The 144,179-nt window shown below is 32.3% G+C and overlaps 3 protein-coding genes across 6 annotated transcripts; 1 reads left to right on the top strand and 2 right to left on the bottom strand.

Annotated features, from left to right (window-relative positions):
• Positions 1-3,266: 3,266 nt before the first annotated feature.
• LOC114331535 (elongation factor 1-gamma) lies at positions 3,267-41,382 on the bottom strand. 2 transcript variants are annotated; one of them, XM_028281129.2, is made up of 8 exons: positions 41,034-41,382; positions 40,769-40,918; positions 40,426-40,641; positions 32,421-32,721; positions 27,276-27,341; positions 26,465-26,621; positions 14,849-15,143; positions 3,267-3,604 (listed from the first exon to the last, which is right to left on the bottom strand). In XM_028281129.2, exons 1-8 carry the CDS (start codon positions 41,043-41,045, stop codon positions 3,449-3,451), a joined length of 1,353 nt encoding a protein of 450 aa, XP_028136930.1. In that variant the 5' UTR covers positions 41,046-41,382; the 3' UTR covers positions 3,267-3,448. The 2 variants fall into 2 exon arrangements, with proteins under 2 accessions (XP_028136930.1, XP_028136931.1); XM_028281130.2 differs by lacking the exon at positions 27,276-27,341.
• A 7,802-nt stretch (positions 41,383-49,184) lies between these two features.
• Positions 49,185-99,652, top strand: LOC114331538 (uncharacterized). 2 transcript variants are annotated; one of them, XM_028281132.2, is made up of 8 exons: positions 49,185-49,372; positions 73,654-73,792; positions 81,058-81,382; positions 83,049-83,510; positions 85,193-86,812; positions 87,772-88,681; positions 92,050-92,176; positions 94,365-99,652. In XM_028281132.2, the coding sequence occupies exons 2-8, from the start codon at positions 73,682-73,684 to the stop codon at positions 94,413-94,415; spliced, it is 3,606 nt and encodes a 1,201-aa protein (XP_028136933.2). In that variant the 5' UTR covers positions 49,185-49,372; positions 73,654-73,681; the 3' UTR covers positions 94,416-99,652. The 2 variants fall into 2 exon arrangements, with proteins under 2 accessions (XP_028136933.2, XP_028136935.2); XM_028281134.2 differs by lacking the exon at positions 49,185-49,372 and having other exon boundaries at positions 73,706-73,792; positions 80,970-81,382.
• A 2,884-nt stretch (positions 99,653-102,536) lies between these two features.
• LOC114331539 (GRB2-associated-binding protein 1) lies at positions 102,537-140,219 on the bottom strand. Of its 2 annotated transcripts, none has more exons than XM_050653941.1 (8): positions 139,799-140,219; positions 133,959-134,262; positions 128,946-129,118; positions 124,720-125,008; positions 119,118-119,307; positions 115,099-115,306; positions 112,822-113,085; positions 102,537-106,700 (listed from the first exon to the last, which is right to left on the bottom strand). In XM_050653941.1, the coding sequence occupies exons 1-8, from the start codon at positions 139,874-139,876 to the stop codon at positions 106,347-106,349; spliced, it is 1,860 nt and encodes a 619-aa protein (XP_050509898.1). In that variant the 5' UTR covers positions 139,877-140,219; the 3' UTR covers positions 102,537-106,346. The 2 variants fall into 2 exon arrangements, with proteins under 2 accessions (XP_050509898.1, XP_050509899.1); XM_050653942.1 differs by lacking the exon at positions 139,799-140,219 and adding an exon at positions 139,625-139,735.
• Positions 140,220-144,179: the final 3,960 nt, after the last annotated feature.

The raw sequence follows: 144,179 nt of genomic DNA, 5'->3' as shown, positions 1-144,179 counted from the left end.
GGCTTTACACTGACTACCTATCTGAAGCCCTGGAGGAAGGCTTGCAGGTTGATTCAGTGTACACTGACTTCTCTAAAGCCTTTGATAAGATAAACCATGACCTTCTATTACATAAATTACGTTCTTATGGTATTGATGGTCTGGTATTTAGCTGGTTATGTAGTTATTTAGAAAACAGAACTCAAATGGTTAGAGTAAATCACTGTTATTCTAACATTTTTCCAGCAACTTCAGGTGTTCCTCAAGGTTCACACCTGGGACCACTACTATTTAATCTATTCATTAATGTTATTACCACTTGTTTTTTCCCATACAAAATCTCTCCTTTTCGCTGATGACCTTAAGTGCTTTACAATAATAAGATCTCTTGATGATATTCTTGGACTACAATCAGATATTAATAAATTATCCCAGTGATGCTCTCTTAATGGCATGGAATTAAATGTTGGTAAGTGTTATATTATGCGTTTCTGTAGGAATCACCATTTACTAACACATGACTATACTATTAACGATCAAGCATTGCAATTATGCACACAAATCAGAGACCTAGGCATATTAGACTCTTCACTCAGCTTTAAACACCACATTAGTACCGTTACCCAAAAGTCTATGAAAATGCTTGGTTTCATTAAAAGAACATCTCGTGATTTCACAGATATAAATTCAATGAAAATTTTATATTGCTCACTTGTTAGATCTCATCTTGATTTTTGTTCCTCTGTGTGGTGTCCATATTATCTAGTTCATAAAAATAAACTTGATAGAATTCAGCATACCTTTCTCAGATAAGTAGCTTTTAAACAACATACATATATTAGCTACACAGATATTGAATTATTATTGAATATTACTTCATTAAAAACCCGTAGAAAAAGATCTGACAATCTTATTCAACATTTTCAATGGTAATAGTAGCTGTCCCGATCTTCTGTCAAAAATTGGTCTTTTTGTACCTACTCGGTCAACAAGACAAACTCAAACTTTTCACATAAGCTTTCATAGATATAACTATACTTACAATTTTTTACCACGAACACTTAGACTTGCGAATTCTCTAAATGACTTAAATATATTCTGCAATTCCTTGGATAGATTTAAAAACCATTTGTTGAACATATAATGTTAGTGATATAATTTCCATCAGCAATTTTTTAAGCTTAGACTTTGTTTTTTATATCATAATGTTCTTTTTTCCTTTAACTTATTAGCTTTGTTATCCAATACATATTATATTTTCTTTGTGTTGACACTGTTTATGGTTTTGCTTTTGTCTTTGTAATATTTTCTGAATTGGGCTTGCCCGTAAATAAATAAATAAATGCCTCTAAAACATTTTATATAAAAAATTAAAGACAAATGACAGGACAACATTGCCCACTTGGATTTTAGTTTATAAAGAAGAAACGTGTAATCCCTGATAAAGGTGTCACCGCAAATTCAGTTAAAACAATACTAAATAAGACGTACAAACAAATATTTAGTTAATATTCCTACTAGTGTATACCCAGCAGTGCTTAGCTTTTACCTTAAAAAACTACAAATACGTGTTCGAATTTCTTACCTTACTACAAGCGTTAATACCATTCACTCACAAAGGTTAAACACACTGTCTTGATTTCTGCATGTTTCTTAGTGCGCGCGTAAACGTCTGTGGTACTTTGCTATGTTGCCAAGTATTTTTTTACAAATATAACCCTTGCAGTGGGCAAAGTAGGCCATGTTTACGGTAGTTACACTTTGCCCACTAATCTGGGTACCGATATTACGACTTGCCGATAGGACGACGTCACGTTGCCATGACAACCGTTGATGCTTGTGCAGCCGAGAAACGAGATCTTCATCTAACTTTGCTTGAGTCATAGAAGTCAGATGACACAGGTCAGGACTTGACCGGCAATGACCTACAGTTTTAATTTTTGGATTACATATTGAAATTATTTTTTAATTTTTGGATTAATTAAAAAAGAGTAGGTATATAATTAATTTCAGTATTTAGATATACCTAATAACGCTACTTTTATTTTTTGTTCGTTTTTGTACCAATTTAATTATATTTTTTGGTGAAGCTCACCTTCACCTACTTCACCTGGCCGGCCGCCGCTGGGTTCTACTGTATATTATGATTTTAAGAATTTAAATGTAGAGAATCATAGCATGACATTTTAGTTAAATCTGACAATTGTCAAAATCGTAATTTGGTATAAAAACAAATCATGTTGTTCTGAAGCTATTGTGGCATTTTTATAATTAATTACTTTTAATGGGAAATAAGCCACAATTTTACCAAAAAAATGATTTTATTAACGTTTCGACGCACAAATCGGGTTTCGTTGTCAAAATACTACTGGGTACAAAAAAAAAGTAGTATGTATTTTGTATTTTGACAACGAAACCTGATTTGGGCTTCGAAACGTTAATAAAATCATTTTTTTGGTAAAATTGTGGCTTATTTCCCATTAAAAGTAATTAATTATAAAAACAAATCAATTGTGTTTATTTCATTTATAAAAAGGTATGTTCTCTGATTTGTATAGTCTTATAAATTGTACAGATTATAGTCGTATACATAATACATAAATCATTTTTTGTTCGATTTAGCGCCATCTATAAACAACTAAAATAAATGTTATTAATGACTTTAATCACGGACGTACCTTTTTTCTGTAACTTCCAACTTTTTACACTAATAATACACTAGATTTTTTTATATTCGAAATAGATTGAACGAAAAAGTATTAGGATGGCCGGCAAATGAACTCGATTTAGAGTCGTAATCACTACAACTATTGTCCTTTTCATGATCATTTTTCAGTGCGTAACAAATGATAGGAAAAAGGGTAAGTCCGTGATAATACACATTTATGACATTTATTCTAACATGACATTTTAGTTAAATCTGACAGTTGTCACATTTTATTTTCAATTTTAAATAAAAACAAATCAAATGTGTTTCTTGCATTTATAAAATGGTATTTTCTTTGATTTGTATAGTCTTATAAATTATACAGATTATATTTGTAATATTATTATCTAATTAAAAAAAATTATTTTTTTATTATGGCGCCATCTATCGACAACTAGAATAACTAGAATAAATGTTATAAAAATGTCACCGACGAAATGTAATCACCGACGTGCCTTTTTTCTGTCACATACAATTTAATGCGTTAGAAAGAAATCGAAAAACTGTGACGTACTGAAAGATGCCTTTGAGAAGGAGTATACCAGTTCGTGTTGTGGGAATGTAATATTGAAGTCAAGAACAAATTGTTATTAAATTTATTTAAGTGTCTTATAAACTCAGGGAGTAAAGCCCAAAGAATAAGCTTCGATCAAAACAATTACATATTAATAAAAAAATATTATTAACAAAACATTGGGATTTATTTCTCTTGCTTCACATGATCAGTACAGCATTTTGTAAGATTTATTAAATAGATGTAGATCATTTAAAGATTTTTCCTTGATTGAATTTTCTACCTTGTTTGTCAGTACCTGTCCATGAGAAGTATTGCTCTACTAATTTCTTTGTTTCTTCTGATTTGGCATCTAACTTCTTCCATTCATAGGATTCATAATCTATTTGCCAGTCGGGACTTAACTGTAACATAAAAAATAGTCTGGACAGTTTCTTTTAACTCTAAAAGATTTTAATAAAATAATTAGGCGAGTCAATATAGAATGAAAACATGCATTGTTTCGGAAAAATTCAAACAAGCTTATATTTTTCTAAAACTTTTTTTGTTAGTTTTTATCAAAATACTAAAGTAAAGTTCTACTCACAGATTTAGCCGCTAATTGTTTGTTTATTAATTGTTTAAACAATAACAATTATTGTTTTGTATAATTAATTTTAAAAATATAGTTGAATATTCATCATTTTACTTTGATCAAATATGTTTCTATTTTGTTTTTAATTATACTAAATCCGAATATGGCATTCATCATCAGGTGAATTACTCCGCATTCCACTTGTGTGTTGTCAAAGTTTGTTGTATGACTTGGCTTTCGTTACAATTACAATTTTCTTCCACTCATTTCGATATGTGCAGAGTTCCCTCCAGTTTCTCATTTCAAGAATTTTGATATCTCTCATGACCTGGTCCTCCTCCCATCTCTCTCTCTCTCTGGGTCTTCCCCTTGGTCTTTCAGTTTCTGGTTTCCATCTGGTAATCATGTCTTCTCCCTTCATTATGTCTCTTAGTTCATGGTTCATTCTTCTTCTCATTTCTCCCATGTTCATTCCTATCAGGCCCATAATCAGTCTGAGGATTTTCCTTTCGAATATTCTCAATTTTTCTTCATCCGTGAGGCACATTGTCTCGGCTGCATACATAACTACTGGTCTGATTGCAACTCTGTATATTTTCAGTTTTGCATTTCTGGATAAAATCTTGTCCTTCATAAGCCTATGATATCTCCAGTAACTCCCAGTATATTTACAATCTGTCACACCTTATATATATAAATCAATTGCTGTGCGTTAGTCTCGCTAAAACTCGAGAATGGCTCTACCGATTTAGCTAATTTTGATGTTGAATTATTTGTGGAAGTTCAGGGAAGGTTTATACGGTTTTATATTGTCATTTTATTAGCTAACAAAATTTTTACAGCTATATCCATAAAATGCTGTTTTTACAGTGTTGTGTTGTGTATTTATCTGCCTGAACGTGGCTCTATTGATGTTTTTATGTCAAAACTGGATCTAATACTTGATGTACTAGTCTCCGAAGGTAAGGCTATAATATTAACAGGTGACTTTAATATAGATTTCAAATCAAATTCACTAAGTAAGCAGAACTTGGTAAATGTCTTAGATTCTTATGGCTTAACCGTAACTCTGAATGATTATACAAGAGTAACTGCAACTAGTAAAACTCAAATTGATTATATTGCTACAAACATAAATCACCAACAAAAAACAATGGTTGTGGAAGGTTTTATCTCTGATCATCGTGCGCAATTGTTCCAATGTAGCATTAACACAGACAATGATGCCTATATATTCATCCGTTCATATAGTGAAAGGAACATAAATCGTTTTGTTCAAACCCTTGAGTCAACAAATTTCTCAGAGGTATTTAATACAATTTCTGCTGAGGATAAATCATTAGCTTTTTTAAATACTATCCAAAATTACTTTCGGTCCCATTTTCCACTACTTAAATGTAAACCTAAAAAATGTATACGTTCGAATTGGTTTACGCAGGAACTGTACAATTTAAGGCAGTGGTTCTCAAAGTGGGCGATAACGCCCCCTTGTGGGCGCTGGAGGCCTCTAGGGGGGCGGTAAAGGGCACAGAGAAGATTGGGGGGCGTTGAAGCGGTTTACAGGGGCAATGGATAATTTAATTTTTTACCACAATAATTAATCAGTTTATTAAAATATCAAAAAAAAACAACACAATTCTATTACAAAAATTATCTTTAAAGAATACTCAAAAATATCAAAACTGCTTTTTCTAGAAAATATAATAATACTCTAGCTCTCTGAGAGGAAAACCTACCTACTGGTTATAATACCGCTTTTTATCGATTCCCCGCCCGCTGCCGAGGCCGAGGCGAGGCCCGCCCGCTGCCTCATACAAAAGCGCACGCCATCCAGTCATGTCATTCGACAATCTGCTCTACTAGGGACCGAACGTCTCAGACGTCAAGGAGCATCGCGTTATTACGAAAACAAGTGAATTTAGTGACGAGATAAAGTGCTGTACGTACAGTGCCTAATTTGCTCAGTAAGAATACTGTGAGTGGTGTCATTAGCAAGTTTTTAATACTCGATTCTTTACTTCGGCATTTTTGAAGACAAAATTATGTCGGAAGCAAAAAAGAAGAAACGGCAGTACAGCGCGGAATATATAAAATATGGATTTATTGAAAATCCTACAAATCCATCTTCGCCTATGTGCCTTCTTTGTCAAAAAACATTTTCGAATGAAGCGATGAAACCCTCAAGGTTGCAAGATCATTTGAATAAAATGCATTCAGATAAAAAAGACAAAAATGTGACTTATTTTCAAGACTTGGAAAAGAAGCACGCAGCTCAGCCAACTGTGTCAAAACTTTATTCAGCGGCTTCTAAGCTAGACGAGGACGGACTCCGAGCTTCCTACAATATCTCCTTGCTAATTGCTCGAACAGGTAAACCTCACACTATTGGAGAGGATTTAATTTTACCGGCAATAAAAGAAGTAATAACTACTGTGCTCCATAAACCAGCGGCAGATATTATCCGAAAAATTCCTTTGAGCAATAGTTCCTTGCAAAGACGAATTGATGAGATGGCTGAAAACATTGAAGAGTCGTTGTGCAATCATCTGAAGACTTCTAAATTCTCAATTCAGTTAGATGAGTCCACTTTACCAACTGGTGAAGCATTGTTGCTGTCATACGTGAGGTTTATTAAAAATGATAAAATATGTCAAGAACTATTATTTGCCAGAAATTTAGAGACCGATACAAAAGGAGAGACCATATTTAATACACTGGAAAAATTTTGTGATGAGAAAGAAATTCCACTGAAGAATATTATATCAGCTGCTACGGATGGCGCTCCGGCTATGACAGGACGTCACAAAGGCTTCATAGCGTACTTAAAAAATAAAATTCCAGATGTGCTCGCTGTACATTGCGTCGTTCATAGACAACATTTGGTTGCGAGAAATTTGAGTGAGCGTCTCTCTCAATCACTGCAATATATCATCACAGCAGTCAATAAAATCCGAAACAGCTCTTTAAATGACCGATTATTTAATCAGCTTTGTGTTGCTAATGATGAAGATTTCAACCGATTGCTATTTCACACAGAAGTACGTTGGTTATCAAGAGGTAACTGTCTGACTCGATTTTACAATATGTTTGAGTCTGTGATAGAGTTCTTGGAAAACAAATACAAAGAATTGCACGACAACCTCATCACTTCAAAGAATGATATTGCGTACTTGACAGACCTATATAAATTATTTAATGATGTCAATCTCCAACTTCAAGGTGACGACTCGAATTTGATTAAAACAAAAAATGTCATTGCTGCTTTTGTAGCTAAACTGCTCTTATACAAGAATAATATCGGCAGACGTGAGTTTCACAATTTCCCTAATTTGTCAGCAGTATCCTTCAACAACAACGACTTGCTTGTTTACTGCCAACATTTGGAGAACCTCCACAGGAATTTCACAGAACGATTCCAGGACATTTTAAACTTGGAAATACCGGACTGGGTGTTGGATCCTTTTTCAAATGTCAACACAGCAGGATCACCCCAGCTGGAAGAAGAACTCATAGAACTGACAACGAACGAGGAAATAAAAATAAAATTCAAAAATGGATACCAAGAATTTTGGCTACAAAGGCTAATCCCGCAATTGTACCCTGGATTGTGGTCCATCGTTCAACTATTTTTGATAGCATTCCCATCATCGTATTTGTGTGAACGTGGATTTAGTGCTGTGACAACGTTGCTAACTAAAAAGAGAAATCGATTGCAGATTACCAAACGCGGTGACTTACGGCTGTTTTTGAGTAAATTCGAGCCTGATATTAACAAACTTGTTAAAAATCATCAGATTCATCCTTCACATTAGATTAGTTTTAAAATTCAAATTGAAATGTTTGTTTTAATAACATGCATAAAAGTTTTTCTAATATTACAAAATGGTGTTTTAAATTACTCTCATCAGAAAGTCTTATTTTCACATGACACGCATAATTTAATTATTAAAATAATGACTGCGATTGTGATTCTTAAGATGTAGTAAAGTAAAAAAAAATTGGGGGCGCTAGAAAATAATTAATTTTCGATGTGGGCGGCAGACAAAATAAGTTTGAGAACCTATGATTTAAGGGATCAGCTAAAACTTTTAGAAACGACCTGTCAGCAAAATAGTAATCTTAGGCCAGTCCTTCATTTAGCAAAGACAAAATATTCAATTAAATTAAAAGCAGCAAAAAGTAGTCACTTCATGAGACAGTTAAACGAATCATCAAATAAAATGAAATGTATTTTTCATTTAGTAAACTTAACAGTCGGGAAACAAAACAACTCAAAAGTACCTAGTGATAATAATAATAATTTAGCAGACAAATTTAACCACCATTTTGTTGAAATGGCTAAAAAGCTACTTGCCGCTTTGGATCCTACTAAAATAGGTGGGTTTACATCAGCATCAAAAAACCGTAATAGTTGTTCTATGTTTAGTCGGAAGTTTTAAATCCAAACACAGTTGTGGTTTTGATCAGATTTCCCCTAAGTTATTAAAACAATGCATTCACGCTCTCGCAGATCCACTGACGGATATTTGTAATGCCTCTTTTCAACAAGGAATATTTCCTAGTATGTTTAAACTATCTGTTGTAATCCCTTTATTCAAAAGTGGTGATAAAGATGACCTTAACAACTACCGTCCCATAAGTCTCTTATCTGTGTTTTCAAAGATAATTGAAACTCTGGTTTATACTAGAATAAACGCATTCCTAAAAAAGCATAGTGTCTTGCATAATTTTCAACATGGTTTTACATCTTCTAAGTCTACAACTACAGCTCTTGCAAATTTCGTCAGCTTAGTGTTGGATGCTTTGGACAGACGAGAGAAGGCATATGGTTTATTTCTCGATATGTCCAAGGCTTTTGATACTTTGGATCATAATTTGTTGCTAACAAAACTTGAGGGGATTGGTATTCGTGGTGTAGTTCTAAAATGGTTTACTTCCTACCTAGAAAATAGAAGACAAAAAGTAAAGATAACATCTAATGGACTTGTAAACGAATCAAACACATTGGATATTCATTATGGTGTCCCTCAGGGTAGTGTATTGGGTCCTCTACTTTTTATAGTATATATATATTTTTTTTTTTTTTTATTCCATTTATTAAAATACGTAATAACAATATACAAAAAAAAATACATTAAAAAACCAAGAGCCGTAGCTATGCTGGTTTTGTGGTAACATAATAAACATAAATATAATGGTAACAGATTACATAACATAAAACTTTTTAGACTACTTTACACTGAAGGTTAAGTTTTCCTATATAGATTCATTAAAGAAATTGTATTAAAGTAAATGATTAAATTATTATTTATTATTAAATTGTTATAGAATTATATTCAATTAAAGCTATCTGTTGTAGTAGTTAGTAAGAAGTAACTCTTTTAATTCAGTTTTAAATCTTTCTAGCCTGCAGTCTTTGATCTTTGTGGGTAACTTATTATACAAAATCAGACCACTTGAGTATATACTTCTTTGTGCACCAGTAGTTCGCATTCTTACGGTTTGAAAACTACCTCCCTGTCTGGTATTATGGTCATGCACATCTTCTATACGTCTAAGAGTAATATTTGTAAGTGTTTGAGAAAGCTTAATTTGATGAATGAATATACAAACTTGTAAAATGTATAGCGACTCAATGTTTAGAATTCCTCTCTGATAGTACAGGTCGTCAGTTGGATGAAGTCTTGACAGTTGAAATATATATTTCACAGCCTTGTTCTGTAACACCATGAGAGGATGTAGCTGTTTTTGATTTGTATTACCCCAAACAATAGTTAGATATGACAAATGTGAATTTATTAAAGAGTGATAGATCATTTTACGCTGTGGGATACTTATAAATTTAGCAATTCTTCCAAGCATACCCACTGCTGGAGCTATTTTTTGACACGTGTTCAATATATGCTGTTCCCATGTTAGTCGATTATCTATGTGTAAGCCAAGGTATTTGGTAACATTTTTTTTAACGAATTTGAATTTTCCAAAATTTAACTGTAGCTCTCTGTGTTCTTCAATATTTGAAATTATTGTGTAACTACATTTATTCATATTGAGTGAGAGCTTGTGGTATCTGAGCCAGTCATCTATATCTGTCAGATCTTTTTCTACAACATATTCTAGCTTTTTGGGATCTTTGTCAGCATACAAGAGTCCCGTATCATCAGCATATAAAAATAGCGTTGATTTTAAAGGCAGATTGGAGATGGAGTTTATATAAATAAGGAACAATGTTGGTCCCAATATAGACCCTTGAGGAACTCCACATGTGATGTCTTCTGCTGTACTAAGTACATTATTACAGAGCACTTTTTGTATTCTGCCAGTCAAATAATCCCTGAGCCATACTAAGGACATACCAGTTATACCATATTGTTCAAGCACTGAGATAAGTAACTCATGGTTAACTGTATCAAAAGCTTTTTGTAAATCTAGTGATACAAATACACAGCTTAATCCTTTGTCTAAGTTACTATATATATCTGTAATCAAATCGGTAGCTGCTGACACTGTGCTGGAATTATGTCTGAAACCATATTGTCGATTAAACCAGGCACCAGTTGTATTCAAGAAGTTTACGATTTGAAGATTTACACATGATTCTAATATCTTTGACATAGCTGTTAAGAGAGATATTGGCCGATAACTTCCTGGCTGTTTTGAGTCTCCTCCCTTATAAAGTGGTATCACTATTGCCATTTTCATAGAGCTCGGGATTGTTCCAGTGACAAGAGAAAGGTTAACTAATTTAGTTATAATCGGTAGAAGCTCCTCTTCAAACTCCCTGATAATATCAACACCAAAGCCATCCCAGCCAGGAGATTTGCCTTTTTTTAGTTTTCTTACAACCTCTTGAACATTAATTTCTAAGACTTGTTGCCATTCAAATATATATTCTTTTGGTGATACATTTATTGGAGTGCTTGTTGAAGGTGTTATGTTTTTTGACAGAGATTTTCCTACTTGTGAAAAATATTTGTTTAATTGGTTTGATAGCTCCTCAGATTTATTATATATCGAGTTCTGATAGTGTAGTTCATGTATTGTTATTGTTTTTTTTTGTATTTTCGGCATTATGAATAAGGTGATTGATAGTTGCCCATAATTTTTTACTATTGCCTTGTGCATCGGATAATTTATTCGTGAAATAGTCTTTTTTTGCTTTGCCTACTGCTTTCAGTAGTTCATTTTGCACGGACTTATAAACATCTTGTAAGAACTTACTATTAGGGAATTGTCTATGCCTTCTATAATGAAAATCTCTTTTTAAAACAAGGTTATGTAATGTGACATTAAACCATGGTGCACTTTTTTGTCGAAATCGATTTTTAATTGTTTTTGTATTAAGATTATTTAAATAAACACGTAATATTTCATCACATAAAGAATCAGGTTCATTCCAAATCTGATTTTGCAAGCTGTATATTTCATTTTTGAATTTCAGTTTGTTTAAAGTTGTTACTGTATAGTACTTGTCAGTGGTTATAAATGATGTGTTTTTTACCTTTAATAGCTGCAGTTGATGATCACCGAAACCTTCATCTACTATATATAACGTTGCATCAAAGTTTAAAGTGTTTGTCATCACATAATCAATACATGTAGCCGAATGATTGGTGATTCTGGTAGGGTTAGTTTTATTTAATATACTAAAACCGTTGGACACAATTGTTTGACAAACTAATTTTTGTGGGATACTCTCTTGAATAAGGTCTATGTTAAAGTCACCTAGTATCCAAACTGGAATTTTTTTATTCACAAATATGTTTAGTGCTGTATCCAGTGCATCAAAAAGTTCATTGCAGTAGAAATCTTGAGGTCGATATACTCCACCCACTATAATACTTCTATCGATCTGTAAAAATAACATTGAACACTTTTTATTATATCTGTAGACTTCTGAGTACTCGTAACAGCTTTTAACAAATAACCCTACACCACCACCTTCTTTATCCCTACAAACAAAAACTGAACTATAACCATTCACATTAAAATATGTTTCTTCACCCACTCTCAGCCAATGTTCGGCCACTACAATTAAATCTGGCATATTTAACTTAACAACTAACGTTTCAAAGTTCAATATCTTATTTCTCAAAGACTGAGCATTCAGGTAGAGTATGTTAAACTCAGTACTATTATCACACTGTACTTTATCCAGTTTAAATTTTATTTGCAATTTACAATCATTATCCATTTTACTAACGTATTTTCCATTTTACTATAATGTTCACACAAATAATATTAAAGAGTTTTGATAATATCCTCATTGTGAATGTAAATTGGCTCAGAATCATCAGATTTTTTTACATATACCCTACCATTTTTTGTCCAACAGTATTTGTATTTCCTTTCCTTTTTTAATTTGTATGCAATGTTAAACAAGTTTCTGTTTGTAAAGGTGAGCTGCTCGTTTATATAGATCTTTGAAGTATTCTCTTTGTTTTTGTTGCAACTCAGCATATTAGATTCCATTTTACGATTTTTTCGTGCTTTGATAAACTTGGTTTTTATATCACGTGATCTCATCTTTGCAACAATTATTGCTCCATTTTTGGTTTCTTGTTTGAAGCAGTCTGACACATCTTGACTATTAAAATTACATGATAAAAGATCATTAGCAATTTCCATTAGAACTTCTTTGGGATCTTCATTTTTGATTTGAGTTCCGTGAATCTCTAGGTTACAGGAAAATTCTTTGATTTCTAGTTCACAGATTCTTTTTTCCAGCTGGCTAACTTTGGTTTTTAATTGGATATTTTCTCTTTTCATATCTCGCAATTCCCGTAATGCATTTTGATTTTCCACTGTAAGAGTATCAAATTTGCTGCTCAGGAATTCCATAGATTCTTCCATTTTCTGAAATAACTTTTGAAACTCTGAGATTTCCTTTGATTTGTTTGAAGAAAAATCGACTTCATCCGACTTAACCTCACTTTTTGCACATTGACCACATTTGATTGTATTTCCTTTCATTGCTCCAGATTTTTCTGCACAACTCTCGTGAAAATAATTTCCCTTACAAATACTGCACATTACAGCATGAACTACCTTTTTTTTGCAGAAAAAACAAAATTTTTCTGTAGAGCTCATTTTTGTAATGTTTACTTGTACTTAACCTCCAAAAAACTCCTATTACTCATATTAATGATATAGCTTTGGTAACTAATTCACTGAGTGGAGTTAACATAATCAGTTATGCGGATGATACCAACATTCTAGTCACAGCAACATCCGATCAAAATTTGCAAAATAAAACTACACAGATACTATTCACCATCAACAGTTATTTCTTATCCAACAGACTAGTTTTAAATGAAGAGAAATCAAAGTATATGATTTTCACGTCAAATAATTTATTAAACCATCAAGCCACTATACAAGCAGCAATAGATAAAACAGACTGCACGAAGTTGCTGGGGGTCTCTTTAATACATCAATATTAAAAACAGTATACTTTGCCCATTTTTACTCAATAGCCAAATATGGCATTGAAGTCTGGGGTTGTACCTCTGAATTAGAGCAGATATTCGTACTTCAGAAAAGAGCTATTAGGGTAATGTATAAAATGAAATTTAGAGATTCTTGTAGAGGCATCTTTAGACAAAACAATATTCTTACAATTCCTGGTCTGTATATATTTTCGTGTATAATGTATTTACATTGCAAAATTTATGAATTCAATAAATTTCAATTTAACCATGTTTATTCAACAAGATTCAGAGACAATCACTTTATGCTTCCACAACATCGTTCTGTTTTGTTGGACGGTAGCACACATTATGCAGCCATAAGTTTCTTTAACAAATTGCCAATAGATATACGAATGAATTTACATCAGCCAAACTTTCGGAGGTGTGTACATCAATACATTTGTGAGCTAGAGCCATATTCTAAAAATAACTTTTAAGTATGTTTTGTCGTATTTATTAATTTATATACTTTTGTATGTCTGTAACTTTGACTTGTCTCATACATGTACTTTGTACAATGTCGCATGTGATGAATAAATTTGATTTGACTTGACTAAGGTTTTTCTGTAAATTTTTTTGAATTTTCCAATGGTCAATCAAGTCCATTTTTTCTAAGATTTATATTTTCGTATGTATTTAAAAACAACTAATTTCGCAGTTCATTTGTTTAATAAAAAATAAAGCACCCACTTCTGGAGTAGAACTTTTTGATATGTCGTTTATTAAACATTTCTTAATGAAATTACAAAAAGTTCTATCTTGTTTGATTTTTTCCTTAAGCAAAACTCTATTGGCTCCCCTATGTTGAACCTTGCTTTAGCACCTATTCAGATGCAGATGCAAAAAATCATACAATAAAAATATTAAGGAGTAAGAGTTTCGAAGGTGGGGTTTTATAATGGTACATTGATTTCAGGGTTTATAAACAGTGACAGTGGTGGTGAGGAGTGGTTTATTCAATCACTGATAAACGAGTAACCTAAGTTTACAGACGGAACAATTCCTATAAACCCGAAAACAATGTAATGTCACTATAGTCTATTTTTAAACCAAGCAAATTTTCTGCGCCGTAAAGCTTGTTTGTAATTGATTCAGGCAACCGATTGTTTTTAAGTCGACGCTAAATTCTCTCAAATCAACTGGCATTTGTTTTTTGCCGACTTAAACAACCCTTCATCAATGTAGACTGCACTTCTCGATACCGCCCACAATATAATTTCTAGAAATACTACAATCCGTAAGAGTTCTCTGGAAGATAAATATGTGCACCAATTTTCGTTTTTCTAACTAGAAGCGTTCTGGAGGTATTTAAGAAAAACTAATTACAAGACGCCATCTTCAAAGAGCTCTAGCTCCCTTAGGAAGCATTTTCGGACTGGGTGAATTTGGTTAAATTGTCTTAAAATTATCTGAGGAATCTCCAGTATTCGTTTGACGGTAGAGTTTCTGGACACCCTGTATAATAAAAAGGTAAAACAATGAAACTGTAAAAACAATGAAATCATGTATGGATAGATACCAAACTTTCTGACAAAGAAACCTCAAGAATAGTTTTTGAACCTTTTTAATCAGATCAACATTGAACATTTGATGGAAATACTTACGGTAAAAGCTAATTCTTGTCCTCTCCATACCCAGATACCGGAGATTGTGCTGTTGTTGTCTTCTCCAAAAAGGCATACAGATGCAAAGGCCTGCTTTCTCATCTTATCTAGTCTCTGTTGCATGCCAGTAATTAGGTTACAGCTCATGAACACTTTGGAGAGCTCTTCAGGGTATTTGTATTCACCATACCAGATTGAATAGTTTTCAGGGTCGAATTTTTCCCAGAAATAAGCAATTGATTTGCTCTCTTCTTCATTTGAATAGACACGTTTAAAGTCATCCATAACAAAGGTTCTAAAACAAATACCAATGAAATGAAAACAAAGGGTCTAGCCGGTTAAGTACAAATTAAAATGTTTAAGAATTGAAATACTCTCTAAATGGAAAATAATCTAGAGGAATTGGAAATACTAGTATTGATATTAAACTTTTTGAGTTCAAAACAATTAAAAAATGCAAGTTTAAATATAGGTCTCTTAATATGAAATAAAGAGCAGATATGAGAAAGAAAAAATACAGATCATTCCAAACCCTTTTTTCAGTGCGTCACAGATTATCGAATTCTCTCTAACGCATTACAGTTGGAAGTGACACAAAAAAAACGTAACTCTGTGATTATTATACATTGAACTTAGAAAATAATGTATTCCTTGACGGGTATTTGCATATTAAAACGACTTATACTTATAGATGTATAATTGGTTGGCGATTACAATACTCTAAATAGATAACTAATCAATGATGCCAATAAAGATAATTTGACATAAAAGGAATCGATCGTGACAGTATTTCACAATATCATATGGTAAAATGACAAGTATATGTCATTGGTATATTCGGACATTATATAGTGAAATTTGATTTTATATTTATTTATTTTTACATTAAAGTAATGTATTTTAAATAATCATATTTTGGCAAATATTTATATAAATACTGATGTTTATAAATATAAATATTCTGACAACTGTCAGATTTAACTAAAATGTCATGTAAATTGATGACGCACTGAAAAAAGGTTTGGATCAACTTTACCAAGGTAATTCTGAAACAACAATCTCCTGGCTAAAGAACCTGAGCATATGATTTCAAACAAATATTAGACAGCCTTTCTGGACTAATTTGATGAATATCAAGTAGACTCAGTCTACACTGACTTCTCCAAGGCCTTCGACAGAGTCAATTTCGACATTTTGCTTGCAAAACTGCTAAATTTAGGATTTTCTAATGAGTCCGTAGAAAGGATAGTATCAAGTTTCTTAAAGGATCGAAAACAAAGCGTGAAACTATTTAATTTCCTATCTGAATCATTTGAGGTTTTATCAGGTGTCCCCCAAGGAGGCTACTGTTCACCATCACTATTTAATCTCTTTATAAATGATATTTCCGATAATCTTGAATCATCAGTTTTACTTTTTGCATATGACTTAAGTTATATAGATGTATAAAATAGTAGCTGACATACATATATTGTATACAGAATAATCTTACATTAAATATCGACAAATTCTATTACATCAGTTTTTTTAGGTGGAATAAACAATATGACTCAAACTGTCTTATGAATAATGTTAACTTCAGATATAAAGATCAAGTTAGAGACCTGAGCATCACTTTTAATGAAAACATTAATTTCAATGACCATATTTCACAGATTACATTGAAAGGTCTTAAACTTCTTGGATTTACATTAAGAAACTGTAGTGAGTTCCCAATTGATGTAACGAAAGTTGTGTATTGTTCTCTTATACGCTCTCAACTAGAATATGACACGCTAGTCTGGTCTCCTATGTATGACCAGTATATAAATTCTATTGAGAAAGTTCAGAATAAGTTTCTTAGGTATTGCGGTTACAAAATGGGAATTCCAGTTGCAAATATAGACAAAAAAGTAATTTTAGATAGATTAAATCTAACAACACTTTATAACAGACGAATTAAGTTTGATTCTGTATTTATTTATAAATTATTAAATAATTTAATTCAATGTCCGGAACTTTTAAGTAAAATAAGCTTCAATTCGCGGTGTGCAAGTACTTGGAGGCGATACGAGAAACGATCGTGCGAGAATAGCGGAGAAATATTGTAACTTTCTTAAATAATTCATTGTCAATTGAAATTGTCAAATTGACGTATATTTCATATCTACTGTCAATGAAGAAGAAAAATTATATATTGCTCCACAATATTGATATGGTATTAGGGATGGGAAAAACCTACCGGTTTAAACCTAAATCCGGTTTTTTTATTTCGCAATAACCGGTTTGACCGGTTGTTTTTTTGTCCCGCGGTTTTTCTTTTTAAAGTAAAAACCGGTTATGTATTAGGTTTTTACGGTGATTAGGACTAGGTTAGGTATGATTTTGGATCCCAATCATAATTATTATTCTCAAGTAATTATTCCAAACAAAACCATAATTAAAATTTTATTTTATTTTATAAAATACATAAGCAAACTGACAGTGCAATCTCACATCAGCAAGAAACAATTATGTATTAAGTTTTATGATAATATTTCCTTGAAAAGGTATTTGTAATCATAATATTTACATAAGAAATGATCTGGTTGATAGACGCAAACATCATCTATTTTTCACACTTAACTCTTGACATTTAAAGTGGGTGAATGACTTTTTCCGATTACCAAAAATAATGCTCTGACCATGAATATCGAATATTACTGATTACGAATACAAATCTCCAAGAATTTCGCTACGTTTTCAAAACGATACACTCATACAGGAACTATTAAATGAGTTAAGATGTACCTATTCTACAAATATACAAACATGTTAAAAGTAATACATGTCCTTTAAATAGTACTAATTTTGATCATATTGATATCGAGTCGAATGGAGTATCGCAAACTAAAGTGTATTGTAAATGTAACTTTGTAAACTATTGGATTAAAAAAACCGAAAACCGGTTTTTCCAAAAACCGGTTTCTTTGGCCGGTTATAACCGCCAGGTTAAACCGTAAGCAAAAAAAAACCGGTATAACCGAAAACCTTTGTTTTGTCAAAAACCGCCATCCTTATATGATATGCAATTATTATATAAAGGTAAATGTAATTAATTGTATTTTGCTTGCATTACTGCATTTTAATAACTAATTTTATTTACTACATACAGTTGAGTCCGCGAGTCTTTACCCGTGCGTAATTAATACCTGGTGAGATAAAACACATACTTTTTATTTAGCATCATTCTCTTGCACGCATGAAATTAATGACAAACCAGCTGCCGCCTGTTATTTAAGTAAAAACACATGTTATTTTTATGAACGATTAAGACTCAGTGTATTGAATAGAGATAGGTACAAAGAAAGACGATTGGGGATGTCTTCACATATTTTAAGTACAATTTCTGACGTTTTGGTTTGTTTACTTTTGTGGCTGTCAGTTTGTTGAATTTTTTGATGTTATTTTGTCGAGTTTTGCATTTCGAAGTTTTTTATAGTATACAAACAGTTGTTTTCACAACTAATTTTATATTGGAGTTAGAAATTTTGTGATAAGTTTATGTTATTTTAAGACAAATTTTGACGACGTACAAAGCTAACCTCATTGTTGACACAGTTGAATGCTTGTGTTTAAGGTTACGTTAAAGTGAATAAAATATCAAAAAGAAAATATGTTATTGAATTTTTTTATAAATTGTTTATTTATTTATTAATCAATGATAATAAAATAATTTATTAAGCTACTTCAAATGTAGCTGTAATGATGCACCAAAATTTTAAGGGAAAACTTAAATTTGACATTCTATTTATTTGATAACGTCAAATTTTATAATAACCCGTGATCGGAATAATATCCATTTGCCATTGCGTTCAGTAAATTTCCGACCTATTTCGTATGCTTTAAATGATGACGCACGGGTAAAGACTCACGGACTCAACTGTACAATTGTTTACGTTTTAATAACATAACCTGAATCTTATTTTTTCTTCTTATTATTTTTTTGGACTAGGGCCTTGACAATTATCCAGCAACCAGGACCATATGATTGGCCAATATAATTAAAAGTGCGAATAAAAGTGCAGAGCGAAGAAACCAGGTGTCGCTTTTCCGAACTTGCACGGTCCCAATATTCAACAACAGCATAGACTAAGATCTTTTGAACTTTTTCATATAAACTTTCATGCTACCAATTATGCCTGCAATAATCCATTTGATAGGGCCTTAAGGTTTTTAAATAGTCACTGTGATATAGATCCCTTTAAGTTTAAATCAATTTAAAACCATGATTTATAGTAAACTCTAGAATTATTTCTAAGTATTGTATTTTAAAGTATAGTTATAGGATAAATTAGATTAAAAATATAATGTTATTATAATGCTGTAATGGGGTGATCCCGTCTATTTAATAAATAAAATAAAAAAATCTTTGTAAATTTATGTAAAGTTCAAATAAAAATGTTCCAGCATTGAAATACCCTCTAAATAAAAAAATCTAGAGGAATTGGAAATGCTAACATTAATATAACTTTCTGAGTTACAGATGTTACAATAGTCTTGTAAAATCTGCCTTTGAGAAAGTAGTAACTAGCAACACTATAACCACAATGAATCCATGAAAGATTATAAGTATAAAAAAAATTTCTTAGTTGTACAATAACAAGTCCAGTAATGTCAGAAACTTCTAAAAGGAATAAATACAGAAATGTGAGTCGATGGAGGCCTCACAAATCAATTGCCTTATAAGCCACTAACAATAAATCATTTAAAAATCTTCTGCAAGGAGAGTAGAATAAACAAGATTAAAAAAACCGCTAAACGCCGTAAAAATGAGTGGCGCACACAATACCCCAGCGACAAAAGAGCCGATCGATATGAATATTACGTGGAGCAAAATTGTATTTTTATTTGGATAGGAAATAAAATTCGAGTTTTATTTTGAAAGATGTTTCTATAATATTTGCTAAATTTGAAGTAAAACGCGCCACAAAAGAATAACTTTGATACAGTTTGCATTTTGAAGCTCTTTTGTGGCGCGTTTTACTTCAAATTTAGCAAATACGGAAAAATCTCTCAAAATATAACTAGAATTTTATTTTTGTTATAAATTAAATAAAGTTTTGTTATAAATTAAATCTACATATGAAGTTGAATGTAATGTTTCTCGATTACACGTTAAGCGTTATAAATGGTCGCCTTTGTCACATTATCTCCAAAATGCTCTAGTGGTTAGGATACTAATCTTGTGATAGGACAATCCGAGTTCATATCCCAGACATCCGAATATAATTTGTTTTCAATATAATTTTACACTAATAATACACTAGATTTTTTTATATTCGAAATATGTAGATTGAACGAAAAAGTATTAGGATGGCCGGCAAATGAACTTGATTTAGAGTCGTAATCACTACAACTATTGTCCTTTTCATGATCATTTTTCAGTGCGTAACAAATGATAGGAAAAAGGATAAGTCCGTGATAATACACATTTATGACATTTATTCTAACATGACATTTTAGTTAAATCTGACAGTTGTCACATTTTATTTTCAATTTTAAATAAAAACAAATCAAATGTGTTTCTTGCATTTATAAAATGGTATTTTCTTTGATTTGTATAGTCTTATAAATTATACAGATTATATTTGTAATATTATTATCTAATTAAAAAAAAATTATTTTTTTATTATGGCGCCATCTATCGACGACTAGAATAACTAGAATAAATGTTATAAAAATGTCACCGACGAAATGTAATCACTGACGTTCCTTTTTTTCTGTCACATACAATTTAATGCGTTAGAAAGAAATCGAAAAACTGTGACGCACTGAAAGATGATCATGAGAAATACTGTATATAAACCATTTCGGTGATAATGGTTAAATGGATTTTGGAGCTCAATAACTTCTAAACAGCTTAACCGATTTTGACCACTAAAAATGTGTTTGAAACGTATTGACGAGTAGTATCTGATGCATCCAAGGTTAAGTATGATAACTGAAGGTATCATAGGAATTATTGAGTGTGAAAAACTGTTTTTCCCACAGGAAATAGATTTGATCATATGTATGAAGCCCATAACTTAAGAAATCGAATTTTCCCAGATATGAGATATACACTGTTAACGACACGTCTGGAATCCTTTTAAATGCTCAGGTATTGGCGCAATCCATAGGTTGAAATTTTGAATAATTATTGTCGAAAAACCAATATTTTCAAAGTTTAGTTGTGTCTATGTCTGATCCTGACCACTTGGCATCATTTGAAAGCTAACTCAACACTACTGATTTGGTGTATCTGCTGTTTCCTCTCTCTTTGATCCTAAGATACATACCCCCAAAAAATATGCCGTTTTGTACCTACCCAGTCCTATAGCTGCCTTATGGGTGGTCAAAAGTCACAAACTACACCGGTTCTGAATCGACCATGATCGCCTCTTGAAACATAGAAAAAAAATTCAGATCGGTGTAACTTTTCCACATACATACATACAAACATTTTCCCCTTTTTATATAGAAATAGAGTCAAATTTCTGAGCTCGGTAACTTTTGAATGGTATAACCGATTTTCAAAATTAGACATGCGTCAGAAATAGAGTCAAATTTCTGAGCTCGGTAACTTTTGAATGGTATAACCGATTTTCAAAATTAGACATGCGTTAGAAAGGTACAGATCAATACTATCAGAAGCTGCAGAGATCGGACTTAAATTTTCGACATCTTTGGGAGTTTTGGGGACAAGAACGAAAAACAGACCCTATATGGGGAGGGCCTTAAATCCACACCCCTTGGCCAAAATGAATGGTTGATATATGGATGGGTGAGTCTTTACCTAAACTTTAAGATATAATTTGATTTGGCCCATTTTTCAATTCAGTCAGATTTAGAAAATCGAAAATTTCGTGTATATAGTGTTGTATGTAGGGGTGTTGTGCGCCAATGGCGAGAATTGCCGTTCTCTGGGATGAATGACAGAGCCAAAGCATGATATGATATCACAACAGGAGGTATGAAATGGAGGAAGTTTGTACTCCATGAAAAAATCGTAAGAAGCTGTGAAAGAAGAGAGGATAATATTGCTATATAGGGTAACAAAAATAATCTGATTTTTAACAGGAGTAATTAATAATTCAGAGGAAAATATGAACGGTGACATTAACCCTTTCGTTCATGAATTAAATTTCTTAAGCTACAGATCTGAAATTAACATAGCAAAAATGATTTTTGCGAATTTTTGATAGTAGTTTTACATTTTTAAAATGGACAGTTTGGTCACTACAAGATGTCAAAAAACAAATGTATTTATTCAATAAGTAATGGATGGTATCTTACACAACAATTTCTTTCTTTAATTATACAGAGATGAACATTGTATTTGTCGCATGTCAACATATAAATGTTGCATGAAATATAAAAACCTATATTTAAAAAAATTAATTATGTTCAAAACCTGTTAGATGACAGAACAAGTACTCATTGGACAGAATAGGATGTATATAATCGGGGACTTACAAGGGTAAAAACACTTGGAGCTACATACAAAAAATTATAAAATAGGTTGTCCTCAATTGAGGACACAGTGAACGAAAGAGTTAACAAGACAAGTAATAATACCGATAGTGAAGATGAACTAAATATTACTAGTGATGAGGATGCAAGGAAAATTGGTGTGACAAGCTGGTAACAGTTGTCAATGGATAGTCCTGAATGGCAAAAAGCAAAGAATGTCCAGGTTTTTTAACACATTCACGGACACATCCTCATCTTCAAACACTGATGTTCTTTTATAAGTGTCTGCATAATATGCAGTCATGTACGTGAAGATCATAACACCAGTGATTTATTGATTAAAAAATGAATGAATGAATGAATGAATTCAAAAGAAAAGTACTTTAGAAGTGTATAAAGCATTTACAAGCAGGACGCTTTTGTATTACAAAGCCACCGTCCTTACCACAAAGCCAAATATACCTTGTATTACACTAACAGTTGACTGCATCGACTGTGTCTTAACACACAATGGCAAAGGTTCACTACAGGACATATAATATGCCTCGTTAAGTCACTCAACTTAAGTTTATAAATATATCAAATGCAGCCAAGGTGTTAAGAAAAGTAAAAATACGTATTCAAATGGTCATTAATATGTTGACGGACAACAATGTCTACAGACGTCTAATTTCCATTAATGCAGCTTATATATTTAATGCAGTGTCCATCAACGTGTTAAAAAAAAGGACACAAAAAAGATGTTCAATTGTATGGCTTAACTAATACAAAGTTTGATAAAACACTCATCCATCTTAGACAGTGCTGGGTAAGTCAGGTTAGACAGTCGGGGTGTAATGCTAGTTCGCCGCCATGTGGTGCACCCTGGGTAACGCTAAATGAACTAGCAAAAATTTGGCGGCAGACGAACGAAAAACTAAAACAATATCCTGCCAACATCACAGATCACAAACAGAAATCTTATCTATACGTAAACATACGATGGGAACAAATAAAGGTTCTTCTCAGAACCAACTGACTAGAGATCTCGGACCGTGTATCCGAGTCTGTCACCTTAACATCGAGGGCATAAGCCAGGCAAAATGCCAAGTGTTGCAAAAACTCCTACACGATAACGACATTGACCTGGTTGCCATACAAGAGACCCATACTGAAGACAAAGTCCAGCTTGATTTAAGGGGAAAGATACCTGGCTACGATTTACTGGGAGCCACCTATGATAAACATTACGGCGTCGCAACCTACATTCGCTGCAATATAGAAAATGGTTTCCTACTTTCTGCTTCCAGTGAAAATAATATACATGAAGTAGTCACCAAGATTGGAGATATTACCGTAGTTAACATATACAAACCTCCAGCCACTACATGGAACCCAGAAGTGCTAAAGACTCATCCACATCCTACTATATACATCGGCGACTTCAACAGCCACCACGAAATGTGGAAGTACACCACGAATGATGAAAATGGGGAGGCACTAGTAGAATGGTCCGAAGAGCAAAACACATACCTAGTTTTTGATGCCAAAGACAGAGGAACATTTAAATCAGCTGCATGGAGAAAAGAATATAACCCAGACCTATGTTTTGTCTCAAAAGATACCAATGACAGACCACTAACAACTGCGAGAAGTGTCCTTGCAGACTTCCCACATACTCAACATCGTCCGGTGCTTATCACCATCGGAATATCAATTCCAATAATTAGATCATATCCTCGACCCAGGTGGAATCTTAGAAATGCAAACTGGAAGAAGTTCTCTGAACAACTAGACCGAACCTTGAGCTGGGTCCCTCCAACCAGCAAACATTATGAGAGGTTTGTGGGCGCAGTAATAAGCACTGCCAAGAAAACCATCCCTAGGGGGTATCGCAAAGAATATGTGCCTGGATGGACTGAAACATGCGAAGACTTATACACGAAGTTTCTCGAAAGTGGTGACCGAGAAATAGCCGATGAGCTTTTACACAACATCGATACAGCTAGACGCCAAAAATGGATAAAGACTGTCGAAAACCTTGACTTCAAAAAATCAAGCCGGCAGGCATGGTCCTTGTTGCGGAAAATTGGAGGAGCTAACCAGCTGGAATCCAGAGAGTCTAAAATGTCTCCTAACAAGGTTGCCTCCCATATAGTATCTCTATCCAGAGCTCCACGAGATCGAACACATACTACCAACGTGAAAAGAGACTTAAGGGCATTAAAACAAATGAACAGAACGAACTCCGAATATTCAGCAAGAATACTTATTTCTGAAATCACACATGCGCTGAAAGAAATGAAATCAGGTAAAGCACCTGGCTTTGATGGTATCCATCCAGAGTTCTTGATACACAGTGGTGCATACACGAAACAGTGGCTTGCAATGTTCTTTAATGATATACTTCAGTCAGGTAACATTCCTTTCTCACTTAAGCGAACAAAGATAATTGCAATTCCGAAACCGGGCAAATCAAACGATAAGCCAGAAAACTACCGCCCCATAGCTCTACTCAGCATGGTATATAAACTATTAGAAAAGCTTCTCCTCAACAGAATTAGTCACAGGATACTAGAAAATGTCCCCATTGAACAAGCTGGCTTCCGCCCTCATCGAAGCTGTACGGACCAAGTGCTGTCATTAACAACTTTTATAGAAGCTAGTTTTCAAAAGAAACAAAAGACAGCAACAGTATTTATAGATCTAACAGCAGCATATGATACTGTTTGGAGACAGGGATTAATATATAAACTGGCCCGCATTATCCCCTGCAGAAAGATAATTAACCTCATTGACAACATGCTGACCAACAGAGCCTTCCAGGTTATAATGGGAAAGGAGACGAGTAGACAGATGAAACTTAACAATGGTCTTCCACAGGGTTCTGTCCTTGCCCCTTTACTTTTCAGCCTCTATATTGCTGACATGCCTGAAACCGAATCTCGGAAGTTTGGATATGCTGACGACTGGACCCTTGCAACAAGCCACCAATCTTTAGAAACTACAGAAATCACTCTCACGAATGACTTATCCATCCTCAGCGAATACCTTAAGAAATGGAGACTACAGCCAAGTACTACAAAAACTGAAGTATCAGCTTTTCATCTAAACAACAAGTTGGCAAACAGAGAATTGCGAGTGTATTTTAATAACAAGCTGTTAAAACACAATAAATACCCGAAATACCTTGGGGTTACTCTAGACAGAACGCTCACATTCAGAGAACACCTGACGAAAACAGCAGCAAAATTGAAAACACGCAACAATATAATACAGAAACTCTGCGGCACTACATGGGGGTCCACAGCATCAACATTAAGATCCTCTGCTCTTGGCCTGATATATCCGGTGGCAGAATACTGTGCTCCAGTGTGGCTAAATAGCAGGCATACCCACCTGGTCGACACCCAACTAAACCGTACTATGCGTATGATAACAGGCACAATTAAGCCCACCCCTACAATGTGGCTACCTACCCTTAGTAATATAGCACCACCCAACCTACGCCGCGAACATGCATTGGTTAAAGAATATAACAAAATAATGGACAGTCGCCAGCTTCTAGTCCACAACGACATCCCCGATATTCTTGGAAACCGTCTCCGATCCAGGTTACCCCCTCTACAATCTGCTCAAGCGCTGCAGCAATCCAACTTTGACTTAAATACCCGATGGAGAGAAGATTGGGAAAGTAGGACAGATCCGCATTACCATAGTCTACCGGACATCATAGGGAAACCTGGCGAATTTGAACGTCCCCGTAAGATTTGGGCAGCCCTTAATCGAATTCGAACAAACTGTGGAAGATGCGCCGACTCCCTCCACAGATGGGGTAAACTCCCCTCGCCTTCTTGTGACTGCGGCGCTGCAAGACAGACGATCAGTCACATTGTTCAGGACTGCCCACGCAGAGCATACACAGGCGACCCTATAGACTTTGTAATGGCAACCGAAGGGTCAATCGAATATATAAAAAAATTGGACATCTGTTTGTGATGCATTGTATAATGCATAAATCTAAATATATTCTGTGATATACTTAAGCCATACGCTAAATAAAATAAATAGTGCTGAGATGACATATAGGCTAATATAGTTTAGTATTGGTCACTGAGTTATTTCCAAAAAGTAATTTCTCTAGTTAATATTGTATATACTCACCCTTTAGGTAGTTCAGAAAAAGGGTCCTTACTCTTGGGTTCTTCAGCAAGAGCGGCTTCTGCAGCATCTAATTCTTCTGGCTGTTCCTTTTCCTTCTTTTCTTTAGGTGTTTGTGGCTTCTTCTCTTGTTTCTTTTCTTCCTTCTTCTTACCTTTACCTGTAATGGGAATATAATAATTAAATAAATTTTAATTAACTGTTACGCTATAATGCACATTTTTCAGAAGACGAAATTTTAATTATATTAGCCAAAAAGTTATTAGAAGAAAAAGTCTCCTGAAAAATGTGCGTCTTGTTGCTTACAATGTTTTGTTAAAAACCCATCGATATTAAAAAAGATGTTTTGATATTGAAATACCCTCTAAACATTGATAGTGCAGAGTGATTGGAAGTATCAATAATAATGTAACTCTCTGAGTTACAAATAGTCCCATAAAAGGTAACATTTGCCTTTGAGAGAGTAGTTACCAAAACTTACACGTCAATGAAAGATATCAAGCATAATCATTTATAGAGGTGATTTTTACATGCCATACAAACCATCATAGCGATTCAAATTTTCAATGCTGCTACTCTGAATAGTTCTGTAATACTAGTTATACAGTTCTTAATGCATTAGAAGTAGAAGTCCACTCTAATATTAATTACAGGATTGATACCGACTGATTAAGGCATTTTCAAATATTTTAGCGGATGCCACTTGGTTCACAGACATAGTGTAATGTGTGTACAGTATAGACTAGAAGGGAGAGCACTCTGTAATGGCAATCTACAGAAAACTCTACAGAATAAAAACTCTTACACAACTTACTTTTTTTCTTATTAGTTTTTTCCACAATTTCAGCATCTCCATTTGGTTTAGCTTTGTTGTGAGCAGCTTGTAAATGTCAAGGAAAACTTTTTATAAGTTGAATACAATTACATGATATACCCTATTCCAAAAACATACCGACTGTTGTGGATTATCTCGACAACGAATATTTTACTGTGAAAATTATGAAGAACGGAAGTAAATTGCAAAATACATTGTTGTTTATTGGAACAATTATTCGAGACATTTACTTTCACACTTCTTATGTTGCACACTAAAATATTCGTTGTCGCGATAATCCAAGACAGTCGTATATTCGTGGAATAGCCCATAATAAAATTGTTTTAGCCCAAGGATGAAATTATTTAGCTGATAAACATTTTAAAAATTATCAGATATCAATATCATGGATGTACTACGAAAAGTGATTAAGTAAAATTTTAAACAATTTACCTTAACTGCCCAATGGTAATATCATTGTTTAAAAAAGTTGTACAACGCAATTAATAAATTTATTTGATTTTAATTGAGACAGTCACCACCATTTCTGTCAGGGTTGCAATGTCACGTGTAACTATGATAAATCCAAAATGTAGACACCAAGATGTATTCATAACACACCAACTCGCATATATATTAAGAAAAATAAATATATGGAAGAATATATTTTGAAATTGAATTAATGACGTCAGTCTACTAGACATTATACATATACAGTAGACTCGCGATTATCCGAGTCTCGGTTATCCGAGCCCCTCGGTTAACCGAAGCAAAAGTCATAACTGGTGAGTTACAACTTCCAACCTTGGTGCCACATCGCCGCCTCAAAATCAAAAAGAGGAATAAAGCTTATGCAAAATCAAAGAATTTTTTAAACAGTAATATTGATAAAGTAAATGTTTTTATCTTTTATAGACATGACTGTATTAGTTTTGTCATTAAAATATCCACAGTTATGATTATTTATGTGTTTTTCTATCAATAAAACCAAACTCAGTGTTAACCGAGTTTTTCCGTATCCGAGGTAGTCACGGTCCCAGTTACCTCGGATAATCGCGAGTCTACTGTAATAGCATGACATCATGAATTAAATTTCTAAATATTATATTCTTCCATATATTTACATTATATTTTTCTTAATGTGTATGCGAGTTGGTGTGTTATGAATAGGGTCGTATCCAACTTGGTGTCTATGCATTTTGGATTTATCATAGTTACAAGTGACATTGCAACCCTGACAGAAATGGTGGCGACATCTGGTGATTGTCTCAATTAGAATCAAACAAATTTATTCATTGCATTGACCAACTATTTTTTTTAAACAATGGTTAAAGAAAACTAAAATAAAAAATTGCAAACCTTTACATTGATTAGTAATCCATTGAAGTCACAACTATAATTATGTAAGTGCATAGGCGCAAAATGTCATCTGTCAAAATGTTTAATGTGTTTTAAAGTTATTCATTTTTTTTTCGAATCCTGCGAAAACTAATAAATATTTTTGAAAAATTCAAATTTAATTAATTGCAAATATTTCATTCAAATAGAACTTTTTATTTATTCTAAGTGACTTTCAGCCCCCGTTAATAACATAATCTTTTATTCTGCGTTTTAATTTTTCAAAAATACTTATTAGTTTTCTCAGGATTCGAAAAAGATGAAGACATTTAAAACACATTGAAAATTTTGATAGGCGACATTTTGCGCCTTTCCCCTTAAAGTGTGAGGTGAGCAGCATACATTCTGCAAAGAAAAAACCTCAGAACTTTCTTCAGTTTTGATGCAGAAATACTGAGAAACGAAAAAGCTATTTTCATGGATATAGTTAAAATCAAAATAGAATTTAAAAACAATTTGTATAAATATCCAGGAGAGTCCCAGATATGATTGTGTCCTGTTATCAAGAAGAAAAAGAAAACTTTCTTTCCTTCCTCTTTCCCCTTAGACAAAATATTTATCAATAAAATCATTGTTGATAAAAAATGTAGGTGTTAAAACCTAAGATAACTGCAGAAAAAATCATCCTAGGGCCTACTTACCATTTAAGCTACACTGACCCACAAAAAAAGTGGCCACCCTATAAATTTCTGAAAATAAAAATTTAGTAGAAGTTTTCTGCACTGTTTCATATTGTATACTCAACATCTCTCATTTTTAAAACAAAAAATAGCCATTACTGCTTGATTTGTTGCTCATACGATGAGAAAAATATCGGCAAAGGCAATTTACGATACATATATCTATATGCAATAAGAAAACAGAAGTTCATATATATGTACTTCTGTTTGCAGAATACCTATAAGTACGTAACTGAAATAAGGTTACTAAAACTTACTAAGTCCAGTTATTATATATAAATTATTAAACAAGTATGGTTTGTTCAACAGTAAATGGTTTGAGGTAAATCACCGAGGTAGACAGAGTTGGTCTTTTGCAATTAACACTGACTAGACGGTACTCCCATAATAAAGCCTAAAATAAATTTTACCTGAAACCGGGCCTTTTATACTATTATCAGTTAATCCGGGCTGTTTATAGTGGTAACTAATTGAATTTAACCATTTACTGTTTAACATACCATACAGTAAAACCTCCGTTAACCAAAATAATTGGGGGGAAGACCGTTTTGGATAACAAGAATTTCGGTTAAAAATAACATTGTTTTTTATATTCTTCTTGTATCAAATTTTATTTATTTATTAACGGGATACCACCCAATTTAATATATAAACAAAATATTATAATTATCTAGTGATACAATAAATATAGAGATATAGTAAATAAGTATGACAAAAATTGGCGATGCAGCCAATATATAGAAAAAACAAATATTAAAATAATACAAAGTAAATAACAAATATAAATCACATAAGATTACAAAATTTTTTTTAAACACTGTCTACAAACATTTTCCGAAGCGCACAGCAACAAATCAAGGTCTATTCTATTTCCATTTAGAATGATTCTACTCAGCGGAGAATGCCTTCCAAAGTTGCAGCGATGAAATTTAATTGCAAAATTTTGGGATGTTCTAGTAACTCTAAGAGTTAGAGGGAACATTAAAGTCAATTAGAGACAGTAGATCATTGCAATTAATTTTTGAATTCAGTAGTTTATGAAGAAACAAAACATCAGCATACATCCGTCTGGAAGATAGCCTAGGAAAGTTTAATTCATTTCTAATTTCTGAGTAGGAATGGTCACTTAAAGGTTTGTGTAATTTAAAACTTAAGTACCTAATGAATTTATTTTGGACTTTTTCAAGCTTGGCTATATGGACTTCATAAGTGGGTGACCAAACAACTGAGCAATACTCAAGAACAGATCTAACTAGGGAAAAATAAATCAGTCTGATGGAATTAATGTTATGCAAACATCTAGAAGTTCTAATAATGAAGCCTAACATTTTAAATGCCTGGTTATTCACATAATCAAAATGAGCGCAAAAATTTAGTTTGGAATCTAATTGAACACCTAGATCTCTTACAGTTGATACAGCCTTCAGTTGTTGTTCAGCTACAGTGGAACCTCGATAACTCGGATTAATCGGGACCACGACCGATCCGGGTTATCGAAAATCCGAGATAGCCGGAGAATATGGTAAAAATTAATAAAATACGGTATACTTACAGATAAACTCCGTTAGAATTGAAATAAGATGAAATATTTTTATAAATATGCACAGTACATATTACCTACTCATTACAATTCTAAAAAAAACCAAACCCAAACAATACAAGACACACAATACTAAAGACCATTGTTTATAAAAGAATTTTTTAAATAGTCTTTCCTAAACAATGCTGACAGTTTGAAATAAAAAGGAATAGATACTGCAGACAGCTGGCTGTTGTTTCTGCGGCGTGTACTATGAGTAATTTTTAATCTCGTGTTCAAATTACACACATAAGTACACGACACAGAGAGTCTAGACACATTATCTCTCAAATATTATATTACATACACTTTTATTGTTGAAAGGATTGTCTGATAATTAACTATTTTGATTGGAAATAAGCCACAATTAAATTGAAAAATACAAAATATTAAAAATCAAAATGTTTATCTGATGAAAATCGGTCCGGGTTATCGGGGGCCGACTTATCGGGGTTCCACTGTAATTTGTAGTTATAAAAGAGGTTGTTAATTCTTCTAAAGAAACTAATAAAGTGACATTTTCTAACATTAATGCTCATTTGGTTCCAATTGCACCATGCCATAATTTTGTTAATATCATTTTGAAGTTTTTCACAATCTGAGACAGATTCGATAATTCTATAGATTTTTAAATCATCAGCAAATAGCAGAAATTTAGAGTTAATTTGAGATTTAATGTCATTAACAACTATATTAAAAAGGAAAGGCCCTAAGTGGCTTCCTTGTGGAACACCAGATGTTACGGAAATTTCACTAGATTGAAAGTGTTTAATTTTAACAAGTTGTGTTCTGCTAGTTAGGTAACTACATAACCAGTTATACAGATTGCCCGTAAATCCAATAGCTTTAAGCTTGTTACATAACAATTTATGATTCACAGTGTCAAATGCTTTGGAGAAATCTGTATAAATAGCATCCACCTGTAGTCTCCTTTCCAAAGCATCAGATATGTATTGCGTGAAAAGTAAAAGATTTGTAGAAGTTGATCTACCTGAAAGAAAACCATGTTGCTCTTCAATTAGTACATTGCATAAAGGTGTTTTAAATTACATAGTATTGGAGATATATAGATGCAAAACATCGTTGTCAAAGGAAAACACAAAAGAAAATATAAAATTAAGTTAAAAAATACTCTAAATATTTTCAATTTCCTTAATTTTATTGTTTTTTTTTAATTTATTTTTTGTGGACGAAATTATTGAAACTGTCAACCATTTCGATTAAACGATGTTTCGGTTAACGGATATCACCATATCTTAACTATTCACTTAGTTGAAAACAAAACAACATAAACGTCAAAACTAAGTTACAAACTATCAAAATCAAGCATACATGATCGCAATAAATATTTAAATTGAGACACAATATGAAACAGTTCATAAAACTTACAATGAATTTTTATTTTCGGAAATTTATCGGCTGGCTACTTTTTTTGCAAGTCGGTGTATTCTATTACTAGTATAAATTACATATTTACTATATATTTACCTGGTGTTGCAGCTGCAGCAGTTAAAGTTCCAGGTTGAGCAACTGCACTGCAAAGTTTAACTTCTCCAAGTACAGCTATGAATTGTGGCTGGTTAATAAGTGTATTGAACCATCTATTGACGTTACCAAAAGATTTTCTAAAGTTGGGATCAAGTACATATTTGTAGGCATTCAATAGGTTGCAGGCAACTACAATGTCAGCTAGAGTGATTCTCTCTCCTACCAAGTAAGTGTGGGCAAGTAAGTGGCTGTTGAGAATAGACAAAGAGGATTTAAGGTCTTCCTTTGCTCTTTGGAAAGTCTAAAAACAAAAAATTAAAATGGTTTGAAAATAATACAGTGATGAGCGTGCTAATAACCGGCAAAATAGCGCAAAAGATGGAAAACACATTAAATTGTGAGATAAAAAGAAATGAAACTAGTGTAGGTGAGAGATTTAGCGATAAAAACCTATAAATTTACATTGTTTACATTATTTTAGTATAATAAAATTTTAGAGTTTAATTTCAGTAGATCAAATAAAAATTATAGTTTAAGTAAAAAACATTACTTTAAACAATACAGATTTAAATTTCATCATAAATGTTAAATTTTTAAAACATCATGTCTGCTACTAATGCAATAATTGAAATTGATAGTGACATCCTAATTTGTAAACTACTTAACTCCATAATTCTCTGAAAATGAGTTATTACTGCGATCTGTTTGAAAAAGTCTCTACTTATCGTTTAAAAAAGGAAGCACATGCACATATTTACTAAATGAGTAAATAGGGACCTCTTCGTATACACTGTATCTCTCTTGCTGCCAAATTTAGTACTGAAAATATGTAACTCCTTAGTTTGTCATACCACACGACTGACCTATCACTGTTTAGAAAGTGATATTTGTTGAATACCCAGTAAAAATAAGCAACGGCAAATCTAGGGGATTTTTGTTATTGTATGATGTAGTTGGAAACAATGTTATATAAGTGTCAGATGTCAACTGTAAGCAAAAACAAGTGTCAAAGAAAAATAAATGTTGATTTTGATGTTTAAGTTATTTGTAGAATTATTGAGTTTTCTTTTAAAATAAAACTGACTAGAAGTACTTCGGTGTTTAATTAACATCCACGCAATTCTGCAAAACATCAGGTTATGGCCCAGATCACTTGTTTCGTGAGTATTTCGCCAGTAAAAAAAGTCAGTGTTGAAGAGCCTGTGTCGGTAGTTTGCCGCGGCCAACGAAAATAAAAAAAAGAAAAGCTGAAAAAAAGGTGAAAAAGAAGCTCGAGTATATATACATAAAAAAAAGAAAAACATAAATCCGAAAAATGGAAAATTCATCGGCTGCGTTGAAACTTAGTGGTGGTGACAACTGGGTAGCCTGGAAATTTCAAACAAGGGTAGTGCTAAAAAGCCGTGGTTATTATGACATAGTAATAGGAAAGTCTGTGAGACCGAGCACTACTGGAGATGACCAAAAGAAATGGGATGCTGGTGATTCAAAAGCACAAGAATTTATAGTAACCAGAATAGAGCAAGGCCCTATGACACACATTTTATCCTGTGAGACCTCGAAAGATATGTGGACAAAGTTGAAGTCTGTCTACGACAAAGAGTCAGAGGTGAGCATTCATTTAATGCAACAAAAGTTTTTTCTCTTGGAGTTTTCATCAGGTAAAAATGTTGCCTCATTCATATCACAGCTTGAAGAGATAAAAAATAAGCTAAAGCAAGCTAGTGAAGAGCTGTCCGATAAAATGATCATGACAAAAATACTTATGGCATTGCCAGAGGAATATAAGCATTTTCGATCCGCATGGGAATCCGTACCATCTGATAAACAAACCCTAGATGAACTTACATCAAGACTACTTATCGAAGAAGAAAGAAGTAAGTCAGCACAGGGCAGCACAGCATTGGCGATGAAAAGTGATACAAGCAGAAAATTTAAAGGGCAAAAGAAAACCAGATTAAAGTGCCATTTTTGTGGCAGAGGTGGCCATATTGCGAAAAATTGCTTTTTCAAGAAGAAAGAGAGAGATAATAATAGCCAGAAAGACATAAAAGTATGCAGTCAATGTAAAAGACGAGGACACAACTTACAAGAGTGTTGGTTTAATAAAAATAAAAATGAAAAACAACAGACAAGCAGAGAAGAAAATAAAATTGACAGTAATGCATTCATGGTATATACTGGGAGTAAGAAAAATAAAAATGAATGGTGCTTGGACACAGGAGCTAGCGAACATATGTGCTGGAATCAAGATCTGTTTGAAGAATTGATAGAGATAAGCTATAAAAAACAAGTAAAAGTCGGAAATGGAGAAAAATTACCAGTTAAAGGTATTGGAAAAATAACTCTATGGGCATTTAATGGTAAGAAATTTATAAAGTCAACCCTGTCAGATGTATTATTTGTGCCAGATTTACAATTTAATTTATTCTCAGCTGGATGTGCCTTAGATAAAGGTTATAAGATGTTTTCAAACAATGAAAAATGTGAATTTTATAATGACAAAGGAGAAATAAGAGCATTGGCAACACGGGATAACAAATTATACAAAATGTTATTCTCACAAGAACAAAACACTGAAACCTTTGCAAATATTTTAATTTCGGAACGCACCCCTAACGAAAACTTGTCTGACGGTCAAGTTCAAGAAAACAGCTGTTTAGTAGATGTATTTTTATCAGAGTGTAATTCTGCAAAAACAACAGAAAGTTTGAGAGTTTGGCACTGCAGACTAGCACATCAAAATACTACATATGTGAGAAACTTTTTAAGGCAAAATAACATTGATTTTATAGACGAAAAATTCGTGTGTGAACAGTGTTTAACAGGTAAACAACACAGAATACCATTCAAGTTAAGTGAATCAAGAGCAAGTGAGCCATTACAATTAGTGCATACAGACGTATGTGGCCCTATGGAAGAAGAGTCTTTAGGGGGAAATAGGTATTTCCTGTTGTTAAAGGATGACTATACAAATTATAGGTACGCGTATTTCATAAAAAATAAATCAGAAGTTAAGAAACACCTTAAAAATTTTATATCATTAGCCGAGAGAGAGACAGGCTGCAAGATGAAAAATTTACGATCAGATAACGGTTTAGAGTTTATGAACCAAGAAATAAAGGAGATGCTTGACTATCAAGGCATAAAACATCAGAGATCAGTAGTGTATACGCCTCAGCAGAACGGTAGGGCTGAGAGGGAAAATAGAACCCTAGTTGAATCAGCCCGAACTATGATACAAGGGCAAAAGTTGAATAAAAACTTGTGGGCAGAGGCCATACATACAGCAGTGTATGTTTTAAACCGAACAGGCCCTAGTAGCATAAAAAATGTGACACCTTATGAATTATGGTACAAAAAGAAAGTCAATAATATTTCTACACTCAAGAGTTTTGGTTCTAGAGTATCAGTGCATGTCCCAAAAGAGAAGAGATTAAAATGGGATGCAAAAAATATGTTTGGTTTCTTTATTGGCTACAGTGAGGATGTAAAAGGTTACAAAATATTTGTCCCAGACAAAAATAAAGTTGAAATTCATCGAGATGTCATATTTTTGCCCGAGAAAACCATAGAAATAAAAAATGGGGAGACAGACATGAATAAAAACATACAGATGATATGTGAGGAGATAAAGTCAGAAGAAGATGACAGTGAAGCAGAAGAACCTCAAAATAATAGAGAAGAAAGCAGTGAGAGTGACCTCGAAACTGATAGCAGTATTGAAGATGTGAATGAAATAGAGCAGGAGCATGGATATGACCTGAGAAGACATATAAAAAGACCCTCAAGATATGATGATTATGTTCTGGATGATGACGAAATGAGTTTGTTGACTTTTAGTGATGATGAAGAACCCCAGACGTATGATGATGCAGTGGCCAGTAGTGAGTGTAAAAATTGGAAGAAAGCTATGCAATCAGAAATAAATGCGTTGCTAGAAAATGAAACATGGGAGTTTGTGCAAAGTAGTGATGGTCAAAAAGTCATTGAGTGCAAGTGGGTGTTCAAGAAAAAGAAAAATGAAAATGGTAAAGTAGTGAAATATAAAGCTCGTTTGGTAGCTAGAGGTTTTCAACAAATTGGTATGTTTTTTAATGATATTTATAGTCCAGTAGCAAAATTACCATCAATAAGGATTTTCTTAGCCATGTGTAATACTTTTGATATGAAAATTCATCAAGTAGATGTTTGTAGTGCATTTCTAAATGGGGATATTAAAGAAAATGTTTTTATTTCACTCCCAAAGGGATTTAAAGAAAAAGAGGGCACTATTTGCAAATTAAGAAAATCCTTATATGGTTTGAAAAGTTCACCTAAAAATTGGAATGACAAATTTCATAATTTGATGCAAAATTTGAGTTTTTCAAGATCTGAATATGAATATTGTCTTTATATTAAAGTAAATGAAAAAGGTAGGATATACATTTTGCTGTATGTTGATGATTTGCTGTTGGCAGGTACAAATGATCAAGAAGTTGAGAAAATAAAATACATTTTAAACAAAAACTTCAAAATGAACGACTTGGGTCAAATAAAACATTTTTTGGGTATGTGCATAACTCAAAATTTGTCTGAAGGCAAAATAAAAATTAATCAAACTGTTTACTTAAAAAATGTTTTGAAGAAATTTGACATGTCAAGCTGCAAACCATCAACAACACCAATGGATAATAATTTTCACCACGATTTTCTCAAACGAAAAAAATCTGAGAGCATAGAGATAGAAAAGAGATGTAGAGTTGCTATAGGATGTTTGATGTATGCAATGTTATGCTCAAGACCAGATTTGTGTATAGCTATAGGTATATTAAGCAGGTATCAAACATGTGCAAGTAACGATTTGTGGGTAGCAATAAAAAGAGTATTGAGATATATTCAAAGCACAGTTACTATGAGTTTGATATACTATAAACATAAATATAAACAGGAAAATTTGATAGTAGGGTACTCAGATTCAGATTGGGCAGGTGACCGTACTGATAGAAAATCTACATCAGGATATGTATTCAAAGTTTTTAATTGCACGGTGTCATGGGCATCACGGAAACAGTCTACAGTCAGTTTGTCCTCTACTGAAGCTGAATATGTTGCACTAAGTGTATGTGTGAGTGAAGCATGTTGGCTAAGATACTTAATGTATGATTTAAAAATAAAACCTGATTATGTAGCGGTTCTAATTCATGCAGACAATCAAAGCGCTATAAGGGTTAGTAGAAATCCGGAATTCCATAAGAGACTAAAACATGTTGATATTAGATTTCATTTTGTACGAGATAAAATTAAGGAAAATATTGTTGTATTAAAATATCTTAATACAAGTGACCAACAGGCTGACATATGTACAAAACCATTAGGTTTAACTCTGTTTAAAAAATTTAGAGAGTTGCTAGGTTTAGAATAAAAAATTAATTTAGATCTAGGAGATTTACCGTTGAGGGGGGGTGTTGAATACCCAGTAAAAATAAGCAACGGCAAATCTAGGGGATTTTTGTTATTGTATGATGTAGTTGGAAACAATGTTATATAAGTGTCAGATGTCAACTGTAAGCAAAAACAAGTGTCAAAGAAAAATAAATGTTGATTTTGATGTTTAAGTTATTTGTAGAATTATTGAGTTTTCTTTTAAAATAAAACTGACTAGAAGTACCTCGGTGTTTAATTAACATCCGCGCAATTCTGCAAAACATCAATATTTTTAAGAAAAAGTTGGTCGTAAGTAATAACAGGTTGACTGCCCATATATAAATAAAAAAAAAGAATGTGTGTGTACTTTGTACGCACAAAAGAAGATATTCTTCTATTATAGGTAATTTAAACGAAGTAAATATACTTAAAAGGTTATTTGTACTTATTTTATTTAAAAATCAAACTAACTTTCTTATCTACCACTTTCAAAAAAGAAGAATATCTTCAAAAATTATATAATAATATAGTACTTACAATCATAAAATCTATAAAAAAAAATAAAAAAATAATAACTTGCTTGGGGCTCGAACTCACTTCACTTCTACCGCGCTGTACGAAAGCTGACGGCATGCCGCGGCATTTCAAACTAGACCACATCCGCGTGTACGTCATATGGGAATATACACAAACTAAACGTTTACACCATAAATTTATATGAATTTAATAAAATCATTAGTTTGATTTTTGTCGAAATAAAATACAACAAAGTATAGTGTAAGAAAACAATATATGAGATGAAGATTTTTAGAAAGTTTGTTCGTAATCAGATTATGTAAATTAAAGCATTGCCTACTAATAGGTAACTACATTATTTTGTTTACATTTTCCTAATAGATAGGTATTGAAACTATTAGGTATTTCCAACTGAAACATTTAAAATTACGTACCTGCGGCTTTTCAAAACTATTTAAAAACTCACTATAATTATAAATTTTATTTTATTTCTGTCCACACATCAATAAAAACTAATATTATACAATATTTTTGTTTACCATAATCTCCATATTGAACAATTATTGACAGATCATTTCAAAATTTCAACACCCAATCAGAGCCCGTATAACCACTAATACCATACTGTCGGTGTGCGCATGCACGTGGTAAATCAAATTTTACCCTCAATAGATTCGCCGCTAAAGAAGAATATCTTCAAAAAAAGGCCCATATGCCAAGCACATATTAGTCAAGTGCACGCTCACCGGGCATATTGGGAGAATTAGGTAGACGGCGTGTACGCCCACCATGGCAGTCAACCTGTTAAATACTTATTAAACAATATACACATGTCAGTGATGTGTATCTATAAAATATTCCATTTTACCATCCTATCTTTTAAAATGCGAGATATGTAGTATTCAAATTAGTCATATTTAGAGTTTTTTGTGTCTCCTGTAAAATTTGGACAAATGGAGTTACTCAGTTTACAGTCAAGGTCAACTATATGGAAAGTAAAAACACTTTTGTTTAAAGCGAGCTCTACACTCTCGCGAAGTTCCTCGACAAAGTACTAGGGAAAGTTGTCCGAAGTGCATCTCTACACACTCGTTCAACTTCAAGGAATACATTTACAGTTGAGTCCGCGAGTCTTTACCTGTGCGTCATTAATACCTGACGAGATAAAACACATACTTTTTTTTATTTAGCATCATTCTCTTCCACGCATGAAACTCATGACAAACCAGCTGCCATTTGTTATTAAGTAAAAACACATGTTATTTTTATGAACCATCTAGACTCAGTGCATTGAAAAGAGATAGGTACAAAAAAAAGACGATTCAGTATGTTTTCATATTTTAAGCACAATTTGTTTGACGTTTCTGCTTTGTTTACTTTTGTGGCTGTCAGGCAGTTGAATTTTTTTGCGGTTTTTGTCGAATTTTTGGGTTTTGAAGTTTCTTTATATTACACAAACAGTTGTTTTCACAACTCATTTTATATTGGGCTTTGAAATTTTAGGTAAATAATTATATTTTGGCAATTAATATTTAAAATATAAAAAGCTAACGTCATTCACACAGTAAAGAAATGGTTGTGTTTAGATTTCCGTCAAAGTGAATAAAATAACAAAAATAAAATGTTATTAAATTTTTTTATAAATTGTTTATTTATTTATTAATCAATAATAATAAAATAATTTATTAAGCTACTTCAAATGTAGCTGTAATTCTGCACAAAAATGTTGAAGGAAAACTTACATTTGACATTCTATATATTTGATAACGTCAAATTTTATAATAAAACTTGTAATTTGAACAGTGGCCACTTTCTGTCAGTTGTTGTCGAGTGAAATAGATTTTTGACTTATACTTCGTATGCTTTAAATGATGACGCACAGGTAAAGACTCGCAGACTCAATTGTATTCGGGGAGAAACTAACTTCAGAGTCCTTTGACTTGGTCTCACAAACCGACACACATTGGAAGTAGACCGAAGTGAAGCAAAGTCACATGAAGTAGCTCTCTACACTTTCATGCTCACTGAACTTCGATCAACTTCGCAGTTAGTATAGTAGATGCTTAAAGCTAAAAGTACTGACCTCATCATTACCACTGTTATTTTTAACAATTCCCAAGATAGGGAATACCCAGGCACATGCTGCTGGAACAATTTCACCTTCAGCAAAGCCAATCCATTGCAAAATTTGTGCTCTATCATATTCGTTTTTTCCTCTTAGTTGTTCATTGGAAACATAGTAAGCGATGGCGTTGCTGTCTTGAAGGTACTTGCCATCGTTTGATTCAAAAGCAGGAACCTAAAAAAGGGAATTCATTTAGAATTGCTATAAAATAGAATTTACATATCTTAACAGTCCACTTAACGAACGTAAACAATGAAAAAATGTTTAAAAAAAATACTTAGAAATAGTTTTGTTTACATACCTTTCCACTTGGAAATTTCTTGGTGAACTCTTTAGTTTTATTAGTTTCTCCAAAAACAAAATTGGGTGCTACTTTGACGTTTGCCTTGGCATATTGTGCGGCAATCAGAGTTTTTGCGGCCCGGAAATTTTCGGGATAAGTGTAAAGAGTCTAAAAAATAAACATTGAAATATTTAAAATATCCCAAGTACGACATATTTATAATTATAAAAGTGAAGGATGGATTCAGAATAGCAGGATATTGTAAATATAAATTAAAACTTACTCCGGCAGCCATTCTCACTACACTCAAAACTAGCTAAAGAAAGAAAAGGACAGCATTATTCAAGTTCCAAGTTACAATATTCTTCTGTTTTATACCTGATACAATTCGGGTCTTCCACATATGAGATAACCATCCACGAGAATTTTAGATGGTATTTAGTGGCATTTTAGTGGTATTTACACAGTATGACAGTATGTATTAAAAACAAAGTATTATCATTATCAGTATTATTTATCTCAGTGTGTCTCAGTGTTACAAAATATAGCACACAAATTATATGCTTAAAATATTAGGTATAAGTTTATTAATAAAATAGAATTAAAACTTGTAACAATATGATGTCAGACATGTCAGAGCGAGCGATGGGCCGGTCGACCAGAGGCAACCGTAGGAGTATAGCACCGCTGGGGGAAATCGAAGGAGTAGTGGCAGCGAGAGCATATTTAAGGCAAGCCAGGAGAATGAGAAAATCAGTAATCAGTCGTTGCTAGCGTGTTGAACTAGCAATGGTTCGACAGCTGTTACTAGCGTGCTGAACTAACACTAGCTGGATGGGCAAAGATGCACAGTTTGCGAGGTGGAACTATGCCTAGGCGAACGCCACCGTGGTGAAGTGGAGTCTTGCCATGGCAGTTATCGCAGTGGGCGGTAGTAGCGAGGAACGAGTTACTACCTGTCGCATTGAAGTGAAATGCGGTATATCCGGATCGGAATATATGGCTACTACTACTACTACTACTTTTTAAAAAATTTTATTAAAACAGTACCAAAAATTAAAAAAAAAACTAAAAGAACAAAACACACACAAACACATTGAAAAATGCCACAAATGATTTTTGAACAATAATTGTCGGAAATTTTTTTAACTAAATACGTATTTTCTGAAAAAAAAAATATATAATAAATATACTTACAATCATAAAATGTATAAAAAAAAAGAATATGTGTGTACTTTGTACGCACGTAAGTTATACTTCTATTATATGATTTCTTAAAAATAAATATACTTTAAACAGTTTGTTTTAATTTTTTTAAACACCAAACTAATTTTGTGCTTACCGCTTTCAAAAAAATAATAAAAAGTATAGGATTGCACTGGATTCGAACTCACGACCTCTCGATCTCTGGCCGAATTAGTTGAGGCATTGAAGCACAAAAAAAGGCCTTACTCTCGATTTTTGGCGCAGTAAGACGGATTTTAATGCAGTTTGGTGCGTTGGATTCGTGAGAATGTCAGGAAATTTTGTGAACTATTGTAATGAATAAGAAATCTGAAATTGCATTTGTGCATAAGAAAAATTCATTTCAAAAGTGAATTTTGAAATAGGCAATTATTATAAATTTGCAACCCGGTAAATAGTTGGGCAACATCCCGATTAATTATTTTAATTATTTTTAATTATTTTTAATCATTTATAAGTCCATATAATAATAGTCTAAGATGTCAATAACCATTAATAATAAACAAAAAAATTTCCTTATGTGGGAATCGAACCAAGTACTAACGGGTCCGTAGCTAAATACACATACCGCTAATCTACGCAGACACTTGCTAGACAACGGCGATATTAGGTATAAACAAAACAAATTGGTAAGTAAAAATTGTAAAGAAAATTCCACACCTGTAATTTTGAACCAATCAAAATACGTTATTTTGACAGATCACCATGGCAACGGAGGTATTTTATCGGAAATTTTTTGCTCGTGGGGTACCCAACAGCGAATTATAGTGGAAATTTTATGACGTTTACAATAACAGAACATTTTTGACAGACTGGTTTTTATTTGTTTACATGATTTAGTTTTGATTAATTTTCTATCACTTGTAGTTACTCAAAACTTATGTAAAATTGAAGAATATACTATTTTCTATCTTGAAATGGTATTCCCATACAACTACAATGAGTAGAAATTACGAATTTGAAAGCCTAAATAATTGCTGACAAAGCTATGGCGCGCTATTAATCTGTTCATGCAGCTTTGGATTTTCAAATGCAAATTTGGTGTGGAATTTTCTTACCGAATACCACGCGAAGTCAAATTAATATCCGGAAATTTTTTTTTGATCATGAATATTTTTAGAAAATTTCCCTCGTCTGCGACTCGGGAAATTTTCAAAATATTCATGATCTCAAAAAAATTTCCGGAAATAATTTGACCTCTAGTGGTATTACTAGTGAAAATTACTACATACTTAAATGTATTATAAAATTAATATATTCCTAAATTTTAGAAGAAGCATTAGTAAATAGGTATTATTAATATCTATTAATGTTACTAAATGAAATATAAATATTTTGACGTTTCACAATTTGACAATTTACTTTTAACTGAAGTGCCTTAAAATTTTTAAAGCACCGGTGCTTTAAACTAGCATTTTTAACGCTCCTATGGAGTGCTATAAATTGCATTTTTAACACGTTTGTAGAAAAATATATTTAAAAACACTAATATATTCTTTCCACACCTTTTCTGGACTGATAAATACATAAATTAAAACATTTAGTAACGAACTCCATACTGCCTGTGTGCGCAGATTACTAAAATTTCACCCTCAATGAAATCGCGCCTAAAGAAGTATAACTTCAAAAAGGCAGTATAACTATTAACTAACCTTTGTTTTTGTTTCTTTTCCCACAAATTTTAAAACGCAACAACCATACATAACCAAATCGTCAACCGTCCACACCACAGCTGTGCTACAGCTGCCATATTGGATAATTTTTGACATGTCATTTGAACATCCAATCAGAACAAAGTTATAATGCGCATGCGCCCGGATCGTACGTTTTAACATATAAAAATTCACCCTCATATCGCGCGTAAAGAAGTATAAGTTCAAAAACAAAAAAATAAAAGTTTCTATTGGGGTTCGAACCCGCTTATGTTTGCGCAGTTAGTATTGGAATTCATTCATCTTACACTTCTACCCACGGAGAAATCTGCATCATGTGGGAAGATCGACGAACTAAACGGTTTAAACTTTTGACAGTTCTGAATTTAACCAAATTATTTTTATTTTTGTAGAATATTGAAATATTAAAATACAACAAAATATAGAGTAAGAAAACAATATATTAGGTGAATATTGACATAAATTTTGATGGTAATAAAATTATGTAAATCAAAGCATTGCATGCTATTTTGATAGGTTGATTTTAAATTTTCCAAATAGGTAGGTACCTATGTAATTTTTATTAGGATACGGAAACATTTACAATTATTATTACGTACCTGTCGCTTTTAAAAACTACTTAAAAAGTCACCACAATTATAAACCTGCTTTTTTCTCTGCCATCACAACAATAAAAACTAATATACACAACATTTGTTGATCCATAATCTTCTCCAACAATTATTGACAGATGATTTTAACATCCAATACGATCCCAATTTATCCCAATACGTTTGAGCGACTAAATATACTGTCACATATAACGATAATTGACTAATATACTGTCGGTGTGCGCATGCGCAAGGGAATAAAAAATTCACCCTCGTGCCTAAAGAAGTACCTATAACTTCAAAAAAATTAAAACTAATCAAATTAAAATGAAATAAGTAACCAGTGTATATCTTTCACATTTATTTCATATTTAACATAGCCTGTAATTTTTAAAGCGAATACTTCTTATCGCTACCCAAGATAATAATGATAATGAATAAATATATGTAAAATGATGATGAATAAAATAGACCAAAATAAAATACACTCACCGGCACAAAATTCCGCCACCCAAAATTTTTGATTAAGTTTGACAATTTATAACTTTATTATTTGTACTCCGATTTTAAAGATTTTTACATCAGTTTATAGGCATACATGTTTTGGTGTCGTTTGTTATTATTTCGGTAAAAAAAATTATTGCTTAGAATGGCTTTACACGGTTGGGTGAATCGAAGCGTTGTATTTTCTCCTTTAAAAAATTCAGTGGAAAAACTGGAGGCCTCATTTTGTTACATACCTCTTTTGTATTATCCTGGATGAGATCCAGGAGATATTCCCAAGATTTTGCTTTTTGAATTATCCGAATATATCTTTACTTGTTTATAAGAGCTGTACAATTTTTTGTAAATAAAAACACTGATTGACTCATAAACATAATAATCTTACATAGCGGTTTAATGGATAAGATTAGAATGGCCCGCATGCAGCCCAGATCTCAAATTAAATTGAGCATTTATGTGATGAATTAAAAATAGCTATTCGCCGTCTCCTAAGCCTCCAGAAAATTTGGTACAGTTATGGCCGTGGTAGAGGAATATTGGGCTATTCCCTAAGCAAGGATAACACATCTTTATGTGATGCCAAACAGATTGCGAGCAGTCCCCAGGCAACCAAATAACGTTTACAAAACGTTGAAAAGACGTCATAAACACCAAACCACGCCAGTTTGTCACGTTTTTTTGACGTCGATAGTCACCTGAATATGTCACACCATAACTGACATCATTTTTATCACGTTTTAAATAGGTGATACATATAAAAAACGTAGTTTTTATGTCGTTTTTTTTTAGATTATTTTTCATTTCATGGTTTTAAAAATACAGAATAATAATTATTCGTATGGGTAATATGTTGGTATTGCAATTTTTCATTTAACTGTTTTAAATTTAGCTTATAGGCTAAGGTATACTTACTGTGTCAAAACTGAAACAACATATAAACTAATAAATAATTTATTAACAAATTTAATTAAACTCGATAACACATAATTAGTTCATAACAGAAAATATTCACCAAAACAAAACACATAACCTTAAACCGTTTTTAAGAAGAACTATTGCATTAAACTAATTCACCACTCACTTGAGAAAAACGAATAAAAATCTCTTAATTAACACGTTTCTTCAACTAAATATCTAAATGAAAAATTCCTTTTTACCACACAAAGCACGTAAACAATAAATGAAAAATTTCTTATGACAATTTAAACTTATAAACGTCAATATACAACATTATACGTTATAAGCATTAACTTGTTAAGCTCCTCCCATTTTTGTGACGTCAGACTTGGGCTGTCTGAAATGAACACGTATTTTTAAACGTATTTTAACGTCATTAATCTTACGTATTTAAAATCACCTACAAAAGACGTTTATACGACGTAATGTTCAAACACGTGTATATATTCAACCAAAAGCTGACGTTTCCTCCACGTTATTGACGTCATTTGGTTGCCTGGGTCGTTGCTGCGAGAGGTGGACAGACCCGCTATTGAATTGTTTTGTTTTGTTGTTCATTTTGTTTTGTGTTGTTAATTTTAGTGCGTTTGATATTTTTAATTAAGTAAACCTTCAAAGCAGTGTTTTATTTACAACTTTTAAAGGAAAAGAGATATTCGGATAATTCAAAAAACAAAATCTTGAGGATACCTCCAGAATAATACAAAAGGTGTATGTAACAAAATCAGCCCTCCAATTTTTTCCCCAGAATTTTTTAAAATTAGGAGAAAATACACCGCTTCCGTTCACTCCCGTATTATGCCATCTAAGCAAAAATGTTTGGTTACCGGAATAATAACAAACAATACATGTAGCTACCTGTAAACTGATGAAAGAATCTTGAAAATCGGAGTATAAATAATAAAGTTATAAATTGTCAAACTTCATCAAAAATTTTGGCTGGCGGAATGTTGTGTTTGTGAGTGTATATATTTATGTCCATATAATAAAAATAAAAATAAAAAATTCAGTAAAAATTAGAGGGTGTCAGAAAAAAATTGAGGGTGTCAGAAAAAAATTGAGGGTGTCAGAAGAAATTTGAGGGTGCCAGAAAAATAGGAAGGAGTCAGAAAAATAGGAGGGATCAGAAAAAAAGTAGAGGAAGTCAGAAACAATTGGAGGGTAATACGATAAAATAGGAGGAAGTAAAAAAAAGAATGTGTGTACTTTGTAAGCACGTACTTACTTTACGCAAAATAAAGTAAGTGTACGCACGTAAGAAGTTATACTTCTATTATATGATTTCAACGAAATCAATAAACTTTAAACAGTTTATATATATTTTATTTAAATATTAAACTAATTTTAATACTTACTACTTTCCAAAAATTTTTATTAAAACAATACCAAAAATTAAAAAAATTAAAGAATAAAACACACAAAAACACATTGAAAATGCCACAAAAAAATGATTTCTGAACAATAATTGTTGCCAGAAATTTTAACTAAATACGTATTTTCTGAAAAAAACTATATAATAATATACTTACAAATATAAAATGTATAAAAAAAATAAAAAAATAAAAACTTGCATTGGGGAATGAACCCGCGTATTATAGGGCTGCTTAGATTGTAAATACAAGCGTTTTCCCATACTGCCACCTACACGTATCTGTCATGTGGGAATATACACCAACTGAACGTTTAGGTGCAGGATAAACTTTTTGACAGTTGCTTATTTATTACTTATATGAATTTAATCAAATTAGTTTGATTTTTGTGGAATTAAAATATTAAAATACAACAAAACATAGAGTAAGAAAACAATATATTATTTGAAGATTGGTAGAAATTTTGTTCGTAACCAAATTAAAGCATTACCTACAAATAGCTAAGTACCTACATTATTTTTTTACATTTTCCAAATAGGTATGTAGATAATTTTTTATTACAATACTAAGAGCAAAAAAGTTTTAAAAATATTGAATTTAACTAATGGTACCACAATAATAATTTGATTGGAACGTACACAAAAGTTTGGGGGGTTTAAGGGAACAAAACCCCCATACAATTTTTATGGGGTGCGCAAATTTCACTATAATTTTCCTTTAAGATGTTCCTGCCATAAGAATGCCACATGTTCATTTTCAATAAAAAATCTTTCATAGTTTTCGATATACCTATTCGAAAAAATCGATTTTTATTTTGAAACTTCAAAGGGCTGTAACTTTTTTTATGTGCATATTTATGTACTAAAGTAAGTTAGGTTCATTCTAACTATTTTTGGTTCCAGAATATGTGTTTTAATTTATGAACTGTATTTTTGTTACACCCTGTATAATTAAAAAAATAAAACATTTGATTTGAGAGTGGGTCGCTCGCCACCATCACACCTCACTTGGATCCGCCACTGCAATTCTAACTATCGAAAAGAACTTACTAGCATAATAAAAAAATATATAAAAAGTTTATGTTATAGAATCTAAAAAAAAAACAAAAGGTTTAATAGAAAAAAAATGGTGCAACTTTTAATAAAAAAAAGAACGTGATTTAATTTTTTTATTTTAGGATAAAATTGCGATTTTGACAATGTTCTCCCATCTAAAATTCCAAATAAACCTCATTTTCGTTTTCAGCACCATCAAAAACATAAAATATAATCAAAATTAGCCATTCACCACACCGTGATCAGTATCTCGGGAAATAAGCGTTTTTTGGGGGAGAACGTCACTCGTCTATAAAGTCACATAACTTTTTTCCCATTGCATATTTTGACTTTGAATTTTCCAGAAAACTTCTTCATGACATATGTTTAATGATGTGTTTATTAAAATTATAAACTAAAAAGTTTGTCAGCCAACTTTTTTAAGTAAACATGAAACTAACGAAATCTGAAGACAAATTGTTTAAAAATTAACAACTTCTCTTTTAATTTGTTTAAACATCTAAGAAAAATCTCATTGTTATCTAAATTCTTCAAAGATGATAGGTACAGTAAAATTTTCAAAAGGAAATATTTACAGCGACCAAAGATACAGCGAGGTAAATATGAAAAGTTATCAAAATTTATTTTTCGTATTTTTGCATAAAATTTGATTTTTAAACATGTTCCACCAATTCTAGATAAAAATAAACTTCATATTCGGATTCACCGACCTCGAAAACATAAAGAATGACCAAAATTTGCCATTCACTTATCATGGTCGCTTTTTCGATGTCTAAGCCTCAAATTAGGGGTGTGCCGTTCGCCAATAATGTAATGTAAAGTAATGGAAAATTTGGGTATTGGATAGAAACAAATTCTAACCGCACGCACATTAACTCACCTTTAAAAAGAAAATGACAGCCTTTATCAGACCGCTTTTAAAAATATTTTCCGTTTTTGTACGTCTCTGTACGCGGATCCGCCCTTACCCCCCACTCCTCGCGCTTTTCAGGGGTCGGAAAATCGACACATTTTCTGTCTCTGGCAAGCGCGGGAGCGGGTGTACTACGAACTACGCTAGACCACTACGGCAGCGGTAGCTTTCTCGCTCGTAGTTATTATGTAGAAAAACCTGTTTTAGTTTATTTTCATGCCTTTTACTGCAACACAATTTATAATAATTATGTGATTTTAAAGAAAATGTGATATAAGTTTTTCAACCACTTATCATCTACTTAGGATTTCTCAGGTAACTTTTTAGAGTTTTTGATTTTTGCTGTTGGATGTTTCGGGGTATTTGAAGCTGACAAGTATTTAGTACAATTAGCTATGTTTTAGAGGTTTTATTTAAAAAATATCGATTTTATGTGAAATGCACCCTTTCAGTAAAAGTCGCTGACCTAAATGGAAATTGAATAAACTAAGGGTGTAGTAAAGGTGTGTTTACCTGCAACCTTATTTAGATATTAATTTTTAAAAGTAAAGTAAATCAACTTAGGTCGTGATAAAAACTACTAGCTTCCTATCTATATTTGGAAATATATTTATAACACTGGCACATTGTTAAGTTTGTTTATTCAATATTTCCCATAAAAAATAGGAGATTATATATTAATAAGGTCGATGATTTTCTATTAATAGTACGGATGATTTGGAATAAATTGTACAGGGTGTAACAAAAATGCAAGTCATAAATTAAATCACATGTTTTGACACCAATGTGCACATAAAAAAAGTTAAAGCTCTGTGAAGTTACAAAAGAAAATCGATTTTTTCCAATATATAGAAAACTAGTATAGATTTTTTATTAAAAATAGACATGTGGCATCCTTATGGCAGGAACATCTACAAAAAATTATAGTAAAATTTGTGCACCCCACGAAAATTTTATGGGGGTTTTGTTCCCTTAAACCCCTCAAACTGTTGTGTACGTTCCAATTAAATTATTATTGTGGTACAATTAGTTACACACAATATTTTTAAAACTTTTTTTCCTCCTAGTACTTTTTTGATAAGCCAGCATTTAACGAGATATTTTAAATATTTGTTGAATCCACCACATATTTGTATAATATGGTTAAGTAGATACGATTAGAGAGACCTGTTAATAATCTGAAAATGTATTTATAATTTACATTTTTAGGTATATTTTGAAACATTAAAAAGGAAGCCACGTCTCGATAAAAGGTGGCTTATCGAAAAGTCCATGGAGGCAAAAAAGTTTTAAAAACGCTGTGTTTAACTAATGGTACCACAATAATACAGTGGAACCTCGATTATCCGTCTCTCCATTAACCGTCACCTCTGTTAACCGTCAGGGTACATACAGACGTTGTATTGACTACATAAGCAAAAATGGCAACACAGGCGGACCAGATTCAGAAGCTGACACAGACTTGGAATTTGATTGTAGATATGCTGATGAACCTATTGTAACTGACAAAGATTTGCGTCAATACCTAGAGAAACTGCATCGCACATGCAATAATTCATCGAGTGGTATAATCAACAAGAAGAAGTCAATAAAGTAGATTGCATGGTCTTATGCCGATTAAGAAATTTAGCCGTCGCAAAATGTGAAGCAACAGTAAAACAAACAAAATTTCAGAATATTTTAAATTGATTCGATTGTACGAACACAAATCCCTCTTAAATTTTCAAACAAAACATACAAATAAAATTTAAAAGTTGTACTATGACATTTAATTTTTTCTAATGTTCTGTTAACCGTCTTTTCGATTATCCGTCATACCCTTGGTCCGGTGCCCTGACGGATAATCGAGGTTCTACTGTAATTCAATTGGAACGTACACAAAAGTTTGGGGGGATTTAAGGGAACAAAACCCCATACAATTATTATGGGGTGTACAAATTTCACTGTTAGTTTTTTAAGATGTTCTTGCCATAAGAATGCCACATGTCCATTTTCAATAAAAAATTTCTAATAGTTTTCGATATATTGAAAAAAATCCATTTTCATTTTGTAATTTCAAAGGATTGTAACTTTTTTTATGTGCACATTTTGTACAAAGGTACATTAGGTTCAATCGAACTATTTTTGGTGCCAGAATATGTGATTAATTTATGACCTGAATTTTTGTTACACCCTGTATAATATCGATATGTTTAGGTATTTCACCAGTTTAGAACCAAATTTTTATAGTTTATTATCCTATAATAGGGGTCAATAAACAGTAATTTGGTAGCTCATCCGTGGTTAGAAAAAGTTGACATGTCTTAGTTGACTTTTTAATTATTAGTACAGGCAGTTTTCGTACATCGTTTAGGTATACTTTTATGACGTCATATGTAACAGTCCACTGACGTCATTGATTTTTTAATACAAAGCATGGAGTAAGTTCACACTAAATAATTTTGTGTATTAAGCAAATCAATTAACATTTATTAAATACACTACTCCAAGAAATTAACGCACAACCTTAAAATGGGTCATTTTTGATGTCTCGAATTTCCTAAACCTGTTGTCCGATTTAAGTTATTTTTTTAATATGTTATAGCAATATTCTTTATCAATTTCGATGTAATAATATTGTTGCTAGACAGAAAAATTGTCATTGTATACCGGGTGTACCAATCAAACTGTGTTTTTTTCTCAAAGTTCACCACACCCTGTGGAATATTCTAGCATTTATAAAATACTGAAATTAAAACAAAACTATATCCTCATAGTTTTCTTTACCAAAAAAGGGGCCATCTTTATTTTGAGCGTAACTCGTTTAGTTTTGATGCTAGAATTTTTATAAAAAATAAAAATAAAGCTTTTTTAATCACTTTAAAATTTTTTAATGTTTTTCCCAAAAAATCCCAATTTCAAATTTTTTGGTTATTTTACGTTGAAATATTCGATTTGGATTTTAAAGAATAAGAACATATATTTCATGACCTACAACTTTGCTTTTACTGGGTTTATAGACTTCATTAATACACCATTTTTTTTTATTTTTTATAAGCTACATTTTTGTTAAGAATATTTTTTTTCGATGAAATAGTTACTTTGTGAGTTATTTGAGAATAACTGCCTGAAGACGTTTTTTTTTTGTCGGAAAATAAACATTTTCGATCGCAAATAACTCGGAAAAGCATTGCCTTACATAAAAAAAAACTCTGTAGAACGAAAGTTGCTTATAATTAGTCAGTTTATCCATTTCCGGACTTATTTTATTTATTTTTTTACCCCCGAAAATGGGTGACTGTCATCCCCCAAGTAAAACCAACCAGCGGCACAAGTCCAATTTGGAAGTGGAGTGTAAGTAGAACCTAAATCCAAATTTTCATGCAATTCGGAGATGACCCTGAAAATTACACTCCAGTACGGTCATTTACTGGGCTATCAGCTCCACAGATCCAAAAGATCCATAGTATAATCTCGATAAAAGTCCCACATAGGACATAGGAAAATGTAAATTTTCCGTTTTATAGTTTTTGGATCTCTACCGTCTGTACTCTCATTTCCTGGCTCCTTCGCCATTTATTGATTTTTTGTTGATTTGTATTGTTAGTATATAGGCCAGGGTAATAAGACAAAAATATACCCTGTTCATGACACTTCACCAGCCAGGGTACTGAAGCGTTTTTTCGACAGGTAATACCTATAGGAACAAATTATAACTATTTCGTGCGAAGGATCTGGCGGCCATTTTTATTTATAAACAATTAACTGTCAAAAAATGGCATTTTCCCCACTTTTTTTTAAATCAACGGAAAACAGTGAAGCTTATGATTTTTTTAGTACAAATATCTTCAAGATTATGGAAAAATCTTTAAAATGACGTTTTTCAAAGTTTGATATACTCATTTATTGTTAATATAATGGCGAAAAAAGGTCGAAATTGCAAAAAACATTATTTTCGCAATAACTGTTGTAAAAATTAGTGTACAGCTTTGAACTTTTTGTCAAATAAGGGTTCTTTGGTGCTTAATATGTGATAAAAATTTCAAAGCGATTCATTAAATTGTTTAAATTTTATTTAAATTGTTTATCCCAGAGAGCATTTTTTTTGCAATAACATAAGTAAAAAAATGACCTTAGAACCATTCCACAGGTGTCAAATGAAAGAGCATGAGCTACATTTTCAACATGGTTTAAAAAAGTAAATAAAAAATGCATTTATTAGTAATAAATAATTATGCAAAAGTATCGTCAATTTTTCTTTATAAAATTTTTGAATAACTTTTTCCAAAAAAATTAATTTTTTTACCCTGATTTAAGTGCACAACTACCAAGTAATGTTATCTATATCATAATTGATAAAAAATTGTAATAAATATGTATAATTTCTTATATAACAAAATAAAAAGTTTATAAGGAAAGATTTACGATACTTTTGCATAATTATTTATTACTAATAAATGCATTTATTATTCACTTTTTAAAACCAAGTTGAAAATTGTATAACTCATGCTCTTTCATTTGACACCTGTGGAATTGTTTTAACGTTATTTTCTTCTGACTTATGTTATTGCAAAAAATGCTCTCTGGGATAAACAATTTTAATAAAATTTAAACAATTGAATGAATCGTTTTGAAATTTTTATCACATATTAAGCACCAAAGAACCCTTATTTGACAAAAATTTCAAAGCTGTACACTAATTTTTACATTGCGAAAATAATGTTTATTACAATTCCGACCTTTTTTCGCAATTATATTAACAATAAATGAGTATATCAAACTTTGTAAAACGTCATTTTAAAGCTTTTTCCATAATATCGAAGATATTTGTACTAAAAAAAACATAAGTTTTCCTGATTTCCATTGATTTAAAAAAAAGTGAAAAATGCCATTTTTTGACACTTAATTGTTTATAAATAAAAATGGCCGCCAGATCCTACGCAGGAAATAGTTACAATTTGCTCTTATATGTATTATCTCTCGAAAAAACGCTTCAGTACCCTGGCTGTTCAAGTGTCATGTATCCTTCAACACCAAATTGTTCTATATGGTCCATACAATGTCTAGAAAAAAGTCACACCATTTTGAGCGTCGGGTTTGGGGGGGGGGGGGAGAGGGGGAGAAATCGGTAAATTCGTAGTTTTTTACGTTTTTCGTCAATATTTCTAAAACTATGCGGTTTAGCATGAACAACCTTCTATGCAAAATTGTTCTACATTAAATTTGAAATAAAAAATGCCCTATGCATAATCTTTCTAAAATGGATGGTTCCAAAGTTACGGAGGTAGTATATTATAACTGGTCCAAAAAATGCCTAACCCAAACATCCAAAGTAAAAGTTTTCCTCCAACACCAAATTGTTCTGTATGGTCCACATATTGTTCACTAAAAAGTTACACCATTTTGAGCGTCCGGTTTGTGGACCAGATGGGAGAGAAGTCGGTAAATTAGTAGTTTTTTTTAGGTTTTTCGTCAATATTTCTAAAACTATGCTTTAGCGTAAACAATGTTATATACAAAAATGTTCTACATGAAATTTAAAACAAAAAATTTTGTACACATAATTGTTATAACATCAACGGTTCCAGGGTTACGGAGGGTGAAAAGTCGAGGTTTTCGATACTTTTTGTATTTTTTTGGGCAATGTATGGTATAATTATACCAAAAACCCAGACATCCAAAGTGAAAGTTATCCTCCAATACCAAATTGTTCTATATGGTCCACATAATGTTCATAAAAAAGTCACACTATTTTGAGCGTCGGGTTTGGGGGGAGAGGGGGAAGAAATCGGTAAATATAAAAAGTATCGAAAACCTCCACTTTTCACCCTCCGTAACTCTGGAACCGTTGATTTTATAACAATTACGTATAGAACATTTTTTGTTTTAAATTTTATGTAGAACATTTTTCTATAGAACATTCTTTACGCTAAAGCATACTTTTAGAAATATTGACGAAAAACGTTAAAAAGCTACTAATTTACCGACATTCTCCGCCATCTCCTCCCAAACCGGACGCTCAAAATGGTGTAACTTTTTACTGAACAATATGTGGACCATACAGAACAATTTGGTATTGAAGGAAAACTTTTACTTTGGATGTCTGGGTTAGGTCTTTTTTTGGACCAATTATACTATACTACCTCCGTAACTTTGGAACCGTTCATTTTAGAAGGGTTATGCATAGAACAATTTTGTATAGAGGGTTGTACATGCTAAACCGCATAGTTTTAGAAATATTGACGAAAAACGTAAAAAACTAAGAATTTACAGATTTTCCCCCCTCTCCCCCCCCCCCCCAAAACCCGACGCTCAAAATGGTGTGACTTTTTTCTGAACATTATATGGACCATATAGAACAATTTGGTGTTGGATGATAACTTTCACTTTGGATGTCTGGGTTTGGGTCTAAGTATACTAGACTATATGTGGTTTATATAGGACTAGACCAGTAAGGATCTGTTTTAGGTGGATGTGAGAGGTGGCATTCAGATTTTTGCGGATAAAGTTAGGTGATAACTTCGTTAATAATAATTGAATTATGCTCCTTCTCAAATATGCCCGGAACATTAATAAAAAAAATAAAATTTTTAAAAATTTCAAAAAATTTCGTTTTTTTTCTACTTTTTTTGCTTATAACTTAAAAACTATTCTTCTTAGAACAAAGTCGTATAGGAATAAAACAAAGATAATTAAATTTTCTATCAGACGCGATTGGTTAAAAATGTCTTAATTTATCACCCTGGCTTCAAAATAGCAATAAATATAAAATAAGGGGGCAAAACAAGCCTGTCTTTATTCAATGATTTTCCATCACTTAGGTTACACTTGGAACCTTCCTAATTCGCTTAGAAAATTTTTGTAATGTGCTAAAACCGTACACCAAATTTCATTAAAATTGACTTACTAGAGTTCGCATAATATTTTGCAATCTAAACTTTTTTTAAAAAATTAAAATTTTTTAAAATCTTGCACAACAAAAACTAGAACATACAAAGATTTGTCAATTTTTTTACATATAAAGAAGGACTCCACCTATCTAATGCACTTTACAAAATTGAAATCGGATTATTTAAGCAGCCTCAGTAATGTTTTAAATTTATCAACAATTTTTGGCTTATAAACAAATTAGTGCTGTGTTCAGGAGGGGGTGCTACGGGCTCCTTTATTTAGATGGACTTACCCAAGTTTTTTTATGTATTTTGACCCGTATAACATGAATTTTTTGGGTAACAGTTGATCCGGATGTCGATAAGATTGTTATAAACAAAGAACTTGAGGAATTACATAACATCGATTTTTCGCAAAATAAAACATTGTTTGTATTTCTTGGGCAATTCTAAGCAAAAAATGTTTTTACAAGTTTTTTCGTAGGATGCATTGTTTTCGAGATAAACGCGGTGGTACTTTCAAAACATCGAGAAATTGCAATTTTTGAACGCGAATAACGTTTGATTAAAAAATAAAATAGCAATTCTGCTGACAGCATTTGAAAGTTTAAGTCAAATTATACCGGTTTTAATTATTTGCATTGCTAAAAATTAATTTTTTTATTATTAAACAAAGCTATTTGTTTATAAGCCAAAAAAAGAATGTGTGTGTACTTTGTACGCACATAAGAAGTTATACTTCTACTACATATATTATGTGATTTTTAAGACAATACCAAAAATTTAAAAAAATAAAAGAATAAAACGCACACAAACACATTGAAAAATGCCACAAAGAAAAAATGATTTCTGAACGATAATAATTGTTGGCAAAAATTTTAAATACGCATTTTCTGAAAAAAAAAATTATATAACAAATATACTTACAATCATAAAATGCATAAAAAAATAAAAACTTGCATTGGGAATCGAACCCGTGAATTTCGGGGCGCTTTGATTCCTAATCGAAGCCTAGACTCACTCGTCCAATTCCACATTATTTGTCATGTGGAAAAATAGGGTAACTGAACGTTTTACTGTTTGACAGTTGTTTTGAATATAATTAAATTATGTAGTTTAAATTTTGTGGAAGAAAATATTAAAATATAACAAAACAGTAAGAAAACAATATATTAGATAAAGATTGGTAGAACTTTTGTTGGTAATCAAATTAAGTATGTAAATCAAAGCATTACATACCTACTAGATAAATAAATCTACGCCAAAAAATCATAATTTAAAAATAAAAATCGGACCTAATTTGGGATTTCTCTCTAAAATCCCCATTCTTGAGAAAATAAATGTACATATTTCAACCTAATCCAAATGTATAATTACAATATGATTATAATAAAAACTACTTACCAAATTAGAATCAGTTTTCCTTGTCCAAAATAGTCCAAAAGTCCAAAAATATAGGTATATAAAAACTATTTAAAACGGCAGTATAACTATTAACTAACTTTTGTTTGTTGTTTCTTTTCACACAAATTTTAAAACGCAACAACCATAAATAATCTAACTACAGCTGTGCCACAGCCGCCATATTGAATAATTTTTGATATGTCATTTGAACATCCAATCAGAACAAAGTTATAATGCGCATGCGCCGGGATCATAGGTTTTAACATATAAAAATTCACCCTCATATCGCCGGTAAAGAAGTATAACTTCAAAAATTGTTTGTAATTTTAAAACATTGCTGAGGCCCCTTAAATAATCAGATTTTAATTCTGTAAAGTGTATTAGATAGATAGAGCACCTCTTTATATGTAAAAAAATTAGCCAACTTCTAAATGGTCTACTTTTTGTTCAGAAAGATTTTAAAAAATTTGAACTTTTTTAAAAACATTTATATTGCAAATTTATTACGCAAAATTTATTAAGTCGATTTTAATGAAATTTGGTACACGATTTAAGTATATTACAAAGAATTTCCTAAGCGAATTACTAAGGTTCTATGTGCCACCAAAGTGGTTAAAAAATATTGAATAACAACCGACTTATTTTGTCCCCTTATTTTGTATTTATTGCTATATTCCAGAAAAGGTAATACCTTAAGACATTTTTTACCAGTCGTATATCATACACAATTCAATTATCTTTATATTATTTCTCTACGACTTTGTTCCAAAACGAATAGTTTTAAAGTTATAAGCAAAGAAAGCAGAAAAAAATCGATGTTTTTCGAAATTTTTAAATATTTTATTTTTTTTATTAATGTTGTTCTGAAGCTATTTTCTTGTGGCATTTTTATAATCAAGCATATTCAAATGGGAAATAAGCCACAATTTTACCTAAAAATGATTTTATTAACGTTTCGACGCCCAAGTCGGGTGTCGTTGTCAAAATACAAAATAATACTAAATAAACAAAAATGTTGTTGCTTAGTAAAAAATTCTTCCAATAATTTATTTAATCTGACTCATTTAAATCGACAATTCAGACACGTATTATACATTTTAAAGTAGACGACTTTAAAATGATATTGCCAATATTGATGAGTTGCGTTCCTGGGACGACTTTACTAAAAGATAGTTCATTCGATTACATGAAATCAATCCCAACTCAAGAATATCCGCCACAAAAAATCATAGCATGTGATCTGTCTTTAAAAAGACAGTCAAATGCAACGGTGGCACTGAAATTCTCGCGTTAGAGATTCCATAATAAATCACGAGGGAAAACCAGGAAAAACCTCGTGATACTATCCCGACATCGTAAGTAATTGGGTTTACATTTAGTTTACTCTCAAAACTAATACCAAATTCTGACTTGATATTTTAAATTTTAAATAATACTAAAATATTAAATATGTACTAACTCGATATGTTACTGATTTACTAATTGTGGTATTTTCTTTCTATTGACTTCCTCCTTTAATATGGGTAACCACATCCTACTGCATTCTACCGAGGAATTTGCGACACAATTGGTTTCATTTAGCATAATTGGAGCCGCTTCTTTGATTTTTCTCTTTTTACTATCTGCTTCTTTTAGGACTATACTTGAATCTCTCCACTGAACTCTATGTTCATTATCCCATGCGTGTTGACATATTTGAGATCTATCAAATTCTCTATTTTTTATATAAGACTGATGTTCATTTACTCTAACGTCTAATGGTCTTGACGTTTCACCTATATAAAATTGTTCGCATTCACAAGGTATTTTATAAATACAATTCTTTGTTCTTTCTTGTTCACTGTTAGGTTTAGTTTTAGATAGAATAGATCTCAATGTGTTTGTTGTTTTGAATGTTGTTGATATGTTGAATTTATTTCCTATTGTTTTAAGTTTCTCGGATAGTCCTTTTACATATGGTATTGATATTTTCCTCGTATTATTTCTTGTGAATGTTGTAGGATCCCGTTCTAAGTTGTTCTGTTCCATTCGATCCAATCTTGACAATTCCTTATTTATAAACGATATGGGATAATCATTTTTTAATAAAACAGATGTTAACAATTGTTTTTCTTCTAAAAATGAATTATCGTTAGAACAAGTAATTTTGGCTCTATCATATAAGGATTTAATGATTCCCTTTTTAACGTTGATGTTATGATTTGATTTGTAATTGAGATATCTGTTGGTGTGTGTTGGTTTTCTATACACTTGAGTCTCATATCCAGTATCCTTCTTTGAGACCAAAACATCGAGGAAAGGTAGGGTGTTATTGTATTCCTTTTCCATTGTAAACTTTATTGTCTCTTCTTGATCGTTTATAATATTCAGGAACGTATCCAACAATTCCGATCTATGAGGCCATATGGAAAACACATCATCTACATATCTCCACCGTACTGTGGGTTTTAAATTTTGTTTAGAAATGATATTAGTTTCGAAATCCTCCATAAATATATTAGCCAATAATGGAGATAAAGAAGAGCCCATTGCGAGACCAAAATTTTGTTTATAGAGTTCATTATTTAGTTGAAAATAGGTATTATTAGTACATAATGTCAATAACTCCATTATAGCTGATACATTAAGGGCCGGTTGTTCGAACGCTAATCAACAATGATCATTATTAAATATTTAATTACTGTCACCAAAACTGTCAATGTCAACTTTGTTTGGGTTGCTGAAAACATAATTAATTACAATTATGAGATTTATTATTAATTATGTTGATAATTATTGTTATATTAATTGATTATAGTCTCAGAATTGTAATTAATTATGTTTTGACAACCCAAACAAAGTTGACATTGACAGTAATTAATTATTTGATAATGATCATTGTTGATTAGCGTTCGAACAACCGGCCCTAAGTGCCGGTTGTTCGAACGCTAATCAAAAATGATCTTTATCAAATATTTAATTACTGTCACCAACTGTCAATGTCAACTTTGTTTGGGTTGCTAAAAACATAATTATGGATTACAATTATGAAATTAATTAATAAATTATGTTAATAATTGTTATGTTAATTGATTAACTAATCTCATAATTATAATCAATTATGTTTTCAGCAACCCAATCAAAGTTGATATGGACAGTTGGTGACAGTAATTAAATATTTGATAGTGATCATTGTTGATTAGCGTTCGAACAACCGGCCCTCTGTCTTGTCCTAGTTGTTAATGTATTATCATTTTCTAATTTCGTTTTGATTATGTTTAAAGTTTTATCTAATGGCACATTTGTAAATAAACTGTTTATGTCAAAACTTACTAAAATATTATTTGGATTAAATTCAATATTTGATATGTTTAAAAAATGTTGTGTATTTTTTATAAATGTGTCATTATTATTTGCAAATGGTTTTATAATATTTAATAAAAATTTTGATAGTTCACTACAAGGAGAATTGATGGTACTACAAATAGGTCTAAGTGGAATATTTGCTTTGTGAATTTTCTGTACTCCATAAAATGTGGTGTCTTACTGTAATGAGGTGTCATTAATTTTCTTTGATAGTACGTTAGGTCATTTTTAAATTTGAATAAAGTTCTATAGATTTTGTTTTCCAGTGTCTTCGTTGGATCCTTCGTTAATTTGGTATAAGGTCCATTTGTAATTAGATCTGTAATTTTGTCCTCGTATTGTACTTTATCCATTATTACAGTTAAAATTAGTAAATTTATTAAAATTATTAAATTAATATTAAAATATTACGGATAAAGGAAATGCAACTGTAATAATGGATAAAGTACAATATGAGGACAAAATTACAGATCTAATTACAAATGGACCTTATACCAAATTAACGAAGGATCCAACAAAGACACTGGAAAACAAAATCTATAGAACTTTATTCAAATTTAAAAATGACCTAACGTACTATCAAAGAAAATTAATGACACCTCATTACAGTAAGACACCACATTTTTATGGAGTACCGAAAATTCACAAAGCAAATATTCCACTTAGACCTATTTGTAGTACCATCAATTCTCCTTGTAGTGAACTATCAAAATTTTTATTAAATATTATACAACCATTTGCAAATAATAATGACACATTTATAAAAAATACACAACATTTTTTAAACAAATTATCAAATTTTGAATTTAATCCAAATAATATTTTAGTAAGTTTTGACATAAACAGTTTATTTACAAATGTGCCATTAGATAAAACTTTAAACATAATCAAAACGAAATTAGAAAATGATAATACATTAACAACTAGGACAAGACTAAATGTATCAGCTATAATGGAGTTATTGACATTATGTACTAATAATACCTATTTTCAACTAAATAATGAATTCTATAAACAAAATTTTGGTCTCGCAATGGGCTCTTCTTTATCTCCATTATTGGCTAATATATGTATGGAGGATTTCGAAACTAATATCATTTCTAAACAAAATTTAAAACCCACAGTATGGTGGAGATATGTAGATGATGTGTTTTCCATATGGCCTCATAGATCGGAATTGTTGGATACGTTCCTGAATATTATAAACGATCAAGAAGAGACAATAAAGTTTACAATGGAAAAGGAATACAATAACACCCTACCTTTCCTCGATGTTTTGGTCTCAAAGAAGGATACTGGATATGAGACTCAAGTGTATAGAAAACCAACACACACCAACAGATATCTCAATTACAAATCAAATCATAACATCAACGTTAAAAAGGGAATCATTAAATCCTTATATGATAGAGCCAAAATTACTTGTTCTAACGAAAATTCATTTTTAGAAGAAAAACAATTGTTAACATCTGTTTTATTAAAAAATGATTATCCCATATCGTTTATAAATAAGGAATTGTCAAGATTGGATCGAATGGAACAGAACAACTTAGAACGGGATCCTACAACATTCACAAGAAATAATACGAGGAAAATATCAATACCATATGTAAAAGGACTATCCGAGAAACTTAAAACAATAGGAAATAAATTCAACATATCAACAACATTCAAAACAACAAACACATTGAGATCTATTCTATCTAAAACTAAACCTAACAGTGAACAAGAAAGAACAAAGAATTGTATTTATAAAATACCTTGTGAATGCGAACAGTTTTATATAGGTGAAACGTCAAGACCATTAGACCTTAGAGTAAATGAACATCAGTCTTATATAAAAAATAGAGAATTTGATAGATCTCAAATATGTCAACACGCATGGGATAATGAACATAGAGTTCAGTGGAGAGATTCAAGTATAGTCCTAAAAGAAGCAGAGAGTAAAAAGAGAAAAATCAAAGAAGCGGCTCTAATTATGCTAAATGAAACCAATTGTGTCGCAAATTCCTCGGTAGAATGCAGTAGGATGTGGTTACCCATATTAAAGGAGGAAGTCAATAGAAAGAAAATACTACAATTAGTAAATCAGTAACATATCGAGTTAGTACATATTTAATATTTTAGTATTATTTAAAATTTAAAATATCAAGTCAGAATTTGGTATTAGTTTTGAGAGTAAACTAAATGTAAACCCAATTACTTACGATGTCGGGATAGTATCACGAGGTTTTTCCTGGTTTTCCCTCGTGATTTACTATGGAATCTCTAACGCGAGAATTTCAGTGCCACCGTTGCATTTGGTTGTCTTTTTAAAGACAGATCACATGCTATGATTTTTTGTGGCGAATATTCCTGAGTTGGGATTGATTTCATGTAATCGAATGAACTATCTTTTAGTAAAGTCGTCCCAGGAACGCAACTCATCAATATTGGCCATATCATTTTAAAGTCGTCTACTTTAAAATGTATAATACGTGTCTGAATTGCCGATATAAATGAGTCAGATTAAATAAATTATTAGCAGAATTTTTTACTAAGCAACAACATTTTTGTTTATTTAGTATTATTTTGTATTTTGACAACGACACCCGACTTGGGCGTCGAAACGTTAATAAAATCATTTTTAGGTAAAATTGTGGCTTATTTCCCATTTGAATATACTTGATTTTTTATTAATGTTCCGGGCATATTTGAGAAGGAGCATAAGTCAATTATTATTACTGAAGGTGTCACCTAACTTTATCTGCAAAAATCCGAATGCCACCTTTCACATCCAAAAATAGACGTTTTTTCGCAGATCCTTACTGGTCTAGACCTTCCCGTCGTAAATCCTGCCAGAGCATCTCAGATTTTATTTGAGTGCCTATAATTTTTTTCAGTTTTTTTTATACTAATACTAATTGTTTTTTTTTTAAATGCTCAGACCTGTCGATTAGTATTTCAAATTGAAATTTTTTACATACAATAATAATGTATAAAGGGTGTCCCAATTTAGAGATATGACGTCATCGTTGATTTTCTTAAATGGCAACACTGTCATTTGATAGCTATTTTGATGGGGTGTGTAAAGTTATACGCTATGAGCTCGTAAGTAGAGGGGATAATTAAAAATTCGCGAGCACCAGTAGTGACAAGTCTGTAAGCTTTTACTGGAAATTTGACATAAATATCAAAGTGATTAATTTACAACATTGAAATTAAAAACATTAATAGGAAATAATATTAGTTGGTCAAAGCTGTGGTGTATATTTTTACCTTAAATATAGGACTTACGTTTTAAATACCGAATTTAAGTTTTTTTAATATTTCGTAATATGTAATTATAAATTAATCTAAGCGCAATCTACACGATAATTGTGAAAGTATCCGAAGTAAGAAATTAATATTTCATTAATAGAACGTTAAAATAATTAACAAAATCTTTAAAAAATCGATTACAATTTAATTACTTTTTTGCGTTGTTAAATAATAAATTTAAAAATTACCGGTGAAAGCTGCATTAGTAATCCGCTAGGAGCGACACTAGCGAAGCTTAGAGCGTATACCTCCATAACTGCAAAATATCAAATTTTTATTCCCTACCATTTACAAGATAATAAAAAATAACAAAGTTATGAAAAACAAGTAATCAATTAATTGAATTAATTATTTCAATTAAGCAAATGCTAATAATGTTCAAAACGAATTTCGATCGTGTTTAGGATATTGTCAAATAGTCAATGGGTAACATTATGAGCATTTGCTTAATTGAATAATACAGTTAAACCTCGAAAAGTCGGATTAATCGGGACCACAGCCGATCCGGGTTATCGGATTAGCCAGAAAATATGGTAAAAATTAATAAAATACATATAAATAATAAACAAATACACATTATAATTGCAAAAACATGAAATACATATGCACAGTACATCTAAATTACGTACAGTTGTAGGACAGTATTGTTTATTTCTTGGTAAAAACTCGGTCAAAGTGAAAAATGTTTGTTTTGTCTGATGAAAATCGGTCCGGGTTAGCCGGACTTCTAGGTTATCAGAGGCCGACTTATCGGCACTGTAATTAAATTCAATTATCTGATTATTTGTTTTTCATAACTTTGTTATTTTTTATTATCTTTTAGATAAATGGTAGGGAATAAAAATTTGATATTTTGCAGTTATGTATAACTTTACACACCCTATCAAAGTAGCTATCAAAATGAGAGTGTCTATGACGCTATATCTCTAAATTGGGACACCCTGTACACATTATTATCCTATGTAAAAAATTTCGATTTGAAATACTAACCGACAGGTCTGAGCATTTTTCAAAAAAACAATTAGTATTTGAACTAATGAATTTATTCCAAATTACAGACTCACTCTGTATAATCATTTCAGCGAGCGAACAATCAAAGACATTCATCCATTGAAGCGCTTAAAATCTTCTAAATAAGAATACTGACCTAACTTCTACCTGTAGGTAGTCAATTGTTCTGCTATCTATATTGATTTTTAATTAAAGCTAAGCCTGGATTGCTCTAAAATTGGATAAGATTAAATTTGTTAACACTGATTAACGAGTGTCAAATTTTATTAAATGCAACAAAAACATCAATAAATTGTATTATTAAAATTTACACAAGAGAACAGACAGTATAAATATATGATTTTTAATCTTTTTTAAAATAAATTGTCAATTATACCGGACAACAAAAAAAAATATAATGCTTTGTCTCAAAAGTTTTATTAACCGATTCTTATAGTACTTTTTACACTGAATCTAAAAAAGATGATAGGTACTTTCTTTTTATTACGTAGTTTTGCACTTTGTGGATCTAACAGTGCAAAGTGTCTGTCGGATCCACAAAGTGCAAATCTTGACTCATCAGTAAAAAAATATTAGAAGAATATTAGTCCAGTAGTAAATATCCCAATCGACATATTCTGGTGGAAAACTTAAACTCTTCGTGCTACCTATATAGTCTAAGATACGATATAAGGTCGATTTGCACCGATCTGTTTAATGGATAAAAATTATTGGATATGTAATTTAGCATGTTAACAATTACAAAAAACAAGGGTTTCCCGATCTAATCTTGTTCTAACTATAATTAATTAATAATTAAAAAATGACATTGGCCGGCGTAGCTCAGGCGGTAGTATGCTTGGCTTGCGTGCTGGTAGGCCGGAGTTCAAATCCCACCGATGTCAAGAACAACTAGACATTTTTAAAATGTCTATAGGCCACAGGTCGATTCAGCCTGAATAAAATGAGTACCTGGGTAAGACCGGGGGTAATAATAGGCGGTTGAAGCGTAGCACCGGCCCTGTTACCTTCTTTGTATACCGTAAGCCCTAGATATAGCAACTACCCTGTTATACTCCCAAAGCCACGTGAGCGGTATAAAACGGGAGACTATTATTATACATTTTTTTATAAATTAAAAAAATTGAAGGCACTCGTGGAAGTGCCGACAGAAGTGAAAACTTCTTATAGTAAAGGTACGATTCCGAAAGAGGCTGCAGACTGCAGACCGCAAACCGCAGACTACAGCGACAGTGTCGTCTGCGGTCAGACCAATTCCGAGCAGAACTGCACTTCATCTACATAATATCGACAACAGCATTGCACGATGGGAATTTATAATAGTATAATATTAAAAGTCGTATAAGTAGGATGTCAGACGCAATGAACAACGATGAATTAATGTTATATCTTTTGATGGAAGAAGAAGATGACGACTATCTTTTACTTTTGCATTATAAAAGAAAAAGGAAGTCAACTAGGTCCCTATTTAAAAGTAAACAATTTGAAGGAAGCTTGCCTCGTAAATAACTTAATATTTTGCTAAACAATTAATTAATTACCCTTCTTATTCATTTAAAATACTCATTTTCAAAAGAAATTCAATTCTATTCAATTTAAGTCAATTTGGAAACAGCAAAAATACGTGTCGTCGATCTGCGATCGGCGACACTACTGGTTCTGGTGCAGTCCTGCGGTCTGCGGTGGCGACGTTCTGCGTGCGGTGGCGACAGTGCCGCTCTACTCGACATCAACCTCATAAGAAACCATATGAACCAGTAGGTCTGTCGCTGCGGTCTGCGGTCTGCGGTTTGCAGTTTGCGGTTTGCGGTCTTGTTCGGAATCGTACCTTAAATAAATTACGAGCTCAATGCTTTTTCCCCATTCAAAAAGAAGTGCTATACCTATATCATATACGCGATGCGTATGCCCTATGCTATTTATGTATACATACACGTAATTTATATACGTACAAAATTTATTTTAGCGAAGTGATGACGGTCGCAAATTCAATACTTTTCCCCCTCCAAGAAGTGCACAACGTCTCTAAAGAAATTTTCAATTCAAAAATTTATTTCGTCAAAGCGATGACGTTCCCTAATTTAATACTTTTTCCCCATCCAAAAAGTGCACAACGTCGCTCAAGAAGTTTTCACGTCAAATATTTATTTCGTCGAAGTGATGATGGTCGCGATGACGGTCGCTTATTTAATACTTATTCCCATCCAAAAAGTGCACAACGTCCCTAAAGAAATTTTCAATTCAAAAATTTATTTCGTCGAAGCGATGACGGTCGCTAATTTAATACTTTTTCCCCATCCACAACGTCCCATCCTGAAGTTTTCACTTCAAATATTTATTTCGTCGAAGCGATGATGGTCGTGATGACGGTCGCTAATTTAATACTTTTTCCCATCCAAAAAGTGCACAACGTCCCTAAAGAAATTTTCAATTCAAAAATTTATTTCGTCGAAGCGATGACGTTCCCTAATTTAATACTTTTTCCCCATCCAAAAAGTGCACAACGTCGCTCAAGAAGTTTTCACGTCAAATATTTATTTCGTCGAAGTGATGATGGTCGCGATGACGGTCGCTAGTTTAATACTTTTCCCAATCCAAAAAGTGCACAACTTTCGTCTAGAAGTTTTTACTTCAAATATTTATTTCGTCGAAGCGATGACGGTCGCTAAGTTAATACTTTTTCCCATCCAAAAAGTGCAAACGTCCCTAAAGAAATTTTCACTTCAAAAATTTATTTCGTAGAAGCGATGACGGTCGCTAATTTAATAATTTTTCCCCATCCAAAAAGTGCACAACGTCCCTAGAGTTTTCGTTTAAAAAATTTCGACCCGGGCAGATATTATTTCAGATTTTTTAGGTCATTCTAAACAAAAAGGGTATTTTGTAATTTTTCTCTAAAGTTGATCGTTTTCTAGTTATAAACAATTTAAAACTGAAAAAAGAACGAACAATGACGATATTCAAGGCTCAAAAACATAAGTATAAAATATCATTTTTGAAATTGCGAAGTAGCTAAATTCAAGTTCAAACCTTATTTTATCAGTTCTTGATACTTGGACTTATTTCATTCTGAAATATTGTTTTTTAGTTGTTAATGCCCGTCTCCCCATAAGAAACCTTCCTCATAAACAATTAAAAAAATTTGTTTTAGAATAAAACATGGCTAAAATTCTTATCGAGACCTGATAGAAAAAGGTTTGAACTTGAATTTATGTACCTACTTAATGATTACAAAAATGATATTTTTTACTTGTGTTTATGAGCCTTGAAAATTGTCATATTTTGTTCTTTTTTCAGTGTTAAATTGTTTATAACTCGAAAACGATCAACTTTAGAGAAAAATTATAAAAGAACTTTTTTGTTTAGAATGCTCCAAAAAATCTGAAATAATATCTGCATGGGTCGATTTTTTTTTAATTCATAAAACAGTGTCATTTTTTAATTATTAATTAATTATAGTTAGAACAAGATTAGATCGCGCAACCCTTGTTTTTTGTAATTGTTAACATGCTAAATTACATGTCCAATAATTTTTATCCTTTAAACAGATCGGTGCAAATCGACCTTACATCGGATCCTCTACTAATACGGTGCGCCCTCGTTAACAGTGGATCAGTAGCAGGCATTCTGGCTCTGGTTCCAAATTTCCTTAATATGTTTCTAACCGAATTTCCAAAATCATCTAAACACATATAATAAATCTAAACACAAATGTCCAAAATAAAGATTCTGTTTTAACAACGTTTTGTTTACTGTTTTTTTTTTCTGCAAAAACACGCTTCAACTTGAAAAGTTATAGGTTTGTAGACACCTAAAGAAGACGATAGACGAGTATTATAACATTTTGGTAAAAATTAAAAATTATTTTTAAACTTTATTTCAAAAATTATGCGATAATTTTTGTGATTAATGTATTTAACAAATATAACCGCTAACAGATTATTATATTACGGGCAAATTCAGTCTGTTCAACAAAATTTCACGAGACAGAATAATACTCCTTGGGTCATTACTTATTTATATAGGTACGTTTGCTTTGAACCGAATATAGACTATCTCCTGATCTATTTAGGACATGAAAATGATTCAGTGCTAGCGATATCTAGGTTAAATACATTAGGGCATATATTCGCTTTTTGAATGACTTTAATAAAAATATAGAGTTCATAAGTTCGTTTGCTTTTAATTTTTCAATAGAGAATGATTCTTCATTAGGAAATAACAATAATCTATAGTTTTAAAGCAAAGAAATCGTAAATACATTCATGAAAATTTATTTTAAATTTAAATTTAATTTATTTATGTATTTAGAACATGAACAATCGAGTTTCTTAAAAGAGTATCTCCGCTGTGTTTAAGTTTATCTTCATTAAAATAAAATTTAGACAACTTTCAGACAACTACCTATATTGAAGTATTCTTTGAGTTCCTTCAATGCTAATTTCTTCAGAAAATAATTGGTAGCTTCTAGTTTATCTCTTCTATCGATCCATTTTAGTATCCATACCTTATTCTTTTTATTAATCACACTAATTGGCTCATCCATCTCTTCTAAATTAGCTGTTACGACTAGCTTAATCAGTTTATTTACTTTATTGTGTTGTATTTTGTAGGCTATTCATCTTGTAACTGAAACAGGTGCGAATGAGTTTTGAGCAGTAGTGTGTAAAGCAGTTCTTCTTCTTCTTAAAGTGCCCTCTCCTGCATGGAGGTTGGCTACTACAATTGCAAACTCTTCTCTGTCTTCAGCCGTTCTTATTAGCTGTTCAAAATTTAGCCCTGTCGATTGTCGGATGTTTCTGAGCCATAATAGTTTTTTCCTTCCTAGTCCTCTCTTGCCCTCGATCTTTCCTTTCACTATAAGTAAAGCATATTGCTACTTATTATTTCTCACTATGTGGCCTAGGTATGATGTTTTTCTAACATTCACTGTGTTAAAAAGTTCTCGTTTCTTTCCTATTCTATGCAGCACTTCTTCGTTTGAGGCATGCGAAGTCCATGAAATTTTGAGGATTCTCCGGTAGATCCACATTTCAAATGCCTCCAATTTATTTACCGTTGATGTTTTAACTGCATAGAGAAGAGTCGACCAGACGTAGCATTTTGATAAACGTAGTCGAATTTCGAGTTTTATTCGAGAATCACAAAGCAGTTTTTTTATTTTTTCGAAAGATTTTCTGGCCTGCTCTATCCTCGATTTTATTTCTAGATCAGTATTTAGGCTGCTATCGATCTAACGTACCAGGTACTTAAATCTATTGACCTGTTCTAAAATGTGCCCATTTATTGCGCAAGGTTGAGGTGCGTTTTGGTGTTTTTAATGTTTAATTTCATATCAAATTGCTCACAGGTCGAGTTGGTCTTGTCGATGAGTCGTTGTAGACCCAAGTCGGAATCCACAATCAACATCGTATCATCGGCATATCTGATGCTGTTTACACCATTTACCTTTACTCCATCGTTGGAATCCTCCAGTGCCCTCTTAAATAGAAACTCGGAGTAAAGATTAAACAGCAGAGGCGACAGAACATATCCTGGTCTAACTCCCCTCCTAATTTCTACTTCTGTAGGGGTTAATAGCTAAACAGAACCACAATGGACTCAGCGAGTCTCCTTGAAACAGGCCCCGGCTGATTGCGATATTTTCCGTTTCGATAAATCTGGATTTATTCATCATTTTAGATTATTTTCATGCCGTATACATAATATAGGACATGCCGTATACAATATAACCTTTAACCGGATAAAAATTTTGAAATTAGAAACGTTTTTAATGTTTACCTAAATATGTTGAGATTCGTCCCGCTTTTTACACTGAATGGAAGTTGATTGAAAAACATTATTCCAGCACGATCGGAACTTTTATACGGCACTTTTAAACCCCAATTATTCCTCTTTGTCTAGTAGTAGTACAATACGCAATTGTTTCAAATTCAATACAATCTCACAGAACAGGGGGCCAAATATATCGTCGATTTGTGTAGTAAAATAACAGAAGAATGCAATAAAAATTTTATTGCACAGATTATAATAACTAATCAGTTTTTTCACTAAGTATGATTAAAAAAGTTTTATTTTTTATTTAATAAAACAGAATACATATTTAATAAAGTTTTAAGATATTTATTTGATAAATATTAAAAATAATTTTATTCCTGTTAGAAAAAACGAGCATGTTATGACTATTTGTACTAACGATTACAGCTTCAAAATCCCGAAAGCTAACATTTCGATATATCTGAACCTTACCGTAAAATCAGTAATATCTCCTACATAATCTGAGCAAACAAATACACCGATCAAATATATTTTTAATACCTATATCCAATAAAAATAAATCCAATCATTAGGTACTATGTCCCAATAAATTACAATACATAATATACAGCTATATAAAGCTTATTATTTTATTTTTGTTTGTATGTGTTATTATGATGAATCATTTAAAACAAATTAATATTAAATATTAAATAAATACATATTACTACTAATTAATTGAATACTACTTTAAAATAATTTATAATAATTTTAGGACTGGATCCCGCATACCAAAAAAAGTTTATTAATAGCCACTTATTATTACTAATAGCCAATATTACTTTGTCGGACAGAACTTCCAATTTATTTGTTACCCTTTCATTACACTCTCATACAAAAATCAGACTGCTATTTACCACCAACAAAATTCCTGTGATGTGACATGTTCTACGTGTCGGACTTATTAAAATGCCCAACAAATGTCTGTCGGACAAACATTTTTTTATATATTATATAAAGTTTGCTATTGATACAGCATTAAAAACAACCTGCTAGTTTTCACGATCATAAACTTGTCAGGATGACACGTTTCACAATTAAAATTACGTTCCACAATTAAAACTTTCCCTGTTCCAGTGCTCCCATACATCAAAGTTTGTCCTACTAGAAACTGTTAAGCTATTAACAAATTTTCAGGTTGTTATTAATAAACTTTTTTTGGTACGCAGATCCAGGCCTGTTTGTAGACCAGGGCATTTAGCACAAAATAAATCGATTTTTAAATACACCACCTAGAGACTTACAACTTTTTGCACTGTGTTCAGGATGATGTTCAGGTAAAAAGTCCACTATAGAAAAATGAGTGGAAATCATCCATTTTAATAATCCAATAGAATATAAAATACTCATTACCTCTAACATTATGTTTATGGAGCTTATCGCCTGGCTTTGGAACATCTAGAAATAGCAATATCTACTTATCTACTTTTCTTACTCTTACTGAAAATATCTGTTAAGTTTATAAATTAATTTCAAGATATTTCGTCGCATTCAGGAGACGAAAAAGTGACGGAGCGGTTCCTCAACTGTTCGGAATATGTACATTCTCTCAATGCGGCGCTACTTGCGGAACGTGTTACGGAACGGTCGCCATTAGGGATGGGAAAAACCTACCGGTTTAAACCTAAAACCGGTTTTTTTACATCGCAATAACCGGTTTTACCGGTTGTTTTTTGTCCCGGTTATAACCGGTTTTTTCTTTTTAAAGTAAAAACCGGTTATTAGGTTTTTACGGTGATTAGGATTAGGTTAGGTATTATTTTGGATCCCAATCATAATTATTATTCTCAAGTAATTATTCCACACAAAACCATAATTCAAATTTTATTTTATTTTATAAAATACAGAAGCAAACTGAAAGTGCAATCTCACATCAGCCAGAAACAATTATTAAGTTTTATGATAATATTTCCTTGGAAAGGGATTTGTAATCATAATATTTACATAAGAAGTGATCTGGTTGAATTAGACGCAAACATTATCTATTTTTCACACTTAACTCTTGACATTGAAAGTGGGTGAATGACTTTTTCTGATTACCAAAAATAATGCTCTGACCATGATTATCGAATTACTGATTACGAATACAAATCTTCAAGAATTTCGCTACGTTTTCGAAACGATACACTCATACATAAACTATTAAATGAGTTAAAATGTACCTATTCTACAAATATACAAACGTGTTAAAAGTAATACATGTTCTTTCGATAGTACTAATTTTGATCATATTGATATCGAGTCGAATGGAGTATCGCAAACTAAAGTGTATTGTAAATGTAACTTTGTAACCTATTGGATTAAAAAAACCAAAAACCGGTTTTTCCAAAAACCGGTTTTTTGGCCGGTTATAAGCAAAAAAACCGGTATAACCGAAAACCGGTGTTTTGTCAAAAACCGCCATCCCTAGTCGCCATGACAAAGAGCTAATTCTAATTCCGCTACGTCCGTTCAACACGTATGCTACTTTGTGAATTTGTCAATAGACTTGTTGAAAGATGCGTCAAGTACTAATTAGCAATTGGAAAATAGCTCAGGCGGTAAACAATCCATGACCTTCATGTTCTCTGACCATGATTATGAAGTAAAAAACAATTTATTGTACAGAGGCAACTATATATAACCTCACATAATATAACAGAAAGTTAACGAATAGGATAAGAATAGTGTTAGAGCGAAGTAACGAATTTAGGGAGCGAAGCGTTCACAAGACGAAACACAACTGTTACCGCTCCATAGGGAACTGCTCCCTCACTTTTTCATCTCCTGAATGCGACCATTGTAATTAGTTGATATTAAAGTAGCTAGTATTTAAGTATGTTTCACCCCTTTTTCTTGCTTGCCATGCAGTACGTAAACACCCAGTAGTATTCGAGATATGTCGATGCCGACGTCTGCAAGTGGGACGTCGTCGTCCCGACGTCAGAAGCGCATGGGACCTGCCCCTTTCGCCTCCTTCGAGGATCTCTCAGACGAGGTGAGATCTCGTGTACGTATCACACCTTCTTTAGTCTTTCTATTCTTTCACTATGTATCTACTAAGTACTTATATGTCTATATTAATTAGGTACAACTGCAACTTTGTTAACTGTTTTATCAACCACAAGAGCAAATTATCGTTTATTTTATGTTGAATAACTAAAAATAGGAAACTTGCACATTTATTTATTACATAATAATATTCAGTTTTGTTTAAAAATGAGATTTCTACAATTTCATGCTTCAAAAACTCATAATAACTTAGAAGTACAAATTTAAAATCTTCTGTGTATTTAAAATAGTTCAAACCACCCGTGGCATCACATAATTATACTTAATTTATATTTATGTTTATGGTTATATTTATATTTTAATGAAATTTATCGTATGTCATTGGAATAATATATACCAGTTTGTTGAGATTGGTTTACTATGGAAAATAAAGTAAAACACTGTAAGTGTTGTTTAGTGCCATTTTGTAAAAGTACAACTATTAAAAACCCCAATAAAATATTTATTGAATTACCAGTCGATTAAAACCAGCGTTTAAACTGGTTACTTGAATGCCGAAAAAACGTTCAAGATTACACAAGGCCTTCGAGTTACACGAGCCTTCGAAACATTACAGTTAATACACAAGGCCTTCGTGTATGTCAAGATCATTTTATTGTAAGGATAATAGCTATTAACAAAGCTGCCTGCTTAACAAAAACACTTAAATATTAGTTCAAAATTGTCAAAAACAAAAATACTCAAATATTAGTCAGAAATAGCAACTATCAAAATATTTATAAAACTGAGTGTCAGTGTCAAAACAAATGCCAAACCTAATGAATTAATGGCGAGGACAATACTACAATTATATGGGGTCACGACCAATGAGGGAGGTCCCTCCCACGGTGAGTGTAGTGGATGGCCAGACTGAGCTGTAAAATATCGCTAGCAACATCGAACGGGCCCATCTTCGGCGTTATGTCGCAAGCGAATGGACTGGGTCCTAATTTGTAGCTCATCTAGCCACAACAACGACCAAAACACTATATTTACATCTCGCGACACGCCGTAATTTACATCCCCGTCTGGCCATGCTTTTTACTGCAGTTACTGCCGCTTCATTTTACTGTTCTTTAGCCTAAAGCCTAAAGGCGGGTTGACATTACTAGTGAACAACGAACGTGGCTCACGCTTACGTATTTTGCCCGTGCTATTGTTAGATAATTTATTATCTATTTTCAAATTCGAGCAGTATATTTGCATTCATGCATTGGGTAAATGCAAATGTACTGCTCAAGTTTGAGAATAGGTAATAAAATTATCTATTTTCAAATTCGAGCAGTATATTTGCATTCATGCATTGGGTAAATGCAAATGTACTGCTCAAGTTTGAGAATAGGTAATAAAATATCTAACAATAGCACGGGCAAAATACGTAAGCGTTAGCCACGTTCGTTTTTCACTAGTAATGTCAACCCACCTTTATGGATGGCTATGGCGAAAACCTGATTTTAGTGGGGGAAAGCAGTGCTGGTTCTAAAAAATATGGAAAAAATTACTAGACGCAAACGAGAACAAGCTGACAAACATTTATTTTTATCTCCAAATAAATCGAAAAATAATGACTTTATCGTTTCGAATAAAGAGTAAGTTATTTACATGGAAATTATTGGAGAATTAAAAAATTATGCTAAAATAGCAATTTCATCAGTGGTCGAGAATTTGGGAAGGCTGAACCATTCACTTTCCCCTGTCGTACGACTTTGATAGTAGGCAGAAACGTTTATTTAACATAGCTTAGTAGAATATGCAGTACCTACGCTTCCTACCAAGTACGACAAGGATATGTCAAATAGTTTTAAAGTACAAATTGTTTTTAAATTTATAAATAAAACACCCTGTAACTCAGTAAGAAGCCACATTTTTTATGTGCGTAAGTGATTTGGGTCTAATATTTTGTGGTCTAGAATCTACAACTCAGAGATTGGACAATCTTAATGAATAACCCTCTATAAAGTAACATACATAATATAATCGACTAATGTTAATATTAATCCATTTATGGATACGACTACATATGCAGACACTTACAAAGGAAAATGCCTGTCTGTATATGCAGTCGTATGAATGAATGGGTTAAAGAATGATATGAAATTTTTTATAATCAATAGCAGTTGAAGTTGCAGTTAGTTAATTAATAATTTTTTATTACGAGTAATAAGCACAGAATAGCATTCTACAAAATACTGTTTTTTTATGTTTTTAAAGTCGCTAAAAAACATTGTGGAATTATTATTGTTGCTCTAAAATTGGGTGAAAATTGTCAAAGATGACTGACAATTTTCGTATTTTCCTATGTGTTTTTAAATAACTTATAAGCACCGCGGCACAAAATTCCGCCACTAAAAATTTTTGTTTAAGATAGATAATTTATACCTTTATTATTTTTCCTCCAGTTTTTAAGATTTTTGCATAAGTTTGTAGGTACATGTATTGACTTCCTTTGTTATTATTCGGGTTATAAATAATTTTTGCTTAGATGCATGACACGGGGGTGAAAGAAGCGTTGTATTTTCTCTTAACTTCAAAAAATTCTGTGGAAAAATTGAAGAGCTGATTTTGTTTCATAGGCCTTTCGTATTATCTCGTAGGCATCCGTAATATTTTGTTTTTTGAATTATCCTAATATCTCTTTTCTTATAAGAGCTGCACAATTTTTTATAAATAAAAACACTGATTGACTTGATAAACTTATAGAGGTTGGATTGATAAGATTGGAATGGCCCACATGCAGCCGAGATCTCAATCCTATCGAGCATTTATGGGATGAATTGAAAATAGCTATTCGCCCTTATTGTAGGCCTCCAGAAAATTTGATACAGTTAAGGTTGGCACTGGTAGAGGAATATCGGGCTATTCCCAGACAAGGATAACACATCTTATTCATTCGATGCTAAACAGATTGCGAGCAGTCATTGCTTCGAGAGGACATACCCGCTACTTAATTGTTTGGGTTTGTTGTAATTTTGTTTTGTGTTGTTAATTTTAGTACGTTTGATATTTTTATTTAAATAAACCTCCAAAACAGTGTCTATATTTACAGCTTTTACAAGAAAAGAGATATTCGGATAATTCAAAAAACAAAATCTTAGGGATACCTCCGAGATAATACGAAAGGACTATGAAACCAAATAATCCCTTCAATTTTTCCACAGAATTTATTAAAGTTAGGAGAAAATACAACGCTTCCATTCACCCCCGTATAATGCCATTCAAGCCAAAAATTTTTGTTACTGGAATAATAACAAACGACGTCAATACATGTAACTATAAACTGATGCAAGAATCTTGAAAGTCGGAGGGAAAATAATAAAGTTATAAATTGTCAAACAAAAATTTTTAGTGGCGGAATTTTGTGCCGGGGAGTGTATATTGTTTATGAGTAAAAAATACGTTTAATATTTTGCATATTTTGTTTATTACTTATTGTTGTCATGTTGTCACCAAATTGATCAAAAGCAGTTGTTAGATAAATGTATCAAAGGGTGTGTTGGAAAAATCGTTACTACCGCGATCTATCTACAGTGAGCACGTTAAGGTTGGAATAAATTCATTTTTTCATGAATGGGCCATTTTGGAAATAAATTCCTAAACAGTTGGAATTTTATTTTTATATTGCGATTTTCTGGCATATATAGTATACTAGTGGCGTCATCCATCTGGGCGTGATGACGTAATAGATAATTGTTTTAACGAGAATAGGGGTAGTGTGTAGTAAGATTAACATAACTATTTATACAGGGTTTCCAAAAAAAATTTGAATTAAATATTAATTATTGAAACAAAAAAGAATGTACGTAATTTATTTAAAATTCACGAGGAAAATAAAATTCCTGTAGCTGGCTGTATACCATAAATCATAAAAATACTAGATCCTTTGTAAAAGGTATATTTAAAATTCAAAAGTTTAAATATATCTTTTACAAAGGATCTAGTTTTTTTTGTAATTTATTTAATTCAAAATAGCATTTTGCTGCTGTGAGAAAACAGGAAAAAATGTTTATTTGAAGAATAAACATTGTTTTTGACTTAAAAATTAAAAAATTAAATGTTCAAACTGCCAAATGGCAGGTGGGTGGCAGTTTTAACATTGTGGTGTGGTGGCAGTTTGATTTAAACGTAAAACAGTATTTATTTGTCAAATAAACATTTTGTTCTGTTTTCTGACAGCAGTAAAATGTATTTGGAATTAAATAAATTACATACTTTCTTCTTTCTGTGTCAATTAATTTAATTCAAAAAAATTTTTTTGGACACCCTGTATAAATAATTATGTAAATAAATGTTTATATTGCTAAATAGAGAATTGATGCCTGGTTGCACCAACAGATCTCAAGCTTAAGACTCGTGCTCGAAGCTCAGCTTATGAAGCATAATACGCGTTGCACCATTGAAGATTAATAATTTTCAGCTTGGCACAATGGAATTGCCACGTGGATTGCTTAGATAAGAATCGAAAATTATGGTGCAACGTAAGCGAGACTTAATGCGGCCCTATCTATAAACGCAGCTGGGCTAATCACGCCCAGATCGATGACGTCACTAGAATGATATATATGCCAAAAAATCATAATTTAAAAATAAAGATCGACCTGTTTCCGGATTTATTTCCAAAATTGCTCATTCACAAAAAAATGAATTTATTCCAACGTTTACGTGCTCACTGTATATTCGTTGCCTATAATACAGCTAATATTATTAGCTTCGCATCAAAAAATGGTTAATAATATTCTGTGCTTAATACTTACACTAAAGATAAACATGAAAAGAGGCAGATACAAATTACATTAAAACTATTGAAAACTTAAGACTCTTGAAACAAAACAGATTATTTATAAATTGATGAGGGGTGGAAATATTTCAACATAAATACATGTTATGAACAAATGTCCTATATGGTGATTAAGTAGAAAATTAATTTGTCCCAAGTTGTTGAATAAAAATTAGGTCGCTGGTTTTAAATATATGATCTTTTATAATAATAATAATGTTCTAGAACTCCTAAGTGGAAGCTCCAGTGAAAACGCGCGAACGGGTTCTATTTTGATCTAAAGCCTTCACCTCATTCCAAAACTTTCCTTGACCTCTTATCTCGTCCATGATGGCTCTTCTCCAAGTTTGTGCTGGGCGACCTCTTCTTCTTATTCCTTGGGGATTGTGGCTATTTCCGTGTGGTCGATCCAACCCCACTTTCTGAACTTTATTTCATTTTCTACCCTCTTTTGTTGTGTCTGTGTCAGATGTAGTAAGTAGACCTTCGTTTCTGATGATGTTTGGCCAGAAAAATTCGTAAACATTTGTTAACAAAGACCTGCAGTGTGTCTGTAAGGATTTTTGTCACCTTCCAGGTTTCACATCCGTAGATAGAACAGACATGAGATCCGTGACTGGAATATTCGGATCTTTGTCCTTGTAGTATACTCGCCAGATCTCCAAACAGGGTTGAGCATGCTGAATGCTTGTTGAGCTTTTCGTATCCTCATACGAATACCGTCTTCTGTACATCCGTTTTCCTTTATGACACTTCCAAGATAAGTAAAGTTTTCCACATTTTCACATGATTTTTAACTTTTACAGGTTTGATTGTCTCTACCCTTCCTTATTTCGTATTCTAGATAAGTAGGTATTTCTATTTATCTATATTTCTCGACAAATTCCAACCCCGCTCTAATAATCTAAACGCCTTTGCCTAGAACAAAATTTAATATTATTTTTGTGTTATTTAAGTTTAAGTATGTGTAAGATCACTTTCTGTGTAGCGCTTCGGAGTTCATTTAACTCTTCGATGTCTTCACCTGTCATCTTTTTCTCAACAAATTGTTGAGAGTATAGTACTCTTCTCAAACTCTTAACAAATCGAGATTTACTAAGTCTTTAGCCGTCTACTTGTATGGTCTTATCTGTCCAGCTTACTGTTTTAAACGAGTGCTCCAATGCGATGGTAAGTTGCTTTGGTGACATGAGGTCCACTTGTCGATATATAAATTATGCAATATCAAATGGCAAATATAATCAGTCCTCTTTTTATGTTTAAAAAACTATTCTCTATATTTATCTGTATTGTTTGTTGGAGGTTTTTTGAACAAATAATTTAAAGGAAATAGAAAAGAGACAGTAACAGTAAAAAACTGGCATTCGGGGGAATGCCTGAGCGAAACCCCAAAATACCCCTGAGTGCACCACTGGTACTAAATAATAAGTTTTTAATTTTAATTTATATTTTTTACATTTGATATAAAATATTTTTTGTTGATACAAAATCACGACAAACAAGCACAGACAAATTATTTTCATTTTCTTATTCTCTTAAATATACATAATAGTAATATATTGGTTACAGTATGTTGTTTTGTACAAATATTCTTGATTTCTATATCTGTATATATACATACATACATATTTGTTGTACATACACCGCATTTTAAAGGTAATGTCACCAATGCTCCTGAATTGCTTTACATTTTTATACAGTAGGTATGGTGGAAATGTTTGGAATAAATTCGTTATTTCGTAAGCCAGCGATATGATTTTTTGACATATACATCATACTAGTGACGTCATCTATCTGGGCGTGATGGCGTGATCGATGAATTTTTTAAATAAGAATAGGGGTCGTGTGCTAGCTCATTTGAAAGGTTACTCAATGTTCTATTCAGTAATATAAACATTAACATAATTATTTATTATATTAGGGTGTTCAACAAAAATTTTTTAAATTGACACAAAAAGAAGAACGTATGTAATTTATTTAATTCAAAATACATGCTACTGCTGTAAGAAAACAGAAAAAAAGTTATTTTACAAATAAACATTGTTGTTCGCTTAATTTCAATGTTCAAGCTGCCACCCATCTGTCTCTTAACAGGTTGAACATTTAATTTAAGCGAAAAGCAATGTTTATTTGTAAAATAAACACTAAAATAAAACTTTGAGGAAGTATACATAAACACAGCATATCACTTAACGAAAGAAAATACAGAAGTTGGTAACTTGTTCTTTTAAATATGTATTCAAAGTCATTTCACAGAAGAACACCCATTTTTCATACAAGTCACACATGCGCTGGTGATTAACATCAAACAAATTGCCCCACATAGGTATAGTTTTTAACTTAGTGCTCCCGCTAATTGCAGATCCAGCTAGTTAAAAACAACCAGCTCCCCCAAAACTTGCACAATAATATCTCCAATCAATATTATGGCAATCAATTTTGTATCGTAGCTTGAAAGTCCCGAAGACAAGAACGTAGCCGGTTCCGTGGTCCGATTACCGGGTATAAGAGAGGATCTGACACCAACTACTCCAGCCATGACTGATAGATCGCCGTCGCCTGCATTTCCACATAAGGGAATAAGCCTCATAGGGTCCAGCGCCACACCTATTCCAAGCCATGCTACGGTAAAGAAGAATAACATTAAGCCACCGACCACGCCTCGAATTGACATTTCGAGGGCCAGCAGCTCTTCACATCATGATAGTAAGGATAGCAGTCCTGAAAGGGAAATTTATGATACCCATGATCCTAACAGTGCCAAATTGGGATTAGGTAATACAATTTTATTATAATATCTTATAGTCCTCGGTTCATTCGTACTAATTTCAAATGTTTTTATAAACTTTCCTTCTCCTTCTTCTTAACTCAGGCGAGACTCGTTAGTCTCTAGCACTTTCACATAAGGCCTTTGTACCATACCTTGGAAGGCCAACAGTTTTCTTATTGATAGTTTTAGGATCTCTTCTGGTTCAAACCTCTGTTGACCAGTGAATTCCTGCCTTACATCACTTAGCATACTGCAATCGCATAGTATGTGTATGGCAGTGTCTTCTTCCATTTCGCACTTTATGCACCATAGTTAATTCACCATACCTAGTTTATATAGGTGGTTTCTTAAAGGGCAATGTCCAGTCACCATTTCAGTGACCGTTTTGATCTCTCGTTTATTGAGGTTCATCAAACTGTTTTTTTTTTTAATTTTCCGAGAGCTTTTTATTAATTTTCTTGATTATTTTTTTTTTGTCTGAATTTGCCCTTCGAGTGGATCTCCATTTCTTTTGATGATTCTTTATCAGCCATTTCTGTACCTCGTTCTTCGTGGCACCTTTAGTGATTCCACACAAAGGTTTTTTTGAGCCTTCAAAAGTTTTTCTCGAGCCTTGTTTCGCCAACACATGTGCTCGTTCGTTCCCATGCACCTCTTCATGACCCGGCACCCATATTAAAGACGCTTTGTTGTCTTTTGCTAGTTTGTTGAGATCTTTGCAGTCTCTCACCAGTTTTTATTTGGTGAGTGGGTTCTTTACAGCCAGAATTCACTTAGCTTTAGAGTCTTCATCAATGATTTCATCAATGCAGGCCACCAAATATTGTTGTATATTGACCTAGGCGGTAAGATTTATTATAGTTACATGTTTGTCCAAAGACTCCTGGTCCAGTACCATGGGCAGTTTTAGATCCATCAGAGATTCTTCAATACATAATTCGGCCTCCAAGTATTGTGTGCTTTGAGTCTCAGGATGGTCATAAAGTCTACCGCCGAAATATATAATTCCAGCGGAGAGAGATCTGTGATAGCCTCTAATGAAGCCATTCCTGTACTATTCAAGGCTCCTGTTATATTTAGAAGTGCTTGTCTTTGCAGGGTGGTAAGAGTGATCACACAATATTGCAAAGCCGTCTTTCTCTACTAGAGTATTGAACCATAAGTAACTATCGGTCGTATCACTGATGTGTATAACCAACAGATTACCTTTGGTTTCAATCCTTAGGTTTTACCTACAACTCGTGTGCAGTTCCAGAAGAGTCACTTAAGCCCTATTGCTTATATTTTTAATATGAGTATGTATTCCAATTCAGTTTCGAATCCAGGGTTACCCTCAGATACTTAACCTCATTGGTTCTTTCCAGTACCTCTCCAAATAATTTCAGCTCACTCAGTCCAGTAAGCTTCCTCTTATTTGTAAAGGCTTGCAGTTTAGTTTTAGGAGTTAGAAGTAGAAACTTACCTCGTTATGACTTTCTAAAACTAATTGGATCTGAGAAGCTATAACCTTTTTTAAAATTGAGTTTCAAATAATCAAATCTTAAAAAGAACTTTTAAAATATTCCAATTTTTCTTTAAACAGTTTTCTAATTAATAGATTCAAAAAATTTAAAATATCTTTACTTACTTGTTTATTGTGCCTATCAATCTATTTATTTTTCATAAATTTAGGTTTTAAAGAAGATGGTGCGCTAGATCTTCGATCGTCTACGGAAGAATTGGACTTTCAAGATATGTCAGTGGAAAGAAGACGAAGCAGCAAAGGAAGACCTCAATCTCCATCCATTCTAGAAGAGCCTGTAACAGCCAGAAAAGATTCACAATGTTCGGATATTGTACTTCTGTCGATATCAGGTAGAACATCGAGGTTATCTAGCATAGGCAGCCAAGGTTCTAATCAAAGTCGTTTATCGAACGCCAGCCATATTTCAATGTTATCCGGACAGTCGGGCTTATCCAGATGTTCTTCTCCGCATAAAATGCTTTTAGAAACTTCTTTTTGTGGTACAAAGAACGCGAATGAGGTTGCTAAAGTAGACGAGGATCACACAGGGACCAAAGTTGAAACCGAAGTTATGGAAAAAATTTTACTTTCTAGAAAACACGATCCAACGGCTGCAATTTTAGCTGAAGGTCAGTTAAATCTTTATTATTTCATAAGTTTATTGGTTTTGTAGATTTGGTAATACACACAGCGGCAAAATTAACGGAATACCTTAAAAATGGGACATGTTAGATGTCTCGAATTTCCTAAACATGTTGTCCGATTTGAATGATGTTTATTAGTACGTTATAGCCTTATTATTTAAGAAAATCGATGTAATGATATTGTTGCTAGACAATATTTTATACCGGGAGTAACAATCATACTGTGTTTTTTCCTTAAAGCTCGGAACACCCTTTGGAATATTCTAGCATATATAAAATCAGAGACTGCATACTGCATAGGCTGCTTTTTCTCTGGCCCAGGTAAAAATTTTCGACATATCCATCTCCCACCGCAACTGACGAGATGGTAGTAGGTGCCTAGCGGCATCTGCTAAATAAAAGACTAAGTTTTTCAACCTAATAAAAATATTTGTAAATTAAATTATTTAAAAGATTTTTAATTGAAAAACTTTATTGGCCCATTTCCTGGTGACAACCTCCAAGGCTTCTACAATATGCAAGCCAAATGGATGCTGCAGTGAAGACTAAAGGGAAGGAATTCTACACTATGCAATTCACAACCCCCGTCTGCAGCGTGGTAAAGTTTCAACGGAAAATGGACCTAGTTACTCTATAGGAGTAATACTAATATAAAAATAAAAATGTATACCATTTTTATTCATTCAGTTGCGGTGCGAAACCAAAACTGTCTTAATTTTTACTCAGATCAGAGAGTGCAGCCAGCACCCTTATCGACGATTTCACCTCTTGTTAGAGGTTCATCAGAGACTGCATAGGCTGCTTTTTCTCTGGCCCAGGTAAAAATTTTCGACATATCCATCTCCCACCGCAACTGACGAGACGGTAGTAGGTGCCTAGCGGCATCTGCTAAATAAAAGACTAAGTTTTTCAAATTTTTCAAAAGACTAAATTTTTATTTTTATATTAGTATTACTCCTATAGAGTAACTAGGTCCATTTTCCGTTGGAACTTTACCACGCTGCAGACGGGGGTTGTGAATTGCATAGTGTAGAATTCCTTCCCTTTAGTCTTCACTGCAGTATCCATTTGGCTTGCATATTGTAGAAGCCTTGGAGGTTGTCACCAGGAAATGGGCCAATAAAGTTTTTCAATTAAAAATCTTTTAAAAATATTTAATTTACAAATATTTTTATTAGGTTGAAAAACTTAGTCTTCTATTGAATCTATTCAACATTCATTATTTGTTAAAAAAAACGGCTATCTATAAGACCTTTTATAATAATATGTCCCTTTCTATCCCCGAGTATTTAAACAGGAAATCAAAGTTAACATTTAAAATAATTTTCAAAAAGTAAATTTCTTAACCGAACCTCTAGGCGAAAGTCCTTGCCTAGAGATTGCCTTAACAATGAAGCCTCAAAGAATCGACTGCGATTTACAAAATACCTCTAGACTCTATATCTAGAATATAGACTCTACTCTAGAGTGACTGTTTGGGCAAGTACATTTTTGTTTAAATAATCGCTCTCTGGGATAAGCAAATTGATCGAATAGCTTATGATCTCTTTAGTCGATCTGTTTGAAATTTAGCAGTCATAAAAAAATTAATGACGATGTAAACAAATATAAACAAATCTTTACTATAAACTGAATGAAGGAATGAAAGAGCTTAATTTCTTTTACAGGAATAATAGTAGAAATGGCACAACCTCTAGTTCCAAAATCTCAACCTGAGAAGCCAGCCAGGAAGAGAGAAATAAAAGAAGACAGCAAAAGTGAGATAACCATAACAGTTGAAAAACCAAGTTCCGAAAGCAATAATACAAATTCTGAGATAAAAAGCCGTTTTGTCTCTCAAAGTGGTGTCGAATATTTTTACATTCCCCTTAAAGGACCATTGCCTCCAGATCTTCCTACCCCTCAAACTGCTCCTGTAAAGGGAAAACCTAAACTGAGAGAAGTTAAATCTGCTAATTACCAGTCAAAAACCGCAACTACCAGTAAATCCAAAGTACCTGAAGTAAAACCGAGATGTAAATCCGCAACTCCTACCCCATCCCCGTCTATTACAAAGAGAGAAGAAGAACCAAAGTACATTCGAATAAAACTAAAACCGGACAAATGTTACTCCGAGGAATCACCAACAGGAGATGTACACAAACCAGATTTTTTAGATCTAGACAAAATTGAAAGTGTCTCGACTTTTAGTGAACCTCTAAAAATCGATAAATCCATAAAATATATTAAAGAAAGCGATAAAATATTTTCTGCAGCTACCAACGGCAGTCCGAAAATTTCCACTGGAGTTATTGATGTTCCAGTAGAAAGTGTTACGCCTTCACCTTCAGTTTCGAGGAGATCATCCTTTGCTTCTTTATTTAAAAGTAAAGAAGCGGTTATAAGTCCTGAATCTCCTTCTGTACCTGGCAGTAGTCGAAGAAAAAATCATATATCCGGTATATTAAAAGAAGCTGGTGACAATTTGCGCACCAGAAGCAGGAGTAGATCCAAAAGTAGAGATAGAGAAAGTCATAAATCGTCTCTATCCACAGCACCATCTTCCACAGAGAGTATTGACAGCAAATCGAAGCATAAGTCTGTACTATCACTATTTAAATCAGGTAAAAAAGATAAAGTTAAGTCTGAATCTGAAACTAGCTCACAAGAAACAGTCCGTAGTAGTGAAGGCATAGGTAAACTAGAATTCAAATTTAACGAGTCGAAACCAACTCATTATGAAAATCCATTAGAATGTGCTACTGTACGCATACCACTTCATTCTCCTACTTATTATGATAATAGATCTATTAATGACTGGAAAACTTCGAGCCAAGATTCTCAAGAAACTGTCATTGAGAATCCTAGCAGAAGTGTTGAAGTTGTTGCAGAAAAAATTTCTCAACCAGAACAAGTTGTAGAAAAAAAACAACCACTTGCTAAGGCTACCAGTAAACCTAGTCGTCAAAGTAGTACCAGTAGTGAAAACGTAGTATTTTCAACGAACTTGGGAGGTGAAAACGAGATATTTACTACAAAACTACCCAAGAATTTACCTAAAGATAAACAACCCACTGAAAGCGTTAAGGTAGAAATTAACGGAATCGTAGAAATGAAAACAGAAGCTATAGAGGTTGCAGATTCACATCATATTAGTAGGGAATCATCTAAAGAAATAATATCTACAAGACTGCAAGATGTAAATAAATCACAAAAACTCAAAAGTATCAGTAGCTTAAAAGAAATAGAACAAAAACACACAGAAATCGAGACTGCTGTAGATAAAAGAATATCACAAGTATCCATAGGTACGTATAAATATTTTATTTTTAATATATTTGTTATATTTTATTATTATTAATGGTATATACTATAGATATCTGCCATTTATCAACTCCCTCCCTTCTAATACGACAAACCTTTCTCTCTTCTTAAGGTGCCTTCTCCATTACTGAAGGTTGGCTATCACTACAGCAAATTACTCTCTATCCTGAGCGGTTCTTAGTATCGAATGAGTAGCCAGGATCATTTTTTCTTCCTTTACCTCTTCTTCCTTCTACTTTCCCTTATATTGTGAATCGTAAAAAGTTATATATTTCTCCTCTGTAAATATGTCCTAGATAACTCGTTTTTCTGTTTTTTAAATATTTAGGAGTTTTCTCTCAGTCCTCATTCTTCTCAGCACCTAGTTCTTGGTCATGTGCTCGCTCTGTCCGAGAGATCTTCAGCATCCTTCGAAAAACCACATCTCAAAGGCTTCTTCTATACGCCTCATACTTGTAATTCCGTGAGTCCATATGTTTCCACTTCGTATAGCAATATGGAATAAATGAATGTTTTTACGAATTGGTATCGGATATCCAACGATGATGTAAAGTTTATTAGGATTTTTTTCATTCTTTGAAAAGCGTACCTAGCATACTCTATACGAGCACGTATTTCAACCTCGTAGTCAAGATCGTTTGTTATCCAGCAACCAAGATAGTGGAATCTTTGTACGGGTTGTATCTGTTTGTTATACATAGATACAAATATCAATGTCGGCATTTGGTAGGTACACGTGTAACAGCCACTAGTTTTGTTTTATTTTTGTTTATATTAAGCCCCAAGCTATCTTCCTCTCTGGTTATGACATTCAAAAGTCGTTGCAAAACCTCAGCACTGTCCGCAAGAATAACTGTGTCGTCTGCGTATTTTAAGTTGTTTACGTATTCTGCATTGATTGATATTGATATTATAACTTTAAATTGAACCTTTGATTTTGTAGGTGCAATGAGTTCCGTCAGCTCGGTAGTAAGCTCAACAGCTGATGAGCACAATTCATCAGAATCTGAACGTGAGACGGAAGATTCTTCTGTCAAGAGTAAACGAGATGTCGACTTAAAACTTGATCTTGATGTCTCAGAGCCAGAACGAAAAGCCATAGTTCTGCAGCAAGATTCGTTTGAAGATGAACTACCTTACATTCCAACTACACTGCCACAGGAAAGATCTGCTGCGATACCAATAGTTCCAATAAAGCAACGATCGACTTTTGAGATTAAGACTTGCCCCATAGAAAGGCCAAGGTCTACAACACCTATTAACCCTAGTTGTTTAGATGAATACTGTGAAGAAGTAATGGGTTCCTTTAATATTGAAAGTGTAACAAAAACTATTGAAAAGCTTAAAATATCACTACCAAGAAACGAATCTTTTGACAAAACGAGTAAGGTAAAATCTCCAAGAAAAAAGGATTCTAATACAAATTGGTTTGAATTTGCTGAAAAGGGTATAACTAGATCGACTCCAAACGAAACTCCACCCCCTCTGCCACCTAAAGGAATCCAGAAGAGCTGGATTAACTTCGAAGATATTCCGGAAAAAAGAAAAACTCCAAAAAGGATTCAAACTCTTCCTTCGAGGAGTTATATTGAAGTACCAGAAAGCGTGTTACAAGAAAGTGTCGTGTACAATTATGTTAATCCAGACGAATGCAAATGCGAATGTCATGAGATGAATGCTAAAGAAAAAGAAAGACGAACAAAGGAATCCCAAGAAGCAGTTCAGGAACAAGTTCAAGAAGATGAACTTCCACTACTGGAAGATGAAAATCCAGAAGAAGATAAAACTGCTCCGGATTGTTCAGATAGGATTAAGCTTGATGTGGCTGTTTCAGATTGTAGAAGTATTATTAGGTAAGTGCCAACTATCTCAATACAGTTTATTAACACTATGAATATTTGGTACACTTCCCGCTATAAAAAACTGGTACACTTTTTTTCCCAATGTAAACCTGTGTTCAGACTTTACACAATGGTTCGCGAATCACTTCGTTGATTGTGTAGTTTAGCGAACCGACTATAGCTTAACGGTGTCTAGTCGGACAAACTTTGATGTACGGGAATATTGGAACAGGAGAAGTTTTAATTGTGGAACGTGATTTTAATTGTTGAACATCTCATCCTGACAAGTTTATGATTGTGAAAACTAGCAAGTTATTTTAAGTTTATTCAAGTACAAACGTTATATAATACATGAAAGAATGTTTGTCCGACAAATTTGTTGGGCATTTTAATAAGTCCGACACGTAGAACATGTCAAATGACAGGAATTTTGATGGTGGTAAATAGCAGTCTGATTTTTGGATGAGAGTTTAAAGAAAAGGTAACAAATCAATTGCAAGTTCTGTCCGACAAAATACATAGGACGATTTCGTAGTCTGATGTTCGAAACCTGTGACCTGTTCTACATTTAAAACTTCCCCTGTTCCAGTGTTCCCGTATATCAAAGTTTGTCCGACAGTCCGACTAGACACCGTTAAGCTATTAACAAATTTTCAGCAACAAATGATCGTGGCGAACGCTTTAGTGATATGATTGATCAAGCTTATAAGTCGGTAGTCATTACAGAGCTGGGCATTTGGTTTCTTCGGGATTGTAATAAATGTCAACTGCAGCCAGTTCTCCGGGATATTACCGCTATTATATATATTATGTTGTTAAAAAGTAAAACTCTAAAATCCTTGAGAGATATAATACATACTAAAACAGGCTTTTGTGTATATTCTTAGTTGTAGTTTTAATTGTTATCAATTAAGTATTTTGTATTCTAGTATAACGCACTTCAGATGATCTTGCCTGATTTAATGTCACCAATTATTTCAAATCCAAATTGATTTTTGTATCTAATTAAAATTAAATCTATTATGTCTCCAACTTTAGTGAATTTGATTTTTTTTATTCACTGGGTTTTAGTTACTTTATATCCTTTTATAGGTCGTAGATGCTTCACTTAACTAAATAAGTCTTCATATTTCTGAACGCATCATTAGTCGATAGTATGTACCTCTTTTAACTTAATACTATCATTTATCTTAGCACTATTATATTTATTTAAATTTTCCTCCATTTAATGATACTTACATCATTTCATTAATTTTGTTATTATCTAATAATTTTCTGAACTGAAATGAATGTGCATTAACAGATTTATTTATTGGTTTATTAATAGGATTGCTTCCAAACGGCTTTCTCAAAAAACACTACTCCAAAAAATTAACGCACCACCTTAAAAATGAGTCATTTTTTATGTTTCTAATTTCCTAAACCTGTTGTGATTTAAAGTGCTTTTTTTAATATGTTATAGCCTTATTCTTTAACATTTTGGCTTTAATAATATTGTTGCTAGATAGGTAAATTGTCGTTGTATACCGAGTGTACCAATCAAACTGTTTTTTTTTTCTCAAAGTTCACCACACCCTGTGGAATATTCTAGAGTTTATAAAATAGGTACTTAAATTAAAACCCAACTATAGCCTCATGTTTTTTTCAACATTTTGTTTTTTGATTCATCCACTTATGTTGGACCATAAAAAAGATAGGTACTTTAACAACTAGCCATGTTCTTCATCAATTCAGGGTGTTTCTAAATAAGTGCGACAAACTTTAAGGGGTAATTCTGCATGAAAAAATGACAGTTCGCTATATAAACATATGTCCACAAATGCTTCGTTTCCGAGATACGGGATGTTGAAATTTTTCTTACAAACTGACGATTTATTTATTGCTCTAAAAGCAGTTGAGATCATCATCATCATCATGGCATCCACACTCCTAGCGAAGTGATTGCCGTCCTCTTTGGGCTCTTCCGATTCGTTTGTCGCGGTGAATCAATCCGCATTAACATTTGGTTTTAATTGGTTGTGTGACTTGGCATCTTCTACAATCTGGATTTCTCCTTTCTATATGTCCCATCCATCTGAGTCTCTGTGCCTTGATAAATCTGACGATGTCTTCTCCTTTCAGAAGTCCTCATACTTCGTGGTTCATGAGTTTTCTAAATTCATTATTACCTAAGTTTAGTGGGCTTGCTATCCGTCGAATTATTTTCCTCTCTAGGATCCTCGGTCTTTCTTTCTTTTTCTGGGTCAGACACATTACTTCAGCACCATATGTGATTACTGCGGTCTCATTGCTGCTTTGTAAATTTTGAGTTTAGTATTCTGAGTAAGCTTCTTATCTTTGAGGAAGTTATTGTATTTCCAGTAGGCTCTGTTTCCTGCCTGGTTCACTGATTACAATGCTTCTATCATTAGTTCCATTCCGAGACTTAGGTACCAAAACAACCTAGAAAATGATTTGAAATCTATTGGAATTAGAGCATGGAGAAGAGTTGCCAGAGACAGAGGCGATTGGAGGATCGTTTTGAAGAAGGCTTTGGTTCATAAAGATCTGTAACGCCACTGATGATGATGATGATGATGATCATTAGTTCCATTAACTGAGACTCCAACATATTTAAAGTGTTCTACCTTTTCAAACTCATTTTCACCAATATTTAAACTTGTCACATTAACTGGATTTTTTCTTGAGCATATTAGGTACATATTTTGTTTTATTTTGACTTATTTATAAACCCCTTTGGATGCTTTCTTGCATAACTTCGTAAATTCTTCCTTTAAACTGTTCAGGTTTCTGCTAATTAATGCTATGTCGTCAGCATACGCCAGAAGTTGCGACGTCGATGTTATTTATAATTGTACCTTTTATTTATGTAGCTCTTATTGTTCCTTCTATTACGACATTAAATAATGACGTTGATAGAGAGTCACCTTGTCGTACTCCACTTGCTATTTCTATATTTTTGGTGATACCGTTATCTGTAATTATTGCTGCTGTCGATCCTTCCATTGTCATTTTCGTAAGTTTTATAAGTTTCATGGGCATATCTAGGGTTTTCATGTCTTCTATTAGGTCGGGTTGAAATATGAAAATGAAATTTGGTAGGTTTTAAGAGAGAGTTATTGCGCATTTTTTGACATACAATTAAGAATTTTATGTTCACCATTGGCGCACATAAGGGTCATATTACCCTTAGTTTCACCGAACTACTCTACTTGTTATGTTATATATGTATTATATTATGTTAAAAATTATTTATGTAATATCTCCGGTGCGTTAATATTATGGAGAAGTGTATTTAGATAGTATTTGAGCATTTTCACAAAAAATAAAAAAAAAACATTAAAAGTAAAATTTGTAGACTAAACAATTGCATCTTTTAGTGATTCTTCAGTGGACCTCAGCACAAGTATTGATCCACACGAAGCTAGTGGAACCGAACCTACCCTGCGTACGCCGTTCACAAGTGATTTAGGATTATCCAGTAATAGATCTAGCGTTGTGTCCCAGGTAAAAACGATGTGAAATCATTTATTAATATAAAGGGTGATTCATTCAGAAGTATTCACTTCAGAAAGAAAAAAAGCAATGAAAAAATTGATATTATTTGAAAATCTTTATTGTCATACAAAAGAACCATTCTTTACAATTACTTCTTAAAGGTAATGTCTTTCAACTGCGGTTAAGCTGTTCCATTTAGAAGTTGCAATTCTCGATGACGCGTTCCAATGCCTCAATCGTAGCCGGTTTATTCATGTAGACTTTGGATTTTAGGTAGCCCCAAAGGAAAACGTCTAGAGGTGTGATGTCACAGGATATAGGCAGCCAATTCACTGGTCTGAAGCGTGACATAAATTGTTCACCGAATCGTTTTCGCAGTAAAGCCAACTTTCACGGGCTGTATGGCAATTGGCGCCATATTTTTGGAGAGCTTCAATTTCTGGCACCAAATAATCCGTTATCATCGTGCGATAATGATCTCCCTTCGCAGTAACATTCCGGCTGGCCTCTGCATGTTTTAAAGACATATGGACCGACGATTGAACCGGCCCATAAACCACACCAAAAAGTCGTTTTTTCTGAATGTAATGGGAACTTTTGAACCTCTTCAGGTTGCTCATCAACGCAAATGTGGGAATTTTGTTTATTCACGTCCCCATTAAGCAAAAATTGCTCCCATCGGAAAACGATTTTTTTTTTTTTAAACAGTGGATCTTCTGCAAGCTTATCAAGAGCACTTCTACTGAAACTGTGACGACTTGGAAGGCCGATCGGCCTCAGATCTTGTACTAATTGAATTTTGTACGAATCCATTCTTCGGCGACGAAACGATTCTTCGTTTTTTTTTTGCGTACACCAGCCGCTACCGCCGCTATGTTTTCTTTAGTAAGTTCTGAATGTGGCCTATTTGGTCATGTGTTATCCAACAATGAAAAATGTGTTTCAAACTTACTGATGGTATAGTGAATTGTGCCAATTATGTGGACCATAAGTTGCTCTAAGTGCACGAAACACGATAACACTAGAAAATAGTATAACCTAAACAGAAATGAAGAAAACAACTTAAACTGATATTATAAAAAGTGTACTGTACACACACTTAACGTAATCAAGTTAGTCACACGAACAGAGACGTGCCGCCTGACAGACTAGTAAAAACTGAATTATTATAACTTTGAAAGGAGTAAATATTATTTCTCCTCCCAAATCAGGCGACTGCTAGTATTAGGAATATATGAAGCGTGATGTCGATGGGTGGAGTTGTTCGGAATAATCTTTAGAATATGTTTATGCTACAGTCTGTTAGACGGGACGTCTCCGGTTAACGGTCAAACCTAAAATAGTTATTAACTAAACAATGTATGCTTTAAAATCTCTTCTTAATTCAAATATAAAACTGTTTTGCAAAATGTTTATTGATTTATTATGAATAATGACTGAAAGGCAGGGAGAAGCGTACTTTTGAAGTGTGGAAAATATATAAATCTTAGCTGAGCGCTTTCGGCTTATAAAGCCATCTTCAGAGCTATGGTCAATAATTTCAAAATACCATTATGGAGAGAGGGATCCCATGTATACATGATTTAAAAAACTTCTACTTATTATGCAGTTTTTTATTGGTAAAAAAACTTTGTCTGACTTTTGGGAAAAAATTGTCTAATACTGTTGTCGGTTGTGGTTGGAACATTGAAAACATCAAATACGGGCACAAAGGACTCTCACACAAAAAATACATTACAGATTACAGATATTTGATCATGTTAAGATTAAAAAAACCTTACCATCTGAAGCGTACGTTGGCAGCATGCAGAAAATGCATGCTGCATGCTTACAGATATTTGCCCTTACCATGATCAAATATCTGTAATCTGTAATGTATTTTTTGTGTGAGAGAGACAATTTTTTCCCAAAAGTCAGACAAAGTTTTTTTACCAATAAAAAACTGCATAATAAGTAGAAGTTTTTTAAATCTTACATGGGATCCCTCTCTCCATAATGGTATTTTGAAATTATTGACCATAGCTCTGAAGATGGCCTTATAAGCCGAAAGCGCTCAGCTAAGATTTATATATTTTACACACTTCAAAAGTACGCTTCTCCCTGTCTTTAAGCAGTCATAAGTATGTACAAAAACTATTTCAGTCTTTACATTTATGAATAATATTACATACATATTACATATTTTATTTTTTTGCAGGACGATCACCAATCTCCTGATTCGCCAAATGCCTTTCCAAGAATTTCTTAAATAGTAGTACTCCACCATATTTGAAGATATTTTTCTGTGGTCGTTTTTTATTTACCTATAATAGAACAAGAAATATGTCAGTATTTCGTCATTAATTCGAAGATTTGTTTTTACGAAGTGTTAGATGCCCTAGATTGAAACCAAGTTTCAAATTAAGTCGGATTTAATTCATTTTAAGAGTTATTTTACGAGTAACCATACTTCTAATACACTTAAATAAATATATCAGTCTAATTTAATATTATATGTATATCTACACATCTCAAAAACGTTGGAGAATTAACATAATAGTATTTTTTGATATAGGTTTAAAGAACTAAAATAATTGTAGTAGGTATTAAATATTAGTCCACAGTACATCGTCCTTTTTTTAAAATGATTACAAAAGTCTTAAACATACTTTTAATTGCTTCGTTTGAGCGAGTCAACCACTCAGACTCTGAAAATTTTAAGAGTGCAGGTTAGACGCGTTTCCGCACGCACCACGCCTAAACCTGTAGCTCTAGAGCGGTTAGGTTTTGTTATTGCATTAATTTTAATCAAAAGATTATGCGTTATAATAAAAGTAATTATTTTTGTCGGACAAAAAATGGAGCGCGATGGTCGAGTCTGACACGCGCAAGAATCCCTCTAGCGTGATACAGTTTTGTTATTACAAAACTCTTAATTTTCAATTGAAACTATTGATAATTAATTACTAAATAATTTTAGATCTCTTGTCCGACAAATTTACAGCCTCGTTTCTTTAGTCCCTCAATGTAAATATGTTAATTATGGCAGGTTATGTTTTACGATTACAAAATTTCCGACACGAATAACAAGTGATAGATTGGAGAGCCCTTTATCCGAATATAGCAATGTCCGACAAAAATTGGGCATCAGATAGCCAGTCTGACAAATTAATTTCAAAACTTTTTATACCGTAACCACCACGCCACAAGACACGTTGAGCTAATACAGCTCTGAACCCTCCATTTGTTTCCCTGTTTACTTTTATATCTAGTGACGTCTAGAATGTCATAAAATTATAGAAACCGAATGTAAACATAGACAAAGACGTTTCATATCCAAACGAAGCGTTCTCATGAAGCATCTAGACTAGGGTGGTTCAAAAAAACTTTTTTGGTTTTTCAAGTCGCTATAGTACACAAGAGTTGCCATTGATATAGACGTTAAAAAAGCACTAATTATTATTTTTTTATTAATTTGTTTTCCGGTCGCGCAGTGCCATCGAAGTTAGCAAAAAATTGTGAAAAACCTTAATTTTTCATATATTTTTTTAAAGGACCAGATAGTTTTAATTGCGTTCCTATACCATCAATTAACTACTAAAAGTATGTAAAATCAAAATACTACTTATTCATACATTTGTTTCATATCTTCCGGTCGCGCAACACAATACAAAACGAGTAAAATTAGTAGTTTTTGCAAAATTTCAAAGTTTGACTGTTTAGTAGAATTGAATCATACGACTTTTAGAGATGCTATAGTTTAATTATATTACAATAATATATATATTTAAAATCCAAGCATATAAGATAAACTTTGATATTCAAGTGGAATTCGGTCGCGCAGCTTCGTTAAAAACAGCAGACTACCGAGAGCCGAGGCGAAAGTGACGAATACCAGCGAAGCGCGCGCAGCCACAAATAGAGATACATGTGGGAAGACCTCTACAATGGAGTATTTGTCTTCTTCATTAAAACGAACTGCCATTCCGCCACCTTTTCCAACACTTAGATGGAAATAAATACAGCAGGACCAATAGGATATCCGGACAGATTGGAAAGGCCCTACCTGATTGTGAAAGACTACCAGTTGTTGATTTTAATCCTATTGATTGTGAGATTCCAAAAGTTGACAAGCGGATTCTTAACAAGAACCATTTGTACTTGCTTGAGTTACCAGAAGTCATCAATTCAGGACATTGTTCAGAAGACTTTGTAGTACGTGATCCTGGCCCAATGTAACATTCAAGATGGCTTACTACTGCAAACCGAGTTTTGCGTTTCTACATCAGTGTGTTAAGCCCTTCTAAAAATCTGAGAGAGATTGTCACATTCATTCTCAAATGTTATATGTCTATGTGGTTTGCCATAAAAATAAACCACTAATTCACAGATGGGCCTAGACATGTTTACAAAATCATTGAATTTACAAGGTACTTACCAAAAGAGCTTTTTCAAGTTGTTGATCCCGTTTTAGAACGGAATGCTTACTTTGCCCATCCCGAAAATTTACTTTTGGCTATGATAACCGAAGAAAGAAACCATATCCGAGAGCTGGGTGTAAGGCGTGTCATGAAGGCAAAGCAAGCAATATCTGAAAGTGGCTTTATCAGAATCTTTAAACCAGCAAACCTAAACTTTGAAGCTAAAGAGTATTACGAAATTATCAAATGGAACACCAGTACACTGACTTCTCCTCCACTGTTAAGAACATTGACTAATGAAGAGATAAAACAGTATGTAAGCAATGACTTCAAGCCTGTTATGAGTATAGATCAGGATAAGATAGGATAACGTACTACAAAGTCTTCTGATCAACGTCTTGACTTGACGACTTCTGATATCTCAAGCAAGTACTGTTGCTCCTTGCTAAGAAGCTTGTCAACTTTTGGAATCTCACAATCGATAGGATTAAAATCAACAACTGGTAGTCTTTCACAATCAGGAAGGCCTTTCCAATCGGTCTGGATTTCCTATTGGGCCTGTTGTATTTCCATCTAACTGTTGGAAAAGGCGGCGGAATGGCAGTTCGTTGTAATGGAGAAGAGAAATACTCCATTATAGAGGTCTTCCCACATGTATCTCTATTTGTGCTTGCGCGCGCTTCGCTGGCATTCGTCACTTTCGCCTCGCATCTCGATAGTCTGCTGTTTTTGACGAAGCTGCGCGACCTAATTCCACTTGAATATCAAAGTTTATCTTATATGCTTGGATTTTAAATATATTATTGTAATATAATAGCATCTCTAAAAGTCGTATGATTAAATTGTACTAAACAGTCAAACTTTAAAATTTTGCAAAAACTACTAATTTTACTCATTTTGTATTACGTTGCGCGACCGGAAGATATGAAACAAAATGTATAATAAGTGCATAATATGTATATATTAACCACAGGCGTAGCCAGGTTTTAGTTTCGGAGGGGGTTCAAAAAAGTAAAACGACCAAAACTACATAAAATAATCTTTATATTTATAATAAAAATTTGAAATATGTTAATATCTTAACTTTTCGGGGGGAGGGGGGGTTTGAACCCCCAAAACCCCCCCTGGCTATGCCCGTGATATTAACTTTGCATATTTTTAGTAGTTAATTCGTGGTATATTAACGCAATAAAACCATCAGGCCTGCTTAAGAAAAATATAAAAATTTTAAGTTTTTCACAATTTTTTTGCTAATTTTGATGGTATTGCGCGACCGGTAGACAAATTAATAAAAAAATAATAATTAGTGTCACTAATATTATTTACTAAATTAGTTTTGTCACGTCTATACCAATGGCAACTTTTGTGCACTATAGCGATCTGAAATAAAAAAAAAGGTTTTTTCAAACCACCCTAATCTAGACTAGAGGTAGGTAATTTGTGACGATACCGAAAGTACAAGTAGACTACCACTGTTTAAAAAGAATTTCTTTTTTTATAAGTTTGCGTCATTTTGTTTGTAGAACAATTACTTTTTTAATAAACATGTATGATTTGAACGTTAAGAAAATTAAAATTAGGTACCTATGACTTTTGTAATCGCAAAACATAACCTGCCATAATTGACATATTTACGTTGTCGGACTAACGAAACGAGGCTGTAAATTTGTCGGACAAGCGATCGACAATCTTTAGTAATTAATTATCAATACTTTCCATTGAAAATTAAGAGTTTTGTACTAACAAAACTATAACGCGCTAGAGTGACATCTTGCGGGTATCGGACTCGACGATCGCGCCCTCTTTTTCGTCCGACAAAAATAATTTATTTTAACTCATAGTCTTTTGATTAAAATTAAAAATTTTAGTTTTGCAATAACAAAACCTAACCGCGCTAGAAGGTTTATTCTGAAATTTTTCAGAGAATGGTAGACTCGCTCAAACGAACCCGTTAAAATAATTTTTAAGACTTTTATAATCATTTTAAAAAAAAACGATGCTCTGTGGACTAGATAGATGTAAATATTTTATCAAAAAAGTTAAGTTCGATAACTTTGAAGTGTGTCTAATCTAAAATCAAAGGTGTTAACTATTACTAGTCCCGATTTATTAAATTTTTTTAACACAATGAAGTCAAACTTATTATATCGACCGGTATGACTTTAATACTGTGTCATTTGTTTTTCTGGTTTAGGAATAAACGCCACCCTCGCTCTTCAGGCTTTGGAAATATATCCCAAAGCACGGCTAGCTCTAAGTATTTGGATTAGTGGACTAGGATATTACATATTCAATCCAAAATCGTAAAATTAATACTTAATTTAAACCAAAACCATGTTCATAGCACAAATTTATTATATTTTAAATATTTGAAGAAAACATTTATGATTAACATCTATAATGTAAATTTAATATTAAGTTAAAAAAATATGTCATTTTCCACAAAAAAAAACTAACTTTTATCAGAATAGAATAAGAATATTAATAAATACAGTAGGAAAAATAAAAGAACACCCATGAACGAACATATAAAACACGCTGTATTTTCCTGTCACCGTGTCACTTAAAAAATTGGCCAGCGCAAGTACATGGAATAATTATTATTACATGTACTTGCGCTGGGCAATTTTCTTTGTGACACGGTGACATGAAAATACAGCGTGTTTTATATGTTCGTTCATGGGTATTCTTTCATTTTTCCGACTGTATGTCTACTGAATAATTTTACAACATAGACTTAATATACCGTGAAGTATTGACCACCAATAAGACTTAAAGGTGCCACTTATATAAATGAATTAAATCCTGCTTAATATTCCTACAAAAAAAAAACAATCGAGCTAACCGACATCAGATCGCCTTTGTATATATGTGTAAGTAGAATTAGAAGAATTTTTGATTAAAAATCAGTTATATAGGGTACGAAATAAAGTTAGAAACCTACATTGTTATCATTGCAACTTATTGTTACCTTTATAAAGTTAAATTCTACATTGTTATAATTCTTAACCTTTTCTTTATGTTTTTGAATAAAATCTTTCATATGTTTACATTATTCAGAGAATTAATAAAATATTTCTGTCGATTTTATCCTGTATTTTTTTAACCAATACTGTGCGCTGAAATCTAGAATAACTATTTATTTTTACCACTTTTTCGCCTGTTCTTTGTCGCATTTAAAATCTTGTAATCGATTTTAAACATATTTCCCCACTAGCTAGAGATCTGAAATTTTCATAATCGCTCAGAACAGGATGACAATGCAATATTCAACAGCTTTTACATGGATCCACTACTATCGGTTTACAGCGTTCTCCGACGCTTTCAGACTCCTAACCGCCATTTTTCTCTATTTAACCATAGACCTGGAGGGATTTCTCTTTCCTCAAGTCCTTTTTCAATTCCCTCCTTCCAGCTTCTTCTCGGCCTTCCTCTTTTGCTTCTCCCTTGTGATGTCCACGCCAAAATCTGTTTAGGGATCCTCTCGTCTGGCATTCTCTGTACATGCCGTACATATTAGTTGTTTTGTTTTTATATCATCAATTATTGTATGTGTGTGAATCCCATCATTTCTCGTATTCTCTCATTTGGTATCGGATCTCTTCTTGATTTGTCTGCTGCTCTTCTCCCGAAGTCCATTTCTGTTCATCATCATCAACCCGTACTCGTCCACTGCTGTACATAGGTCTCCCTCAGCTCTTTCCATCTTTCTCTGTTTTGTGCGGCTTGCATCCAGTTGCTGACAATACGCTTCAGTTTCTTTCCACTAGCTTACCATTTGTGTTATTAGTAACATTTTCTCTGTTCTTGGTTTCAGTGGCCAAACTTCACGACCATATGTGATTACACTTTTAAGTATGATATGGTATATGAGCACAGAATGCCGTTCATCATGGATATGGCTTTTCTACCCTGTCTTTTATAGCAGCATCTAGTGTTCCATCTTGAGTTATCTTCATGCCACACTTGTATTCATCACTGTTTAATTTCTACCCCATCGTCTAATGTAATGGACTGATTTGTCCCTTCAATATACCTGGCTTCAGTTTTCTTAATGCTGACTTCGAGATCCAATTTGTTATATTCTTCTATTAGCTTCCTCGTCATGTAACTCAAGTCATCACATGGATCCATAGTTTTATTTGGAATTTTAAGCCACTTTAAATTTTATATGGTAAAATTAGTTCTCAAAAGATGGCGTTAATAGTTTTCTCAATAGATGGCATGACTTTCTATGTCAGATAAAATTGTTGATATAAAAAATTCTAATAAATAAATAAATTCCAATATTTCCCTTAAAATTGTGTGTAAAACATTTTCTTTGTTTTATATGAGTTTAATCGATTACAAAATTCTTTTATGACCTAATCTTAAATATACCATAAGTTTGAAGCTATTTTTCTGCAGAACCGTCGATTGTATTTCGATTTTTTTTACATTATGTACTAATGTTTTTTACAAGTGTCACCGTTTTATCCAAATACGGTATATAAAAATAAACAATATAATAGAAGAAGTCCAAAAAAACAACTTTGTTGGTATAGCCATGTACAAAGAATGGAGGAACATCGACTCCCAAAGCTGATAATGGAATGGCAACCCCCGGAAAGAAGAAAAAGGGGGAGACCAAAAACAGCCTGGATAAGTGGAATCGAGAAAGCAATGTCTGAGAGAGATCTATGACCAAGAGATTGGACAGATCGACGCGGCTGAAAAATAGGCACTGGAAGACGCAGGACGGTATAAACCGGTGTTATATATGTACAGTTTGTCTAATTTACTTACCGTTGCACGTCATTATCTATGTCAGGGATCTAAGTTAACATTGTTGCCAAAGTATAAAAAAATCCTGAATCCATTTTAAATCAAATAGATCACATAATTATTGCAAACTTGGATTATACAACAAAACAAATTAATATTCAATGTAAATAAATAAAAACATTAGAAATAGAAAACTAGAATTAAGTTATAATCTTACCTTAAAGTAAATAATAAAAACAATAAATATAATAAAACAGATACCTAGAGTAAAGAATAAAAACAAATCTAAAGTGTCAATACCGCAACTGTCAAATAAATGTTACCAATTTATGCCAAAATGTCACCTTCGTTGGATTACAGTTACAGTGTGTTCCGAACAAATTTGCTTCATAAAAACGCTTTATACAAATTAAACGAAACATATTATTGTGTATTTTTTTAAGTTAACATTAATAGAAATCTTCAAATATTATTTCTACGCGTATATAATAAAATATGTCTAGTGGCTGTAATTCCCGTGTACTCGGCAAAAGGATTCTAAAAAAGAACACACCTACCGCCTAAATATTTCGTGTTGGTATCATGTGACGTCACGGGCTATGACGCGGATGACGTGCAACGGTAACGACCGGTTTCACAAAGTAAAGTTAACTTGTGGTTAAGAGATAACCAGAAGTTACGTCAAAATATGCGTTTTAGTTTCAGGTCAACGGCGAAGTATGGTTAACTCACAGAATTTTTAACCAGAGGTTGGAGTAGGTTACCCTTATGGGTATACCCAGAAGGGTAACAATTATGAAACTGAAACGCATATTTTGGGGTAATTTTGAGGTTATCTCTTAACCACAAGTTAACTTTACTTTGTGAAACCGGCCGTAAGTAAATTAGATGGAGTATAGGCATATAAAAATAAACAATGTTTTTTCGTCTTATTTTGCAACACCATTATCAAATATTGTAAAAAACTTTAAATGGAACAAGATTTTATTGACATCTAAAGGAAATTAAAGCAAATAAAACAGGAAGTACTTACATAAATGAATGAATGAATTTGCCACAGGCCTTGGATGGTATGGTTAAGCCACTGTTGGCTTGAGAATTTCTTATAGACCTGTCTTTCTTTGACAACAGACTACTTCATCTTGTATATACTTTCTTCTTATCTGATATATCTGGGGATACTAAGGAAAATAATACAATGCATGAAAATAGCATGATATATATTTGTATACAACATATGTATAACATAATTAAAATTTTTTATAAAAGGACTAAACACTAACAATACAATCGTATAAAGAATAAAAAATATTAGTAATAGTTCGACTGATATGATTTCACATAAATCAATAAATGGCCACTCTCTGAAATTTTAAAGCTTTTTTTAAAGTACTTAAAAAGGTTAAGACTCAGCAACATAGCTATAAAAATATAAAAATGATTAATAAGGCAATTTTTGGTCCTATGTTTCGAACTTACTTTACAAAAATACGAAATAGTTTTATATGATTCATTGATAGATAGAGTTAATTTTTTGTACCAAGTGTTTTTGAAGTGAATACTTCTTATCGTTCAGTATGGAATTTTGTCGGGTTTAAAGTCGTATTTGGCGTCATTAAAAATCGTGACGCAAGAGCGTCATTAAAAAAAAGTGACGCTAGAGGTTAGTTTGCGTTTAATCATAATACAGGTACGTATCCATATACTTATTTAAATTGAATCAAGGAATTATATTATTTATTATTTGGATTTAAACAAATTTTGATTTTCTACAACCACTATTCAAAATGCACTTTTCTGCATAGTTTTATGTTAACAAAGTTGATATGTATTTTCTCACAGTGTAAGACATATGACATTAGTGTGCAGAAAAGTGACGTTTCTGTGCCGGAAAGTTCGTTTCTGCACAGTACCGTTACATTCCACAATAAAATCATAAAAAATATAATTATAACATGTTTTGATGAAATGGTTTTATTTAAGATATTAGATTTAATAGTGCTTTTTAAAAAAGAACCGATTTAACTCATGTCCGAGAAATCTGGAAAATTCGCTACTTTAATATTATTTTTGAATTTTACATTTGGTATTTTACAAATGACTACCTCTATCTGAGTAACGTTATATATTCTGTTTACATCTGTGGTTAAAGTTTAGACAAATATACAACCTATAAACAAAATTATTATACTTAATTATCGAATAGAAATCAAATTATGGATGTTACACCTGTTTTATTTTACAATTTTATTGTTAATAAACATTTTATAATTATCAAGTAACCAATAAGGATTTAGCAACCTCAGAAAGATACGTCGAATGAAGTAGGTTTGGTGGAAATCCGTGACTGCATAAATAACGTCAAATGTGACATTATTTTGTAGTAATTATTTAAAATCGTTTAAATTCAAATAAATTAAGGCAGTGCCCTAAATTTTCAACTGATTTCTGTGTAATTTGTTTAGGTATAAGGATTTTAATTTGATTAGTATTAATTAAATACAGTTTAAACTTTTTAATTTATTATTATAATAAATCTTCGTTGAGAAATTGTGATTTTTATTTTTAGCAAAAACTGTGGTTGTAGAAAAAGTAGTGTGTAACACGAGCAGAAAGGTAATTTCTCACTCGTTTGAATTGCAGCACTCTCTTGCGCTCGTACCGCAACTTTTCAAACTCGTGAGAAATTAGTACCTTTCTGCACGTGTTGCACAATATAGTCAATATATTATATATTCAAATAATAATAATAATAATAAATTATTAGAATGTAATGTTTGTATGTAACAAAAAATCATACCTATACGTTGTTTACGTTCGAGTTTGACATATACGTCAGAGGCAGACTTAATTTTAATTTAATTATTAATAAATATAATTTTGATAGTGAATTTAATTATTATAAAAAATAAATAAGATGTTTAAAAATACAGTTTTGAGTTTGAGTATACACAGTTTGAAAGAAATTTATTAACTTGGGCACGTTAAAAATCTTACTTTTGTAACGGCTTACCCTTTTAACGGGAGTAATAGACTCACCCATCATTTATTTTATGTACGTGTCGTTTTCACAGACATAATAAGTCCTTAAAAACTAAAAACAATGTTTTAAAATTAAATAAGCTCAAATTATTTATCGGGAACTAATAAAATAAGGTTTGAATTTGAATTTAGATACTTCGTAATTTCAAATTTAATATTTTTTACTTCTGTTTTTGAGCCTTGAAAATCGTATTTTTTTCAGTTTTAAATTATATATAACTCGAAAATGATCAATTTTAGAAAAAAAATTACCTTGTTCTCAATGATCCAAAGAACCTAAAATAGTATTTTCCCGGACCGAAAAAAATTTATTTTTATAATAATTTGTTTTATATTTTTTCATAAATAAATGTAGTAACTCCCAAATTACGGCATTTAGGTATAGGGAATATTATATGAAAAATAATCAGTATTTTTTATGGATTTCAAAAGGAAAGAAATATACAGTGTGTTCTATTTGAAATAAGAAAGTTCATTAGATTTCAAGAAAAACGGAAGATTTGGCAACAATGTAAATGCCACTGCAATATCGGCCGCGTTAGAAGACCCTTACCCACCACAATCTAAAAAATGGTGCAAGCCGTTTCCGAGATAATTGGGGCGTTCCATACATAAAACTCACTCTATACTCTGTATATATAAATAAAATTAAATAAAGTGAGTCGAATCGAATGGAATCAAATTGAAGCAAACCGAATATAATCGAATCTATAAGAAGTATTCACTTCTGGCACTCCGCAAGTGCCACTCTCTCTTTTTTGTGATTTAAAGTTCTGTTAGAATTCATTTTAAAAAATGCTGTAATATAATCCAGCAATGTAAAATTTTAGATTAAAATGTGCATAGATGCATTAAAAGGCCATTATATAAAAATATAAATATGTCAAGACTACAGATTAACTCCCGTTATTAGGTATATTAAACAGAAATATAATATTTGTACAATATTTTTTGCATGACACCGTAGTATTAGCGGAAACAGAAGATTAACTAAAAATATTGATGAACATACTATCAGAAGAAAGCCACAGACTGAACCCCCATGAACCAATTACACCCAACATACAAATAAATAGTATCACCCTTCAGAGTTTCCAAAGCCTCATATACTAGGGCAGATAGCTAAATAGTCAGCTAGACCATTTAAAAGAAATTAGAAGAAGCATTGAAATACCAAAGCTCTGGTTTCATGAACATGCGTAAAATGCTCTGTAACCCCAAGCTATCAGTCACAATAAGATTGAGAACACTAAAGTGTTATGTGTGGTTTCTATTACTGTATGACTGTGAGACCTGGACATTAAAACAGTATGACGTCAACAAACTGAATTCATTTGAAATGTGGATGTACCGCCGAATGTTAAGAATAAGCTGAACTAGCAGAACTACGAATGAAGAAGTACTGGAAATAATGAACACACGTCCTCATCTGGCCAATACAATAAAAATTATAAATACGTCATATCTAGGATACATAATGCGAATGCGCCATAGGGAATTTGAGCAGCTTCAGGTAATATTAGAAGGCAAAATCGAAGGTAAAAGGGGTAATAAGAAAAAACAAAAATCCTGGCTCTGAAACATCAGAGATTGGAGCCACACAACAGGAAATGACTTAATTCATCAAACCCGGGACAGAGAGAAATTTGCCCTATTGATCGCCAACCACAATAGAGAAGACACTTAGGAGGAGGACGTTTTTTTCTGTTCCTTTCCAACTGTAGTGTGTTAGAGAGAATTCGATAATCTGTGCCGCACTGAAAAAAAAAAAGGGTTTGGGATGATCTGTATACCTGAAAAACTAAAAATTGATTATAATTTCCAACAAAATATGTTGGTTGATATGTAAGAAGTTGAATCTGTAGCCCCAACGTGAGAAAGACATTAGGCATATATTTGTGTTTGTGCATCAGGCACTAATCAACAATTGCACATACAGAGGTTTAAACAATACAAATCAATATAGTTTCTTTTCATTTTTTTACGAACGTTACAGGTTCTTGTCGTTCCTTTTCTAATATATTTCTGGTGATATTAAATGCTTGTGTTTTCATAAAATCGACTTTTTTATATACGGTATCTTCCTGTTGTTTAGCAGGAGTCGTTTTTGTACTATTGCCGCCGGTAAAATTCGAACCACTGGATCCCTCAAGATCTAGGTCCAGGTACTGCATTTTGCCCGAAAGGTAATGATAGACTTGTTCACCTTCTGTTTGGGAAAGTAAACTGTCATGAGAACGACCTAGATTTGGTGGTGTTGGACTTGGTGCTGCTCGAATTTTACGCTGGTCTTCTTCTGTGTTAAAATGTTTTCTCATGTGAGCCTCCTATAAGAAATAAGTGTATTTTATTAATAAAATCTGTTTCAATATCAAAACATCAAATGTTAATATTATATAAAAAAAATTCAGATAGTTAAACTACAAAATCTAAAATAAAATACCTAAAACCTAATATGCAGACGCTTTCATTTGAAAATCATTTCAAATTACTTATTATTAGCATCGTTATTATTCTTTCTTCTTCTTTTTGGCATCATAACCCTGGATGGATCTTTGCCTGTCTGGCTATGTCCTTCCATTCAGATCTCTCTTGTGCCCTTCTTCTCCCCTGTCTTATTTTCATGGTTTTCAGGTTGTCTTCCACGTCATCCAACCATCTCGTTCTGGGCCTTCCTTTTTCCCGCCTTCCACTCTAACATCTTCTTTGTCGTTTTCGCGTCTTCTTGTCGCTGAACATGTCCCAGCCATGACAGTCTTTGACTTTTCACAAATCGTACAATATCGTAAACTTCATTCAATTCATTAACATCGTTGTTTCTCCTGATTCTCCATGTGCCATCTTCCTCTTGCACCGTGCCATACACTTTTCTCTCGAATGTCCTGAGTTGGGCTCCATCCCTTTTCGTCAATAACCAGGTTTCACAACCATAGGTTACTACGGGTCTAATCAATGTTCTGTAGATAGTCATTTTGGTTATTTTGTCTAATAATTTCGATGTCATCAATCTTTTATTATCATAGTATGTACGATTTCCGCTGGAAACATGTTTAATTTCGCTACTTACGGAATTCTTCTAATTGATTTCTGTGTTCAGATATGTGAAGACATCCACACGTTCAATAGTAGAGTTGGTGCAAAACCTCGTGAACCTTGAAAATGCGTATGTATAACCGAAATATAATGAAGCCTAAAAACATACGACTATTTTGTTTGCTGCGAATTGCGCGACAGGGTCCCATCTGCACCCTGATATTTTCAGTAATGTCGGATTCAATCGTTTCGTTCGTATATTGACGTCACCAAATGAATGAATTAGGTTCACGAGATTTTGTAACAGCAATACAGTTGTCTATTGTGATATAATTTTCATTGTCAGGTGCTCTTTTGACGGTCATGTATTTCGTTTATTTTAAGCCCCCTTTGTCGTGCTTCAGGATCAATTTCTTTAAACGCTTCCATTAGTCATAGCTTGTTCCTACTAATGATAGCTACATTGTCTGCATATGCAGTCATTTGTACTGTCTTGATGTTTATATGGCTGGTTACATTGGTTTTCTGATGACTGCCTCAAGAACTAGGTTGAATAGCATGGTTGATAGAGCGTCTACCTGCCTCTCTCCCATGTTGATTGTCTCACTCTCATGTTGAACAAGGGGTTCAGTTCTCCATCTACTCTGACTGCTGCTTTTGAACTTCTTCTTCTTCTTCTTCTTCTTCTTCGCGCGACTAGGATTACTCCTGTTTGTCTACCTCTTATTCTGTTTCAGTTGTTGTTGACTGTACATTGTCTTTCCACCTTTTCGGCGGCCTTCCAACGGGTCTTCTGCTATACGGCTTGTTGTTTTTATAGATGTTCGCTAATCTATCTGGTTCCATTCGATTTACATGTTCGTTCCAGTTTTTCTTTCTTGTTTTTATCCACCTGATAATATTTTGAATTTTGCATCGTTCTCGTATACTTCTGTTGCTTTGTCTGTCTCTTACTAATATGCCCGCTATTGATCTTAATACTTTCATTTCGATATTGTTGATTTGTTGTTTCGTCTTTCTTGTATCGGTCCTTGTCTCCGCTGCATATGTTAGGATAGGTCTTACTGTTGTCTTGTATACTTTTATTTTGCTTTCCGTGGTCATATATTTGTTTCTCCATATGGTTTCTCGGAGGCAACCACTTACTCTTGCCGCTTTTATTGTTTGTGTTGTAGTCTCTGTTCTTATATTCCTGTCACTAGTGATCTCTACTCCTAATTAGGTAATTAAATTTCATTACTTGCTCTACAATTTTGCCGTCTATTTCTAACTTGCATCTACGCGGCTCTTTACTTAATCACTATACATTTAGTTTTTTCTACTGATATTCTCATATTAAGTTTATTTGCTGTGATATTGAAAGTGTGGAGCTGCCTTTGTAGGTCATCCTCGTTATCAGCAATTAGTACTGCATCATCGGCATAGCATAGCATCGTGATTTTATGCGCTCCCAGGTGGTATCCATGTCGTTTTCTTACTTCGTGAGTTATTTGATTCATCACCATATTGAATAACAATGGACTGAGCGAGTCTCCTTGGCGGATTCCTCCTTTCAGTTCTATGCGTTCTGTTTCTCCTGTTGACATTATAACTCTGGTCTTGTTGTTCTTGTTAATTTCAGTAATTAACCTTATTATCTGATGGTCTATTTGTTCATCTTGTAATAAATTTAAGATATCATTTCGCCTCACTCTGTCAAAAGCACTTTTTAAATCTACAAAGCACATGTATGCTGGTTTTCCATATTCAATAGACTTTTCTACTATTTGCCTGATAATAAAAATTGCATCTATTGTGCTGCGGTTCTTCCGAAAGCCTTGTTGTTCATCTGCCATGTTCGATTTTTCCTCTATCTTTTATGACTGCACTCAACAATTTTAATGTGCTGTTCATCAGACTAATGCGTCTATAATTTTCAGGATTTTTCGAGTCTCCCTTTTTGAGTATCGGTAGCAGGAGACTTTCCTTCCATTCCGCTGGTACTACTCCGATTGGAGTAACTTTTGAACCCTGCAACGTCATTTTTATGAGACTGATACATATTTCTTAAGCCGGCCACTCACGATATCAATTCTGCAATACTGCAACAGACAGACCAGTCTCTCTGTGGTCACTTTATACGATTTTGTTGGATGCACGGACACACACGATCAATATTTTTGCCAATTAGTCGAATTCGACAAAATTGAACGACGCTGCAGTACTGTGAGTGACCGGCTTTAGGTATACCTAGATTACGAAGGTTTTCCAGCATGTTTTCTTTTCACACTATCAAAAACTTGTTTAAAGTCTATATACAAGTCTATATATATTGTACATATTATATAGTTCTATATCGTATTCATAAGCTTTTTCTTTTTCCTGTTATCGTTATTATTAAAAATTTAAAATAACCTCAGGATAAAAGATTTTTAAACAAAAACTGAATATATCGTCCCTACCATTTCCAACTATCGAATGTGAAAAATCGGATTTTTCAGATTCGATACTTTGCCCTGGCATTATATGTGATACATCTTTTTTAACTATTTAGAATGGGAAATAAGCCACAATATTATTAAAAAATGATTTTTATTAACGTTTCGACGCCCAAATCGGGTGCCGTTGTCAAAATACAAAATACTATTAATATAAACAAAAATGTTGTTGCTTAGTAAAAAAATTCTTCTAATAATTTATTTAATTTGACTCATTTATATCGGCAATTCAGATACATATGATACATTTCAAAGTAGAAGACTTTAAAATGATATTGCCAATATTTATGAGTTGCGTTCCTGGGACGACTTTACTGAAAGATAGTTCATTCGATTACATGAAATCAACCCCAACTCAAGAATATCCGTCACAAAAAATCATAGCATGTGATCTGTCTTTAAAAAGACAACCACATGCAACGGTGACATTAAAATTCTCGCGTTAGAGATCTCATAGTAAATCACGAGGGAAAACCAGGAAAAACCTCGTGATACTATCCCGACATCGTAAGTATTTGGTCTTACATTTAATTTACTCTCAAAATTAATACCAAATTGACTTTACTATAATTTTGTTTAAATTATAAATAATATCAATAATACATGGGTATATAAGTAATACTAAAATATAAAATATGTACTAACTCGACTATTGACTTACTAATTGTGGTATTTTCTTTCTATTGACTTCCTCTTTCAGTATGGGTATCCACATCCTATCCACATGGGTTGATTTCATGTAATCGAATGAACTATCTTTCAGTAAAGTCGTCCCAGGAACGCAACTCATAAATATTGGCAATATCATTTTAAAGTCTTCTACTTTGAAATGTATCATATGTATCTGAATTGCCGATATAAATGAGTCAAATTAAATAAATTATTAGAAGAATTTTTTTACTAAACAACAACATTTTTGTTTATATTAATAGTATTTTGTATTTTGACAACGGCACCCGATTTGGGCGTCGAAACGTTAATAAAAATCATTTTTTAATAATATTGTGGCTTATTTCCCATTCTAAATAGTTAAAATTGTAAAAATGCCACAAGAAAATAGCTTCAGAACAACATTGTGATACATCTTGTGGCAAATTCTCGTTATTGTAGCTTGGTTAGGAGCGCGAGAAATATGCTGTTTAAACCATCGAATATGAACACATTTTTTAATTTGGTTGACTGCAAACTGGCGAAAATGGTTATATTCGATACTTTTGTTTTGTATAAATATAACTAAATGTATATTTGTACAACGCTAAATGTCGAATATGTCACATTCGTTAGTTTGTGTTGTAATTTATTCAACAGTTATTCAATTATAATCTGTAAACTGTCGAAAATGCTAAACTGCTGAGAAGAATAAAATGCACATGTTTACAATTTGTGCGAATTTTGTTTCAGTATGGCTTCCAAGAAATTCTTGTGAGGCAGTTTATGATTTCGTTTTAACGGATTTTCATTATTTGATTATACCACTTATTCGCTGTTATACATTCGCTAATTTGAATCATCGGACCGAAACAAATCTTTGATTAATACAAAAAGCAAAGTAACGAATGTGATTTTTTGGAAAGAAAAAAATGATAAGCAGTTCAAATTTGTTATAAATCTAACAAGGATTAAACATTACATACAAAAAATATAAAAATTTTCCCATTTGTCAATGCGCTGATTAAGGAGTCTCTAAAAAAAGAGTTATTTTGCTCTCCTGAAAAGTACCACTTTTCACATTCGATAGGTGGAAATGGCAGGGACGATATGCTCACGGACAAAAATATTGCAAATGCAAGAGAAATGAAATTGTTTTCTGCTGCTGTCTTTAGCCCCCCAGTATCATAGTAGGATTTATTTTCCGAATGCGATGTTTTAAAATGTCATATAAATGCTATAATCAGATTTAAATCTGATCTGGACTATATTCTGGCCAATATAATTTTTAAATTTAATCTCATCAAGGAAGGTAAACACTGTTCTAGAGACATGAAGACGTGCATTCGCACCAATATGTCATATCAAATGTGGCTTGGAAATGGCAAAACATGATCTCCTAAAATGTTTTCAATGTACATGTCAGTTGGCATTCGCCTAATCACCTCCACGTGTTCGGTATGTCCTTTCAAAGCAATACCACTTCTTAGCACTATGCCGCCACCACCAAAACTAACGCTCTGTATGAGATTACAACTGACATACTGTTCACCAACCCTTCTGTAGACGAAGTTTTGTCAATCCTGCTTGCATATGGTGAACGGTATGCCAGATGTAACCTCATACAGAGTGTTAATTTTGGTGGTGGCGGCATAGTGCATGGAGTGGTATTTCTTGGACAGGAGATACCGATGTAATATCATTAGAATAATCTGTATAGAATAATATGTTTTAAGTTAATTTTAATCGCCAATCGGCAGAAGAAGTATCGGCCGACCGCGCAAAAGATGGAGCGACAACCTTCCATAGAGGTATCAATCCGCCAATGAACAAGCAGAATTGCTTATAAAAAGGAAGAAGAAGAAGTTAATTTTAAATAACCTTGTAAGATATGTATTAGTGAAGTGACATTGACCGTAAGTGAACCCATAAGACGTGTTGTTTTGAGTTAAGAATAAAATATAAAATAGACGACAAAACACGAGAGAATGAATTATATTATTGTTTATAATACACTTCGAAGACTTGTAAATAAAGTATGTTGTAGCAGATGAAGTAGTAATTATTTTAAGGACTATAAGGGTTAATTGTATACCAACCCGTCAGCATTTCCTTACACCGAGGTCTTCATGTTACATCATTTATATGATACTTTAACACATCGCATTCGGAAAAGAAATCCAATTTCTGTGACACTGGAGGCAGCACAAAAAATTTCATTTCACACATTAATTTCAAAAAATCCAATATTTTTGTCCGTGAGTGTACAATATACGTGTAGTATTCTAACCTGCAAGGGTGTTGGCGGTTTTAATTTTCGATCGACAGAAGGTGCGCTTCTCGGTGAAGGTGGTTCCGGGTTAGAAGAAATCGAATGTGAGTCGGATAATTTTCTTTTTGGTTTCAGCTCCCTATTGACCATCGGCGGAGGCATTAGTTGTGTTACACTTAAAGAAGGACTAGGTAAATTAGAGTAGGCAGGTGCGGACGAAGAATGAGAATGGGCTGGTGAGGGAGGTTCATCTTGACCTTCTTCGAGATCGTATCGAAACACCTGAAAAATAGACAATGCTTTATTGTGACTAATAAATACGGATTCAAACACTGATTCAAACAAGTTCTGTTTTAGGTGAATCAATAGGGCTTTTCATCGATTGTCATTTGTTTCGAGCTTCTGTCATGTGTCACATAATATTAATATATCTACGACATACGTCTTTGGTTTGTATCATTGGCAATACCAATAACGTATGACGTAGATATATTAATATTATGTGACACATGACAGAAGCTCGAAACAAATGACTGTGAATGAAAAGCCCTATTAGATCCATTCTGTTTTAGTTAAATGCATTATAGGAAAAGTCAAACAATAAGGAATGCACGTAATTTCCCCCTTGTTGCTATTTTCTAAATTTGAAAAAATATATAGGGCGTAATCAGATTTTTTTGACGTGCCATTCTTATTACAGCGAGCATTTCATTGGTGATGAGTCTGACGTCTGTCATATCATAATATTTGAGGTTAAATATAACGTCAAATTATTGTTTTCAAATTATAATTTATCTATTTAGTTTATATTTTAACGACAGTTTATTTTTTAACCAACTTCACTTTCCCTTCCCTATCTTTGATTGGTCGATTAGGTTTGTAATAGTCTTCTTGTATGGTTGGTTTAGTTATGAGTTAATTTTAAAAAATGTTGCTGGCTAAATGGGCACAGCTAGCTCTCAAAGGCTATAAAAGAAGAAGAAAAAATAAAAAGTCTTACATAACCTTCTATAGGACAATGTCAGTTTGACACTTATAGTAAAGATCACACACTCTTAAAGACAAAGAGAAATAGTGTAGCAGGTAGCCTGCTTTCGTAAATACATAAATATATGTTTTTTATTTGGCAACTAACTGTACTTTCCTGTCAAACTTGAAGGTAGCGAAAAAACTAATATAAGAGAAAAAATTTGTTGAATTTGTTTGCCGTTAAGTTTGTACCGGTGCGGTGTGTTATGATGTCATTAAATCTATGACGTGCATTCCTAATTGTTTGACTTTTAGTGTAACATCGACATTGTGTCACATTATTTTTAAATTTTTCAACCTTAAAAATGTTAATTTAACATTTCTACTGTCTTGTGATGCGTTATTACTATACCCTGTTTTTAAACTGGGAGGAGTAATTCAAATTTACCGCGCCGTAATGCTCGTTTGTAATTGGTTCAACCTCAGGCAAGTTTACTCCACGGTTCTTACACATTTACTATGGTTGCTTACACCGACTTAAGCCCGTGATTACGTCACGAGAGTACAGTAATTTAAAGCGTATGATTAATTGGTATTTTTATGTATTCGATGTATGGAAAATAGTAAAGATAGTTATGAAATAAAGATGTTTAGCGGATTATAATACCTAATTGTGGAAAACTGTTGATATTTGGGCGGTTTGGTACTTAAAATTAATCAGGACCGGTTATTCGCTTTTATCCAACGGTTAAGCAAGATTTACGAAAATCTAGATTCAGAATATTTTATAACTCTGAAGTTTATTGTAACCTCAGGTTATGAGAATTTTCCCAGAATTTTCAAACCTTATTTTTTTTTTGATTTTCTGAGGACGATTTCCGGAGTGGAAATCTAAACGTCAAACAATAGCTATTTAATAAATGTAATTTTCATTACACCAACAATTGTGGCTCAATCCCATATAAACATATAGTATTTTTACTACAAAAGCGATATTACGTAGGTCAAAATTTTTGACGTAAGAGAACTGTCAAAACATTAGAATGTGACTTTTCATTATTGCTATGTTTATTATAAACATGGCAATAATGAAAAGTCACATTCTAACGTTTTGACAGTACAGTTCTCTTACGTCAAAAATTTTGCCCTACGTAATATCGCTTTTGTAGTAAAAATACTATTATATACTTCTGCTAAAATATAGACTTTAACTTCGACCAAAAGTGTTGTCAGCACTGGCCGAACGGTACCTCAAATTCAATGCGCAGTGAATTTGCTGAAGATAGTAAATAATAACTAACTTGGTGTTAGTGAAAATGAACTTACTGTTGTGCTTGTAGTAGGTTTTGGAGAAATATCGTATCTAAAAATAGTACCCTCAGGGCAAGGCACAGGCGCAGCATTATTATAACAGTGTCTTCGTTTTAAGGTAGCATCCGTTTCTATGTGATGCGATCTAGGGAAGTCATACATATCATCTGTCAACTTTGGCTGTTGACTTTCGCTTTTTACATTCTCATTTTCTGCGTCCTTGCTGCAAAGTATAAAAGTTATATTAGAAGTGATCAAAAAGACGAATTATTAGTAACAAAATGTTTTTTCACTTAAAAGGCAAATTTTAAAAAAGAATAGTTGGTCAACGCAATGAATTTTGTTTGATTCTAATTGAGACATTCACCAGATGTCGCCACCATTTCTGTCAGGATCGCAACGTCACGCGTAACTACGATAAATGCAAAATGCATAGACACCAAGTTGGATACGACCCAATTCATAACATATCAACTCGCACACATATTAAGAAAAATAAATATATGGATGAATATATGAGGGTTCCGGGATGAATATCTAAAAAATGGTAAGGAGCAGTAAAGAAGTTTTGAGTTTTAAAGTGTTGAATTTTGAAAAAAATATTCTTATATTTTTTATTAACAAATATAAGAGTATGAAACATGTTAAAACTAGCTGAATATGTTGTTAATACGTAGGCAAAATATGGAAAACCAAATATTTTTTTATAATGATTAATTAGAAAAGTATGAAAATATGAACTACAACTTAACATTGTTTACCTAAAATATTTGAAATAGTTTAACGTAACGTGTTAAGTGGTGTTGACTTAACATAATTTGGTAGGTACTAGGAATTCATTTTAAATTTAGATACCATTTGTGGTAAACAGCTGGAATCAATTCCCAAAATGATTTTACATCTTTCATGTTTTCTATAACGTTTAAATAGAAATAATAATATAGCGCCGGAGAGAATTTATTTTCATGTTTGCAAGTAAAAAATGTTAAGTACATCCCTTACCATTTCTTACTTGCGAACATTTATTCTAAGAATATAAAGAAATTGTATTCTTTATTCGCGGTGTGCAAGTACTTGGAAGGGGAAACGAGAAACTACCCTGCGCGAGTCGCGGAGAAATATTGCAACTATCTTAAATAATTCATATTGTCAAGTGAAATTGTCAAATTGACGTATATTTCATAGCTTCTGTCAATGAAGCAGAAAAATTATATATTGCTCCACAATATTGATATGATATGCAATTATTATATAAAGGTAAATTTAATTAATTTTATTTTGCTTGCAGTACTGCATTTTAATAACTAACTTTATTTACTACATACAATTGTTGACGTTTTCATAACATAACCTGAATCTTATTTTTTCTTCTTATTATTTTTTTGGACTATGGCCTTGACAATTATCTAGTAACCAGGACTAATATAATTGGCCAATATAATTAAAAGTGCGAATTTTAGTATAGAGCGTAGAAATAGGGGTCGCTTTGCCGAACTTGCACGGTCCCAATAGAAACTTGACCAAGCTTCACTAAATACTTGAAATTTAGGATCTTTATCTGAATTGCAATCATCGAAGCTCTCAGAATTGTCACAGTTAACAGCAAAAACGCCATTTAGATTTGAACAACCTGCATTATCATGGACACATAACATTATTTTCATGCTTATGCATGTCCCTTACCAAATTTTAAGAAATTAATCTGGCTCCATCTATTATTAGGAGGATAAACTAATAGACCGATCAAAGAACAATCTGACCCCCAAAAAAAAATAAAGGAAGGATGAAAATTTGGGAATACGTTGTTGAAATTGTCTATTATTATATAAGAAAAAGTTTACAATTCTACATCTCCTCCATTTTACAAAAATGGAGGGGAATACCCCCCTCTCGAAGGTGAAAAATATACATTCAAAATAAGTCCGGAATTGGATAAAATGACTAATTCTAAGCAACTTTTGTTCTATAGAATTTTTCTTTAAGTCAATACTTTTCGAGTTATTTGCAAGTGAATATGTTCATTTCTAACAGAGAAAAACATATTTTTGGATGGTTTTTCGGAGATAACTCAAAAAGTATTTCAGCGAAAAAAATATTCTTAGCAAAAATATAGCTTATAAAAAACTGAAAAAAAATGATGTATTCTTGAGGTCTGTAGACCCAGTAGAAGCAGAGTTGTAGCTAATGAAAAGTAGGTTCTTCTTCATCAAATTCCAGATCTAATATTTCAATGTGAAATAACCCAAAAACGGAGTACTTTTCGGAGAAAATTAATTTCAACTTTTTTAAAGTGTTTAAAAAAAGGTTTATTTTTATTTATTAAAAAAGCTTGTAACATTAAAAGTAAGTGAGTTACGCTCAAAATATTGTTGGTCCCTTTTATTTTTTTGGTAAAAAAATTGCGAAAATCACCCCCTAATTAGCATCCCCAAATAAATTTTATCATTACCACTTCACAAGTTACTTTGCTTATGTATTATTTATATATTCTGTAAGTTTCATCGTTTCGAAGTGCTTATTTTTAAAAAGTTGTAGTTAAAATGGCTTGAACGAGTAACTAATCACGAGTTTAGGCAAATTTTGAACAGTCAGAGCGTAACCAATTTTTGTCTAACAAGGAAACAAAAAAGCAAAAATATTTAGAAAAGCAAAATGTACATTTTATTACTCTTTAAGATTTTTGGTATTACTAATAATTTTTAAGTTAGTTCCATGGACAATTCCATTTTTTTTCAAAATTAAAAAAAAATGTTTTATTTCAAACACAATTTTTTTCCAAAAATGAGCACTTTGAACCAATGAAACTTATAGATAATATAAATAATACATAAGTAAAGTGACTTGTGAAGCCGTAACGATTAATTTTATTTGGGAAGCTAATTAAGGGGTGATTTTCGCGATTTTTGTACCAAAAAATAGAAGAGACCAACAATATTTTGAGCGTAACTCACTTATTTTTAATGTTAGAAGTTTTCTTAAAAAAACTAAAATAAACCTTTTTTTAAACACTTTAAAAAAGTTTTAATGAATTTTCCCCAAAAAGAGCTCTGTTTTTTGGTTATTTCACATTGAAATATTCAATTTGAAATTGACGAAGAAGAACCTACTTTTCATTAACTACAACTCTGCTTCTACTGGGTCTCCAGACCTCACGCGTACACCATCTTTTTCAATTTTTTATATACTTTTACTAAGAATATTTTTTTCGCTAGAATTCTTACTTTTTGAGTTATCTGCGAAAAACCGTCCAAAAACATGTTTTTTTTTTGTTAAAAATGAACATATTCACTTGCAAATAACTCGAAAAGTATTGACTTGGGGAAAAAACTCTATAGAACAAAAGTTGCTTAGAATTAGTCATTTTATCTAATTCCGGGCCTATTTTAAACGTATATTTTTTCACTCCCGAGAAAATATTTTTCACCCTGTATTTCCCAATTTTTGAAAAATGGAGTGGATATAGAATTGTAAACTTTTTCTTATATAATAATAGACAATTTCAACTACCTATTCCCAAATTTTCATCCTTCCTTTATTTTTTTGGAGGTTTTCCTAAAAGTTTGTGTTCCCTGATGGGGCTATAAGTAAAATTTTCTGCTTTGCCATGTCCCTTGCCATCTTTTACATACTATTTCGCGAAAAATCAAAATTTGTCTCTTACCATTGTTTATTACCGAACCACTCATATTTAGAAATTGAATTAATGATGTCATGCTATTATATTATACTATATAAGACATCATTAATTCAATTTCTAAATTATATTCTCCCATATACTTATTTTCTTAATATGTATGCGAGTCGGTGTGTTATGAATAGGATCGTGTCCAACTTGGTGTCTATACATTTTGGATTTATCGTAGTTACGCGTGACGTTGCGACCCTGACAGAAATGGTGGCGACATCTGGTGACTGTCTCAATTAGAATCAAACAAATTTATTCATTGCATTGACCAACTATTCTTTTTTTAAACAATGCTATTGTGTGAAGTTTCTAATTTATGTAGATTCATAGAGAAGTAATTATTACTTACATTGTTTTAGTAGGCGTTAGGTTAAGGTAACATGGAAGTGGTGCGATATGTGCTGGTTTTGGTGGCCTAGGCGGAGGAGCAGCTGCAGTAGTAATTCCATTATTAGTATTTGATTTAGTAAATTTTTTAGTTGCTACGAGATTCTCTCCATCATCGGAACTTTCTGACTTTCTTGTATTCTTGGATGTATCTAAAAAAAATTAGATTCACCTTAATTTGATATGTTTCACAAATAAAAGGAACAAGGAAAGCATAATACATATAGAGATGGATAATAGGTCATGAAAACATACAACAAAATAAGAAACAAGTTTATTCTGTTGCTTGTTAATAATGAAAAAGAATTTTCTCATGAAATCCTAATTCATAACGATAATTTGTAAAGGAATTGGTTCTTTCTTCTTTTTAAAGTTCTCAAAAGAAGTCTCTCAAAAATACCAACAAGTCTTTCATCATCACCGTTTCAGCCCCGTACATCAAAACCATTCGTAAGGTCTTGTATATATTGAGCTTTTACTGCACGTTTTATATTTTTATTTTTTAAATGTTTCTGGAGACTGTGAACAGTTCTGTTTTCTATTGTTATGCATCTTTTTATTTCGTTACTTGTCGTGTTTATGGAGTTTACTAGCGATTCAAGATATGTGAATTCTTTGGCTTGCGAAGATATGGTGGTTAATTTGAATTCTTTGTTGGATATTTCGGGAGTTTTTAGGAAGCAACATATATTTGGTTTGTTCTCCGTTTACCACAAGTCCTAATTCACTTGCCAGGTCAGCAAGCCTTGTAAAACACTGCACCATGTCTCTCATACTTCTGCCCACTATAACTATATCGTCAGCGAATGCGAGAATTTGCGTTGATCTATTAAAAATAATTCCATTCATTCTAAAACAGTAGACTCTCTCTATAACGAGAACTGAAATGGCGGACTAATTACCTAGTTAGAAGCGGATCTCGTTATACCAGACAACAATAATATTGAAATGTTTTGATGTCTCTTATTACGTAGTTTATTAGGTGTCAATGGCCGAACTGAACAATGAGACTTCGCCAACGTAAATTGTAAATTTCCTACAATATTCAATATCGGTCGATAGATAAACATGAAGAAGTTTAATACAGGCAGTGGAGTTTATTACAGCAGTGGCCTCGATAATAACACAGATGTTGGGCATTTTTATATACAGGCAGTTGAGATATTTATTTATAGCCATTACTGTGCTAAAAACAGGTAAAGAAACATATTCTTCATTTTATTTTTCCTCGTTATAACCAAATATGCCTCATTATAGAGGTGTTATAGTTCAATAGGAGCCATCGGCCTTCTAGGCCTGGAGAGCTAAACTATACAGGGTGGTTCATCTTATTCGCCTCGGTCTCTGTACGGAAAACCACTTGATATTTACAAAAAATTTCTTCACAGAAATATACACGGCCTTTAATACTACAATCTAAAAATAATGTGAATTATACAGGGTGCTCCAAAAAAAGAGTGGTATATCAAAGTTATATTTTTTCTTATGGAATGCCCTATATCTGATGACATTACTGAATTGACCTTAAAAAATAAGCTATACTTTCATAAGGGTTCCCTATACCTAAATACAGGGTGTCTTGATTTATTTCGATTTTTATGAAAATGTAAGGTTTTAGAAAAAATAAATATCTACGAATCTAAGAATCAGTTACAAATTCTTTCTTGTATCTTAATAATAGACTATTTAGTATACTTAAACAGATGCTTACTGTAAAAAAATTTCTTACAGGGTGGTCAAAATATGAGATTGTTCTATTAACAAATTCAAGCTGTAATAACTTACTTATTTTAAATTGAACACCCTGTATCTTACTAGTCTATAGAGTAGAAAATTTACTTAGCTTTCAATTCTTATTAGGGTTTCCTATACCTATCTCCCTTCATTTTTCAAATATTTAAAGATTTCCTAATTTGTAAGGTTTAAAAATTAGAATTAAGTACCTATGTCGTGGTTATGTACAACACATCACCAACACCGGCAATATACTTAAATATCTTAGTCAAGATACTTTCGTTAATAAAATTCACATTTGTATCATTTAATCACACAGAGTGTATTTATTTTAAATAACATACTCGATATTCTATTCTTTATAATGGAAGATTTTTAAAATCTCTTCAATTGCATGTAAACATTCTCAATACACATGTTATTCTGTAAATATAAATTCCCATGTTATTCTGTAAATACCCATTTTTACATATTTTTGTACAATAGGCTCGTTTTCGTCTTAGTAGCCATTGCATTTAATTGTTTGTAATTACGATTCAAAGATTCAAACAAAAAGTGGTGTTCTTAAATTTACTTAATAACCTTCGGTTTAAGATATGGAAAATACTTATACGGAATGAAATATAATTTAAATATCTTCCAGAATACGGCATCTAATTATAGGGTATGCAGTTTAATATAAACATATTATTAAATGTCACATGTAGGCCAAAATCAACTAAAATAATACAACATTCTGTGTGATTACACGATAACAATGAAAATTTTACTAATGACAGTATCTTGTCTAAGTATATTGCCGATGTTGGTGATGTGTTGTACATAACCACGACATTAGGTACTTAATTCTAATTTTTAAAGCTTACAAATTAGGAAATCTTTAAATATTTAAAAAAAATGAAAGGAGATAGGTATAGAAAACCCTAATAAGAATTGAAAGCTAAATAAATTTTCTACGCGATAGACTTGTAAGATACAGGGTGTTCCATTTAAAATAATTAAGTTATTATAGCTTGAATTTGTTAATAGAACAATATAATATTTTGACCAACCTGTAAAAAATTTTGTTGCAATAAGCATCTCTTTAAGTATGCTAAATAGTCTATTATTAAGATCCAAGAAAGAATTTGTTACTGATTCTTAGATTCGTAGATATTTATTTTTTTCTATAACCTTACATTTTTATAAAAATCGAAATAAATCAAAACGCCCTGTATTTAGGTATAGGGAACCCTTATGAAAGTATAGCTTATTTTTTAAGGTCAATTCAATAATGTCATCAGATATAGGGCGTTCCATAAAGAAAAATATAACTTTGATATACCACTTTTTTTGGAACACCCTGTATAATTCACATTATTTTTAGATTGTAGTATTAATGGCCCTGTATATTTCTGTGAAGAAATTTTTTTTAAATATTAAGTGGTTTTCCGTACAGACACCGAGGCGAATAAGATGAACCACCCTGTATATAGTTCAATAGGAATTTCATGGGACATCTAATGTACCTCGTTATAAGCAAAACCTTGTAATATCCGTGTTCGTTATAGAGAGAGTCCACTGTATTTAATTTTCTGACTGCCTTTTGCAAGGCAATATTAAAGAGGAAACACGCAACCACGTCCCCTGTCTTGGACTATTATTAATGTCAAAGAACGTAGAGTTTTCTCCTTGAATTCTAACGTACAAGCTTACGTTTTGCATTGTTAGTTAAGTCAACCTAACTTAGGTCCCCTTAGATGGGATCCCAAAGTCTATCATTACATTATACAGGGTGATTGATTAGTAGAGTAAAGCTCAATAGCTCCGCTATAGCAATAAAAGTTAATAACAAAAATTTTAGCCACCTTTGAGCTTCACATTACAAAATTAGTTAGAATGTTACAGAGTGTTCGATAACACAGTGGCAGACCAAATGTTTTTTTAAATGGAACACCCTCTATTTTATTTTAAATTCGAAATCCTGTTAACTTCTCCATCATAAAAATATAACGGTTTGTTATGTTATACAGGGTATTTACAAAGTTATAACCAATTTTCTATGAAAATCGTAACAAGTTCAACTCCCTGTATAAATAAAAATAAGCAAAACAACAATGGTTTATCAATGCCATATTTTTTAACGTTTTGTCAAACTATTCAAGAATGGTCGATATTGCTAATTTTCTTTATATCAAATACAGGGTGAGTCAAAACGCAAGTACATTATTTTCTCAGTAATTTTAAATGGAACACCCTGTATTTTATATCACTATTGAAAAGTACCATTACCGTACTTTAATTTTTAGATAACATTCCCTATGTCTAAATTTATTAGTTTTCGAGATATTTTAATTTTTCAATGGATCAGTAGCGTGGCCACCCAAATCACCAGAATTTAATAAACTGGACTGATTTTTTTGGGGTTACGTTAATAATGAACATTATAAAATACCTCCAACAACAAGGGATAAGATGAAAAATAGAATACAAAGTGTATTTCGATGTGTTAATTTACAAATGCTCCGTAGAGTAAGTAGCTAATTCAATGATCGTTTTTAGGCGTACATAAATGTATTGGGAGGTAATTTTGAACCCCTTATGTAATTAAATATTAAAAATATTTTATTAAAAGTAGCTTCTAATTCTTTCAAACATGTTTTTTGCAAAATGTATTACCGATAAATTATGTTTCGTTCTTTATTTGTTACATTGTTACATTTATATACAAAAGTAGTGTTTAATTGTCTTCACAAAATGTCGTATTTTGTGTTTGTGTGTTTTTTTGTAAAATTTATTTCTAATTTTTTTGTTTATTTGTTGCATTTACATAAAAAAGTAGTTTTTAGTTGTTTCAAAAATGTTGCACATTGTGGTTGTGTTTTTTTTTTGTAAAATGTATTACTAATTTTCTTTGTTTATTTGTTGCATTTACATAAACAGATAGTTTTTAATTATTTCAAAAATGTTGCATGTAGTGGTTGTGTTTTTGTTTGTAAAATGTATTACTAATAAATTATTTTTATTTCTTTATTTGCTACAATATTACATTGATTACCGGATTGATAATCGGTAATCTTCAATTGTCAATTCAGTCATGGCTTTCTTAAAATTTAGATAAATTTAAACACCTAAAATAATTTGCTCTGAAAAATGAAAATATCTCGAAAACTAATAAATTTGGGCATAGGGAATGTTATATAAAAATTAAAGTACGTTAATGTTACTTTTCAATAATGATATAAAATACAGGGTGTTCCATTTAACATTACTGAGAAAATAATGTACTTGCGTTTTGACTCACCCTGTATTTGATATAAAGAAAATTAGCAATATCAATAATTCTTAAAAATTTTGACAATAAATAAAAAATATGGCATTAATAAACCATTGCTGTGCTTATTTTTATTTACACAGGGAGTTGAACTTGTTACGATTTTCATACAAAATTGGTTATAACTTTGTAAATACCCTATATAACATTACAAACCTTTATATTTTTGTGATGGAGAAGTTAACAGGATTTCGAATATAAAATAAAATATAGGGTGTTCCATTTAAAAAAAAACATAAGTTAGGTCTGCCACTGTGTTATCGAACACCCTGTAACATTCTAACTAATTTTGTAATGTGAAGCTCAAAGGTGGCTAAAATTTTTGTTATTAACTTTTATTGCTATCTATTACTATAGCGGAGCTATTGAGCTTTACCCTACTAATCAATCACCCTGTATAATGCAGTTCATTTAACACTGTCATAGGCTGCTTTAGAGTCGACGAAGAGATGGTTGTATCTATGTTATATTCTAGTGACTTATCTAGAATCTGCCTGCCAAAAAACTATATACTTACTTAAATCAGATGACGAGTTGTGTGGCCAGTCTTCATCATTAAATACACTATCAGAATCTGTAGGACTTTGAAGGGGCGAATGATTTTTTTCATTCTCTAATTCAACTTTTTGAATTGGCACTGGAGGTCCCAGCTTCCTTGGACAGTCATAAAATCTAGGATCCTCTTGAACGTTTAGGCAATTTAAGTAGTTTCTTTGTGGAAGTTCATAGCTTTCGTTGGTGTGCGTTATTGGATCAGATTTAAAGATCGTATTTTTCATGTTATACTGTAGTAATGTCTTAAAATCCTAAAACAGAAAAACCCAAATTAAAGATACTGCTGACAAAAGAAGACATCTATACAAAGTAGGTAAGGTGAATTAACTATGGTGCAAAAAGTGCAAATTGGAAGAAGACACTGACATACACATACACATACTAAGTGATGTAAGGCAGGAATTCACTGGGCCATAGAGGTTTGAACCAGAAGAGATCCTAAAACTACCAATACGAAAACTATTGGCCTTTGTTGAGGCCGCAGTACTTATTAGAGTCTAAGGAAAAAAAATAAAAGGTATGAAAAGAGGAACGAATTTTCATGCAAAATTCGTCCCCCTTTCCCTACCCCGCATCAACCACCAGTTTTTTTTTAATATCAAGTGTAGTTGAGTGGCACATCATTTGAAAGGTATTTTTTTTCTCTACAGGACCCTCTATTTTTTTTAATTTGCGGAATAACTTTAAAGATAATTTTAGATTTAACTAATTTATAATAAATTTGTTAAGTCCAAAATTATCTTCAAACTTATTACTTAAGGCTGTTTTATCGGTGCACCAAAACTTAGGGACAGTGTTTTCTCGGTTATTTACCGACAGAATGTCTTGAAATTTGGACACGTTATTCGAAATTATGTTGCCTTTAAAATGATGGTTTTACTTTTTTTATTTTTTTGAAAATTCTGTTGAAAAATTAGATTATAATGTTTAACGTTCTATTATAACCAAACTTTTTACTCCCATCACTTGAAAGAGTTTTTTTTTCTGTAATCGTTGATTTTTTTTTCACCTTTCTGTGTCCAGTAATAATCGAGAAAAGCGTGTTCCAACTTTGAAGAAAATTTGCTAAAAATATTGAAATCTAATAATGAAACGTGGTACGCAGCATTGGCGCTTAGTTTCATCGTTATCGCCTTCGTGACGACAAATCTCATGAACGTACCGTCAGTCGGTCAGTTCGCTTGAATTAGAATCCATTTCCAGTTATTCATTCTTGTATTTTCTTCATCAACTTGCTTAGTGTTTACAGTTTACAGTATTCTTAGTTATTTTGAAAACATTAAACTTATTTAGTTTACGGGTATTTTTAAGTACTTAATATATTATTAGTTTAGTGGTATAAGTTACAAGTTCTTTAGTTTACGCGTATTTTTAAGTATTTACATTAGTTTAGGGATATAAGTTGACAAGATAAGAAATGAGTCCCAGGGTGTTTTAAAATAAGACAGAAAATTATACTATTATCCACGATTTGTGTTTTATTCAGTTGGATACTTTTCTTATGTAACTGCAACCTATAAATATATTAAAATAATGTATATTACCGGCCAAACCCGATTTCAGGACAAACTAGTTTGGCCTAGGCCAAACTACTTTGTCCTAACCGCCTAGGATAAACTAGTATGACCTAGGTCAAACTAGTTTATCATATCACGCGTAGGCTAAACTAGTTTATCCTGATATAAATAAACACACTTCAGGCCAAACTAGTTTATCCTGATATAAAGACGCACTTCAGGCCAAACTAGTTTATCCTGATATAATAAAGATTCACACTTCAGGATAAACTAGTACGGCCTTCTTCTTATTCTTCTTGTAGTGCCTATCCGTTTCAGATGTTGGCGATCATCATGGCAATCTCTACTTTTCTCACTGCTGCTCTGAAAAGACTTGTAGTGGTTGTGCTGAACCACGTACGTAGATTTTTCAGCAAGGTGTTAAATGAAAGCTTATAATCCAAGGATGCTACTAAAAGTTAGGAATTTGACCTAGGCTGTCTGTCTGTCGATCTGTCCGACCGCGAATATAACGGCTTCGTCACTATACCAGGTAGAATGACAAATGAGGTGTCAAATGAAAGCTTATAATCCAAGGATGGTACTAAAAGTGACAAAATTCACCTAGGCTGTCTGTCTGTCGGTCCGTCCGACCGCGAATATAACTGCTCTGTCACTATACCAGGTAGAATGAAAAATGAGGTGTCAAATAAAAGCTTATAATCCAAGAATGTTACTAAAGCCCAAACTAGTTTGGCCTGAAGTGAGCGTCTAGAACCGGAAGTCCTAGAACAAATGACCCCACAGAAACTTTATGGGAAATGGCTCTCTGTCAAATGCTCTGAAACTTAGGATTGTGGTAGTTCTTGATGTGTAGAACAAAAGACTCCATGGACGCGTAGCTCCAAAAAATCATAGTTCTAAGATATAAGCCTCTGAAGATATAGGTATAGTGAGGACGTTTGAGTTGGAATAAATTTTCTCGAGAATGGGCAACTCTGGAGATAAATTAGGAATCAGGTCAATTTTTATTTTTAAATTATAATTCTTTGGCATATATATCATACTTTCTCACCTTTAATAACATCTTTGAATTATAAGCATTTATTTGACACCTCATTTTTCATTCTACCTGGTATAGTGACGGAGCAGTTATTTTCGCGGTCGGACGGACCGACGGACAGACAGCCTAGTTCAAATTTCTCACCTTTGGTACCATCCTTGGATTATAAGCTTTCATTTGACACCTTATTTGTCATTCCACCTAGTATAGTGACGGAGCAGTTATATTCGCGGTCGGACGGACCGACGGACAGACAGCCTAGGTCAAATTTCTCACTTTTAGTACCATCCTTGGATTATAAAGGACGTAATTTGGGAATTCCCCGCATGTAAAAGTCCTTACATGTTCGTCAAATTAGTTTCGACTCGGCTAAATTAGTGTAGGCTAGGCCGTACTAGGCGAAGGATTTCCTGGCTGAAAAATCTACGTACGTGGTTCAACACAACCACTACAAATCTTTTATGAGCAGCAGTGTGAAAAGTAGAGATTGCCATGATGGCCGCCAACATCCGAAACGGATAGGCACTACAAGAAGAAGAAGAAGAAGAAGGCCGTACTAGTTTATCCTAGGCCAAACTATGTGACAAAAATGTGATAATTCTTTTTAAAATATTACCTACGATAAAATCAATCTAAAAAGGTATTCCCGACAAAACTAATTTGAATGGAGAATAATGCATTTTGTTGTCATTAAAATACTTGTCCGCCGGCGCCACTGAGTAAAGATCGAATTGTCGGTCGCACTCCCTACTTCAAATCAATTTTAAATAGGGAGTCACGTGTGTCTGACGTCAGCAGTCTACGAAAGTAAGTGATACGCCCACTTAACATTGCAATGTGCTTCAACTGATAAAACAGCCTTAATAAAAAAAATAGAGCGTCGTTTAGAGAAAAAAATTACCTTTCAAACAATGTGCCATTTGACCACACTTGCTATTTAACAAAAAGTGGTGGTCGATGCGGGGCAGTAGGGGGTTAAATTTCAGGGCATGAATTTTGCATGAAAATTCCTCCCATTAAAAATTGACGTTTCTTTTTTAATTTGAAGAAACTCTTGGTTTCTGAGTTTCTGGGGGGGGGGGGTCAAATTTTCGTTGGAAAAGACTGTATATCTTAGTTTTTAAAAATTCTTATTATAAATAAACGAGAACGGAAATTATTATGATAAAGGTTTTGTGAAGAAATATAATGCTTTTGGTTTTTTACGTGAATAAAAAAGAAAAACCTACTATTTTGTTAAATTGTGTCAGATTATAAAAACACAAGCATAGGTTTTAAATACAAATTTAAGTGATTGATGTTCCACATATAAATCCTAAAACAACAACACCATGATGATAAGATGAAAAAATTAGTTACACAGAAAAATGCAGTGTCAAAGTGTTAGGGTACATTAAAATTAACAAATTTAAGAACTAACAAAAAACAAAGAAAATATAACCAACATAGTTATTCAATTAATACATGAATTATTTCTGTAGATGGTTGTAAAGACATCCAATAGTATGGTTTTGTATATAGCTTATAATAATACAGCTTATAATTAATAAAGCATATTTCTAATCCTAATTCTAAATGAATAGAGAATTTAAATGTTTAATAAACAGCAAAAATGTTCTGCGAACTTACCTTAGGATCAAATATAGGTGATTTTCCAGTAATACACTCCGAAATAGGAATGTATGGACTAGTACTAACAGGAGATACTGGTGGTGTCTCATTAAAATTATTCAATAATGTAATTCTCCTGTCACTAGGTTCTTCAGTAACTTCTACATCAGGACATGGACCTGTCATTTGTCCTAAAAAAACATGTAAAATTATTATCATTTTAAAGCTACACATTTTTATTACAGCTCTAAATCCACAACTATTTAAAAAAATCATACTTAAATAATGTCACAATATTAACTCTGTGTTAACTCTGAAACTTGCTTTTATATTTAATTCAAACATTCTCAACATTTCAAAAATCTTGTTAACAAATCTGTTATATACAGGTTTTTCAGTCAACTCATGTATTTGATCATTTAACTGATTCTATTTTCATAAAGTGTAGCTAAAAGTATCAGAAAGCTACCTGATTACCAATCTGGACCAGCTAGTGTTAGAAGATTAACAACAATTAAATTGCTAAGTGGCTGACCGGGATGGGTCACTCTCTTGTCCTGAGGATAAATCGATTCTAAAGTCCACAAGGAAAAAGTTTTCCTGTAGTTGGCTGTATACCATATAATACAAAAAACGACTAAAATCGTGATTTAACATGCTAACCACCAAAATACAATTTTATAAAAATATACGGGTGGGTAAAAACCCTTTAAAAGTGATCCGTCATGGAAACATAGATGAAATATGTGGACTTAAACATGGATATTCAAAATATTCCATGTTACTTGCCACCATAGAGTAAACATGTGAACAAGTCGATTTAGAGCTCAGATGGTACCTAGAGCATATTACATGGAATATTTTGAACATCCATGTTTAAGTTCACATATTTCATCTATGTTTCCATGACGGATCACTTTTAAAGGGGTTTTACCCATATATTTTTATAAAATTGTATTTTGGTGGTTAGCATGTTAGATCACATAAGCACTGATGATGATTGGTCATCCAATCGGAAACTAGTTCTGTGATGTAGCCCTTTTTAGGGATTTTTAAAAATATACCTTTTATAAAGGATTTTAGTCGTTTTTTGAAACTAAAGTCTCAAACACGGGTGAATAAATCAAAGACATATCAAGTATGATATTATATCTCCAGAGGATAATATTAAAATCGTTAGATGGCATGTGAGGAGATTAATCTGGGGGAAATTTGCAAATTCTGAGGAGATATTGGACATGGACAGAATAAAATTGGATTGATGGTAAAAACTGGTCAGATCTGGTCAACTGGCAAAATGGGACAGATGATAAAAACTGGTCATGAATGAAGTAAGATGGAAAGAATATAAACTAGAGAAATTGTATGAAAATGTAGAGGAGAAAATTCAACCCCATGGTGGACTGCACAGAATGGATCACAGAAATTATCATGGCTCTTGTTTTATTCAGTTTTACAAAGAAAAAATGAATCATTACTAATGTTTAAGCTCATAAAGCTACTCTACTTTTATACTCTGGGCTAATTAGCAAAATACAAGGAAAAGTTATTTACCAGCAATTTTATTGCTGGAATCGAATCTTATGATTGTATATATTAATAATATAGGTATGCAAAGTCCGCAGATAGTGTGCTACTTTTTTTTATAAACAAAATGGCTCCCGAAAATCATGTTTTTTTTTCAATTTTTGCACTATAACTCCAAAAATTTTAACTTTACACCAAAAACACCCAAATAAAAATTCACCATAATTAAATTCTGCATAGAGACGTGTTTTTCCCGATTTACTTCGATGCAAATTTCGCCCGGAAAATGCGGAGTTTTCCAACAAAATCTTAATTTTTTAACTAAAATTTTAGATAAGTAATTATTTATCAATAATTAAATAACTTGATAGTATAAAAGCTCTTTTCGTATAGATTATCATTCCAGAAGCATATGGAAATTGAATGAACAGTTTAGCAACAATTCACTTGTTAATTAAAAATTTACGGTCGCTATAATAACCACAATAATTATGATACATAAGAATAACTATGATTTTTGTATAAAAAGATACTGTACCTATTTAATGTACTTTACAGAATTGAAATTGGACTATTTAAGCAGCCTCAGGAATATTTTAAAATTATAAAAAAAATTTTTGGCTTATAAACAAATAGAATATTTCAGGAAATATTAAATTAAATGAAATGATAAAAACGGTATTGGAAAAAAAGCGGCAGGACGCTTCTTTTAAAAGAAAAAACGTTTAATTATGATGAGTGGTTCCTTAGATACAACCGGTCAAAATTGACCGGTATTTACGGCAAAGATATAAACAATAGGATCATAATTTTCGAACAATCACTTTTTTACTTTTGTCCTCTTTCTCCACACCAATTTTCATATCTTTAAAGTACTCATAACATATATTATTATAATAAAAACTATCGATATTACGAGTGATAATTGCCAAAAATAGCAAAATTCCAATCAAAAATTAGGTTGGAGAAAATGTAATCTCAAAGTTCAAAATCTGTATACGTTAAAAAAAAAAGAATGTGTGTGTACTTTGTACGCACGTAAGAAGTTATACTTCTATTATATGATTATATGATTATATGATTATAAACGAAATTAATATACTTTTTATTTATATTTTATTTAAATATTAAATTAATTTATACTTAATACTTCTCAAACATTTTTATTAAAACAGTGCCAAAAATTAAAATAATAAAAAAATAAAACACACACAAACACATTAAAAATGCCACAAATGATTTCTGAACATTAATTGTCGGAAAAATTTTTAACTAAATACGTATTTTCTGAAAATAAAATTATATAATAAATATACTTACAATCATAAAATGTATAAAAAAAATAAAAAAATAAAAGTTTCTATTGGGATTCGAACCAACTTACCACGCGGCTGGTATTTGCGTTGTATTGGGATTCACCCGCATTAAAACTGCACCACAGAGGCAGCTTGTCATTATGTGCGAAGATCGTCTAACTAAACAGATTAACCTTTTGACATTTTTAACTTATGTAAATCAAATTATTTTGATTTTGAATTGAAATGATTTAGAATTGAAAAAATACAACAAAACATAGGGTAAGAAGACAATATATTAGGTGAATATTGATATAAATTTTGATGGTAATCAAATTATGTAAAAAAAAGTATTACATACTACTTATGTATTTTGGTAGGTTCAAGGTAGGTATCGGAGCCCGTATAACGACTAATACATTTCGCAATCACTTGCGTCGTGCAAAGTGGCTATGTTCAAATATCATAACAAAATTTGATCAACTATTTATAAAACACTTACCAGTGAAAGATTCTTTAGCTTTGAATAAGCGAGATCTGCGGCACTCATACTAGGCACAGTTTGATGAGCTTTCACATTGGCATGCAACAATCATCTCTTCTATGTAAATAAGTCCAAAAATATAATATGAAAACTATTTAAAAAGGCAGTATAACCATTAACTAACTTTTTGTTTGTTGTTTCTCTTCCTACAAATTTTAAAACGCAACAAGCATACATTATAACCAAAGACAGTCCCACAGCTGCCATATTGGATAATTTTTGTCATGTCATTTGAACATCCAATCAGAACAAAGTTATAATGCGCATGCGCCCGGTCGCTAGGTTTTCCCATATAAAATTTCACCGTCATTACGCCCGTAAAGAAGTATAACTTCAAAAATGCATTTTCTCGGCTTCCCTTGGAGCAATTTTCTTCTTTTTGTTTCCAAGTAACTCGGGTAGAGCCATCTAACTAACGCATTATTAAATGTCAAACTTGCTTTTGTTTTGTTATAATGGATTAATTTCTTTATAAGAAAAGAAAACTACATATTTTTTGCAGTTGTAGACATTTTTTAGATAAACTTACTACAAGTGTACCTTTTAACTTTAAAAACACAAATATTCTCATTTGAAAGCTGTATAATTATTTAAATATATTATGTTATGAGTATTTTAAAGATATGAAAATTGGTGTTGAGAAATAGGACCGAAATAAAAAGGTGATGGTTCGACAATTATGATCCTATTGTTTATATATTTGCCGTAAATGCCGGTCAACTTTGACCGGTTATATCTCAGGAATGACTCATCACACTTAAACGTTTGTTTTTAAAGAAGCGTCCTGCCGCTTTTTTTCTAATACAGTTTTCATGATTTAATTTAATTTATTATTTCCCGAGATATTTTATTTGTTTATAAGCCAAAAAATTGTTTATAATTTTAAAATATTCCTGAGGTCGCCTAAATAGTCTAATTTCAATTCTGTGAATTACATTAGATAGGTACAATGTCTTTTTATACAAAAATCATAGTTATTCTTATGTATCATAATTAGTGTGGTTATTATAGGGACCGTAAATTTTTAATTAACAAGTCAATTGTGGCTAAACTGTTCATTCAATTTCCATTGGCTTCTGGAATTATAATCTATTTGAAAAGAGCTTTTATACTCCCAAGTTATTTAATTATTGATAAACAATTAGTTATCTAAAATTTTAGTTGAAACTTAAAGATTTTGCTGGAAAACCCCGCATCTTCTGGGGAAAATTTTGATCAAAGTAAATCGGGAAAAACACGTCTATGCAGAATTTAATTACGGTGAATTTTTATTTGGGTATTTTTTGGTGTGAAGTTAAAATCTTTGGAGTTATAGCGCAAATCTGCGGACTTTGCATACCTATATTATTAATATATATAATCATAAGATTTGATTCCAGCAATAAAATTGCTGGTAAATAACTTTTCCCAAAAATGGCCTAGTCTCCGATAATCTGCCCATACTATAAAGGAATCCCTCATAAAGCTACAAGCCCTCGATTGTATTGTACAATATTGTTATTGTGTTCCTTTTGTTGATGTTTTCTTATGCTATGTTTTTACTTATGTCTTTTTGTTTACGTTTATGTTTTGTTTATGATATTCTTCCACTGTACTGTAATACTGAAGTCAAGAAATAAATTAAAATAAAAATAAAAATATGGTTATTATGTAATGTTAACTTACCCTCTTCTTCTTCACTTGTAGATTTTAAGCCACATACTTTACAGATACATGTCACCCAGGATCTCATTTCATTATCTGTATCGGCAGCTAAGTAGTAAGTACGAGTTGGTGTTTTTATATCAAAGACGTGATCAAATTTTAATTTTCTTTCATCTAACTTTAGCCCTAAGTCGACTTGTTCACACTGATCTAAATTGATGACTCCTTTAAGCTTCCTACAGTTTCTATCAGTATAATATGTGAGGATATATTGACCAGGTAGTTCTCCAGAATGGGTCAGTAAAAACCACCTTCTTCTCCACCTCTAAAATTCGAAAATTTCTTAGTATTAAAGCGTAATTTGCTAAGCTATATAACTTATTAGCTAAATCAATGTACTCAACTCAACAAAAGAAAAGTACACAACTGCTATTGATTTTATAGGGAATCACATGGAGGTATTTTTAATGACATTTTGTTCAATAATAATAAAAATAGTTTAATCTTGCTTGTTTAAATTAACAATTTATACTGAGTCAAGGTCAACTTTACACTGATTCATGCATTTAAAATAAACAATGGACAAAGTTTAACTGTGTGTGTATTTTCAATAATTAACATTCTCTCCTAATGCAGTTTTCCTTTTCCTTCTCACTGCTGGTGGAATATTTTCTTTCTAAATAATGTCTTTATTCTTCTTTAGCTATCCTACGTAGTAAGGACAACAAAGAAATAATCCTTTTTTTGTAGTTACAAATATTCGTATTCGCATTCGCATTCGCGAATATTCGCATATTTTCGCATATTCGCATCCACATTCGAGAAATTTGTGCGAATGTTTTGCGAATATGAAAACTAGAAAAAAAATAACTTTAAGATAATATTAGGTTAATAAAATCAAAATCTATTCACTTCTCATCTTTTTTTATTAAGAAAAGGTAACTTAACCTCAAACATGCAGCTACTCTCAAATGGAAATATGCAGGACACAACAGCAGACAAAGAGACGGAAGATGGAATGAAGCGATAACTCACTGGAGACCTTGGGACTACAAAAGAGGAAGGGGCAGACCACAGATGAGATGGTTGGATGACCTAAAAAGATATGCAGGGACCAGAATGACAGCATTAGCACTGAACCGAGAAGAGTGGAAAAATATGGGGGAGGCCTACGTTCAACTTTGGACAAATGAAGGGCAATAGATAGATAGAACTTAACCTTGTATAATCACATTATCAACCTTCACTTTTTTTATTATTTGATATTATGTAATAAAGCTTAAGATTCAGATTGATTTACACTAAATATCAATTAACTTTTCATTATAAATTTAGGAAACATTACAAAAATAGAAACAAATTTAAAAAAAAACTGTACATTCGAATTCGCATCTGCGAATGTCGGTAGCAGATATTCGCTTTCACATTCGTATTTGCGAATGTTCAAAAAATGACATTCTTTACATCACTAATTGGAAGACTTTGGCAACTGCCACTGTGACAGGAGTATTTTATAAAATTCTCCTCTGACAGTTTGACTCCAATACAGTAGGACCCCGATAATCCGTGTGCGGAGATTATCCAGGCTGCGGATTATCTGTGCTATGATTTTCTATTACTCCAATTGCATTTTTGAGGTTTTATCAAAGTAGCGTGACCATAAATCACTCATAATGATGGAGAGATAGAAGGAGACTCATAATGAAAGATTTATTTTTTCTGTTATCCATTTATGGTAGGTACATATGTATGTATATACATACATATGTAATATATATGAGAAATAAATGTTTGGATTATCTGTGTATTTAAATTATCCGTGCCAATGTCCGGTCCCGATGAGCACGGATAATCGGGGTTCTACTGTATGTCTAAAGGTATGAAACTATGAAAATAATGTAAATTTATAGATTTCTATTGATAATTTCCCACCTCCACTAGTTTGATCTCTTTTTATTTCACAATGTATTAAGTATTTTGTTCTAAGTGATTAAGTTCTAAGTTCTAAGTGCTTTTTTCATTATCTTACATGTTTGACGAGAGAAAAGAAGTATGCCCACTCTCTGTACATGAAGAATCGGTCTGATGATAATTATTCCAATTTCTCTCGTCTCCGATCAGAATGTAAACGGTTGTCTGATGCATGCTTTTCCCTGTATATTAGAGGTTTAGATGCTGAATTGCAGAATAACCCTTATTCTTTTTGGAAATATATTAGGGATAAACTGTCTAGTCACAGCCTTCCTGTTGATGTTTCATAATGAACAATCAGCTTCTAATGGACAAGGTATTGCTAATTTATTCAAAGATTTCTTTCAGACTGTTTACTTACCCAATAATAACGATCTCAAGTTACCCAGTGCACATTTAGATAGCAACATCGGTGCTTGCTTCAATATCACTGACTTTATTGTCACTGATATTTTTGACGGTATATGTTCTCTTCCAAATAAAACTTCCAGCGGTCCAGATGGTGTTCCTAATTTCCTTTTAAAAAAATGTGTCTGCACTGTTGTTGGGCCATTACTGTTATTATTTAATAAATCCTTACAGTCTTCTACATATCCAGGTGCTTGGAAGGATTGCTTGGAGTTTTGTTGTACCCATATTTAAAAAAGGTAAGAAGAATGACATAGAAAATTATCATAGTATATGCATTCAATCCGCAATTCCCAAACTCTTTGATAGTTTGGTAGCTAAGCAGCTGTCGTGGGTGTGCAGGGGTCTGATTTCTGAATCTCAGCATGGTTTTTGAAGACAAAAATCTACAGTAACGAATCTAGTTTGCTACCAATCTGATCTCTTAAAGCATATGGAAGATCGTAAGCAGATTGATGCTATTTATACGGATTTCAGTAAGGCATTTGATCGTGCTGATCACCAAATTCTCCTTAATAAATTGGCATCCATAGGTTTTCATGTCCATTTTGTTGAGTGGGTTAAAAACTTTTTATCTGGTCGTACCCAATGAGTTAAAGTGGGTGGTCTTTTTTCTGATGTTATTACTGTAAGTTCTGGTGTTCCACAGGCTGGGCATACGTCTCCCCTGTTTTTTGACTTATTTGTTAATGATATCGTTAATTGCTTCTTATATAGTAAATGTTTAATGTTGGCTGATGATGTAAAACTTTGGCGAGTTGTGAATGATATTGAGGATCAGAAACTTTTACAGGCTGATATGGATCGCTTATTTGATTGGTGCATTTGCAATAATCTTCAGTTATGTGTTGAGAAAGGTTTGTTATATTAGTTTTTCCCGTAAGTTAAACAGAATTGATACTGCTTATCACATAGACAGTAAACCTATTAGATATGTCTCGTCTATTAGAGATCTAGGTGTTATCATGGATGAAAAGCTCTCATTTGTCGAACATATCAATTCGTTATCCGTAAAAGCTTCTAAATTACTTGGATTTGTTAAAAGAAACTCTAAATACTTCTCTATTGATGCTGTTAGGTTAATCTATTGTTGTCTAGTCAGATCTATATTAGAATATTGTTCGGTAGTTTGGTCTCCGTACCATCAAATTCATATTGACACTATTGAAAAAGTCCAAAGTTCCTAAAATACTGTGCTTATAAAACTCAGATTTATATTGAGAACCATGATTACACTGGGATTGAGCAACGTTTATCATTAGCTCCCCTTAGTGTTAGGCGTGATATTTCGGGAGGTGTCTTTGTTTTCAAAATCATTAATGGACTTATTGATTGTCCCCGTTTGTTGGATAGTATAAGATTTAATGTACCATATCCAGGTTTACTCTACAATGTTACCTTTAACACAGCCTTTCACAGAACATCCTACGGTAGTAACATGCCTTTAGATAGATATATGTGCTTCCTTAACGGTTTTGATATGGATCTGTTTAATATAAGCCTGGGCCAACTGAGGAGATCTCTTGCCATGTGATAATTAGGTTTCATCTTGCAATGTTGTTGTATTTTATTATTGTATTTGTGTTTTGTATAATTTTATTGATTTGTTTCAGTTACATACGTGTACATTTTATATTTTATTTTTCTAACTTTTATGTTTTGAATATCTTGCTTGGTGATTTTTCAAGCCTTTTATATTTTAATGAATGGTTGTACCTCATTTTTTTATTGTGTTTATTGTATTTTTACTGTTAATGGGGTTTTCCCGTGTGTAAATAAATAAATAAAAATAAATAAGTATGTTTTCCGTCTTTTCCGTTATTGTGCTGGTTATTAGTGCACTCAATCACTGTATACAAAATTTGACTGAATAGTTACCTATAGCATGTTGCCACCAAATAATTTGCACAATTTGCACCCATATTGTTCATATACTAAGATTTGTAATGGAATTTTAAAGCAAATTGTTTATGATGATTCAAAGCATTGTCAGTATTAGGTCTGGATCCCGCATATGAAAAAAAAGTTAATTAATAGCAAGCTGAAAATTTGTTAATAGCTTAAGGATGTCCATAGGCGTAACCAGGGGGGGGTTTTGGGGGTTGTAACCCCCCCCATTGGGATGTACTTTGAGCTCTATACGCTTAACACCATAGCCCTCAGAGACCTTCCAGTAGTTGTAACCCCCCCCTTTCAGGTAGTTGTAACCCCCCCCCTTAGGATCATCCTGGTTACGCCTATGAGGATGTCTAGTCAGACAAACTTTAGTTTTAAAAAAAAGTTTTAATTGTGGTACAGGTTAAAAATTTGGAACAGTCAGACGAAAACTGCACATGTATTTTGTCCAACAGAACAGACTTAAACTCTTCAAACAGAGATTAAACTCTCATGCAAAAATCAGACTGCTATTTATCACCAAATGGATGTTTTAATGAGTGGAACATGTAGAATATGTCAAATGACAGGAATTATGACAGGTGATAAATAGCAGTCCGATTTTTGCATGAGAGTTTAATCTCTATTCGGATAGTTTAAGTCTGTTCTGTCGGACAAAATAAATGTGCCGTTTTCTTGGTATGACCGTCCCAAATTTTTAACCTGTTCCACAATGAAAACTGCCCCTGTTCCAGTGTTCCCATATATCAAAGTTTATCGACGACTAGACACCGTTAAGCTATTAACAAATTTTCAGCTTGCTATTAATCAACTTTTTTTTTCATCCGCGGGATCCAGACCTATATTTACTTTTCAGACAAGTCAAATAGACAGTATAAAATATATGAGATTGTTTAGGTACCCATCAATTTTTTGATCATATCTTGTCCAGGTGGGATTATTGATATAAATAAAAAGATGTTAATTTTTTTTTCAATTACCTAAGTATGTAGGATTATTCCTATAAAATATTACACAACATTTTCATATCTTTTTCTTTGTTCTTTTGGTGTGCGTATTGTTTGTGATATAGTCAATAGTATTATAAATAATGTTAACGAATACTGAACAAGTAATTCTGCAATTACAAATTTATTAGTTACTAATTTGTACATAAAGGTCAAATTTTAATTAAGGTACTTATGTGATTTATCCTGATATAAGAAGTATACCATAATAATTGAAGTACTTCTTGACTATCTATTATTGGAGTTCATTAAAATATGAATATAGCCTGAGTGATGATTAATTTTTAAATAAAATGAAGATGCAATATAAATTTAATTGGCAGACAACAATAACATTGAAAATACCACTATCTTATAAAAAGTAACTGATTTTAAGACATGTATGACTAACAATCCAGCTCTTACCTGTACCTATCTACACACAGTTTTTATTCACTATCTTTCAGGATATAGTTATTAGAAACTATGTACAACAATATAGTAAATAGACTCATTATCTTAAAGTATGAATCACTAATTTTTAGATAAACAATACAAACAAGGTGTGCTAATAGAAGTGTCAAAAGTAGTATTACTTACAGCCCTCCAGATTCGTTTTGTCGGTGGTGATTTTGTCAGCCAGCCTTCAAATACCACTTCTTGTGGATTCTTGGCCATCTTTTACAAAAATAACTTCACGTATTGGTATTGTCCTCGTTACCTTTTAATCATCAATTGATGACTAATAATAAGCATTATCACTTGTCAAAATATTACACTTTCCCTTTAATCGAAGACGTTCACTAATATCTAAGGTCGTTCTTGGTCGTATTCGCGTAAACGTTACTAACAAAAATAAAAGATTAAATTAATGTTATTAGTTCTGTTTTTTATTCGTTTTCGTTTGGCCAGCTGCCATTTTCATCGGTATTTATTTTATTTTTGTTTTCTTCTTCTCTTTTGAAAATATCTGAAATCAAAGTTTAATGAATTCCACAAAGTCAATCAAGTGTCTCTAATACTAAATAAATCTCCGTGTTCTGTGGCACGCAAATAAAAATGATTTTGTGAAGAAAGCTTAAGTCCCTGTCACACTATCAAAGGTGAGGAAGGTGACTAAAGACCAAGGTCCCTATACCATAGGTTGTATGGTAACTTTGACATTGACAAATGAAATATTGTCATCGTGACGTCACCCAGACGATCAATTTTACGAATTGTTTGTAAACATAATAGGATACGTGATTTGGAGGCTATATTTTGTTATTAAATATCGTTAGTGTTTTAATTTGTGTTTATATCTTAAGATATAATGTATCTGTAGATATCATTAAGTGTTTTTAGTATAATAACTTAAACCCAAAACTCTTTTACAAGTGTTAAGATACATTTGAATGTTGTTGTATTAAGTACCTACTTACTTACTGGATTTTCTTTCTGTTGTATTGTATAGTAAAGGACATTCTTGTATAGAGACATTACAGTTCTGTAATGTCTCTATTTGTGGTTCTTCACATCAAGTTTACATCATCTGTGTAGGTTACAATCTGCTTAGACTTATTGAACAATATATCTAATTAAGTCTATAGATAATAGATCTATTATATGTAATTGTTTCATATAAAATTATAACCAATATTGCAGCCATCTGAAGATCGTTTGAATAAACAATTATAAACTAAATGAATATATAAAAAGGGGAAAATTCCCTTTATTGCACTGAAATTGTATTTTTTTATAATTTACTGTTAATGTAAAACTTCACAGGTACCTATTGAATGGAATCATAATGTTTTAATAGTTTTAGATATTATAATCCAGTACCTAACGTAATCAGATGCTCTTATGTTAAACTTAAGGGAAAAACTACTAATTTTGATACATAAATCTTTAGTCTCTTTTTCACCATGGTTTACACGTTAGGAGGAATTTATAATAATGTACTACATGCATTATCCCCAATTCAAAATTATTATATACCTACTCAAAATCATTTAAAAAAGTAAATTGTATTCCACCCATTATTAATATACCTACCTAGGATATTTGAATGATTTAGTCCCATATATACACAAGAAAGAATCTCCTTCTGCTTTAATTAAGTAGTAATGCTATTCTACTGCATATATTTAATTGCAATTATATTCTATGATTTTTGTAACTCTACAGGTATCTACCACATTTTTTAAAGAATATATGAAATAAATAGTCATTAAAAATCCAAACGTATTTTTTTTTAAATATACACATTTTCAATAAATTCCTACTTTCCGAGTTCATTGACTGGCCAGTTGGTTGCTTAAACCAGTGCCAATAAAACATAAACACACACACTACTTTCCGAGTTCATTTCAATGAGTGAAGTGAATGAATTTGAATGCAGCATTCTGGGTGACGTCACTCCCGCCATTAGATTCTCGACGCTGATTGGTGGAAAGTTACCATGCAACCTGTCTATTTATGAACCTTGACTAAAGACTAACGCCCGGTTTCATAATTAGAGAGTTATTGCCAACGTCTTTTAAGTCGACCTGTAATAAAAGATCCTTTATTTTGACATATAAGCATGCGCAGTATTGCGTCTTTTATTTTTGTCTTTTAATAAACTTAATAAACTACAGGCCTGTATTTAAGGAAAATTAGAGGACACCTTTATTTTAATAAAAGTTCCTTTATTTTGACATAACGTGTCAAAAATGTGAAGAAAGAATAAAGGTCTAACTTCACTTGTATTTTGAATTTATCTTGTCGCTTCTTTGGATTGATAATTTATGTATTGTGGGATTGATATTTGATTAAACTTTCATCATTAAAGTTGTATGTTGGGTTTTTTTTATTAAAAACAACTCTAAGTAATATTCTGAGATATAGATTATTGATGTTTTGACCCAAACGAATATAGAAAAGAACATTTTATTGAAGCTTGAGTTATTACAAGAAGTTGTAAAAAGGAATATTACGTAAATAATTTTAAATTGTTACTAATTACAATGATCAGACTTAAAATATCAGTAACTCATTTATTAAACTCAATATATTTTACATTTTTCTATAGAAATAAATATTTATTGAAGATATAAGAGATTGAAGATATAAGATCAATAAATTTTAATGAAAGTTAGGATTTGTTAAAATTCTAGATTCAAAATAGAGTTCTATTCAACAGATATATAACAACAGGTTAACAAAATAAAACAAAGGTTCAAGTATTTATTTTTGAAAATTAATCTTTTATAGATTAGTATCTATAAGTTTTTAATCAAAAGTATTAATACACTTTCATTTTCATGCCATCTTCTTCTTTTGGTTCTTATCCGTTTCGAATGTTGGAAATCATATAGCAATCGTAACCTTGCTAGCTGCGATTCGAAACAGTTCCATTGATATTCTCCCTCTACCAGGTCTTTGCTTACCTTTGACTGTACCTTGCAATATGTACTGCAGCAGGGAGTAACGGTGCTGATTTATCATATGTGTCCCAGATACTGCAGTTTTATGCGTTTAATGGTAAACACAATCTCCAATTCCTTCTTCATTCCTCCTTGTTCGTGATCCATTTCATGCCATCAGTATTTGTTTATTTAAACATTGCCAAAAAAATTAATAAAAACCAGCATAAAGCTTAATTCTTCTATTATCTTTTTGCATATCGGGAAGTTTATCTGACAGATTAGAGGTCTTTTCATTTTCAGATAACTAATTATTGGGAAGTTTATATAACAGTATCCTTAGTATCTGTCTTTTGAGCACCGGATAACTAGTTAACGGGAAGTTTTTCTCTGTCAGATATCTATTAGTATCTAATCTGTCAGATAAACTTCCTGATAACTAGTTATCCAGAGGTGAAAAGAAAGAAAGAGAGGGCCATAATGGATAAAAGATCAAACGCCAATAGCATGTATGTATATATTTATAAATTTATTATTTAAAACCTGCTAATGATCATAAAATACTTAAAATCAGTCACCAATATAATATTTATATTTATTTATAAATTTATTAACAAACTGCAGTCCAATAAAAATAAAATTAGTTTAAGCGCTAGCTTTAAATGTCGAACAATAATTTTAAACAAACACACACAATTTAGTCGCATTAGATTAGCTCCTGGTTGAAAATGTACTGCCACAGCTTCTATATCAATATCAACAGCACACTCATTTGCCAGTATTTCAACGTTTTCTCTATTATGTACTACTGCAATATGTAAAACTGAACAAGCTGATATTATTCTTTGAATAAAAGGTAACTTGCATCTCATTACATATGGTAAAATGGGAAATCTCTTCACAATACCAAATGTTCTTTCAATAACAATTCTTGAAGGGATTTGTGATGGATTATAAAAACACAACTTCTGTCTGAAAATTCTGGAATGGTGTCATTCGGTAGTTGTAGTCGAGGAATGGATATCCACTATTCCCTAATAATATATTCTCCAGAAATTCCCCATTACATATACCCATAATGCAAAAGTATTTAAAAACTCCTAAAATAGTATTTCCAATTTATTGCACTTCCATATTATTGAACGATGAGTATTATGGGATATATTATGTTGTTCTCTAAACATCTTTAAATGACAAAATAATTAAATTTAACGTTTTACTCTTCAATTATCTTATTTTAATTTATATCGACAAATGGAATTTTATAGGTTATTTTTATATTTACAAAAATATTTCATGTCATTTGTCAAAATAAAAGATTCTTTAACTGCGTTTGCAATACCACTCTTTTAGACCCGTCCTGTATTTGTCCTTTATTAAAGTCAGAGTGCGTCCAGGGAGAGTGTAGCCAAGCCCGGAAACCAGAGCAAAATATGGCCGCCCTCAGTGATCACTGGTTGCCCTAGTCGCACACAAAAATATAAATTTTACATAACTGTCAGTTGTAAAAAGAAGATTGAGGTTATATTAGGTTTGTTCCAACTCGATACAAAACCGTTCTTGAACGGTTCGTGAACCGCGCAGTAACGAAA

The sequence above is a fragment of the Diabrotica virgifera genome, chromosome 6 (assembly GCF_917563875.1).
Source record: "Diabrotica virgifera virgifera chromosome 6, PGI_DIABVI_V3a".
Lineage (NCBI taxonomy): Eukaryota > Metazoa > Arthropoda > Insecta > Coleoptera > Chrysomelidae > Diabrotica > Diabrotica virgifera.
Note: the sequence above shows the minus strand (reverse complement) of the source record. Positions and strands in the feature narration are given on the sequence as shown.

What these genes read in the sequence shown, in the direction of transcription:
- LOC114331539 (XM_050653941.1), bottom strand. Translation starts at nt 139,876, where the DNA reads ATGGCCAAGAATCCACAAGAAGTGGTATTTGAAGGCTGGCTGACAAAA. An exon ending in CAAAACGAATCTGGAGGGCT is followed by an intron (nt 134,263 to 139,798) that starts GTAAGTAATACT and finishes TTCGAATTTTAG; the next exon opens with AGGTGGAGAAGAAGGTGGTT. An exon ending in AACCGCCAACACCCTTGCAG is followed by an intron (nt 106,701 to 112,821) that starts GTTAGAATACTA and finishes TATTTCTTATAG; the next exon opens with GAGGCTCACATGAGAAAACA.
- LOC114331535 (XM_028281129.2), bottom strand. An exon ending in TGCTGCAGCTGCAACACCAG is followed by an intron (nt 27,342 to 32,420) that starts GTAAATATATAG and finishes GACATTTACAAG; the next exon opens with CTGCTCACAACAAAGCTAAA. An exon ending in TTTTCTGAACTACCTAAAGG is followed by an intron (nt 15,144 to 26,464) that starts GTGAGTATATAC and finishes TATTTGTTTTAG; the next exon opens with AACCTTTGTTATGGATGACT.
- LOC114331538 (XM_028281132.2), top strand. Translation starts at nt 73,682, where the DNA reads ATGTCGATGCCGACGTCTGCAAGTGGGACGTCGTCGTCCCGACGTCAG. An exon ending in GGCTGCAATTTTAGCTGAAG is followed by an intron (nt 83,511 to 85,192) that starts GTCAGTTAAATC and finishes TTTCTTTTACAG; the next exon opens with GAATAATAGTAGAAATGGCA. An exon ending in GATTGTAGAAGTATTATTAG is followed by an intron (nt 88,682 to 92,049) that starts GTAAGTGCCAAC and finishes TGCATCTTTTAG; the next exon opens with TGATTCTTCAGTGGACCTCA.